This window comes from Pongo pygmaeus, chromosome 21, assembly GCF_028885625.2.
Source record: "Pongo pygmaeus isolate AG05252 chromosome 21, NHGRI_mPonPyg2-v2.0_pri, whole genome shotgun sequence".
Taxonomy (NCBI): Eukaryota; Metazoa; Chordata; class Mammalia; order Primates; family Hominidae; genus Pongo; species Pongo pygmaeus.
In genome coordinates this window covers 40,647,586-40,790,499 of record NC_072394.2, presented here as the reverse complement: position 1 = coordinate 40,790,499, position 142,914 = coordinate 40,647,586, and the positions used below count along the sequence as shown (strand labels likewise).

General features: G+C 48.4%; 2 protein-coding genes and 1 long non-coding RNA gene across 6 annotated transcripts in view; 1 reads left to right on the top strand and 2 right to left on the bottom strand.

The window, feature by feature from the left end:
- The window catches only part of BPI (bactericidal permeability increasing protein), a 75,120-nt gene extending 29,319 nt beyond the window's left edge, over nt 1-45,801 (bottom strand). The window contains exons 1-15 of one of the 2 annotated variants that reach the window (XM_054467819.2): nt 45,604-45,755; nt 42,284-42,398; nt 40,903-41,031; nt 39,303-39,464; nt 38,018-38,081; nt 31,438-31,501; nt 29,645-29,736; nt 25,362-25,538; nt 24,575-24,634; nt 22,973-23,140; nt 21,733-21,800; nt 18,321-18,363; nt 14,922-14,985; nt 13,746-13,834; nt 2,774-3,044 (exon numbers count right to left, since the gene is read on the bottom strand). In XM_054467819.2, the coding sequence (XP_054323794.1) occupies nt 2,774-3,044; nt 13,746-13,834; nt 14,922-14,985; nt 18,321-18,363; nt 21,733-21,800; nt 22,973-23,140; nt 24,575-24,634; nt 25,362-25,538; nt 29,645-29,736; nt 31,438-31,501; nt 38,018-38,081; nt 39,303-39,464; nt 40,903-41,031; nt 42,284-42,398; nt 45,604-45,745 (1,708 nt within the window). In that variant the 5' untranslated portion in view covers nt 45,746-45,755. Of the gene's footprint in view, nt 1-2,773; nt 3,045-11,913; nt 12,273-13,745; nt 13,835-14,921; nt 14,986-18,320; nt 18,364-21,732; nt 21,801-22,972; nt 23,141-24,574; nt 24,635-25,361; nt 25,539-29,644; nt 29,737-31,437; nt 31,502-38,017; nt 38,082-39,302; nt 39,465-40,902; nt 41,032-42,283; nt 42,399-45,603 lie in introns of those variants that run through there. The other variant, XM_054467820.1, reaches the window with a different exon arrangement.
- Nucleotides 45,802-60,928: 15,127 nt separating this feature from the next.
- Nucleotides 60,929-89,228, bottom strand: LOC129021863 (uncharacterized). The gene is made up of 2 exons (XR_008496158.1): nt 89,167-89,228; nt 60,929-61,159 (listed from the first exon to the last, which is right to left on the bottom strand). It is a non-coding gene; the product is annotated as an uncharacterized LOC129021863 (long non-coding RNA).
- On the top strand, nt 88,788-134,991 carry KIAA1755 (KIAA1755 ortholog). 3 transcript variants are annotated; one of them, XM_054467818.1, is made up of 14 exons: nt 88,788-89,025; nt 103,333-103,530; nt 107,496-108,843; nt 109,717-109,914; nt 116,099-116,222; nt 119,186-119,279; nt 120,177-120,263; nt 121,640-121,756; nt 123,789-123,887; nt 124,826-124,974; nt 127,659-127,797; nt 129,072-129,194; nt 129,964-130,185; nt 133,702-134,991. In XM_054467818.1, the coding sequence occupies exons 1-14, from the start codon at nt 89,023-89,025 to the stop codon at nt 134,401-134,403; spliced, it is 3,603 nt and encodes a 1,200-aa protein (XP_054323793.1). In that variant the 5' UTR covers nt 88,788-89,022; the 3' UTR covers nt 134,404-134,991. The 3 variants fall into 3 exon arrangements, with proteins under 3 accessions (XP_054323793.1, XP_054323792.1, XP_054323791.1); XM_054467817.1 differs by lacking the exon at nt 88,788-89,025 and having other exon boundaries at nt 103,135-103,530; nt 109,717-109,875; XM_054467816.1 differs by lacking the exon at nt 88,788-89,025 and having other exon boundaries at nt 103,135-103,530.
- The last annotated feature ends 7,923 nt before the right edge of the window (nt 134,992-142,914 follow it).

The window sequence follows — 142,914 nt, the reverse complement described above, 5'->3', positions numbered from 1 at the left end:
CAATGACAGGATATGAGCCCCTCTGCGTGCCAGGTAGCATGAGGGACATTCAGAGGCGTCCCTGCATTTCTGTGGCATTGCTAGGTTCATGCCCATTTTACTGATGGGGAAATGGAATGCCTTTGCCAACAACTCCCCAAGGGCAAAATGCTGTGCAATTGGACGGATGGTCCTCCTTCTTGTCCTCCATGACATCTGGCCTGTGTAGAATAAACTGGAAGGATTTGGGGGCTAGAGAAAGGGGGCATCTTTCTAGCTGGATGACTTTGACAAAGTCCCCATACAACCTTCACTTTGTTCATCTGTCAAATAGCAATGACAACAATACATTTGCTGGGCGTGGTGGCTCACGCCTGTAATCCCAGCACTTTGGGAGGCCGAGGCGGGCAGATCACCTGAGGTCAGGAGTTCGAGACCAGCCTGGCCATAAGGTGAAACTCCATCTTTACTAAAAAATACAAAAATTAGCCGGGCATGGTGGCAGGCGCCTGTAGTCTCAGCTACTCAGGAAGCTGAGGCAGGAGAATTGCTTGAACCTGGGAGGCAGAGATTGCAGTGAGCCGAGATCGTACTACTGCACTCTAGCCTGGGCGACAGAGTGAGACTCCGTCTCAAACAAAACAAAACAAAACTAAACTAAACTAAACTAAACTAAACTTTCCTCATTGGCATGGCATCGAAACTGCAAAGCAAGAAGGGGGCTGTGAGGATAACAAGCACTCCTAGGTTGGTGCCTGACACACAGCAGGCACTCAGTAAATGCCCAGAACAGCAAACAGGGTTTATATCATTAAAAATATGGAAAGGGGTCGGGCGCAGTGGCTCATGCCTGTAATCCCAGCACTTTGGGAGGCTGAGGCGGGTGGATCATCGAGACCATCCTGGCCAACATGGTAAAACCCTGTCTCTATTAAAAATACAAAAATTAGCTGGCCGTGGTGGCATGTGCCTGTAATCCCAGCTACTCGGGAGGCTGAGGCAGGAGAATCACTTGAACCAGGGAGTCGGAGGTTGCAGTGAGCCAAGATTGTGCCATTGCACTCCAGCCTGGCAACAGAGTGAGACTCCGTTTCAAAAAAAAAAAAAAAAATGGAAAGGACCAAAATGCCCAACCTCAGAGGACTGGTTACATAAACATGGTGTGTGTACACAGTGCAAAGGAACAAAAGAGAAACTTTCCTGATTTACGGTTTCAATGCAAGTAGCAGTTACCAGGTCCCACTGTTCTGAGATCTGAGGGGCCCAGGTTTCTGTCCCCAAGGCAGGCATGGGTACACAGATGACCAGCAGCCTCCTCTTTCACCTCTTTCCAATTTGCTCTTCTCCCTCTAGCAAATGCACATGTTGGGGTCCTTCCGCCTGGAACACTACCCCTTGTCCCTGGGTAATTCCCACTGTCTTTTCCATTTTACTACATCCTGGAATCCTTCCCTGATTTCCCTCTTCCTGTCTCGAGCCAGTCTGGGCTCCCAACAACCCTACCTAAGGGAATGTTGTTATCTCATTTAATAGGTAAGGCAATTCAGGCCCTAGGGATGTGAGAAGACATGTGGTCAGTGCCTGTCCATACCCTTGAGTCTTTCCAGTGAGTGACAGTTGACTCCCAGCTGCCAATGTCTGCCTCCCTGAGCCTGTATGTCCCGAGGCTCTTTGTCCTGGAACTGCAGAAAGCAGGCACGTGCAACAGGACAGAAGTGCTGGGGAGGTGACAAACCCCCGGCCCAGAAGCCCTCAATCAATCACTGTGGTGTATAAATATCCTAGTTCCCTTGCCACCTGGATAGTCGGGAGGCTTTGTTTCAACATTTAAAAAAAAATTCCTGCTTTTGCTCATTCTTTGTTTTATTTTTATTTATTTTTTTGGGACAGTCTCCCTCTGTTGCCCAGGCTGCAATGCAGCAGCATGATCTCGGCTCACTGCAACCCCTGCCTCCCGGGTTCAAGCGATTCTCCTGCCTCAGCCTCCCAAGTAGCTGGGATTACAGGTGCCTGCCACCAAGACTGGCTAATTTTTGTATTTTTAGTAGAGGCGAGGTTTCACCATGTTGGCCAGGCTTGCCTCGAACTCCTGGCCTCAAGCTGTCCACCCACCTCGGCCTCCCAAAGTGCTGGGATTACAGGCACGAGCCACTGCGCCTGGCCTGCCCATTCTTTAAAATTGAGGAATAATATACATAAAGTACCTAACGGGCACAAATTTTAAAGGTATTGCTAAATAATTTTTAATATTTATACAGCCATGTGATCACCACCTGGATCAAGATATGGCACCTTCCAGCACCCTGGCAGACCTCCCTCATGCCCTTCAGGGCCTCTGCCTGCCTCTAGAGGTGACCACAATTCTGACTTCCAGTTCAGAGGCATGTGTTTCCAAACTTTATGCAGAATTTTCCCAGCTGAGTGGTTCCCATCATCAGAGGTGGTGGCTGGTTTAATCGCACACTCTCTCCTGGCTGCCCTCCCTTCCTCATCTCCATACCGATTCCCTACAGTGTTCCCTGGAATCATTTCCCAAATCAACTACTTGCACTCAAAGCTGTGTTCTGTTGGCTGGTAGAGGACCTCACTACCACAAATAACATGCCCAGGGCACTCAGCTGGTGGGCGGTAAGGCCAGAATTCTGGGCGGTAAGTGCCCAGAAGGTGGCACTGCCCCAGGGAGAGGGTCCGGTCTGTGTCCCCACTCCCTGTCCCCACTCCCTGTCCCCACTGTACCCAGAAGCAGCCTGGGGCGTGGGTTTGCCAAGTCCAGCCAGCAGATGTGGCTTCTTACCATACTCCAGTCCCTTGTCGGTGATCCTGGCGACCAGGCCGGGGTTGGCACCCAGAGCCTCTGGGGTGGACGTGAGCAGCAATGCCAGCAGTATGGACGGCAGGGCTCTGGCCAAGGCCCCCATCCTAGATTCCCAGTGCAGTGGGCCAGGAGTGTCCCAGCTGTGGATTGGGCCCAGGTCCCTTAAGTAGCCAAGGCCCGATGGCTGGGGGCAGTTCCTGAGGCTGGATGGGCTCCTGGGAGCGGGAAGGGGAGGCACAGGGACTGGAACCTGCTTGCAACATCATTGAAGTTATAAGGTCACACTTAGAAGCCAGTTTTCACTGCCCAGATCAATGGATGAGGAAGCCTGACTCCTATGATCATCCCTGTCCACCCTCCCCACAGAAAGACCCCACATTCATCACCGTTCATCTTGCCTCATCTCAGCCAGTCTCTTAAGAGCTCGGCTAGGAAGGCCTGGTTTTGCAGATGAGGAAACTGAGATTTCAACAAGCCACAGAGCTCCCTCGAGATCTCACACCCAACAGATGGCAAGGTTGAGAGTGAAGCCACATCTGGCACCAACCAAACTCTTTTTTTAAATATACCGGCTCTGTTTATTTAAAAAATAAATGTTTCCCCCAATGGGTAAACAGTGTCTCTCAAACCTTGCTGGTGGTGAAATTTTCTGGAAGGCAATTGGCAAATGTTTAAACAGTTGCATGCCCTGTGACCCAGGAATTCAATTTCAGGGACTTGCCCCTAAGTACATAATTGAGTCGGTGTGCCAGTAAATCACTGCTCTAAGATACCATTGCTATGCTGTGTGAAACAGGACAGGAGAAGTGATACCCAACCTCATGTATCCACCAGAAGGGCATTGGTTAAATGAATTATGACGTGCCCTTTAAAGTGCGGCTGCAGAAATAAAGGTATTTCTTGGCAAGGAAAGGGGTGTCATGAGGCATCCGTTTCCAATGGCACCATAGAGTAAGGTTCTATTTTGGGGGGTTCAAAATAGGCTTCTATGTTCAACAATCTGGAAAATATTTAGCAAGGAGTCACGAGGCGTTGTCTCTGGTTGTGGAGGATAGAATTATAAGTGTTAAAAAAAGTTTTTGCTTGTTGATATGTACAATATTTTTTTCTTTTTTCATTTTTTGAGACAAAGTCTACTCTGTTACTCAAGCAGGAGTCCAGTGGCATGATCATCACTCACTGCAACCTCAACTTCCTGGGCTCAAGTGATCCTCCCACCACAGCCCCCTAAGTAGCTGGGACTACAGGTGTGAGCCTCCATGTCCAGCTAATTTTTTGTATTTTAGTAGGGACGAGGTCTTGCTATGTTGCCCAGGCTGGTGTCGAACTCCTGAGCTCAAGTGAGCCTCCCGCTCGGCCTTCCAAAATACTGGGATTATAGACTTGGGTCACCATGCCCAGCCTCTAAAATTTTTATTTTCTTGGGGGTATTGTCCCGGGCATATATTCGCAGTAAGTAAAGATAGTAAAATTTCACTCTGGAAAACAAAATTTATAGTACAGACTGTGTTTAATTTTTAGAGTTTTGCCCCAGCCCTGCTTACATTTGTGAGTTCTGCTTTGCCCTCACCCCCCAGGAAGCCTTCCCTGACCACTCCCATGCTTCTCTGGATTCTAGAAAGGGTCCCCTCTGAGGTCCCAGAATGCTTTGCGCTTTCCCCACCACAGCATTAACCATTCTGCTTTTTGGTAATTGTGGTCCTTTAAAAATATGCCCACGAATTCTTTGATACTCCTTCCATCAAAAGGTAATGTTTCTGCCCCCTTCCCTTGAAATTGGGCAGGTCTTCATGATAGCCTCAACCAGTCGAATGTGGTGGGATTAACAGGGTGACTCCCAATAGGTCACAAACAGCACTGGCAGGCACTGAGGTTAAGATCAGAATGTCCCACGTTAAGCACAGGGAACCCCACAGTCCAGGCCTCTCTGCTCCTCTGTACTGCGTTGCTCCTGTCACTGGGGCTGAGGTTTGTTGGGGTCCTCTTCCGTCCCTCCCCTCAGTCCCCACACCGCCAGTCTGGTGGCTCCTTGCAGGCAGGGCTGCGTCTTCCATTTCCTGAGATCCTTGCAGCTCCTGGCAGGAATCGGAAAGAAACTGATATTTATTGGGCACCTACTATGTGCAGGCGCTGTGTTGGTTAAGCTGCACGTCTCCTCTCATCCCTGCATCAGCAACCCCAGGTGGATATTTTAGTCTTGTCTTGAGATGAAGAAACTGAGGTTTGGCGGGGTGAAGTGATGTAGGCTGCAGTCATCCAGCAGGAATTTAAGTCCAGGTCTGCAGGATGCCATTCCAAAACGCTGGTCAGGGCAGGCTTCTCTTGGGAGGTAACAAGCTGAGCAGAGGCCTCAGGGTAAGGAGCCAGCCTTTGGGAGGCTTTGGAGCAGGAAAGGGCTCACAGGCGCGTCCCCAGTGTGCCTAGGGGCCTCTGCTTCCTGGACCTCAGCCTGCCCAGGAGGGGAGGAGAGTGGGGGAGGACATTCTGGAGCATAAGGACCTTATGGGGACATAGATGTCACTCTTCCTCTGGCAGCAGTTTAAGGATGTCCCTGGCTGGGAGTCATTTGCAGGGGTGGGAATTTCCCACAGCAGCAACCTTTGGACCTTAGAGCTGCCACATGGCCCAGGCCTGGCCTCCACCCCTGCAGGTGCCCACTCCTGGCTAAGGTCCCTGCTGATGGCCCAGGACCCAGCAGAGGCCTCAGGGAGCAGCATGACCCCACTGCTGGTCAGAACCCCTGGGCCTTTCTCCTACCAGGCTGTCCATCCAATTCCACAAAAGCAACAGCTGCTACCACTCTGGCCACCACTCAGTCTTATTGCAGTGAAATAGGGACTCTTTTAACAAGGATGTTTATTGTGTTCTCGTGCAGGAGAGGGCCCCCAGAAATGGCAGTGCATCAAATGATGGACAGGCGATCATAAAACTGTCCCTCTGACATGATAAGTGGCCACGAATGGCGCCAAGAGGGAAAGGAGTTCCCTAACAGATAGTTGACATCATCTGGAGCCAGCAAACCACAATTCCCTGATAAGGTCTTAAGCATGAGCAGAAGGGCAAATGGTGGAGTCTGACTTGTATATGACTTTCTTCTTGCGGCTACGGACCAGTAAGGGAAAATCGCCCCAAATGAGCATGCGCGCAACCTTAGTAAACACACTGCGCATGCGGCCCCTCCCAAGTGCTGGCAGGCCATTGCGCATTCAGGGATGGTGCGGCAGCCCACCGAAGGGAGGAATCAAGGAGGAGAAGAAACCCCGGAACAAAGCCAGTGTATAAAAGCCTCGAGCCAAAGGTTGAGCCGGGCACTTGATCTCTCAATTGTACTTTGCTTCTTTCAATAAATCTTTGCCTCTGCTTTAAAACTTGCCTCCGTCTCTCAATTGAATTCTTTCCTCTGAGAAGACAAGGGCTGGGAGTGTTGAGGACTCGCCACCGATAACATTCTGACTACAAAAGTGTTACTGAAAAAATTTTGAAAAACCCAGAATTTGGAATCCATAGTGTCTAGAATACTGAGCAGCAAATAGTAGATAATTGCCAAAGGAATAAACAAACCTTACGTTTATCTTTATGGACTCTGGGGCCAGATGGCCTGGATTTGAATCTTGACTCCCCCATGGGGTGACTTTGGGCACTTTGTGACTCAGTTTCCTCATCTCTACTTGGGTTCAGCTAGAGGGTGTCATGGCAGGAGGTCAGATGTCAGGGCACTTTTCCCTGCTGTCCTCTTGATCACAAGTGTGGCAGTTGGCTGTGTCCCTCCTGATAAGCCCTTGTCCATGGCTCCCATTATCTCCCTGGGCTGGGATACCCAGATGCTTTTCTTTGCTGCTTGAGCCTTAGGAAAAACAGTCCCTGGTTGGTTTCCTCAAGCTTGTCCCCCAACTCTAGAAGTAGCCACTTTATTCAAATCCCAAGAACCAATGCAGTTGGATTCTCTTTTCTTGCCTGAACCCTGTTGGACACAATTAGCAACACTGAGCATTTCTTCTGCACTTACTCATCTTTTGTGCAAACGCCTGCCTCTTGCAGAGAGCTTTGAATCCTTTTCCAAAGTCTGTACAGCTTTTTTGTCAAGGCTCTGCTCCTAATGGGCTGGGGGACCTGCAACAAACTCCACCTTTCTCTGTTCCTCACGTTTTCCCCAAATGCAGATGAGGGCTGGGGACTAGCACAACTTTTCAGAAACAAAGACGTGCAGGCAAGTCCCCCAGGGATCTTGTTTAAATGCAAATCTTGATCCATCATGTTCCTCTTGGGGCTGAGCCTCTGCATTTTAACAAGCTCCCTGGTGAGGGTGATGCTGCTGACCACGGATTGTGCTTGGAGCTTCGGGAACAAGGGACTAAATGAGCTCCGAGTTCCCTCCAAGCTCAGCAGTCTGTAACGCCTCACTCTCCTTTTCGATAGTTTTCTATGATGGTGCCCACACTCCTGAGAACACTGACTCTTGAAAGAGAATGATGTTATGAATTCCTGCAGTTCTGAATCTCTGCAGGGTACTTTGGAGTTGGGAGTTTAATATTTATGGCAGCCTCTCCCCAAGCCACATCACCTGCAGATCTGAACGTGTGCCTGTGTGCGCACACGCACAGACACACACACATGAGCCCTGAGACATGCGGGCTTACAAAATAAAAGTAGTAATGTCAGTGACGATACTTTGTGGCTTGAAGGTTGCATGTCTTGAGATACCAGGAGCCCCCATGGAGCAGGGCTGGTCATGTGGATAAACAGCTCCTCACCCCCAGAGAGCCCTTGCTTTTACAGATGGGGAAACTGAGACCTAGAGAGGGAGAACTGGCCCAGGTCACACTGAGCCTATTGCTGAACTGGAGAGGATAAATCCAGAGTTCTGGCCAGCCAGGGGCTCTGATTCTTGGGATCAGGCCCATTCAGGCAGACAGCCCTGGATCATACTTTGAGAATCACTGGCATAAATATTTTGAGTTATGCAGATGTGGGTTGAAATCCCAGATCATTTTTAAAATAAATACTTATTGATCACCAACTATGTGGCAGGCATTGGGAATACTACTGTAGCCAGATATAGTATTTTTTTTTTTTTTTTTGAGACAGAATCTCACTCCATCATCCAGGCTGGATGGAGTGCAGTGGCGTGATCTCAGCTCACTGCAACCTCCGTCTTCTGGGTTCAAATGATACTCGTGCCTCAGCCTCCTGAGTAGCTGGGACTACAGATGTGTGCCACCACTCCTGGCTAATTTTTGTGTTTTTAGTGGAGATAGGGTTTCGCCATGTTGCCCAGGCTGGTCTTGAACTCCTGGGCTCAAGTTATCCGCCTGCCTCAGACTTCCAAACTGCTGGGATTACAGGGCATGAGCCACTGCACCTGGTCAGATACAGTCTTTACAGTATAGTAAGAAGAACTGCATTTATTCAAATTAGAGCAAACTTGGATTACTCATGTCAACCCCTGTACTGCAGATTTGACATGTATTTGATTCTCATAACAACTTAATGAGGCAGGTACTATTATGATGTTCCCTTTATAGATGAGAAACAGAAAACCTGAGAAGTAAGTATACTGCCCAAAGTCACACAGCTGGTAAATAGCAGAGCTGAGATTTAAACCCAAGGTATCTGGGATCACGGTTCATACTCTTCACCACTGTGCCATGACCCTATCAATCATACCTCTGATTCTTCCCAATAACCTCATGCCAAAGAAGAGGGCAAGGTTTTAACTCTCCTTTTCAAAGGAGGAAATAGAAGGCCAGAGAGGTTAAGGAACATTTGCAAAGTCACACAGCTCTTGAGGGGGCCAGATTTATGTTTGAAACCACCGCCAGGTGACTCCAGAGCCCAGGCTCTGAACAGTTAGCTTAGCAGGCCACATGACTTTTCTAGAGACTCATCTGAAAAAGGAGGGCAACTTTGTCTACCTTTAGCGGTTGTTATGAGGATTAAATAGGATAATAAGCCTGAAGAGATAGACCCAGGGCCAGGGCTGCTCATGGCCACTAGCGGGATATGGCAAAGTGATGAAGACAGTGCCTAGTCTTCCTGTGCCCCTCCCCACCTTCTCTCCTTGCACAGGGTACTCCTCCCTCATATTTATTCAATAAGTCAGCATTTCCAAAAGGAACCCCAAGAAGGTTATGCTTATCCCAGAAGGGAAGCTGCTCTGATGGTGAGCTATTAGGCAGTTTGGAGTGAACAATTCTTTTTTTTTTTCTTCAATTGTCTTTTGCCATTTTATTGACATATATTTCATATACATAAAATTCACCCATTTAAAGTGTACAATCCAGAATTTAATTTTAGAACATTTTCAACATCACCCAAAGAAACCCTCAACACACATTTGCAGTAATCTGCAGCAGACAATGCTTAGCCTGAAGGGAGAAGCTGCTCAAATAGTGGTTCTGTAGCCAACTTGGCAGAACCTTTGGAGTGTGTTGGGGAATGCTGCTCAAACTCTAACCCCCAAGCAACTGCCTTTTCTCAGCCATTAGAGAGAAGTTCGCAGGCGCGATGTGTTTCATGCACCAATCTTCAGTCCAAGAAAGATTTAGGTTGATGAAAAGCAATTATGTTTTTTTGCCACTAAAAGTAACGGTCAAGAGTGGATTCAGTGGCTCACACTTGTAATCCCAGCACTTTGGGAGGCCAAGGTGGGTGGATCACTTGAGGTCAGGAGATTGAGACCACTCTGGCCAACATGGAGAAAACCTGTCTACATTAAAAAATATATGCACACAAAAAATTAGCCGAGCGTAGTGGTGTGCGACTGCAATCCCAGATACTTGGGAGGCTGAGGCAGGAGAATGGCTTGAATCTGGGAGGCGGAGGTTGCAGTGAGCCAAGATCACACCACTACATTCCAGCCTGGGTGACAGAGCGAGACTCTGTCTCCAAAAAAAAAAAAAAAAAAAAAAGTAATTGCGGTTTTTGCATTAAAAGTAACGGCAAAAACCACAATTACTTTTGCACCAACCTAATAATTGCATTTTTTTCTATACAGCGTGGAGCAGGGGCTGCCTATATGTTACAGAAAGTAGAGGGCAGGTGTAGAAGGGGGCTAACTCCAAAGAGAATGAGGGTGGGGGATGGCAGGTGTGTGTCCATATTTACCAGCTAGTCTCCCCAGCAGCCAGAGGGCTCTTTTACAAATGTGAATTGGGTTGTAACATTCTTCTGCTCGAAACTCTCCAATGGCTTGCCTTATCTTTTGGAACAAAACCGAGAGCCCTTAACAGTCCTCATGGCCTCTCAGTCTATCCCACACTGTGCTTTCCTTCTCTCTCTTCCTTCCGCCCTTGCTAGCTGCTCTTCTGTTCCTATTCAGGGCCTCCATAGCCCCTGGCTAGTGGAGAAAAAGATGCATCCTCCTGGTGGACAAATTAGAGAAAGACTTTTGTTTCCTCAACCTGGTACAACCTATGTTTTACAGTGTACAACCTATGCCACAGAACAAAGAAGTTCTGCTTTAAACGTGCCACGTCCCCCAGAATAGACAATATTTTGACATCTGGGAGGAGCAAAAAAAGCATGGGCTCTGACGTATGGGAATAGATAAGGTGGGAATTCCAGCTCTGCCACCTGCTGGCTGTGTGATCGGGGAGGGTAACTCAATTTAAAATGTTTGAACAGCTGGGCTCGGTGGCTCACCCCTGTAATCCCAGCACTTTGGGAGACCCAGGCAGGTAGATCACTTGAGGTCAGGAGTTCGAGAGCTGCCCGGCCAACATGATGAAACCCCATCTCTACTAAAAATACAAAAATTAGCCAGGCATGATGGCACGTGCCTGTAGTCCCAGCTACTCAGGAGGCTGAGGCAGGAGAATCACTTGAACCTGGGAGACAGAGGTTGCAGTGAGCTGAGATTGCACCACTACACTCCAGCCTGGGTGACAGAGCAAGACTCTGTCTCAAAAAAAAACAACCAAAAAAGTTTGAGCAATTGCCATCTTGGGGGATGAAGAATGCTATCAGGATTAAATTAGATCATTCATGCCCTTTGCTTGACTCCTGAGAGTGTTTGATCAATGGCCCTCCCTTCTTGTGTGGCCCTAGAGCCTTTACCTCCATTTAACAGAGAATCAATGATGTCAGCAGAAGTGTGTACATTTTTCTTTATAAATAAAATAAATACCCTTTATCTGCTTTTGCTCGCTATAAATGCTTCTCTTCAATTTTACCATCACCAACCTGGTTGAAGCTTGAATAACAACACATTCCTAATTTGTGTTCATCCCTTGCCCTCTTGTCCTTCTGATGCTTTCAGAAGTCACAATAAAACATTTTAAAAACTAAATCTGGTCATATGGTCCCCCACTCCACCGTCTGCATCAAACTCCTCCAGTGTGTTGTTGCTCATCCTTATGGTCTCAGAGCAAATGTCAGCAGCGTAGAAAGGCCTTCCAGGACTCCTCAATCAATTTGAAGTACAATCCATAAAACCCCATCTCATGGGCTGAGATAGCCCCCTCTGATGTCCCATGGCAGGAAATGGCCCAAAGCCCCCAAGGAAACTCTCCAGAATTTCAAAGACAGTCTGGATTGGTGATCTGGCTTCCACACCAGGGCTGGGAGAGTCATGGGGAAGTGCTAATTGCACCCAAAGATGTGACTGAAGCAGAAAACCCCAATGGACTCTGTCACCTGGCCCATTCTTCTGCTTTTGGGGACAATGGCTGGGCAGGAGAACATGGATGAAAGGGGGAGCCCAAGTGTGGGGCAGGGAAGGCAGGCTGTGCAGGCTAGCTTTTCAACAGCGACACTCTGTGGTAGTGACGGGAGCAACAGTCCTAGTGGACGGGTGACTACACAGGACAATGGGCTGTGCAGAATGACCGGTCAACAGCCACATCATGTGGTAGTGGAAAGAACAACAGCATAGTGGACTGACCCACTCTCCAGACCCTCTCTGTGTGACAGTAGGAATTTGGACTAAGAAAATCCCAAGGACATTTGGAACAATGAGACTTTCTGTTAATGGAGGCTGTGGGGATTCCAGAGATTAATTATAGAAATAAAAAGAGATGATTGTATCTGTGCTATAAACTGGCACTGCCGGCCACATTGGTTACAGCCAATGAATAATAAATAAATGAACATAAAACAAGAAACAATACCAGCACACAGAATCCACAGGAAAAAAACCAAAGTTTTTTTTCGTGAAGCACAAATGGAAATTTCTTGGTTACAACTGAAACACAATTCCTGGAGGAAATATCTTTGCAGCCTTAGCCCTTGAAAGAAGCTCATAATCCCTAAAATACACACCATGCACTTTTCCAATGAATAAAGTTTCCTCGTGTTTAGATCATTTCTGAATCCGAGTCGAAGAAGTTTGCAAGGGGCTCTCGGTTAAGATCTGGAGAGGATTCCCTGGGGAAAGGCAGCCCGTGCCCCACAGCCCATCAGGAACAGGTGTGGCTGACAGCCCCCGGCACCCCTGGTGCCTTCATTTATAGACAACATCTGCACCGAACAGCAGGAAGTTCTAGGGAGAGATGGGAATGTTGTCACCAGTTGAAGATGCACCCCTTGTTTGTGAGTGTGGAGCTACTGGAGTTTTAAGAAGGACATTTTGGGAGCCTGCCTCTTGGGAAGGAGAAAGGCAGGGCCAGTGGGGGTCACTCAGTGTCTTGCTGCCCAGATCTACACATCAACAGCTGCCAAAGTCTGCGAATCTGTCAGCAGCTTCCCTGGAAGCTGCCTCCTTCTCAGACACGGAGACCCCCCGGGCTGTTTTAGAGGCCTTCATTTGTCATCCCTGCTTCATGGCAGCTCAAGGGAGCGCTTGTTCCAATCAAGGCTGCAAAACCACTTCTCTCTGCTCCTTTGTGTCCTTCACTCAGGATTTTTAGAAATGAAGAAATTAAATTGTGCCATGGGTCATTTTTTTTAAAGCACGAACTTGGTAAAATGTGGGGAACATGCGGTATGTGTTTCCTATGCACTCTTGGTTATTTTTCTACAGTCTCTCAGCCCCATTAATTAGCTCCCTGGTCTAAAGAATTGAGGATTGATGTGCTGGACATTGGGGAAAAGGGAGAGGGAGGGATCTGGGTGATGCGAGGCTCCCCAGGAGGGCCACAAGTTATCAGGAAAGCCTTTGACCAAGGTGAAAAATGCAATGCTGGGTGATGGTTTCGCTGCGGAGGTGACAGCTTTGTGGGGACATGCTGGGTTTAAGAGGCCTCAGGGTGGAGACATTGAGGGAGCCTGCGAATGCACAAGCTGAGAGTTTGGAAAAAAATAAAAAGACTGGAAGCATGTCTGGGACATTGGGTGGCACACAGGTGGCAGCTAAGCCTGAAGAGGTTGACAAGAGTGACGAAGGCTAGCCAATGGCGGGGGAAGAGAAGAGGCCTGGGGAGGGGTTCTGGAGATCTCCAGCTTGCAGAGAAGGGGCAGGAGAACAAGCAGAGGAGGTGGCGGGTAGACAACCAGGAGCTAGGGGAGTGCTGGAAACTAAGAGAAGAAAGCATGCCCAGGAAGGGCATCAGTGTCAAATGCAGATGGAGGTCAGCCTGGGCGAAAGCCACGAGGGAGCCTTCTGTGCTGTGTCTAAATCTGCCAGACATCGACCACATGTTATACCCCACAGTGCCTAGTACGATGCTGGGTGCAAAAGGCGTGCAACATATATTCGTTAAATATTTAAATGCGCCTTATAAAAGAGGCTGTTTGGCCCACAAATGCATTTCATTTTTGCCGAGTGTAGCATGGGAACGATGCAGTGACGGTTCAAAGCCGGGAGCCTGGCATTGAATCTGGACTTCATTTAACACTGTGTGGCTTTTCTGAACCTTGGTCTTTCTTTGTTTTTTAACAGCACCCATATCCCAGGGTTGTTGTAAGGGTAGAAGGCGCTCGACACAGGGCTTGGCATGCAGGAAGCATTGCAGCCATAGGCTGCTATTGGTCACTATCGTTAGGGGAGATTTGTGGAAAAGACTCCGGGACTCACCTGGTGAGGCTGAAGCACTACATTGTAGAGCTGGACTCTGGCCGGCGTCGGGAGAGGGAAGCCTTTCTGTAGTTTCTCTGTGACAGAGACTGATGGTGAGGACCAGGAGAAAAGAAAGAGAAGGGCAGGGGAGGAGGGAGGGCCAGAGAGCCTGGGTAGACAGCTTCCCTGAACCGGCATGCCTGGCCCTAGGTAGGGACTGGCACGGGCATACATGCCTGAAAGGAAGGCTGCCCTGGAGTCCGTACCTCCCACCTGTTGTCCATCAGCCCCAAGTCCACTTCTAGCACCTGCGTGGACTCCATCTCCATGATGGCCCTCCTGAGGGTGCAGCACCGCTGGTACACACTAAACCAAAAATCTGCTGCTTGCAATGGTGTGAATAGAGAGTGGTGTGTAATAGGGGTATTTATGCATGTGGGCATGAAACCCCTCAACATTTAGGATAAAGCCAGAGGTGGACAGTGGCCAGGGCAAGCGCCCATGTCCACATTCTGACATGGAACTTTGGAGAACTCTAAATTAGAACGTGGCCTTCCAGGTCATTACAAAGCTACATTTGTCAAGGCAGGAGGACAGATCCCAGGACTGATGTATCATATTTCATATGATAATTTGTTGGATTAATTGGTAAGTTCTAAATATCCTAGTCACAGGTTATATGGGCCTCTATTTGTACTTTTGACCCTCGCTCTCGAAGGTCAGGGGCCGGCCTGCCTGAAGCTCTTACCAGCGTGGTGATCTAAGCTCTGGGAGGGGTTATCAGGGAACCCCTTCATCCTTCTTCCAGAGTTGGAAAAAGACCATGGGCTTTGTTTTCACCGCTAGGATCAAACCCATGCCCCACCTCTTGCCTGCTCTGTGACCTAAGTCACTAAACCATTCTGTTCTTCCGCTTCCTGCCATAAAAGTTGAAGATGTTAATAATCCTTCATCTCATGAGGGTTTTGTAAGGACAAACTCATGCAATAATGAATCAACCCATGTGTAGCAAGTCAACCCATGTGAGTTCCCTTTTTGTTCCATCCATTTCTGGGTCAGATGCCATTTGAAGTTCACTTGACATCACCACTGCCCAGCCCTCATACCTGGGCCAGGTATCAGGTGGCTGTAGGTAATCAACCCCACCCTCTTCCCCCGTGACTGAAAACGAATGGTTTCTTCAAAGTTCCTTACCATTAACCCTGGGCAGCACAAGAATGGGTACAATGTAGTTCATGATATCCTGCAGCAATTCAACCTGGAAATCGGAGGGAGGATGGGAGGATGGCCCTGCATCACCAGTACCCTGTGGGACCGGCAGTCCTCATCACCCCACCTCTGTCACCCTCGTTTCCCCCAGCGCTGCTCAGCAACCGCACAGTTGGGAAAACTGCTGAGAGGTGGACGCAAGTGATATGTGAACACTTGGCAGCCCAATCAAGGTCACGGAAGTGGCTTCTTTTGCTCTGATGGTTCCAGATGTAAAGCATGTTCTCAGTTGTAAGGTGCAAGGCCTTACAACTCACGACAATGATGAGGAAGGTCATCAGAGAGTATTTAAATGGGAAAAGCTTGGCTTAAAAAATGCGTCCTCTCAGACACTGCAGTAAGAGGGCAAATCGAATCAACCTCTTTGAGGGCTATTTGGCACAATGCTCATCAAAAGTCTGTGTGTGCCTGGTTGGGCTTGGTGGTTCATGACTATAACACCAGTGCTTTGGGAGGCTGAGGTGAGAAGATCACTTGAGACCAGAAGGAGTTCAAGACCAGCCTGGGCAGCATAGCAAGACCCCTGTGTGCCTTTTGGGCTAGCAAACATGCCTCTAAGGAATTTATCCTAAGGAAATAATGTAGGGTGTAGGAAAAAATGTGGATGCAAGAATGTTGACCAAAGCAACAAATTTATCCAAAACAATAAATTAAAAGCAACCTCCATGTCCAACAATAGGGGAATCACTTGGTGGGAAATGGTAATACTTTAATAGAAGGAAATATTATGCAACTGTTAAGAATGATATTGTAGAAATGTAAGTAACAACACATACATAACCATGATATGTTTTTGAGTGAGGAGAACCAGGCTATAGAAATCACATTATTCCATTTTTTAATTAAATGGGCATAGCAAAAGGTCAGGGAGGATATACTCCAAATTATTAACTAAGTGATGAAAATATGCATGGTTTTTATTTTCTTTCTTTTGTAAATCTGTAGGTTCTGATTGCCCTATAGTGCATATATTTTTCTTTGGCAAAAATAAAAAAAAATTAAAAATAGTGTAAAACCCTCAAGATGCTTGCCTGTAGTTGTGACATTTACAATTAGTAAATATATACATTTTTGTTTCTGGAACAATTGAGTCTCTTTTCCTGGCCTGTTATTCCCTGGGCTCACCAAATGCAGTGCCTCCTTCCTGTGAATCCTGGGAACTTAACATTTCTGGTTTCTACAGAAGTAGAAATTAGTTATGGACTTATTCAAGCCACCAAGAAAGGCTTGGAACCAGTAAGTCCATGAAAATACAATGAGTTTGCATTTGGTCCTTTCATTAGGAATCTCATTCGGTAGAAATGACTGGCTGGATTTTTATCAGATTTGAAGGGGACACTGGGACGGTATGACTTTGGGCTTGGGGGGCTTACAAGGCACTCACTTGGTGGGGAACTTGGGGGCATCTTGGGAATCTAAGGAAATGTTCTCCAGAGCAGCAGAAACTGGGATTCAACCAGAGCCTACCAGGAGATTCAGGTCAATGTAGCAAGACCCTGGACAGGATCAGCAGACCGCAGCTTCTGATGTTAGACACAGGGCAGGCACTCTGTGTGGCTGGTGTTGAACAGCATGGATGACTACTTACTACTAACAGGGGCAACTCGTCATCAATGCCCCTCGTGAGGGCAGCAGGGGCAAATCTACTTAATGATGAGCAGTGATTCCTGGGCAGGGGAACCACCTACTTGAGCTGGGCTTCTCCCTGCTCCTCCCTCTCCTACCAGCCCTTTCTCCATGTCAGTACGTAGCTCTGCCATTCATCCAACTGCTCCACCCAGAACCCTAGAAGTCACCTGGACAATCCTTTTCCTCACCACACAGCCACGAGGGAGGCTTCTGTGCTGTGTCTAAATCTGCCAGACATTGACCACATGTTATACCCCACTGTGCCTAGTATGGTGCTGGGTGCAAAAGAAGGTGTGCAACATATATTCGTTAAATATTTAAATGCACCTTATAAAAGAGGCTCACATCTCTCACTAAGTTCTGTCTAAATCTACTTCCAAAATATGTCTCCAATCCACCATCTTTCTCCTCTGCCTGGCTGAGTCCCAACCCCCCAGCATCTCACGTGGACAAACACATCAGCCTCCCCACTGACCCCTTGTCTGTAATCCATCCCCCCACCCCAGCCAGAGGAAGCTTTTACAAAGGTCTAAATCCACTCACAGCACTCCCTGCAGGGAAACAGCACACCGGCTTCTCACTGCCTGTGCAACACAACATTCTCCCCTCCTCTAGCTCAGCTCGGAAGGCCCTGGATGAGCCAGCCCATGCCTGTCCCTCTGGCCACATCTCTTCCGATGCCCCCTACTCACTCTGCTCCAGACACACAGGCTCCCTTCATTCCCCAAACGCACCAAGCTTGTCCCCACGACAGGGCCTTGGCCCCTGCTGTTTCCTCTGCTGGCTCCTTCTCCTCCTTCAGTCCAAACATCACCTCCTCGGAGAGGCCCTCCCTGATCACATCTTCCGACTCTTCATTCTCCCTCATCACTTTCTGCCCATCCCCGCTTTGGTTTTTATAGCTTTGATTGTGACTGAAATGATCTTCTCTTTTTTTTTTTTTTCTTTTTTTGAGACAAGATCTCACTCTGTCACTCAGGCTGGAGCACAGTGTAGCATGATCTTAGCTTGTGCAACCTAGAACTCCCGGGCTGAAGCCATCCTCCTGCCTCAGACTCCCAGGTATCTGGGACTACAGGTGCATGCCACCACACCCACCTAATTTTTATTTTTTATAAGAGATGAGGTCTTGCTATGTTGCCCAGGCTGGTCTGGAAGTCCTAGCCTCAAGCAACCCTCCTGCTTCGGCCTCCCAAAGTGCTGGGATTACAGACATGAGCCACCATGCCTGGCCTTTCATTTCTTATTGTGCTGTCTTCTCACTGCCATGTAAGGCTCTGGGAAGGCATCACTTCCCGGTCTTGTGCATCAGCCTACCCCACACTTGGAAGAGTACTTGGCACATAATAGGTGCTCAATAAAGTAATTCATTTGTTCATCCAACAAACATTTGTTGAGCAGATTTTCTCTACCAGATTGCATGTTTAATCCCATTTGAACCATACTACACTCACTTAGGTGGGGAAGGTCTGGAGTTCAGAAAAGGGAAGTGACTTGCCCAAGGCCTCACAGTAGGCATGGAGCAGGGATTCTGGCTCAGATCCCTCTGCCCACCAAGCTCCTCGAACCATCAATTCACAACCAAATTAGATGCAAATGAGCCAGCAGCCTCTTAAATAATGCCTCAAGCCTATGACATGTCCCCCTCCCCCCGCCAGGTCAGGAGGAGGAAGCCACCAAGGGCCTCAGACTCACCGGGAAGGGGCCAATATTTGAGTGCTTCAGTTCCAGGAGCAGCCTGTGAGAGAGGGAAGAGGGGACTGAGACCACCAATTGCCTGACTAGCGTGAGAACCTAGTCTCTAGAGAGGAGAGACCCACTCTGGTGGATACTGCCCGGTTTTCCCACCCAGTATCCACTCCCCTTCCACGGGTCACAGCCCCCTGATGTTGTCTTTGGAGAATTCACACATTCCCTGCATTGCTAGTGCCGTTGACCCCACACTGAGCTCTGGGCCATGCTGGCCAAAGGGCATAGTCCACCTCTCCTGCCACAGTCATTGCTGCAAGGACGTACCTCTGACCTATGCTGGCCCAGTGAAAGTCAGTCCCAGGACTTCTGCTGGGAATATTGGGAATGAGGTATTCTCTTTTCTCTGGGAAAATAAGGAAGCTCCTGGTGACTATTTTGCCACCACTTGGTGACAGCCTGCTGGGCAATGAAGCCAGCACAGAGGATAGCAAAGCCAAGAGATGGAGACAGATTCCTAAGGACATCATTTGAGCACCTGGGTCTTTCCTTGCCTGAAAACCTTGGATTTTTCAGTTACCTGAGCCAATATACTATTTTCCCTTTAAGGCCTTTATGACATTTTTAACAGTGATCTCAGAGGAAGGGGGGAACATATGGCTGTTTATTGAACCCCAACCATTCATTAGCTGTGTTGGGCGCTTTATCCCACTGAATCCCAGTAACGTTACAAGAGGCAAGGGCCATTACACTCATTTTTACAGGTGAGGAAACTGACACTCAGAGGTCAAGCAATGGTCCAAGGTCACACAGCTAACAATTAGCAAAGCACGGTTTGTTTGTTTTTTTCTTCTTTGAGATGGGGTCTCACTAGCTCAGGCTAGAGTGTAGTCACGGCTGCACTACACAGCAAAATCACAGCTCACTGCAACCTCAACCTCCCTGGGATCAGGTGATCCTCCCACCTCAGCCTCCCAAGTAGCTGGGATTACAGGTATGTGCCACCATGCCCAGCTAATTTTTAAAAATTTTTTTGTAGAGACAGGGTCTCACTATGTTGCCCAGGCTGTAATAAAGCAGAGTTTTGGCCAGGCACAGTGAATCATGCCTGTAATCCCAGCACTTTTGGGAGGCTGAGGCAGGCAGATCACTTGAAGTCAGGAGTTCGAGACCAGCCTAGCCAACATGGGAAACCATGTCTCTACTAAAAATACAAAAATTAGCCAGGTGTGTTGGTGCACGCCTGTAGTCCCAGCTACTCAGGAGGCTGAGGCAGGAGAATTGCTTGAACCCAGGAGGCGGGGGTTGCAGTGAGCTGAGATCATGCCACTGCACACCAGCCTGGGCGGCAGAGCAAAACTCTGTCTAAAATAAATAAAATAAAGCAGGGTTTCAAACAGGGCTTCTTGAAGGCAAAGCCTAGGTTGTCTCCAACACTGTACAAAGCTTAAAAACTTGCCCTTGCTCCTCAAGAGTCAGTAGCCCCAGGATTTCTGCTCTGTGGATTCTCACACCCTATCCCCATCCCCTGCATATTCCAGAAAGCCTGTGCTCAGCCCACACCCAGCTGTATCCTCTCCAGCTCCTTTACTTTAGAGGCCCATGGGTGTTTAAAAGAAATTAAATCTATACGTTTCTGAAGCAGTAATGCTTGTCAACATGAGGCCAGGAGAAATGAGCAGCAAATAAACCTCTGGGGCTCGTCTCAAGGTGAAGAAGGACGGCTTGGTGCCAGGGAGAGGGCGGGACTGGGCAGGGATGTGGGTCAAGGCTGCGTGAAAACAGCGCAAACGTGCTGAAGAGGTGGGTGCCAGGTCTAACTGCGGGGGGCCATCACATCTGCTTGCATACGGTGTCTCTTTCTCTCTGCCCCCCGGCTCTCTCCCTCTGTCTCTCTGAGTGTCTCCCTCTGTCTCTACCTTTCCTTTTCTACATCTCTCCCCTCCCCTCCTTCCTTTGTGTCTGTCTCCTTCTCTGAGTGTCACTCTCTGTGTCTCTGTCTCTTTCTCTAAGTCTCAAACTCCCTTTCTGTATTTCTTTTACTTTTAAAAATCTATTTATTTATTTATTTTGAGACAGGGTCTTGCTCTGTTGCCCAGGCTGGAGTACAGTGGCTGGAACATAGCTTACTGCAGCCTCGACCTGCCAGGCTCAAGTGATCCTCCCACCTCAGCCTCTCGAGTAGCTGGGACCCCAGGCATGCACCACCATGCCTGGCTAATTAAAACAATTTTTTTTTGGTAGAGATGATGTCTCACTATGTTGCCCCGGCTAGTCTTGAACTATTGGGCTCAGACGATCCTCCCGCCATGGCCCCCCAAAGTGCTGGGAGAGAGGCGTGAGCCCTCATGCCTGGCCCTGTATTTCTCTCTTTCTGCATTTGTGTTTCTCTTTCCCTCTTGCATATTGAGTGTTTATTCTATCCCTGGAAGTGTTCTAAACACTTCAACACATATTAATACCTCATTTCAGCTAACAATGATGCTGTTGGCAAAGTAATTACTGGGCTTATTTTTTATTTTTTGAGATGGAGTCTCACTCTGTCTCCCAGGCTGGAGTGCAATGGGGCGATCTCAGCTCACTGCAACCTCCACCTCTCAGGTTCAAGCCATTCCCCTGCCTCAGCATCTCCAGTAGCTGGGATTACAGGCACCTGACCACGCCCGGCTAATTTTTTATTTGTAGTAGAGACAGGGTTTCACCATGTTGGCCAGACTGGTCTCAAACTCCTGACCTCAGGTGATCCACCTGCCTCAGCCTCCCACAGTGCTGGGATTACAGCCGTGAGCCACCGCGCCTGGCCTTACTGGGCTTATTTGACAGTTGGAGAACTGAAGTTGGCAGCGTTTTGGTGCTTGCCAAGGTGAGCCACACTTCTAACACAGGCAGCCTCATGTCGGGGCCACACTCCTAACCACAAACTCCCCTGCCAGGACTGAAATCAGAGCCTTGTGGATTCTAGAGTCTCCCAGCAGAGGACAGTGGTTAAAGTCCCAAGGATGGGGTGAGAAGAAGTTGAAGCAGGATTTCCTAGTGTCAAGGAAAGCCAGGGACATGCAGTGACTGGACGCTGTTGTGGTTCAGTGGGGATCATCAGCTGACACCTCCCAGCCATGAGGACTGGCCATATCCCAGAACACAGGACTGTCACTGCTAGAACCGGGACATTTATGGGTAAGCTGAGATGGTTGGTCACCTACGATGTGTGACCTCGAGCAAGTCACTTTTTCTCTGAGGATCAGCTTCATGGTCTGCAAAATGGGGATACTGTGGCCATCGCACACTCTTTGAGGTTTTAATGTGATGAGCCAACAGGAAAGCAACAATGCAGTGCTTCTGTACATCACAGGGCCACTGTCATCCCACGGACACCAAGGACAGAGGGCCAGCCCCCTCCTCTCCTCACAGGCCCACTTACCTATCCAGCTTGAGCTCTCCAACAAGCCTGTCGGACTCGGCGCTGACCTCCATGGAACCAGTTGTGTGCTGCCAAGACAACAACCCAGGGTGAAGGGCCCTGACCCAGGCACCTGGCTGCAAGGCCTCCAAACCAAGAAGGGTCAGCTTCACAACGGCTCAGCAGGGCAGCATACACCATGGGGTCAGGCCCACAGAGCCGGAGGAATGGGGAGACTTCCCTTGGCTTTGTGGCTGGTGAGTCCTAAACTGTCAATTTCCATTTTCTCTCTCTACTTCCAGGACCATTTCAGAGTTCTTGGGCCACTCTCGGAGAGGCTGCATAAGACAGGCCAGCCCCATTCTCACGATCCCTCACTCATTAATTCATTCAAAAAATATGAGGAGGAAGTCCTGGGTTCCCACCTCAGCTGTTCTGTGCAGTCTGTGTGGTCTTGGATGACCCCTTAGGACCTATTCTGTCCTGAGACAGAATAACAGGGGAATAACAGTGGGAATAACAGGTCTCAGCTTGGGAGACCCAGTAGACCTGCCTAAGGCCTCTAAGTGCTTCCTGGTGCAGAGAGTGTCTGAACCATGCCCTCAGTGGCCATATGGGTGCCACCAAATCTTTGCGGAGTGATGGAGTGATCAAAGGGATGAATGCATAAATCAACAATGGAGTGAAAACTGAGGCAAATGAAGGATTAAAAAATATGTGGATGAAAGAATAACAAAGATATGCATGAATGAATAAATGATGGGCGAATAAATGAACAAATATACAAATGAATGATCAATTGAACAAAGGTATATGTAAACGAATAATTGAATAAATGAATGCATGTGGGAATCAGAAAATGTATAACATATTTCAAGTCAACAATCTAATAAATAACTGAATGAATTAATAATTGAATGAATGAACAAATATACAAATGCATAATTGAATGACTAAAGATATAAGTGGATGAATTGGAACAGTACACATATTTCAAGCCAACATGGAATGAATAATTGAATGAATGATAAATTGACTGAATGAATAATGAATAAGTAAACAAATGCACTAGTGAATAGCTGGGTGAATGAATATCTCCAGGAGCCGGCACCATTGAGTACAGTGACTCAAGCCTCAGGCTCCGGAGTGACACAGTCCAGGTTTGAATCCGGACAGGATTCACATGGTCTCCTGACTCCAAAGACAGTGCTCTTGGGATTGTCTGGGGCTCCTCATCTGTCCACACCCAGGAACTGCTTACCATGCCAATCAGGAAGAGGGAAGCCAGGGAGGAGTTGGGGAGGATGGCAAAGGCCTGGATATCCACGGCAGGGTGGAAGGTAAGGCCAGTGGGCTGCACAGACAGGTGTGGCGGGGTGGAGGCTGAGACATGGATCTGTATCTTCATGTTGGGAAACTTCTTGGCCACCTGCAGCCCCCAGTGGAGACAACCAACGAAAGGAAGAGTTTCTGTTAAAATGTTTCTGAATCCTACCTTGGCCTGCCCCTACTTAAATACCTTCAATGTCTTCCCATTACTCTTAGAATAAATCCTAAGATTGCACAGTCTGCCAGCTGGCAGCCTGCCAACATCATCACATGTGCCTCTGCCTCTTGTCTTCCATCTCCAGCCACATGGAACTCTTTCTGTGCCTCAAACTCAACAAGCTCTCTTGCCATCTAAAATCCTTTGCACTCTCTGTTCCCCCTTGTTAGATACTTTTCCTCGCATTCTTCTCTCTCGGCTCTTTCCCTTCCTTCAGGTCTCTGCAGATGTTACTTTCTCAGAGAGCAGTAGTGGCTTCAAGGGGGAACTAAGGAGGGCCTTGGTGACCATCTTCCCCTCTCTCAGTCTCTGATCTTCCCCCAGGTAAACCCACAGTCTGAGTAAAAATAATGTGATTGTTATGCAAATGAAGCTTCAAGACAACACTCCTGGATACCCCTAGCAGCCACACCTCTCCCCCCAACCAGAGCTTCTCTGTATAGAAATTTCTGGGGTTTCACCACCAGAGACGCTGCTATGAACAGAATGTGTCTTCCCAAATTCATATGTTGAAACCCTAATTCCCAGTGTGGCTGCATTTGGAGAAGGGCCTCTAACGAAGTAACTGAGGTTAAGTGAGTTCATAACAGTCGGGCCCTGATCTGATAGAGTTAGTGTCCTTATAAGAAAAGACACCAGAGAGCTCTCTCCTGCCCGCCACCATGCACACATTGAGAAATGGCCCTGTGAGGACACAACAAGAAGGAGGCAGTCTGCAAGCCAGGAAGAGAGCCCTCACTAGAAACCAAATCTGCTGACACTTTAACCTTGAACTTCCAGTCTCGAGAGCTATGAGAAATAAATTCTGTTGTTTATGCCACCTGGTCTGTGGCATTTTATTATGGTAGCCTGAGCAGATAAAGACAGAGGCCCTCCTTGACCACCTTGTCTAAAGTAACCTCATCCACCTGTTGGTTTCACTGGTAAGAGTCCACATTATTTTTGTTATTGTTTTGGGTATCTGGATGATATTTTTCTCTCTCCACTCGTCTGGGGAGCTCCAGGAGGGTAGGGAGGTGGCCTATTTTGTTGGGTTCCCAGCACAGGGCCCCAGGCACATGGTGGGCATTCAATAAAAACTTATTGCATGAAAGACCCTCCCTCCACCTCCTGCCAGCATCTACTCCCACACCTGGTCAACTGGGCGCTTGGAGCTTTTCTCTGTTCTGGGGATGAAGCTATTTCCACCCTTTCGTGCTGGGTTGTTTCTGGATCTTGTGTGTGTATGTTGGGTGGAGGGCTCTCATCATCCACTCAGCAAAGCCCTGTCCTCCCAGAACCCCCGGGCTCACTAAAGGAAAGCAAGGTCTTCCATACCTCAGGTAGGAAGGTTCCAAAGAACTTGGTTGTCAGTCGAAATTTGGACTCCTTTGGAATCTGTAGCAAGAGATGAGAAAAGGATCTCAGAGGATGCTGTTATAGACGGAGCGGAAGGGGTGAGTTCTGTATCGGGGTGAGAGGCTGACTGCACACACAGACAGTGGCCAGCCCCTATGTGACAACAGAGCACTGACCCACAAATTCTGCAGCAACCAGCCTGGAAGCCAAACCACACCTTCTGCAGCAGTTGGCCCAGAATGGTCAGGAGCTGGTCAGTGACCGCCTGCTTGTTTTTTGCTCCTGAGAAAGCCCCATCTGCCCGCAAACCAATCTCATAGGATGCCCCATTTCCAGGAAGTCTGCCTCTGCCTTAGCATGATGCTAGGACTGGATGACAGAATCTGACAAGTACTCATCAATGTAGCCCTTATGTTTCTTATTCATCACTTCCTACATTCAAAGCTCTGTGTTCGGTCCTCTCATAGACTAATATCTAATTTAATCAGGCATTACTATCTCATTGAATCCTCACGACACCCTTTGGAGAAAACCAGTTATTGGTGTTTTACAGATGACAAAACAAGTTCTGAGAGGTACAGTAATTGACCTGGGTCACCCAGCTGGAGAGGGGTGGGGCCGATATTGGAACTCAGCTCTAGCTGACTCTAGAGTCAACACTTTAACCTCCTCCAATGTGAGAAAAGCTTTTTCCAGATTTGTCTGGAAGGTCTACAGGATTCTGGGTCCAGTGCTCCTCCCACACCCACCCACAGCCCGGCCTTACCATGTCATCTCTAAGGGTCATCTTCAAGACCCCAGCCTCTTGGTATACAAGCCCGGCTGTGTTGAAGAAGTAGTCTGAGAGGCCCAGGTATACCATGCGGTCATGGGCAGCGGGAAACTCCATCACTGGTGGAGCAAAGGGAGGTGGATTGTGGTGGTTCTCACTGTAAAACTCCCCCTGGGGGTAGAAGCAACAGAGTGAGCCCAGATATTCTTCAGGAATTATAAGTCAACATCTCCATCCAGGAAAAAATGGGCTGAAGACACCAATTGTACACTTGCAAAGGAAAAAGCAATGACCGGAAACTAACAGTAGCATCAAATGCCTCCTGGGCATTACTTTCTAAGTGCCTTTCATGCCAGTCCTGGGAAGGCAGGTATAATTATGCTCATCGTATAGGAGAGGACACTGAGGCACAGGGAGGTGAAGTGACTTGCCCAAGGTCACACAGCTGGTAAGTGGCAGAGCCAGAAATTGAACCCAGGCCTCCAATGTCCAGTGAACGTTCTCCTAACCACTCTATTGTCTCAACCTCAACCTTGCTAGTAAGCACAGAAACGCTATGAAAAGAACAGTGAAATCCTGTTTGTTTCATCTATAAAGTTAGCAAAATGGGAAAAGAGGTAAATTGTTTTGAGAGTTGTGTGTGCTTTAAACTGATGCTACCCAGTGTTTGGTGAGAGCACTCATAAGCTGTTAAAGTTGTTCTTTATGTTTCTGAAAAGCAATTTGGCAATATGTTGCAAAAGCAGATCATTTATTTAACAAATAAATGTTGAGCTTAAAAAACCAAATTATAGATGGATACATATGGTAGGATACCACTTATGTAAAATTTAAAGGCCCATAAAAAGTATAAAAACACAGGCAAGAAGGACACACACCAACATCATCAACATGGCTCTGGGGTGGGGGGAGAGGCACCCAAGGGGGACTTGTTGGTTATTTCTACAATGTTTTTTATTTTTTAAAAAATCAGAAGCAAATATGACAAAATGGTAAGATTTCTTAAATCTGTGTGTTGGGTACTTGGAAGTGTATAGCATTCTCTGTACTTTAGAATTATTTTATTACTTAAAATTAACAAACATAACCTCCACATTATGGAATACATGCAACTCTTAATAATAATAAGATGGGCTGGGCGCAGTGCTCACGCCTGTAATCCCAGCATTTCGGGAGGCCAAGGCAGGTGGATCACCTAAGGTCAGGAATTTGAGACTAGCCTGGCCAACACGGTGATACCCCATCTCTACTAAAAATACAAAAAATTAGCCAGGCGTGGTGGCGGGAGCCTGTAATCCCAGTGACCGGAGGCTGAAGCAGGAGAATCACCTGAACCTGGGAGGCAGAGTTTGCAGTGAGTGGAGGTCGCGCCATTGCACTCCAGCGTGGGCAACAAGACAAAACTCCATCTCAAATAATAATAACAAAGATGGACCTATGTACTGACTAGGAATTATCTTTAATACATATTGTTAAGTGAGAAAAGCAAGTGGAAGAACAGTGTGTATCCATTCATGTAGATCATCAGCAAAATCTAGATGGATTTTCTTATGCATTTATGTGAGTTCTTAGAACCAGGGACCTGGGAGGTTAACAAACTCCATGGTTGTCAGTGATCAACTCTGGGCAGGAGCCCAGGAGATAAACAAGACCTTTCTTATTCACTGAGGATAATTACTTATTGTTTTAATCTTTTACTCTGTTGTATCACTTAGATATATGTGGGTATTCATTTTTTTTTCTTAGTATGCCATTTGGTCTAGCAATTCCACTTCTAGGAACTACTCAAGGATGGACAGAGACACTATTGCAAGGATGATCACTGTAGCTTTGGTTACGTTTGTGGAAAAAAAAAAAGGAAAGCCCAAGTGTCCCAGGAGGGGGCACTGTCCTCGTACCTTATCACAAGCGGTCCGCTGAAAATCCAAGCAGCTAGTAAAGGGCTGCAAGAGGACATTTCATGGATGGCAAAGATGTTCCTATGATACGTGTCGAGTTTTTAAAGTTGTAAAGCAGAATATATAATATGACACATGCAAAATATATGTCTGTGTGTATTTTGTTGTCTGTATGTGAGTACATATGTGTGCCTTTTTTCCTGTTTCTATATTGTGGGTTTTGTATTTGTTTTTGTATCTATATATGTGTACATTTGTTTCTGTCTCTCTCTCTCTCTTTCTCTCTCTCTCTCTCTCTCTCTCTCTGTGTGTGTGTGTGTGTGTGTCTTCCTCTGTTTCTGCAAAGACAAGGGTTGGAGGAATCTACACTTATTTATTGATGATGCTTATCTCTAGGTTGTAGACTCGGGTAATTCTTCTCTCTCTTTTTTTTTCTTTTCCTTCTTTCCTATATTTATTTCTGCATTCCTCTGCAGTTTCTAAAGTTTCTTTTTCACATTGAATGTGTTTTGAAACAAACAAATAACTGTAAACAAACAAGCAAATCACCAATGTGGAAGGACTGAAGGAGGCACAATCCGGGATGAATTTCAGAGTGGGACCCACTCTTGCTGGGGTGGTAGGGAAGGCTGCTATGGGAGTGACAGCTGAGCGGAGACCCACGTGGTACTATAAGAAGCCAGCGGGATAGAGGTGGGCATTGGGAGGGAAGGGAGTACCAGGCAGAGGGAACAGCTAGGACAAAGGCCTTGAGGTGAGAGGAAGCTTAACCTATTGAAGAAGTGTAAGGCCAATGTGTCTGGTTGGAGGGTGGTGAGTAAGGGAGGGAGCAGCATGAAATAAAACTCCATCCATCCATCCATCCATCCATTCATCCATCCATCCATCCAACCACCAGTACACCCACCCACCCATCCACCTACCCCCACCCATCTACCCACCCACCCATCCATTCATTCACCCACTCATCCGCCTACCCATCTATCCATGTATCCATCCATCCATCCATCCATCCATCCATCCATCCATCCACCAGTACACCCACCCACCTATCCACCTACCTGCCCACCCATCTACCCACCCACCCATCCATTCCTCCACCCACCCATTCACCTACCCTTCCATCCACCAATACACCCACCCACTCACCCATCCACCTACCTACCCACCCATCTACCCACCCACCCACCCTTCCATCCACCAATACACCCACCCACTCACCCATCCACCTACCTACCCACCCATCTACCCACCCACCCACCCTTCCATCCACCAATACACCCACCCACTCACCCATCCACCTACCTACCCACCCATCTACCCACCCACCCACCCTTCCATCCACCAATACACCCACCCACTCACCCATCTACCTACCTACCCACCCATCTACCCACCCACCCACCCTTCCATCCACCAATACACCCACCCACTCACCCATCCACCTACCTACCCACCCATCTACCCACCCACCCACCCTTCCATCCACCAATACACCCACCCACTCACCCATCCACCTACCTAGACACCCATCTACCCACCCACCCACCCTTCCATCCACCAATACACCCACCCACTCACCCATCCACCTACCCACCCACCCATCTAACCACCCACCCATTCATTCATCCACCCACCCATCCACCCACTTATCCATCCATCTATCCATCCATCCATCCATCCATCCATCCACCCACCAACGCACCCACCTCCCATCCACTTACCCATCCACCTGTCTACCCACCCACCCATCAACCCACCCACCCACCCACCCATCCACCTACCCATCCATCCATATATCCATCCACCCATCCATCCATCCATCCATCCACCCATCCAACAAATAATTTACTGAGCACCTAGTATGTGCCAAGCATTGGTCTAGGTGCTGCACATACGGTAATGAACAAAACAGTCGCAGCCCCTTCTCCCTCATCATAGTGAGGGAGACAGACTAGAGACTGTGTGTGTGTGTGTGTGTGTGTGTGTGTGTGTGTGTATTGGTAATAAAGCGGGATGTGGGGGAAGAGGAGAGAGCTATTTCAGCGAGAGTGGTCTGGGAAGGCCTCTCTAGGGAGGGAATATTTGAGCAAAGACTTGAAGGAAGCAAGGGAGAGCTGCGTGGAAACCTGGGGGAGAGTACCCAGGCGGAGGAAAAAGCAAGGGCAAAGGCCTTGGGGAGGGGCAGGCATGGTGTGTTTCAGGAATGGTGGGGAGGCCAGTGTGACTGGAGCAGGGAGAGGTGGTGAGAGTAGAGAGGGTGGTGGTGAGTCAGATAGGAAGTGGGGGACATTGTAAAGTTTGTTTCCAAGGACTGGGGAGCCCTGGAGTGTCTGAGACAGAGGTGTGAGGGTGTATGATTCTCAGTGTCAGCCTCACCTTCATCTGTACATCCAGGGTCTCAGCCGTGGTTGCTGGAGGTGCCACCAGACCATAGTTGATTCCAGCCACAGCATCTATTTTGGTCATTACTAGAGAGAAAGAAGATGGACCATGAGCTGGCTCCCATGGCAGCGTCACTGGAAGCTGAAATGCAGGATCAGAATCCCCTAAAATTGAATCAAGAACTGCAGTGCAAGTTTCATTCCCACCTCCTCCAGGGAGCTCTCCTTAAGGGAGCTCGCCTTAAGGGAAAATGAACCCACACCCCACATTCACAGACACCCCCTTACTCTCTTCTTCCAACAGCCCTGAGATGAGTCGCTAAGACACAGGGTCAAGGGCACAGAGAGACCTAGGCTTGAACCAAACTCTGGATGACCTTGGACAAGTCCTTGCACTTCTCTGAGCCACTTTTTGTCATTTGTAGAACAGAGAGAACCCTAGTGACCTCACAGATGCTGGGAGGGTTTTGAGAGAAAGTGGGTGCCCAATGCCCTGTCCATGCAGAGGCTCAGAAGCCAGAGAGGATCATTGTTAGGATCATTGATAATAGCCCAGGCTGAGCCCTGGCTGGCTCAAGTCTGAAGAGTTTCTCTGTTTCCCAGTAGTAATCAATGAGAATTAAATAAATATCCCTTTTCTCAGTTAGCAGGGAAGAAACCAAGTCTCAGAAATCCAAGTTATCCAATGGTTGGTGAGTGATGAAGCTGGGATTCAGACCAAAATCTTTTTCCTGCCTCTTGAGGCCAAACCTTGGGCACTGCAGCTGCATTGAACCTACCCAGGATGGGCTCCTGTTCTGGAGGAAGAAAATGCCTCTTACATGGGCATATACTATGTGCCAGCCATGCCAGGCTTCACAGCGAGGTAGTCCTGAGAGCAGCTGAAAGCCCAGGCTCTGGAGTGAAGGAAACCTTAGCTCCAGATTTGTATCTTGCGTCTGCTTCTTGATGGCTTCATGACTCTGGACAAGTCTCACCTACTCTCTCAGCCTCAGGTTCCTCACGTTTTTTTTTTTTTTTTTTTTTTTTTGAGACAGAGTCTTGCTCTGTCACCCAGGCTGGAGTGCAGTGGCATGATCTCGGCTTACTGCAACCTCCGCCTCCTGGGTTCAAGCGATCCTCCTGCCTCAGCCTCCTAAGTAGCTGGGATTACAGGCACCTGCCATGACGCCTGGCTAATTTTTGTATTTTTAGTAGGGACAGGGTTTCTCCATGTTGGCCAAGCTGGTCTTGAACTCCTGACCTCAGGTGGTCCGCCTGCCTTGGCCTCCCAAAGTGCTGGGATTACAGGTGTGACCCCAGCCAGGTTACTCCTGTGTAAAACGGGGAGAATAATGCCTCTCTCAGGGGAGTGTTGGGAGGCTGAGAGGGGACAATTTCCTGAATGCCTGCCACAGTTCTTTGCAGCTTGCCAAGTACTTGGGGGTGAAGATTATTGTCCCCATTTTAAGGACATGGAAACTGAGATCCAAAAAGAAGTGACCAATATCAGATCTCAGGCCAGTCATGTGTCTCTGGCCTCAGAGAGCTGGGGGTATTTGGTTGTTTGGCCCTTGCAGAGCTGAGGGAATGAGGCAGTATGGGCTGTTTGTCCTCCTCACTTCTGGACCTAGCACAAGGACTTGATCCAATGCTAGCTGCCGCTTGAAAATAATCTACTACTCTGCTCATTCCCACCCAGGCCCAGGGCTGTCTGGGAAACTTGCTGGCCCCATCACATCCATCCTGACGTCCTCACTCCCTCCCCTTTCTGTTCCTTTCTATCCTTGATCCTCATCCAGCCCTCACCTGGCAGAGTCTGGAAATAAGGTTGCAGCTCGGAGGATACAGAATTAGTCACTTTCTCGCAAACCTGGGGAGAACCAAACAAGTAATCAGTTAGGTCTTCCCATAGTGAAAAATGTCCCTTGGCAATAACGGGCCAGATACGCCTTGCTTTCCTTGAATGTTTTCTTGAAAATTATGTAGCCAATCAAGTTTCCCTTTTCTTTTTGGCCACCAGGAAGCTCAGAGTTGAACATGTAGCTTAGAAATAATAACTGTATATGACTGTATGGCCTACATAACTGCATTCTATTTCCTGCCCTGGTGTGTGGAACTTTCCTGATGGGTGTTTATGTTTTCTATTTTATAAGGTGTTTTTTTTTTTTGTTGTTGTTGTTGTTTTGTTTTTTCTTTTGTTTCTGTTTGATTTTGCTGTCGCAGATCCTTTGTGGAATGAGGTAATAAACAAATACGAGGTAGTCAATGGCCAGGCTTCCCTTATCTGGGCTTCTGGGAGCATGGGCAGGCTTTCTGCTTAAGTCTAGGTGGGCATCCTCACGTTTGGTATGTATGGCCAGAGAAGCCATTCCCTACCTGCCTTTGCCACCCCACCCCAATCCCCCTGTCCCCTAGCCCATGACTCACAGTGGAACAAACACTAGCCTGAGAAGATCTGTGTTGGGTCACACACTGACTTTGACACTGAGGAAGTTGTTCCATTTATCTAGACCTCTATTTCTTCATCTGTAAAACGGAACATGGCAAATTACATTTTCCATTCCATTTGCTCTTCTGTAATGTGGCCTTGCCACACCCCCAACCAAGAGATGCAGTCTGTGAACTTGCCACTAGAATCTGGGCTTGGCGACTTGCTTCTAAGCAACAGAACACAACAATACACCTGACCTTTGTGTAACTTCAGAGGTGAGGTCATAAAAGGCTGTGCAGAACCCACTCAATGCCATGAGAAGCCCAAGCCCTGTGGAGGGACCATGGAAGTGGCTTGGGTCAATAGTCCCAGCAGAGCTGAGCCTTCAAGTCTTCCTAGCCCAGGCACCAGAGATGGGAGAGAGGAACTCTCCAGGTAATTCTAATATGGAACTTTTGAGTCTTCTGAAGTGAGGGCCCAGACCTCATGGAGCAGAGAGCTCAGCCATCCCTGTCATGCCCGTTTCCTGATGCACAGAATCCATGAACGTTAACAATGGCGGTTGTTTTATGATACCAAATTTTGAGTTGTTTGTTTTCAAGCAATAGATAGCTGGAATATAGGATTTAAACCACAGCCTTCCCCTCATGAAGAGATTGGGGCTGGGGCTGGTGGTCAGACAAGCTCCTTCCCTCCCTCTCCTGATGTTGCTCTCGAATGGCCTTCCCCTCAGTAACCCAGCAGTCTCTTCAGTCCTTGCCTTTCTTGACTACTGGGTAGCTCCTGGTGTGGTTGCCTATTTCCTTCTAGAAACACTCCTTCTAGAGTCCTGTGACCAAGGCCTTCTGCTTTCTTCCTATCCCCTACAGGCTTTTCCCCAGACTTCTTTGCAAGCTCTTCCTCTTTCACTGAGGATGTGGGAGCTTCTCTGGGCTTTCTTCCTGGCTCCCTGTCCCTTCCACTTAGGCCCTCTTCTTGAGCCATTTCAGGCATCCCCACGGCCCCTGTGGCAGATGCTGCAGCGCCACACCCACACTCTCTGGACTGTGCTCAGAAGTGCCAAGCAGTTAGGACCCTAAGAACAGCCTTCAGTGAAAGAAGGGTAGGAGGTGGTAGAAAAATACCCCAGCCTTCTTCCTGCTTCTGGGACAATTCTGAGGTGTGCTCCCCACCATTCCTCTGAGAATTGCCAGCAGGACTGAGTCCCAGTTGCCCATAGCAGCAACCCACTCAGTAAAGGCCCTTCCCTGCCTCCCGACCTCCTCACTGCGCTGCCTGGGAACCCCTCCCAATAAATGACGTGCACCCAAACCCTGACTCAGCATCTGTCTTTGGGATCCCAGGCGGAGTCACCTCCACTGCTCCCAATGTGTGGCCAGTACCCAGGCCTTACTTTGCAGCCCAGGCTTCTCCTCTGAGCTTCAGCTGGGGACCCAGCTGCCTCATGGACAACTAACTGTCCCTGGGTGTCCTACTGGTCCCCAAGGCTGGCACATCCCAAACCAGACTCCTCAGGTTCTTACTCCTCCTTAGGTTTGGCTGCACCATCTGCCTAGAGATCGCGTCTATCGTCTTCTGTCCCTCCTTCTATACTGTCAATCGAGTTATTTTTCCTGGGGTATGGAGGGAAGAAAAGGGGAAAGAGGGAAGAGGGGAAGAGAAAGAAGGAAGAAAGGGAGAAAAGGAGAAAGGGAGGGAAGGAAGAAAGAAAGGAAAGAAAGAAAAGAAAGGAAGAGCTGGGTGCGGTGGCTCACGCCTGTAATCCCAGTGCTTTGAGAGGCCGAGGTGGGTGGATCACTTGAGGTCAGGAGTTCAAGACCAGCCTGGCCAACATGGTGAAATCCTGTCTCTATCAAAATATACAAAAATTAGCCAGGCATGGTGGCAGATGCCTGTAATCCCAGCTATTTGGGAGGCTGAAGCAGGAGAACCTCTTGAACCCGGGAGGCAGAGGTTGCGGTGAGCTGGGACTGTGCTACTGTACTCCAGCCTGGGCAATAGAGCGAGATTTCATCACCAAAAAAAAAAAAAAAGAAAAGAAAAGAAAAGAAAGGAAGAAGAGTGGGAAGAAGGAAAGGAAGGAAGGAAGGAGGGAAGAAGGAAAGGAAGGAAGGAAGGAGGGAAGACAGCAGTGAGAAGGAGGGAAGGAGAAAATTTGGTTTCCCTGAAGAGTGTTTCTACCACGTAAGGCTCTTGAAGTCCTAAGAGGACCTGGACTGGCATTCTCTGAGGAACCTGCGCCTCTTTTCCAAATGACCCAGGAACAGAGGACAGCACAGCTGGCAGCTGGGGCCCTGCTGGACTCCTGAGCTGCCCCTCAGGCATTGTCACCAGTGTTGCTCACCCATCAGGGCCAACAGACGGCTCCAGATCACAGCAAATCCTGGTGGGAGCCCAGCTCCCTGCCTGCTCTTCCCTTCATGCACACTTTGTACTGACGCAGGCTCTTCTTTCCCTCAGACACAGCCCCTACATGCTGTATTCCCTGGGGGCAGACTCTCTGGCTCACTCCTCACCATTTCCAGTCCCTCCTGGCATCATGACATCTCATTCCTTCATTCATTCATTCAGGTCAGTACTTGCTACTAAATTGGATCTTATGATTAAGAGCGAGGCTCATCTCTGAGGCAGGGTAGCCTGGATTTGAATTCAAGCACTATTACTTCCGCTTTCTGTATCTCAGTTTACTCACCTGTAAAATAGGGATAATCATGGAATCTCTCTCACAGGGGATTAAATGCCAGAATGTGTGGATTAAATGCTGGAATCCATGGAAAGATTTCTTAGCATAGTGTCAGATCACTGTAAACACTCAGTATATTATATGGGCCAACATCATCACCATCCCCACTATCACCATAACCATCAACCTCACTATCACCATTGAAACTGCCCAGGATGAGCTCCTGCCTTGGAGGAAGAAAATGCCTATTAAATGGGCATATACTTACCACCATCACCGTCACCATCAACAGTCTCACCATCACCATCACCATCATGATCATCATCTCCACCATTATCATCATCCCCACCATCACCATCATCAATCTTACCATCACCACCATCATCATCATCATCCCCACCATTACCATCCCCACCATCATCATCCCCACCATCACCATCACCATCATTATCATCATCCCCACCATCACCATCACCATCACCACCATCATCATCCCCACCATCACCATCACCATCATTATCATCATCCCCACCATCACCATCACCATCACCATTATCATCATCCCCACCATCACCATCACCACCATCATCATCCCCACCATCACCATCACCATCATTATCATCATCCCCACCATCACCATCACCACCATCATCATCCCCACCATCACCATCACCATCATTATCATCATCCCCACCATCACCATCACCATCATTATCATCATCCCCACCATCACCATCATCATCATCATCCCCACCATCTCCATCACCATCATTATCATCATCCCCACCACCACCACCATCATCGTCCCCACCATCACCATCACCATCATTATCATCATCCCCACCATCACCATCACCATCACCATTATCATCATCCCCACCATCACCATCATCATTATCATCATCCCCACCATCACCACCATCAATCTCACCATCACCACCATCATCATCATCCCCACCATTACCATCACCACCATCATCATCCCCACCATCACCATCACCATCACTATCACCATCACCATCATCAGTATCATCATCCCCACCATCACCATCATCAATCTCACCATCACCACCATCATCATCATCTTCCCCACCATTACCATCACCACCATCATCATCCCCACCATCACCATCACCATCACTATCACCATCACCATCATCATTATCATCATCCCCACCATCACCATCATCAATCTCGCCACTACCATCATCATCATCCCCACCATCACCATCACCACCATCATCATCCCATCACCATCATCATCATCAACCTCACCATAATCATCATCACCATCACCATCACCATCCTCATCATCTCCACCATTACTATCACCATCATCAACCTCATAATCACCATCAACCTCACCATCACCATCATCACCATCATCGCCATCATCATTATCATCCTCAGCATCACCATCATCATCATCATCCCACCATTACCATTACCATCACCAACCTCACCATCACCATTATCATCCTCACCATCACCATCATCATCATCATCCCTACCATTACCATTACCATTATCAACCTCACCAACATCATCATCATCATCAACAGCAGCAGCAGCATTACTACTTATTAGCTTGGCTGCTATAGAGAGGCCACTTTTAGATGGTACTAAGAAATAATCGTTGTAATTGTTCCAAATGTTAAATATATCTCAACACTCCTCTCAGACTGTTACTTGATTATACAGACAGCTGAACTGTGGGTGAGCTAGCCTAGTGAGTGAGCACATTTTCTGGATTATCTCATGAATCCTTACAGAGCCTTGGTGAAGAAGGTATTAATGTCCCCCCAACCCTTTTTTTTTTTTTTTTTTGAGACAGAGTTTCACTCTCGTTGCCCAGGCTGGAGTGCAATGGCATGATCTTGGCTCACCACAACCTCCAGCTCCCGAGTGCAAGCGATTCTCCCGCCTCAGCCTCCCGAGTAGCTGGGATTACAGGCATGCACCACCACGCCCAGCTAATTTTGTATTTTTAGTAGAGACAGGATTTCTCCATTTGGTCAGGCTGGTCTTGAACTCCTAACCTCAGGTGATCCACCTGCCTCAGCCTCCCAAAGTGCTGGGATTACAGGCATGAGCCACCACGCCTGGCCTAATGTCCCCATTTTACAGATGGTAAAATTGAGTTTCAAGAAGGTCAAGTAATTTCCTCAAGGTTACACAGCTAGTTAAGCCCTGGAGCCAGAGCCAAAACCTACCCTGAGACCCTACCCTGAGACTTTGGCTGGGGATTGTCCTGCTCACTGGAACTGTCCCATCTAATCCCAACCGAGCCACTGGCTCCACTCTTGCCATGTGACTCTAAAACCCATTCTATAGTCCACTGTGTTATGCATTTTGACAAACATGTATTGATTTCTTGCTTTTTAAGCTTTTGACACAGTATCTTCACATAGATGATCTCACTTGATTGATGCCCCCCATCTGTATTTTCAGTGTCTTTAACAAGGAAACCAACATCTTCCACCTAGAATACTGCACGAGCCTCCTCAGTGGTCTCCTTGCCCCTACTCCTGGACCCTCCAGTCATTCCCACGGCGGACAGGGAAATTGTTGTAAAGCACAGATCTGGCCAGGTCACCCACTTGCCTAAAACCTTCAGTGGCTTCCATTGCCCTCTGGAGAGAGCCAAAACTCATTGCTTTTTGAGACAGGCTCAGATGATTCTTAAAAACTGATAATTTGTTAATGGAAAACCAGCCTAACGAATGGCCTGGTCCCTTAGCCGAAGTATCTGGGTTGCAGGTTTAGGCTATGGGCACGGTTCGGGGAGTGCTGGCTGATACCTGTCTGTTGTACTAGTTCCAGCCTCAGGGAATGGGCTACGGCTGGGGTTTGGCCAAAGCCCAGAACTGCAGCTTCATCAATGGCATTTGTTCTGAATGGGGAGCATCAAGGAAGGAACTTGGGGTGGGTGGGGTGGAGGGAGGCTAGCAGGGCTATGGGAAGAGAAGGAGGCAGAAAAAGAATGGCATTTTCTCAGCAGGGAGGAAGGCTGGGGAAAAGTAGAGGTGGCCCAAGCAGGCATGAGGGAAAGTTTGCTGGGAGTGTGGGAAGTGATTGTCTCTTGGTCTCTTGGTGGATTCTTCAGCAAAACATACATGACTGGCTTTTAGAGCTAGGGTTGTGGTTTCAAAGGACTGTAAGGACTACCAAGGGGTCTGGAGTGACAGCAGAGTGTCCGTAGAAGGGGGAGGTGTGTGGTTACTAAGGGCCCTTCCCCTCTGTTCGCTGGTGGGGATCCGAGCCCCTCCTACCTGGCTGTTCATCTTGTTTCGAAGCGCAGACTCAATTTTTTTGCGGAAGAGTCGGATCAGCCACCTAGAGATGGGCAAGTAGGGACATAGATGAGGCTTTTTGGTTGTCCCTGGGCTGGATTCGTGAGGCTACCTCATCTCAAAAGCTTTCTTCCCTCCTAGAAACAGGCCTTGGCACCCTCTCCCCTGAGCTCTAACTGCACACACCCCATCAGACTCTTCTCCCCGATTTAGTGACCTGTTCATGAGGCTATTTCCTGAATCCCTGCATGGCTGGGCCCTGTCCCAGTCTCATTCCTCACCAGTCCCCTCCCTTGCTGCACACTAGCCACACTGGCCTGCCATGTCCTCTCTCCTATGTGTCCTCTCACCACCGTGCCTTTGCACATGCTGTTCCCTCTGCTTAAAACACCCCCGTCCCCAACACCTCCCTAACTAATGCCTACTTATCCTTTCATCTCAGTTCAAATGTCATTTCACCAAGGAAGAATTGGCCTGCTCCCAGATGGGGTCAGAGCCTCCGGTTCTCTGCCTTCTTAGAAGTTTGTACCTCTTTTTCTTAATTCTTATCTCCTTTTGTAATTCGGTGTGGGCCATTCATTCATACAATGCTTTGGTTAATGATTGTCTTCCCCACTGGGCTGAAAACTTTAAGAGTACAGGACTGTGTGGCTGAGTCTGGGGTGAAATAGACCTGGACTTGAACACTCATTAGCTGTAGCAACTTAAGTTATTGCCTATCTCTCCATGCCTTGGTTTTCTCCCCAGAAAATGGGGGTAATAATAGACCGACCTCACAGAGTCATGGTGTGGCTTGAATGAGATAATGAGTGTGATCAAATCAGTGCTGGGCACAGTCAGCCTCTGACCAATATTAGCTCTTGCTAAGTTTTCACTGGTCACTCCTGTTTCCTGACCACGTTGCACAAGCCTGGTGCAGAGCTGATTCTCACTAGATATTTGTTGAATGGATGGATAGATGAATGCCTACAGATTTATGATGAGGATATGATTTAGTGCATATGTAAAGTGCTTAGTATGAGCCTGGGACATAGTAAGTGCTCAGTAAAGTCTGCTGGATGAATATGGAATGAACAAATGATGCCTTGAGAAAGAGACAGTGTCTGCTTCATCTGTGGGTCCCTGGCTCCCATACCATGCCTGAGGCCTCTGAGCAAGGCCTGGCATGCAGGTGGCACTCTGGATGTGTTTTCAGAATACAGGGATGATTGGGAGAGTTCTTCTTTAGGTCCCTCCTCCCAGCCACAGTCCTGGGAGTCCATACCCCACTTTGCTCTTTGAGATGCGCACGTGGACACTGTTGATGTGGCTGCTGCAGCTGGAGCAGGTGATGGTGGGCTTGCCTGATGTTGGGTTACTGCCCAGCTTCAGATCAGCCGAAATGGACATGCCTTCTATGCTCAGGTCAAAATTGCCGCTCGTTTTTCTGAAGAAGAACAAAGAGGAATGTGGGACAAATCCTTTCTTCCCACTGCCATTCAAACTTTACCCCAGTGCTGGAAGGCGGGTTTTGTTATTATCCCCACTCCAGGTGAGGAGGTACAGTTCAGAGAGAAGAGGCAGCTTGCCCAAGATCACACAGCAGCCGGGTGGGAGAGTCAGGAATCCAACCTGAACTCGGAACTCATGTTTGCCTGGCAGAAACCTGCTCTTAACCACTGCTTCAGCCGCTGCCCTAGCTGTGTGGCCTTGGGCATGTTTCTTACCTCTCTGAGCTTCCATTTCCTCCCTCAGACCCTGGATCAGCAGTCGGACACCAGAGTGTGTGTCTCAGCTTTGCTACTAAAAAGCTGGGTGTTTGGGGCCGATGACTTTCATTCATTAATGCCCCCATTAATTCAGTAATGAGGTTAATAACTCCTCCTCCAGGGATGAAATGGGTTTTGGATAAGACAGTGGACATTCTTTTGTTTTTGTGTGTGATCAATAAGGGAAAAGACAGATGCAAAACAGCCCAGGGGGAGAGTTAAGTGATTCTTATTGTGGGGAGGAGACACATCCAGCAGTTCTTGTAAGGGCGGGCAGACTCACGCCCCTTTCATCAGCCAGGGCAGTTTCTCCTCCATTTTCCTCCCTAGATTCCCCAGAAAGGAGACCTTCCTAAAGCGACGGTCAGTCTGAACCACTATTGCTAATGGGCAGGGTAGCTGTGGGGAGAGCCCAGGACTTAGATTTGGAGTTGTAGTTTGGGTTATTTACCCCTATTTTTCACCCTCCCCTGCATTCATACCCTCACCATTGCCTATCATGGCAGGGTTGAGGAGGGTGTCTTTGCTTGCCCTTGACTTTGGGCTTGGCCACATGAAATGATTTGGCCAGTGGTATATAAGTTCTGAGCCTGGGCCTTAAGAGGACCTGTGTGTTCCTGCTTTCCCTTTTTGCACCTCTGCTATCACCAAGAATATGCTCTGCATAACCCACTGGTCCGAGGAGGAGGAGACACAGGTGGAGCCAAGCCTCCTCTGCTAAGCCCAATCCAGATCAGCTGAGCCCCAGCCGACACACAGATACATAAACAATGACAGCTGATTGTTGTTTTAAGCTACAGAGTTTGGGATGGTTTGTTACACAGCAATAGCTAACTGATAAACAGAATAAATTAAAGGTTCCACTTAGCTTTCCACCCTAAGCCACATGCACCAACTCAGCCTTGCCAGTATCCTGCACTGAGATGTGGATAAATGCTCAGCTATTAATCAAGGGTTATGTTGAATCTTCTCATGTGAAGAATTTCCTGAGGAACACTGTGGCGATAGGTGGTGATAGGCAAGGCAAAAATTGGGCATTCCAGAGATGCTGACTCTCTAATTCCGTCCAAATATCACCAAGAGCGCACCCAACAAACCGCAAGCACGGAAACGCACAAGAATCTTTTTCGTGCCTTCCATTTCCCACTGATCTTGATATTGGCGTTGCTGATGGAGAACTTAAGGCCCACATTGGGCACCATGCTTATCTGGGAACTGGGAAGCTGGAATTCACGGATGTCCATGCTGCAAAGGAGAAATGTGAATTTCATATAATTGCATATACTCCTAGGTGCCCACATGAGGACTTCATTAATGGTTAATGCAGACTCATCCCCCACCACCCGGTCCTTCACTCCATCCATTCCAGGAGGAGCCCAAAGCTAAGAAAGCAGGCTTGGCAAATATGTAGGCAACTGGAGTGGCTTAGGTTTTGAAGTCAGAAAAAACTTGCATTTAAATCCTGCTCTTTAATATACTCTTGGGTTACCCTGGGCATAATTACCCCAAGCCTCAGTTTCCTGATCTATAAAATGGGCACAGTGATCTCTATTTTGCAGGGTGTGTGACATTCAATGAAGATAAAATAGAAGGCCCTTTAACTGGAAGCTCTGTACAGGATAGCGCTGTATAGCTCTGTCTTGTTTCACTATTGCAGCCCCAGATACTGCTGTGTCAGACATACAGTGGGTGCTCAAAATATCTGTGAATGAATGGGTGTGTAAAACTCTGCAGAGGACTTTTATGGGTTTTCTGCCCAGTGCACAGCCCCCTTCTTGTGATAACAGAACTACTAGATTATTTAGGGGGAGCCCCTCCCCACATCTGTTCCATGCCACTCCAAAGAAAGTTGACCTCACGTCCATCTTCAGGGGGTGGAGCTTGCAACTTAGGCTCAGCCAAGTAGTGTATTTCATTCCCTGGCCACAGTGATTGGCTCAGGGCTGTGTACATAATCTAAGGTGGGCCAGTCAGAGTGAGTCTTAGGGCTCTCTGTTCAGAGTGCTGAGCAGGAGATCTAGCGAGACTTACTGGTGGCTGTCTTGCCTCTGGAGGGGACACACTGCCTGTGAATTAGGCCTGTCCAAGGAAGTGATGCTGAGAGGTGGCAAGAGAGAAACAGGGCCCAGTGACATGTAAGCCTGCCTCAAGGTGAACCTGAAGCCAGACTCTTCCAGAGACTTTTCGGTCATGTGAGCCAATGCATTCTGCCTTAAGCCATTTTGGAAAAGATTTTCTGACCTTGAAACCTTGCACATTCTAATTGACATATGGCACAGGGTTTGGGGGCTCATGACATATTTCCTGGGAGTCGTGGTTTTTGTGGCTTCCTCCACACTCAGCTGGGAGGTTGCCTCCCCTTGGGATGATGTAAACACAGGCTTTGGGATATGAAACTCTGTGAGTTGAGGAGTTTGTGGCTCTGCATTCTAGCTCTTGGTGGCCCCAGAACACTACAAGTCCTGCAAATCGAGGATTGAGCTCTGACAGGCCTCACCTGTAGAAGCTATAATGCCCCTTCCCAAGATGCTTGATCTTAAAGCTTCCTGAGTAGTCAGGAATCTTGATCCTTTTCAGCTCCTTCTGCAGCGTGGCCGTCCCCTGCTGGCTGGCTGAAGGGAGAAGGCAGGGGTGACAGTCAGAGGCACAGCCTGGAGCAGAGGACAGAGGGGCAGGGCAGGCTCTGGGACCTGGGCCCCTGTTCGTAGCATGGACAGTGGCATTGGAAGGGTCAAAAACAGGGATCAGTTAAGGTTTCCTAGAAAAGGCCAAATAGTAAACTGACCCTTTATAGGAAACCATATTGCCTCTGTCACAAATACTTAGCTCCGCCATTACTGCACAAAACAGCCATAGACAATATCATGTTCTTATATGTGCCTGTATTCCAATAACACTTTTTTTGTTGCCATTGAAATGAGAATTTCACATAACTTTCACAGGTTGTGAGATAGTATTTTCTTCTTTTGTTGTTGTTTTGAGACAGGGTCTCGCTGTGTCGCCCAGGCTGGAGTGCAGAGGCATGATCACGGCTCACGGCAACCTCGACCCACCGGACTCAGGTGATTCTCCCACCTCAGCCTCCCTAGCAGCTGGGATCACAGGTGTTCGCCACCACACCAGGCTAACTTTTTAAAATTTTTTTTAACATTTTTGCAGAGATCTGGGGTTTCACCATGTTGCCCAGCTGGTTTTGAACTCCTGGGCTCAAGTGATCCTCTTGCCTCAGCCTCCCAAAGTGCTGGAGTTACAGGCATGAGCCACCATGACCAGCCCTTTTGATTTTTTCCCATCATTTAAAGATATTAAGACCATTTTTGTCTTATAAGCCATACAAAAACTGAGGGCTATAGTTTGCTGACCCCTGGTCTAAAATATCACCCCTGAAACACCCAGTTATGCCTCCTACTAGTATTTGTTGGATACTTAATTTGTTATTTGCTCTATGCTACACCCCCACAGATCTCCCACCTCTCTGGGTTTTGGACTGTCTCCCCAGGGCCTTTGCACATGCTATTCTTGCTCCCTAAGAAATTCTTCCCTCCCATATTCACCCGATCAGCTTCTAGTCAGCTCATTCATCACTTCCTCTGGGAACCCTCCCTGGCCCAGTAGATCAGAGCAACACCCTGTGTTATTCTCATGATGCTGTGGACGGGTCCTTCGGAGCCCCTGTTACCATCTGTAATTATGCATTTATTCACGTGACTCTGACTAATGTCTCTTCCCTATTACATGTAAGCCTCCTGAGATCAGCAGCAATCTGTTTTATTTACTAATGTGTCCCCTACATTCCCATTGTGCCTGATACTTTGAAGGCACTTAAGATTTGTTAGATGAGGCTGGGTGCAGTGACTCACACCTGTAATCCCAGCACTTTGGAAAGCCAAGGCAGGTGGATCACTTTAGGTCAAGAGTTCAAGAGTTCAGCCTGGCCAACATGGTGAAACCCCGTCTCTACTAAAAATACAAAAAATTAGCTGGGTGTGATGGTGCACGCCTGTAATCCCAGCTACTTGGGAGGTTGAGGCAGGAGAATCGCTTGAACCCCGGAGGCGGAGGTTGCAATGAGCTGAGATGGCACCGTTGCACTCCGGCCTGGGCCACAGAGCGAGACTCGGTCTCAAAACAAAACAAAAAAAGATTTATTAGATGAATAAATAATGTCCTAATGGCAGGAATTCTACCACCAGTTATGATGTGGCTAACAGCATCAAAGAACCAATTAAAAGGCAGACACATTACCTGAAAAGGAGTAAGTAATAAGATGAGGGGGCCCAGACTTTGGGTTTTCTCGGAGCCAGTTAGGAAATAATGATATCAATGAAATGTATCGAGCTTTACTCTGTGCCAAGCACTGTTCTAGGCTCTGTATATGTATGAATTTGTACAATCCTAGGAAGTAGGTCCTGTCACTACCCCCATTTCACAGATAAGGAAGCTGAGGCTCAGAAAGCTGAGGTGACTTGCTAGGGGCCCGCAGCTGACAAGGGGCAGAATTTGAATCCAGGCCTTCTGGTCCCAGAGCCCATGCCCTAGAGAAGGCTTTCTGGGGGTTCAAAAGTAAATGACACGTAACTGGTTACTGTGTGGAGGGAAAAAAAATGTGCGGTGGCCAGGATCCGTAAGTTGACAGGGGCCAGGCCTCGAAGGGTCTCAAATGCCATGCCAAAGGGTCAGGATAGCTTCTGAAGGCAGTAGGGAGCCACGGAGAATGTGAGCCAGGGGAAGACGTGAAGGGATTTGCTGCATTCCAGAAAACTCACTCTGATTGGCACAAGGGGCCTGGGTAGAAGGGGAAACTGAGGCTGCTATGACGGAGCATGAAGACCACTGAACTTAAAGACCCTGACTGAGCCTCTGCTCCGACAGGCTTCAGGGCCGTACTCCTTCCTCCTAGCTCTTCTGTCTTCTGTGGCCTTCTGTCTGCAGCTCTAGGATTCAGTGATGTCCTGCTGGGCTGGAGTGGGAATTCAGGGGTGGGATACCAGGTCCCCTGAGTCTTGTCTGTTTCCCCAGCGCACCCCAACTGGTGAGGCTCTGCCTTCCGTTTGGTCTGATTTCCCTGGGGCTGGGTGTCACCCACTGCTCTGCAGGTCATCTCTCTGCCACTGGGAGGCAGCATCAAGCAACCCCGCTCTGGGGCATCAGGCAAGACCAGAGCTCAAATCCAGGCTGCCCACTTCTCGTGTGTAAATGTGGATAGCAGCAGTTTGTCTTACACAAGGCTGAAGTGAGGGTAAATGAGATTGTGTGTGTAAAGTTACTAGCTCAATGCCTGGCACAGGTTAGAGCAGGTCTTTCTCTCCTCTGCCTGGGCCTGGGTGAGTGGTCTGGGGGGACCCTCTTCGTGTCACCCAGCAGAGCACTGTGCACAGTATGGCCGCCAGCCCCTGTGCTGGGGAGAGCACGGGGTGGGGAGGTCCTCCCACACTCTCCCTCTGACCCTGCTCAGCCTCCTCAGCATCGAGAGGCAAACGGCAAGGCTGAGAACTGGCTTTGGAAAGAAGAGAAGGGCTTAGAAGTCCAAGGTGGAGTTACATAGAGGGAAGGAGGGGACCATGAGGACCCTCAGGAGTCTGAGCACTGGATTTGGAGTCTCTAGACCAGTGCTCCAATCCCAGCTCTGCCATCCCAGCCCTGCAATCTTAGGCAACTCGCTTTGCCTCAGTTTCTTCATATATAAAATGGGGGCAAGGGGACGTGCCCTGAGGAGCGATGAGCGTGGCAGGTGCTGGATCTAAAGCGCTGCACACAGTAGATGCTCAGTAAGTGCTCCTCAGGGGTGGAGAGGAGGGAAGGGAGGCATCCAATTACCGTAGTCCAGGCCCTTCTGGGAGATCCTGACCAGGACGCCAGGGTTGACGGCCGCTGTCACGGCGGTGCCTATGGCTACCAGCACCAGCAGGGACACCCATCTCGGCGTGTTGCGAGGGCCCCTGGCCATGTCCTCTCTCATCCTCCAGAGCTGCCAAAACCTCAAGGCCTTGAGGTGGAACCAGGGAGCTTTAAAAGAGTTGGCTGGGGAAATGCAAGTCAGTAGAATGTGGAAAGGAGGAAGGAACTGGCTAGAGTGGGAAAGAGGGAGGGCAGCTGTGGTTTTCTACTCTGGGTAGGGCCCCACAGGCAGGGAGATGTGCAGCCTGGGATGCTCGCATGTGCATGTATGCATGCGTGTGTGTGCGCGGGTGTACATGTGTGTATGTGTGTGTGTAGATTGGTTCCCCTCCCTAAGCACCCCATCCCCCGCTCTGTGCCCCCACCCAAATGCCCCCACCTACGGACTCCCTTGAAGGTGAGTGGCACAGACATAAGGATTCATATTTTTCTTTCTACTTTTGATTTCTTTTGTATTTTTGATAGTAAAACATTTAAGAAAACAGATGCTTTAGTGTTTTCTTGTCCTGAGAGGCAGTAGTGATAATGATTAAATGCTCACATTTTAGAGTCTAGTATCTTGGCTGTGGTTTTAAATCTTAGCCCTGTCATTATCTAGTAGTCTGACCTCAGGCAAGCCCTTTAACCTCTCTGAACTTCAGTTTTCTCTTCTGCAGAAGAGAAATATATAGTATTGCTCCCTCTCTGGATTGTAGAGAAGTTAAAATGAGCTTAAAACCATGTAAAGCATTTAGCATAGTGCCCGTGCAAAATAAATATCCAAATGCTAGCTATTAATGTTATCCTGATTTCAAAAGTAACCCATGTTTATTGGCCAAAATTTGAGAAAGAAACAAGAGAATACAAATTACACGTAACTCCCTCTTCCAGAGACAAGCCAAAGTGTATTTTAGAGTATTTCTTTTCTCCCTTTTTGTTGGTAAGCATAGGTAGAGAGTCCATGTTTGTTTGTTAACCAATATGGGATCACCTGGTCAGTTTGGTAAAGTTCCCTTTTTTCGAGAAACAATATGTAGCAAATGTTCTTCTCCAGCATTAAGTATTTCATTGCTTTATCATCCCACAGCTTTCTTATCCAAGCTTCTGTTTTTGTACATTTTTACTCCTTCCTTTGGCAGATGTAGAACCTGGGGCTTCACCAGAGGAAGCGTTCTTCCCACAGTCACTCAGCAAGCTGCTAGCAGAGCGAGGATCAAAACACAGCCCTCCAGATGCATCCCACACCAGCCCGAATCCCTCAGCGCCTTGGGATTTGGGGGGATGTAGACACTCCCCACTGCCAACCCAGCTTTCCAGACAGGTCCCTGTCTGCTCAGCCCCTGCCCCTCCCTCTGCAGCAGCCTCAGGCCTTGGGTGGGCTGGAACCCCACTGGGCAGCCTGCTCTGTCTCCATGGTGATGAGAGGAGGGGCGGGGCTGCAGAGGGGGCAGCCAGCTTCTTTCCCGCTGGGTTCTCATCAGCCCCCTAGTGCCCTGTCTCCCTTTTAGATTTTATGAAAGTCTAATGAAGTCCGCTGAGCCCGGAGGACGTGAGACCTTCTGAAGTTTTCTTCTTTTTTTCTTAAAAGTTTCTTTCTTCCTCTCTTCGTTTGGTTCTAAAAGAGTCTCCCCTCCTGCTTTCATCTGCAGCAACTAGAATTCTTCTGGCTTGCTTCAGAATGAAAGCAGTGGCCATGTGTGAAGCATCCACTGTGTGCCAGATGCTTCACATGCATCATCTCCAAGCCAAAAAACAACCCTGAGAGAGGGATGATTCTTCCCCATTTTGTTTATTATTATTATTATTATAGAGATGAGGTCTTACTATGTTGTCCAGGCTGGTCTTGAACTCCTGGGCTCAAGCAATCCTCCTGCCTCAGCCTCCCAAAGTGTTAGGATTAAGGCTGAGCCACACCATGCCTGACCTCTTCCCCATTTTGGAGACAAGGAAACTGAGATGCAGCGATCACATTACTGTCATGGTCATTCCTCCTTTCATGCAGAGAAGATTTTCCCTTACCTGAGGCAGGTGCCAGGAGGACTCATGACGGTAGGCCCTCACCCCAGCTCTCCCTTTTTCCGAGTGATTTGAGCCCCCAGACTCAGATGTCTGCATCTGTATCAGGAAGATTGCTCTAAGTAGCAGCCAGAACACATCGATTGATGACTTGTCACAAAAATTAGATTTTTGAAAAATTATCTTGCACATTTTTGAACACTTCCAGCTCTTAGTCGCTCGAAGTTCCTGAGTTCCCCGAGGCCCAGGTAGATGTGGTATCCGTGAGGGTGTCAGCTAGGAAAGGAACATTAAGATGAAATCACATGACAATGACCTACATTGTTATAAAATTAGAATCTTAAAACCAGCTGACGGCCGCGGGTGGTGGCCCACACCTGTAATCCCAGCACTTTGGGAGGCCAAGGCAGGTGGATCACTTGAGGCCAGGAGTTCGAGACCAGCCAGGCCAACATGGTGAAACCCTGTCTCTACTAAAAATACAAAAATTAGCCAGGCATGGTGGTGTTCACCTGTAATCCCAGCTACTCAGGAGGCCAAGGCATGAGAATCTCTTGAACCCGGGAGGCAGAAGTTGCAGTGAGTCAAGATCACGCCATTGCACTCTAGCCTGGGCAATAGAACAAGACGCTGTCCCCCTACCACCCCCCACCAAAAAAAAAAAAAAAAAAAACCCAGCTGGCAAGTTTCTGAACAAGCAACCCCACTGGCTTCCCCGATGTCTCATGCCCAGCCACATCTAGATGAGCCCATCAGTGACTTTTCACAGCCTCCTTGTCAGCACTGCTGCCGGCCATGGAGCTGCCCCACTGCTTCAGATCTGACCCCGTATCCTGTATCAGTAACAGTGTCTTCAACGCAAGTATCAGAAACCATCAACTCACATTGCTTCAACAATAAACAAATTTATTATCGCAGAGAGGAAGTCCAGAGGGAGGAGGACAGGTTTGAGATTCTGACTGATTCAGCAACTGACCGACATCTGCAGGATCATCTTTCCATCTCTCTGCTCTCCCATCCCCGTGTCTCAGATTTGCTCTTACATTGGCTTCTTTCATGGTTGCAAGATGGCTGCAGCAGCTCCAGGCATCCCATCTAAATAGACTTTTCCCCAAAAATCCTTTTCCTCTTCTTCCTCCTCCTGCTTTTTGTTTTTTTCTTTTCCCTAAAATTATTATAAAATATTTCAAACCTATAGACAAGAATAGACCACATGGGTTTATAAAACCTTAACATTCTGCCATATTTGCTTCCTAGAGTTCCTTTTAGTTCTAGGAATTTTGATACATGTATAGCTGTGTGTTGTAACCAGGACCACAATCAGGCTATAGAAGAATCCAGTCATCCCCCAAAACTCTCCTCCTGCTATTTCAATTTGATGCAGCTTAAATCATAGGGAAAATCTATTCTTCTCTGTAGAAATTCACAGATGGGGTGGATCAAGAGTTGGTCAGTTCAAGGGCTGGATCTATTTTCCTGCTCTTCCATCCTTAGGCTGTTGACTTTTTCCAGAAGAAAGTGAATTGGGTTTAGAGCCAGGCAGACCTGGGTTCATAGTCCCAGCCATGCTACTCTACTCTGTGAGCCTGGCCAAGTTCCTCCACCTTTCTGAAATTGGGGTTCCTCATTTAAAGATGAGGAAACAGTGCTCATCATGGCAGTTGTTCCTGAGGATGAAATGAGATAATAAGTGTGAATCGATTTGCACAGAGAAGGTGCTCAGTAAATAATTATAAGTCAACCTTCATCACTAGCTGGCTGGAGAGCCTCAGAGCCCCCAGGAAAACACGCCAGGGGTACTGGAAACTGAGCTCTTGGCCCTCTGGCCTCTGGGTTTGGACTGGATAGGGGCAAAGATAGAGGAATCTGTGGCTTACATTGCCTCTGTGAGCCTTCCACTCTGCAAGGGGCTTCGAGGAGAAGCAGCCACTCCCTGCCTTATGTGAGCCCCTGCAGCACAGCAAGGCTGTTAAGGGTGTGGTTTGGAACCTGACAAACCCGGGCCCAGATCCCAGCTCTGCCACTTCCTGGCTCTGTGACTGTGAGCTTGCTGCTTAAACTTGCTGAACCTGTTTCCTCGTTTGTCCCTACACTCCATCCTCAGGCACAGGTCTTGCCTGGGTTTAACATGAGGTCACCTCCGTGGTCACCTGAGGCCCTGTACTTTCCCTCCCCTCAGCTCTGATTTTCTAGCCCTTTCCCTCCCTCACCCAGCAGTGTCCCACTTCCTCTGTGTGTCCAGCTTCCAGGCTATGCTGCCAGGCATTCTTTGATCCTGAGTGGGGGTTGCAGGTGAAGGAGGAGCTTGTGGTAGATGCTGGAGGGTGAAGGGGAAGAGAGGAGCAGGCCCACCTGGAGATCCAGCCGCGAGGTGCAGTATGGAAAAGACAATCAGGCCAGCATGGTGGGAGGCCGAGGTGGGCAGATCGCTTGAGTCCAGGAGTTTGAGACCAGCCTGGGCAACATGGAGAAACCCTGTCTCTACAAAAAATACAAAAATTAGCCAGCATGGTAGCCCACCCCTGTAGTCCCAGCTGCTTGGGAGGTTGAGGTAGGAGGATCACTTGAGCCTGGGAGGCGGAGGTTGCAGTGAGCTGCGATCTGCACTCCAGCCTGGGTGACAGAGCAAGACTCCGTCTCAAAAAAAAAAAAAAAAAAAAAAAAAGTACAATCAGACATTTTGTACAATTTGTATTAATTTTGTATTATGGCATAAACTCTTAAGAGGGTGTCTCTCCTGCTTTGTTATGCTAAAAAACACTGTCTGTCTCCTTCCCAGCTTCACATCTCATAAAAGGGCTCCTTTGAGTAATCTGGTCGGAAGGATATGAGCCTCCAAGGGGCACAGGGTGGGGGCTGATCTTCCTCATTATTATTAATACTAATATTAATTATTATTATCACAGCAATCCCATAGTGGGACACAAGATATACTCAATAGAGAATAAATTGAAAGAAGAGTCAGAGCATAGTTCTAGACCCTAAGTGCTTGGAGACTAAGGACAAGCTCAATCTGGCCTGGCAAACCCCCAAGGCTTCCAGGGGGAGGCGTCTGCCTCGGTGCCTGGGGGCTGATGGAAGGAGGGTGGTTTCTCAGACTGAAGGCCTGAGCCCTGCGCAAAGGGCAGTTTCTGGGACAAGCTGAAGGCTGAGGGAAAGGAAAACAAGATGGAGCAGCTCTCCGGGGGTGGGTGGAAGGGAGGGTGCCTCTCTGGCTTCTTTTGCTCAAGAAACTAGAGATCTTTGCCTGTGTCACAATGTTGGCTCACGGCAGGCCTGGCCTCCTCCAGCCCAAGGGAGGATCACGGGAAGAAAAGCAATACAGGCAGTTGGCTGTTGCCAAATGTGCAACGGCCTCTGACACTTGGGGCTGTTTCCCCTCAGCCACATTAGGAAATACGTGTGTGCCCAGCCAAGCCCCAACAGGCTGAGCCCCGAGAGAACTTGGGCTGGTAGAGAGCTGCTTGTGGCCTGGCTCTGCCCTATGCCGGGGAGAGCATGAGCTGGGAACATCGGCAGGCTGGGGTTAGGGGGAGGTTAGTGGGGACCAGGGCCTGGGGTGGAGCCTTGGTTTTGCCTCTGCTTGGCTGTGTGAACCTGGACCAGTCTTTGCCCCTCTCTGGGATCTAGGGTCCTCATTCATAAGAACAGCCACCATCTTTGATGGGCTTAATCCGTATCAGAAACCAAGCCAAACCCTTGGCTGACATTCTCTTTTAATCCTTATCTAGCCCTGAAAGTAGGTATCATTGGCTCCATTTCACAAATGAGAAAATTGAGGCTCAGAGAAGTTATGCAACTTGCCTAAGGCCACACAAGCAGAAAAGTGGCAAAGGGATGCTGAAGGCTTCAAAATGAGGAGAGGGGGCACCTCCTGTTGCATTATGTGATGGAGGTGAGTGTGGATTGTGGACTCATGGAGAAGCATGAGGGGCTCTTTGTAGGCAATGACAAAAAGCCAGTGACACTTAATGTAACCATATTTTTACCCACAGGTTGGTGAGGCCCAGAAAAACAACCTCCAGGGACCTATCCTTTCAAGCTTCTGTGCCCTTGACTATGCCATTTCTTCTACCTGGAGACTTTCTTTCCATAAGTGGAAAACTCCTATACATGCTTCAAGGCCCAGTTCAAATATCGCATCCTACATGGAGCCTTCCAGGTTATCTGGGCTCCCTTCAGAGTCTGTCTCCATGATTGCCACCCTGTGTAATTGTCGTCTATTTACTTGCCCATTTCTCCATCTCTCAGAGGTTGACAGCACGGGTTCTTAAGCCAGTTTAGCCTGGGTTCAATTCTGGCCTCTGTTGCTTTCAAGCTGTGTGACCTCGGGAAAGTCACTAACCACTCTGAGACTCTTGTTTTTTGTAAAACAGGATTAATAATATCTACCTTGTGTTGTTAATGTTAGATTAAATGAGCCAATGCATTGGAGTCTATACTAGATGCTCAATTATGGTAGCTATGTCTATTATAATTTGTGGTTGTTAAGACTCTAAAATTGCTTTCAATTTTTTATTTTGAAATAATACCAAACTTACAGAACAGTTTCAAAAATAGTACAAAAATTCCTATATTTATCTCACACAGATTGTCCAAGTTAGTAATGTTTTACTACACTTATCTTTACAGATGTATCTATATATGAATATATATGTGAATAGATGTATATATGTAAATATTTTTCTAGAATTATTTGGGTGTAAGTGCACGCATAATATCTTAGTTTGTATTTCCTAAAAACAAGGATGCTTTCCTGCATAATCACAGCACAAACAGCACTTTTTTTTTTGGGACAGAATCTAGCTCTGTCACCAGGCTGGAGTGTAGTGGCGCAATCTTGGCTCACTGCAACCTCCTCCACGTCCCGAGTTTAAGCGATTCTCCTGCCTCAGCCTCCCAAGTAGTTGGGATTACAGGCACGCGCCACCACGCCCAGCTAATTTTTGTATTTTTAGTGAAAATGGTGTTTCACCATGTTGGCCAGGATGGTCTCGATGTCCTGACCTTGTGATCCGCCCACCTCGGCCTCCAAAGTGCTGGAATTACAGGTGTGAGCCACTGTGCCTGGCCTATCACAGCACAAACATTAATACAGTATTACCAACTAATCCACAGATCCCATTCCCATTTCACCAATGGTACCAATAATGATGTGAATGGGTCTAGGGTCCAATTCAAGACCTCCTGTTGCAGTTTCTTCTCATGTCTCTTGGTCTCTTTTTTTTTTTGAGATGGAGTTTCACTCTTACTGCCCAGGCTGGAGTGCAGTGGTTTGATCTCGGCTCACTGAAACCTCTACCTCCTGGGTTCAAGCAATTCTTCTGCCTTAGCCTCCCAAGTAGCTGGCATTACAGGCATGCGCCACTACGCCTGGCTAATTTTTGTATTTTTAGTAGAGACAGGGTTTCATCACGTTGATCATCTGGTCTCGAACTCCTGACCTCATGATCCGCCTGCCTCAGCCTCCCAGTGTTGGGATTACAGGTGTAAGCCACCGCACCCAGGCTCCTGGTCTCTTTTAAGCTGAAACAGTTTCTCAGTGTTTTCATGACTTGACATTTTTGGAGAGGACAACCCAGCTGCTTTGCAGAATGTCTGTCAGTTTGGATTTGGCTGTTGTTTCCTTGGGACTGGATTCAGGTCGTGCCCTCTGAGCAGGGAAACCACAGAAGCGACGTTGCGTTCTTCTCAGTGCAGCAGATCATGCGACATCAAATGGCCCTATTGCTGGGGATATTGCTGTTGGCCGTGTGATTAAGGTGGAGGTGTAATACATGAGGAGAGGCCAGCAGGTGGGAGTCACTGGCCAGTGGGTGCCAGGGTGGCCTCCCCAAGGACCTCACCTGAGTCACCCCATCTGGGGTGGCCAGGGTAGCAGGAAGTCACCCAGGGATTTCAGGGCAGTGTCTAGGTACCAACCAGCAGCAAGTGTGGCTGCACCCACAGCTGTCCTTAGGTAGAGCCCTGGGCAGGCAAATATTTGGAGTCACCTCAAATCAGCATGTGAGGACCATTCTGGCAGCCCGATTTCACATGACCCCACCAAAGTAACATTGCACTGGCCAGCAGGGATGATCAGCTCTCCAGGCACCCTCCTGAAACTGGGACCTGGCCTCAGGGCCCCAGGACAGTTCATAGGATGAGTCCCAGAGCTCTCAGGGCACCTGGCAGACCCCATCCTCAGGGTCCAGGGCTGTAAAGTGCCCCATAGAGAATAAGTGAGAAATGAGACGGCACATCGGGGCCTGACCCTGGGCCTGGGGTGCCCACACCGATGACAATGCCATCCCTAGCTGGTTCTAGGTGCCAGGTGGGACCTAGAAAGTTCTGAGGAAGGCACTCTAAGGTGTGGGGCACCCTGAGGCATAGGGCCTGTGCGATCCTGACCTGCCCAGGTGTAAGGGCTGCACTGATGGCTCGGCTCCACTAGTTCTCCAAACCCAGCCCCCTGTCGCCTCCTCTATAAAGCCGGAACCTGGAAGCCCTCCTCAAGCCTGCCGTCTCTCTTTCTCTAGTCTTTCTATCCTGTTGACCACTCTGAAGCCCAGACCTTGATTCCTGCTGTCTGGCCTCCTGACGGCTGCTCTGGCCTTGTCTCAGGTGCCCAGGCTCCAAGCTGGTCACCTACACCTGCCAAAGAGATCTCTCTGAAGCCGACACCAGCACCATCCCCCCTCTGCTTCACATCACCAAGGGGCAAGGCCCACTTCCTTAACAGGCTCACAGGGCCCTCCACATCCCACCCCATGGGTTCTCGCACTGCCACTTTGAAGTACAACCACCCAGGAACTTGTGACCACGCAGATTTCCAAAAGCAAGCCCAATGCCCTGATCCTGAGTACAGGGTAGGCGACAAGGCTTGGGAAGCTCCCAGTTGATGCCACCCCTCGAGAAACACTAACTTAGAGAAATAACCTTGAACATGTGAAACTTTGTCACACCTCCACGCCTTTGAAGATGCATTTCCTGTTGCCTGGCATGCAGCACCGCGTCCTCCAGGAAGCCTTCCCCGAACTCCCCCCGTCCCACGGCATCTTAGGTTTATTCCACACAAAATGTACAGCCTTTGGCAAGCCAGGCCTGGGCCACGGGGACAATTATTACTCTTTGTTGGGGGGATAAATGCTGACTGTGTGGCTCAGTTCAATCCCACTCCCACCCATTAGAAAGGGTTGCTACCTCAGCCACCCTCAGTTTCTTCATCTGTAAAGTGGGATAGTAACGCTAGCCTTACAGGGCTCACCGGAGGAGTCAGTGTGATCAAATGTGTGCGTGGCACTTAGCAGCCGGTCTGAGTGTTTGCAAAGGTTTGGGTTCCGTTTTCCTTTTCTCCTGAGACTTCCAGTTCCTGCCACTGACTGGAGCCACGGGGGAGCCTCTCAGTGGCTCAGGTGACTGAATATATTTAGGCTGGGAAACTTAAGGGGAATTTTTTTTTTTTTTCGGCTGGGTCTCCCTATCGCCCAGGCTGGAGTGCAGTGGTGCAGTCTCGGCTCACTGCAAATTCCACCTCCCAGGTTCAAGCGATTCTCCCACCTCAGCCTCCTGAGTAGGATTACAGGCACACACCACTACATCCGGCTAATTTTTTTTTTTTTTTGGTAGAGATGAGATTTTACCATATTGGTTAGGCTGGTCTCAAACTTCTGACCTCAGGTGATCTGCCTGCCTTGGCCTCCCAAAGTGTTGGGATTACAGGCGTGAGCCACCACGCCTGACCTTGAGGGGCATCTTACAGGCCAGGAAGCGGCAGGACTCACGCCTCCTCTGTCAGCCGGGGCAGGACCCTCCTGTGGAAGGGGAAGGAAGTGAGGGTCAACCTGCTTTCCCTGTTGCTTCATCTTCCTGATTCTCAGAAACCTGGGCCTAGGTCTGTCACCATCAAACGGCCACTGTCCCGGAGGAAGATGACTAAGCTAAATGGATGCCTGGTGGAAAACCCAGGTAACTGACTGCAGGGCAGGGCTCAGTGCAATCAAGGTGACCAGGTGTGCGTTTCTGGACCCGTCTCTCTGCCTGCTAGATGTAAGGGTGGGGTCAGGTAGGGAGCACCAAAGGCTAGAGGCTGTGAAGAGGCTGGTGGCACAGTCCAGGTGGGACACCATGAAGCCAGCAGGAACTGCCCCTCTGAGCTGGCATCTGTGATGGCCTAGGTGGGGAATGGGGGAAGGGCAGGCCAGGTGGAGAGAACTGTTTAAGTGAAGGCACTGACAGCCATGCTTTGGTCTTGTTCTGGGTGGTGGGTGACCCTCCAAGTTTTTCAAGTATAAAGGTCCTCCTATGATAGTAGATTTGCAAAACACTGATTGAGAAAAAGCCGCTGCAAATTTAGCAACTCTTTTAAACACATTTGCATTTTGTAGTCCCCAGTTTACAGACATCTGAAATGGAGAGCCAGGGGCATGTTGGATGACATTTGATAATGTTTGGCTAGAGGGACCTTGGAGCAGAATGCCCCAAATTTGCCCTGCCAGTTCTCTGCCCCCTGCCCCCACTCTACCTGGGGAAACAAAGTACTGATTCATTGGCAGCTGGGCCAGTGGCCTTTAAGCCACAGAGTCTCCTGCCCACTAGAAAACAAGGCTCAATCAATGTCCCAAAATCCAGCCAATCAGAGTGGCAATGCTGAATTCCCGGAGGAGGGAGAAGGAACTAGGAGAGCGGAGAAGCAGGCAGAGGGGTGGAGGATGAGTGCTGGCCTACAGACAATGCTTCATGGCTCTGCGGGTTTGCAGACTCTTGGAAAGAATTCGGAGCCCGCACCACCTCCTCCATCACAAGTATCCACAGCCCAGAGGCCAGGGTTTCCATGGTAGACAATTGGATCTATGAAAGGATTTTAAGCAGATGTGTCACACCATAAGACATGCTTTCATTATTATTGGATAACCTTTCCTGAGCGGTTACTCTGTGCAAGCCACAATACTAAGTGCGCATCTCAACTAATTTTAATAAGGTTCATTCTGCCTTCCAGGTAGAGACCTGTATAATTTCCTGTGATTCCATAAATCAAATAATATCCTTTTGAGAAATTCCTTTTCTGCTTAAGTCAGTCATAGTTGCTTTCTGTTGCTTGCAGCTAGGAACCCTGATTGATATAATGCCCATGAGTTTCTGTGTATATGTGGGGGATGCACGAACATGCATGTGTGGCTTGAGTAACTGAGATGACCATGGGTGGCAAGAGCCACAAAAGGCAGCGTCCTGGGGTCTGTCCCCAGGTGCCTGATAGTCTGAAGGTGGAGGCTTTCTTCCTGAGGGAAAAGGGAGAATGAGCACTTAGAAAAGTCTCACATGCCTCCATATGCAACATCTCATTTAATCCTTTACACCAAGGAAGAGACTAATATATGCATTTTACAGATGAAGACACAGAGGGTCAGGGTGGTTGCTGACGTCTCACAGGTACTAAGAGGTAGATCTGAGGACAAGTCCACACCCTCATCTCCTCCCATTGCACCCACTACCTGACCCATGGGACTCACAGATGTACCTTGAGGACTAATGGATGGGAGATGAGCCAGGGGAGGGCATATAAAGGGGTGAGGCACTGTACTGGCTTTGAGCACTGTAGCTTTTAAGAGGAACCCTGGCTGGGCCTCCAGGTCACCCCAGCTCGCCTCCCCAGCACATTACTGGATTCTGACATGGGCCTTCCGTGGGCTCAGCAAGAGATTCACCCACAGGGTGCCCCAGAGGGCCCTGCCGGCCACCAAGTGCCTACTGTGCACCTTGCCCTGTGCTGCAAGCTCCCCAAGGAGCGAAGAGTCACTCCTCGTGCCCTGAAGCTGATGCCAATCCAACTGGGTACAAAGCAACCACTGTACAACGAAGCCACCCTTGATGAACTCCTACTGTTTGCCAGGCCAGAGCTGGCACTTTCCACAGGTAATGGGACACAGTTGCTGATGGCCGAAGGTGCCCAGCCTCTGCTGGAGCCCCGCCTGCTGGAGAGCCTGGCTTGGCCAACTCAGATCTTTCCTCTCCCCCGCCCTCCCAGGAAGGGCTGCAGAATGGGTTCTGGGTGCAGAATGAGGAAGAAACGGGCAGGGCAGAGGAAGACCAAGGGCCTGGGCTTTGCTCTGGGGAGAGCTCTAGAATCTACATGTGAACAATGGGCATTTTTCATCTATTTTGTTTTCTGATTTATTCTAAGAGCCTAGAACAGCAGCTGGCTGGCACATAGCAGGTGCTCAATAAACGCTGTTGGCTGAATGAAGGAAGTCTGGAGAAGGGGGACCTCCAAAGACATGACAGGGACTGTGCTGAGGAAGTGGACAGTTGAACTAAGGGGAGCATTAGGAGGTAGTTCTGTAGACTGTGCCTATTTCCTTCAGGATGCTCAGAAGCACAAGTGAAGTCCTTGAATCATTTTAACATTATTTTTGGGCTGTTAGGACTACGATCCTGTGACCCCCACATGCCCTGAGATGGGACCATAGGCTTACACATCAGTCTGCTAGGTTATCACAACAATCCTCCTAAACATTTACTGAGCATGTAAATGGTACCAGGCGTGGCTCTAAGCTCTTTGCACATATGTGTATATGCATGTATACACACACAACATCACCACGAGGCAAGCACTGTCTTTATCCCCATGTTCAGAGGAGGACCCGAGGCACAGAGAGGTTGAGTAGTTGGCCCAGGGTCACACAGTTAAGTGATTAATTGGGAGTCGATCTGGTGGGCACCAGAGGGCGCTCTCTTGGCCTTCCACTCATCCACAGGAGTCCAGGCAGAGACAGGGGGCCAGTGAGTGGCAGCCACTGGTTCAGAGAGGGCCAGGCTGCCTTGTGGCCTCTGGAGGGGGCTTCTGAGTCTGAATTTCTGGCCCCTTCTTCTAGTCTCCCGTCTTGTCTGCCCAGGGAGGAAAAGTAAACATAGACAGGTCGTCAGCCAGGGTTCATCGGGAGGCTGCGGTTTTCCCAGCTGTGGAGTGGCCACCTCCTCCCAGCCTCCCTGAGCCAGCCATGGACTCCAGCAGGAGCACATTGTGGGAAACGTCGTGGGAAAACAGCGAACCCAGGGAGCAAAAGAAAATAAAGACCAGCAGTGACCCCTCCACTCAGAGAGACCTGTGGACACCATTTGAGGCGTTTATCCAGCAGTTTTTTCTTTCTACCGGTGTGTGCATGTATGCATGCCTTTGTGTACATAGACTTGTGTATTATAGCGTTGTGCAACATGGATATTCATTTGACGATATTGTGAATATTTTTCCATATCATTAAATGTTCTTACAACACATATTTTTCTTTAGCTTTCACATTGTTGGTGTATTTTAATTTACAAGGGTATAACCTGCAACACCTTTTGTAGCTTGCGATTCTTTATTGAGGTATAATTTACATACTGTAAAATTTACCCTTTCTAGTGAGTAGTTTCTAGTTAGTAGGTTTATGAGTTTTGACAAACCCATAGTCATCTAATCATCACCATAATCAAGATACAGAACAGTTCCTTCACCCCCAAAATGTCCCCGTGTCCCTTTATAGTAAATCTCTCCCACCATCCCCATCCCTGACAACCACTGATGTTTTGTCTTCCTATAAGTGTGCCTTTTCCAGAATGTCCATATAAATGGAATCACAGTGTATGTAGCCTTTTGGGTCTGGCTCCTTTCACTTAGCACAGTGTTCTGAAGTTTATCCATGGTGTTGCATCCATCAATAATGTTTCTTTTTGTTGCTGAGTAATATTCCATCGTGTAGATGAACCACAGCTTGTTTATCCATGCACTGGTTGAGGGACATCTGGGTTGCCTCCAGTTTTGAGTGAATGGCTTTCGTGCGAATATAAGTATTCTTAGATTCTTAAGAAAATGCCTAGAATGGGTTGCTGGGTCCTATGGTATTATCCTAAGCATATGCAACATCATTTTTTTTAACATGGAGAAAGTGAACTATGTTTTATTTATGATTGCCTGATATCACTATAAAAATTCAGATAATATACTGGGATGCTAAGAGGACAAATTTTTTTTAAAGTCAGATAATACAGATAAACTGCTTGCAGTTTGGTATATATCCTCCCTCTTTTGTGATTTGTCTAAGAATATACCTCTAGATTACATAGTGAAGATTATACTGTATCTGTATGTGGTTCCATAGTCTGCGCTTTTCAATTTTTCTTTCCATGTCACCACCTTAAAATCTACCATATCTTTTTAGATTATTGCCTAATATTCCATTGTATAGATGTACAAAAATTTATTTAAACAATTTCTTTTGTTGCATAGGCAATAAGATTGTTTGCTAATTTTTGGCTCTTATAAACCACATCTTTGCGATAAATCTTTCTTTCTTTTTTTTTTTTGCACTGACAGTTATTTCTTTAGGATAAACGCTTAGACATGGACTTGCTGGGCCAAAGTGTTGCCTACCATTTTATTTCACTTGGCTTTTTCCTTAACATTTTTTTTTCTTATGCATATATGAAAAAGTGATAAACAACACAGCCTGCATCACGAATCCAGGAGAAAAGGATGATCTTCCCAGGAAATGGTGCCAGAATAACTCGCTATTCATATGGAAGAAAATGAAAATGATTCCGTATGTCATCCCACACATTAAAAATCCATTCCAGATGGATTAAGGATTTCAATATAAATGGTAAAACTTTACAACTTTATAATAAAATATAGGAGAGCATCTTTATGAAAAGATTATTTAATGAAACTTAAAAAAAAGAGATTAAAAAGTTTAACCCATAAAAAAATAGTTGACAAATTTGACTGCATTAAAATTTAGAGGGCCCTTTCATGAAAAGACCCTATTCAGAGAATGAAAAGACGAGTCACAATTAGCAAGATTTGCAACACACATGACTAACCGAAGAGTAGCATCCATAATATAGAAAAACGCCTATGAACAATAAGAAGGAGATTAATAAATAACACAATAGAAATTGGGCAACAAAAGACAAGAATTTCATAAAAGAAGCATAAATGATTTAAAAACATGAGAAAAATGCTCAATCTCATCATCAATCAAAGAAGTGTGGATTAAGATCCACTGAGATATCATTACACACCCACTGGATTGGCAAAAATCTTAAAGTCAGTCTAGGCGTTGTGGCTCACACTTGTAATCCCAGCACTTTGGAAGGATGGCTTTGGGTCTAGGAGTTTGAGACCAGCCTGGGCAACATAGGGAGCCCCCATCTCTATAGATAAATAAACAAACAAAGTCAGACAGCACCAAAGGCAGATGAGTGTCTGGAGGGAACTGGCGAACATGTAAACTTTCATTTTTAAATTTTTATTCTTAATTTTATTTTTATTTTTGCATGATAGTTACATCATGTTAGGCAAGTAAACTTTGGACAACAGTTTTCCATCTTCAGAAAGGTGTAGAGGCTGTGCTGTAATTTGACCAGCGTGTCTATGCACTCCCATTCCCAGGGATGCCCAGAAGAAGCCTTACATCTGGATATCAGCCACAGACACGGAGATACTCAAAGCAGTATTGTGCACCTGTAGAGAAATGAGATAGCCATTAACAATCGAACATAGAAACATTGGCTGGGCGCGGTGGCTCATGCCTGTAATTCCAGCACTTTGGGAAGCCGAGGCCAGGCGGATCACTTGAAGTCAGGAGTTCAAGACCAGCCTGGCCAACGTGGTGAAACCCTGTCTCTACTAAAAATACAAAAATTAGCTGGGTTTGGTGGCTCACATCTGTAATCCCAGCTAGTCAGGAGGCTGAGGCAGGAGAATCGCATGAACCCAGGAGGCAGAGGTTGCAGTAAGCTGAGATTGCGCCACTGCACTCCAGCCTGGGCGACAGAGCAAGACTGTGTCTCAAAAAAGAAAATAGAAACGTTGTAACATGAAGACGATCATATACTATACAGCAGTCCCCACTTATCTGCGGTTCCACTTTCTGTGGTTTCAGTTACCTGAGGTCAACCTCGGTCCGAAAATAATTGAAAAGTTCCAGAAATAAACAATTAATGAGTTTTAAATTGTGCGCCGTTCTGAGAGCACGATGTTTAGTCTGTCTTGCCTTGCCTTTCCGCTGGAAACTCCAATAAAGCCTCTGGCCTGGTGCTGTCTTTGCCCCTGCTTCTACCTCCTCACCTAAGGGTGTACACTCCACAGGGTGTGCAGGAAGCATGACGCAGACATCTGCATAGCTTCCTGGTGCTGCCCCCGTGGCCCTCTGTGGCACTGTGTGATGCCTTGTCTCGGAATTGTAAGTAATGAATTCTTTCTTTCTATGTCATCAGTCACCTCCATAAATTAACATCCCTGCTTCAATCATTGAGGCTGGGGGTTTGATCAGGAAGGAGCACGCAGAGTGTCAGTGGTAACAGTTGTATTCTATTTCTTAAATGGATTGGTGAGTTCAAGGGTGTTTATTGTTATTCTTCAGACTGTACATATATGTGTTTGTCTCTATGGCATGTTCCACAATAAAAATGAAAAAAATCCATAATTACTTTCATTTCCTACAAAAGTAACACATCATTGTACCAATGTTAATGTCTTAGTTTTGATAAATGTCCTATGGTGATGTAAGGTGTTAACATGAGGGGAACCGGAGAAAAGGAATACTGGAATTTTTCATACTGTCTTTGCAACTCTTCTGTAAATCTAAAATTATTTCAAGATAAAACGCTGCTACAAAGCAATGCAGAAGCTGAAGCATGCAGAGCCTTGGAGGTCACTTTAGAGTGTTTGGGTTTTGTTCTCTGAGCAGTCGGAGGTCCCTGGAGGGTATTCAAAAGGTGGGCAGGACCCAATGGGTGTGATAACATAAAATGCAACTTCTGAAGAATTTCAAATATTGTCATAGATGTGGAGGCGGAACTTCCCTGTGGCCAGATGGAGATTGCTTTGACCACAGGCCTGTGCACCCCCGGGGTGAGGCCATGGCCCCTGTGAGGCGGGGACACGGGGAGGGGAGCCAGAGAGAACACAGCATCCATTGATCAGCAGGACAGCTGTGGGGAGGGACAGACCCACGGGCCGTAGGAGGGACTCTGGGAGAGATGGGAAGGAAACGGAAGGACAGAAGCTGCCAGGGTGGGTCGGGGATTGGGAGGGAGGTCTGGGGGCTGAGAGAGGGCTTGGGAGCTCCCACTCCCTGCAAGCTTCCTGTGTCCCTCAGCCAAACCCTGAGCCTTCTCCCTCCTCAGGGCCCTTGCAGCCTGGTACCTCCTCACTCAGCAGGTCTCCTACCCCATACCATGCACACACACCTGCCTCTCCTCCCTCCCTCTCTTCCTCTCCGCACCCAGAAGAGGCCCGACCCTCAACCTGCGGCCTTGCCCTCCTTTTCTGCATTTTTTTTTTTTTGTCTTTTCAGCTTACAAGATTTTTCATCATTAAATCAGATAAGACTCCCTCTAGATCCCAGGTTTCCCTCCAGCCACCACCCTGGACTCCCTGCTCAGCCAATGCTCCTCAAAGCTGCACGTGTCTCCTGGTGACTCTCCACCCTCTGTCCACTTCTGCTCCCACCTACTTTCTACCCACAGGCCAACCCTGCCTTTGCCCATTGTGGACCTCCCCCTGGGCTACTTTCTCCCTCTCCAGCTCCCTGGGCTCCTGAGGTACTATAGACCCCTTTGCTTATCATCTCCCTCACTCGACGTAAGGCCAATGTTACGAGTTAAATTATGTACCCCCTCTGAAAATTCCTATGTTGAATTCCCAACCCCCTCAATATCACAGAATGTGACCTTATTTGAATAAATGGTCTTTACAAAGGAACCCACATTAAAATGAGGTCATTAGGGTAGGCTCTAATCCAATAGCCTGGTGTCCTTATAAAAAGGGGAAATGTGGGCACTTGTACATATGGCAAAGATGCCACGTGAACATGAAGACGGCCGTCCGCAAGTTAAGAAGCCAGCCTGCAACAGAGCCTCCCCTCACAGCCCCCAACATAATCGACCCAGTTGACACCTTGATTTCAAACTTCTAGCCCCCAGAATGGTGAGACAATACATTTCTCTTGCTTATGTGACTCCATCTGTGGCATTTTGTTATGGCAGCCCTATGAAAAGAACCCAACCCATGAGGGTGGCGAAGCTCTGTTCCCTTCACCATTTCCAGTGCCAAGAACAAAGCTTGATGCATAGTAGGAGCTTCACAAATATTTGTGGTTTGGATATATGAAAAAACTTATTTCCAAACTCACTGGACACTCCTTTTGATTATCTGATAATTATTTTTAAAATATATACTTATTAGAGGAGTAGAAAAATGTAAGATTCAAAAAGTTAGTGAAAAGTACATCCTTCTAGAGATGTTCTATGAAAGTATAAGCACATAGATTTTGTATTAGTCCATTCTTGCACTGCTATAAAGGAATACTTGAGACTGCATAATTTATAAAGAAGAGACATTTGGCTCACGATTCCACAGGGTGGACAGGAAGCAGGATGCTGGCATCTGCTTGGTTTCTGGGGAGGCCTCAGGAAACTTACAATCATGGTGGAAGGCGAAGGGAAAGCCAGCACTTCACATGGCTGGAGCAGGAGGAAGAGAGAGAGCAGGGAGGTGCCACACACTTAACCAGATCTTGTGAGAATTCACTCATTATATAGTACCAAGGGGGGATGGTGCTAAATCATTCATGGAAACTCTGCCTCCATGATCCAGTCACCTCCCACCAGGCCCCACCTCCAACCCTGGGGGTTACAATTCGACATGAGATTTGGTGGGGACAGAGATCCAAGCCATATCAGCTATCGTGTGTTGGGGGCCTTTAAAAAGCTTCCACAAATCTTTGTGAATGAAACATACTGCTGAGAACTTCATGTTTATACTTTCTTTGTCTTGGGGATGCCAGCCTCAGATGGTCCCCAGGAATCCCTGCCTTCATGAATATCTCCTCCCACACTGGATAGGGCTGACCACGCTAGGACATTGTGGAAATAGTAACAGTGTGTGACTTCAGAGGTTAGGTCATGAGACATGGTGGCCCATGGTGCTCCTTCTGGGATCACTCGCTCTGGGGGAGGCCAGTCACCATGCTGTGAGGACACTCAGGCAGCCCTGTGGAGAGGTCTACAGGATGAGGAACTGAGGCCTCCTGCCAACACCAGCACCAGCTCATCAGCCATGTGAGTGAGCCATCTTGGAAGTGGATCCATCAGCCCCTGTTGAGCCTTCAGATGACTGCAGCCCTGGCCAGCAGCTTTGTGACTGCAACCTCATGAGAGGCTCTGAGTCACAGCCACCCAGCTAAGCCATTCCTGAATCCCTGGACCACAGAAACTGTTCATTGCCACTTTAAGCCCCTAGGCTGTGGAGTCATTTGGTACCTAGCAGTAGGGAACAAATACAACCTTTCTTCTAATTTAATTTTATTTTTTGGGACAGGGTCTTGTTCTGTCACCCAGGCTGGAGTGCAGTGGTGTGATCATAGCTTACTGTAACCTCAAACCCCTGGCCTCAAGTGATCCTCCCACCTCAGCCTCCCGAGTAGCTGGGACTACAGACACATGCCAACCTTGCAGATAGATTCACATAAGTCTGTTTAGAGCAGTGTCATTCTGTTTACTGCCTGTCAACATTCCAGGGACATATTTTCATCCTTGATTTAGTAGGTCTGGGGACAACCTTGACATTGCCTGTCTCTTTCCCATTGAAGCATCCTTTGGCACTCCTCATTCTCCTTGGGGCCTAGACAACTCCTTAGTTCCCTTCCTTGTGAGCTTCAATTCCACCCTTTAAACCCTGGGGGTTTCCTGGGTTCTGGGGTTCTGTCCTGGGCCCCCTTATCTCCCAGTTCAATAGTCATGAGCCAAGGCAAAAGACGAGTGGGTCAGGCACTACTCCCAACGCCCCCATCATGATGGCAACTCCTCAACCTCCTCTCCAGCTCACATCTCTCTCTGGAGCCCCAGATCGTCATCCCCGAGACAGGGATGTCCCATAGAAGTCTCAGGCTCAGGCGTTCAAAACTAAAGGTGTCTTTTCCCCAGCGCTGCTCATCCCTGCTTGCCTCTGTCTAAGAAGTGGGCCTGCCTTCCTCCCATGACCTGCCATCTTTCTGACCAACCCAGCAATAGCAACCAACCTAGCCCTATGGGCTTGCCTCCTTGATAGTTAGTTCAGCACCCTTTTCTCCTACTCAGCCCCCCATGCCCTCTGTCCACCATCCAGGTCACCATCACTTCCAGCCTGGACCACATAACAGATGCCTCACTGGCCCTTCTGCTGCCACCTGGTCCATTCTCCACATGGAAGTCAGAGGAACTTGAAAATCTAACCTGGGGCATGCCCCCACCTCTCTGCTTAAACCTTTTGCTGGCATAGGGGCCAAGGGAGAGCCCCCTAAAGATTCTCTGAAAAATCACCTTGCAAAAGGCACATTAACTGGAGAAAAGGTACACAAATGTATTTAATGTGTGTTCACGGGAGTCTTTAGAAGAAGACCCAAAGATACAGAGAAAATTGTTAATTTTTATGTTTAGGTTCCATGAAGTATAAACAGCCATGTAGAAATACGACTGGACAAAAAGATCTGATCGAATGCTGATAGACTGAGTGGGAATCCAGCATGGCCTGCCTGTCTAGATTCTTCTTGGCAGTGCTCCTTCCTTCTGGGGATGGAGCAGGACCTTTTCTGGAATGGGGGTCTTATGACCTGCAGTCAAAGGAAAGATCATTTCTTTATGGCCAGTTTTTATACAGAAAGTTGGAGGGAAAATTAGAGTAGTATTTTTAGGTTTTATGACTAGCTTTGGGGAGAAGAGGTTCTGGTTTCTACAGCCCATGTTGTGGAAGAAGGATTCTAGTTTCTATGGCTAGCCTTCAGGAATAGGATTGAGAGCTAGGAGGGCAGGAGGGGGTCAGAGAAGAAACTTGCTTCTGAGGCCCTCATTTTGGGGTATTGTTTTCTAAGTCTGATATGGTTTGGCTGTGTCCCCACCCAAAATCTCATCTTGAATTATAATCCTTATAATCTCCAAGTGTCAAAGGGGGGACCAGGTATAGGTTTCCCCCATGCTGTTCTCATGGCAGTGAGTGAGTCTCACGAGATCTGATGGCTTTTTTTTTTTTTTTTTTTTTAGACGGAGTCTTGCTCTGTCACCCAGGCTGGAGTGCAGTGGCACAGTCTTGGCTCACTGCAACCTCCACCTCCCGGGTTCACGCCATTCTCCTGCCTCAGCCTCCTGAGTAGCTGGGACTAAAGGCGCCCGCCACCACTCCCAGCTAAATTTTTTGTATTTTTAGTAGAGACAGGGTTTCACCATGTTAGCCAGGATGGTCTCCATCTCCTGACCTTGTGATCTGCCCGCCTCGGCCTCCCAAAGTGCTGGGATTACAGGCTTGAGCCACCACACCTGGCCAATCTGATGGTTTTATAAGGGGTTGTTCCCCCTTTGCTTGGCACTCACTCCATCCTGCCACCCTGTGAAGAACATGTTTCCTTCTCTTTTGCCCTCCACCATCATTGTAAGTTTCCTGAGGCCTCTCCAGCAATGTGGAACTGTGAACCAATTAAATCTCATTCCTTTATAAATTACCTAGTCTTGGATATTTCTTCACAGCAGTGTGAGAACAGACTAATATAGTAAATTGGTACCAGGAGTGGGGCACTGCTATAAAGATACTAAAAAATGTGGAATTGACTTTGGAACTGGGTAATGGGCAGAGGTTGGAACAGTTTGGAGGGCTCAGAGGAAGACAGGAAGATATGGGAAAGTTTGGAACTACCTAGAGACTTGTTGAGTGGCTTTGACCAAAATGCTGATAGTGATATGGACAATGAAGTCCAGGCTGAGGTGGTCTCAGATGGAGATGAGGAACTTTTTGGGAACTGGGGTAAAGGTCACTCTTGCTATGCTTTAGCAAAGAGACTGGTGGCATTTTGCCCCTGCCCTAGAGATCTGTGGAACTTTGAACTTCAAAGAGATGATTTAGGGTATCTGACAGAAGAAATTTCTAAGTGGCAAAGCATTCAAAAAAGCAAAGCATGAAAGCTTGGAAAATTTGCAGACTGAGGATTTTCTGGGGAGAAATTTAAGCCCATTTTCTGGGGAGAAATTTAAGCCTACTGCAGAAATTTGCATAAGTAACCTGGAGCCAAATGTTAATCACCAAGACAATGGGGAAAATGTCTCCAGGGCATGTCAGAGATCTTCATGGCAGCCACTCCCCTCACAGGTCCCAAGGCCTAGGGGGAAAACAGTTTTGTGGGCTGGGCCCAGGCCTCCCCTGCTCTGTGAAGCCTTAAGACATGGTGCCCTGTGTCCCAGCTGCTTCAGTTCCAGTTGTGGCTAAAAGGGACCAAGGTACCACTCACGCCATTGCTTCAGAGGGTGAAAGCCCCAAGCTTTGGTGGCTTTCACGTAGTGTTGAGCCTGTGGGTGCACAGAAGTCAAGAACTGAGGTTTGGGAGCCTCTGCCTAGATTTCAGAGGATGTATGGAAATGCCTGGATGTCCAGCCAGAAGTCTGCTGCAGGGGTGGAACCCTCATGGAGAGCCTCTGCTAGGGCAGTGTGGAAGGGAAATGTGGGGTTGGAGCCGCTACATAGAGTTCCCACTGGGGCACTGCCTAGTGGAGCTGTGAGAAGAGGGTCACTGTCCTCCAGATCCTAGAATGGTAGATCCACTGACAGCTTGCACCATGCACATGGAAAAGCCACAGGCACTCAAAGCCAGCCAACTAAAGCAGCTGAGAGGGGGGCTGTACCTTCCGAAGCCACAGGGGCAGAGCTGCCCAAGGCTTTGGAAGCCCACCCCTTGCATCAGTATGACCTAGTTGTGAGACATGGAGTCAAAGGAGATCATTTTGGTTTACTTAAAGTTTACATAGTAAACTTTAAGGTTTAATGACTACCCTATTGGATTTCAGACTTGTATGGGGCCTGTAGCCCCTTTTTTTTGGCCAATTTCTCCCATTTGGAATGGGTGTATTTGCCCAATGCCTGGACCCCCATTGTATCTAGGAAGTAACTAACTTGGTTTTGATTTTACAGGCTCATAGGCAGAAGGGACTTGCCTTGTCTCAGATGAGACTTTGGACTTGGACTTTTGGGTTAATGCTGGAATGAATTAAGACTTTGGGGGACTGTTGGGAAGGCATGATTGTGTTTTGAAATGTGGGGATATAAAATTTGGAAGGCGCCAGGGGCAGAATGATATGGTTCGGCTGTGTCCCCACCCAAAATCTCATCTTGAGTTATAATCCCAATGATACCCACATTTCAAGAGCAGGACCAGGTGGAGGTAATTGGATCATGTGGGCAGTTTCCCCCATGCTGTTCTCGTGATAGTGAGTGTGTGTCTGATGGTTTTATAAGGGGGCTCTTCCCGCTTCGCTTGGCACTCACTTCATCCTGTCACCCTGCAAAGAAGGTGCCTGCTTCTCCTTTGCCTTCCACCATGATTGTAAGTTTCCTGAGTCCTCACCAGCAATGTAAAACTGTGAGTTAATTAAACCTCTTTCTTGTATAAATTACCAGTCTCAGGTATTTCTTCTTCTTCTTTTTTTTTTGAGACAGAGTCTTGCTCTATCACCAGGCTGGAGTGCAGTGGCACGATCTCGACTCACTGTAACCTCCTCCCAGGTTCAAGCGATTCTTCTGCCTCAGCATCTAGTAGCTGGGATTACAGGCCTGTGACATGATGCCTGGCTAATTTTTGTATTTTTAGTAGAGATGGGGTTTTGCCACTTTGGCCAGGCTTGTCTTGAACTGCTGACCTCAAGTGATCTGCCTGCCTTGGCCTCCCGAAGTGCTGGGATTACAGGCATGAGTCACTGCACCCAGCTGGGGATTTTTTTATAGCAGTGTGAGAATGGACTGACACAAGCCCCAACACTGGCTTCTTATACTTTACAAGAAGAAGAGGAAAGTGACTTCTTAGCATGTCACGTAAGGTCTTTTTTTGAATTTGCCCCTGCCAATCCTCTCCAGCCTCACCTTGCTCAGGCCTCAGGACCTTTGTGCTCACTGCTCCCTCTTCCTTGAACGTGCTTTACCCAAATGCTTCGCCACTCACTACCTTGCCTCCTTCAGGTCTCCGCTGAGGATGTGTTCATCAAGAGGCCTTTTCTGGCTACCTGTCATGAAATAGGAGCCCCTTACTCTGCATTATTTCCCCCCTCAGCATTTACCTTCTCATGAATATTATGCCTTGGTTTGCTTATTGGTTTGGTTTTTTTCTCGTCTTTCCCCTAGAATGGAAGAGCCATGAGGGCAGGGGCTTTGTGTACATTTGCTCATGGTGCCTAAACCCAGTGCCTGAATAGGGCCCTGCATACAGTAAGCACTCAGCAGGTGCAATAAACTTCTTGCCTCTTCCTGCCACACAAATCTAGGCTCCTGCAACACTGAAGTGCTTTTTGCTGCCCACCCACACCACTCTTACCTCCAGGCCTCTGCTCACGCTGATCCTCCTGCCTGGAGGGTCCTTCCTCCTTTGTTTTTCAAATTTTCATTTAATTAAAAAAATTATTTGTGTATATATTTTCCAGAGATGGGGTCTCACTCTGTTGCCCAGGCTGAAGTGCAGTGGCACAATCATAGCTCACTGGAGCCTCAACCACCTAGACTCAAGTCATCCTCCCACCTCAGCCTTCCAAGTAGCTAGGTGCACACCACCATGCCCAGCTAATTTTGCATTTTCTGTAGAGATGAGGTCTTGCTCCTCTGGTCCCAAACAAACAAGTTCAACCAACTCCTTGCTCAGGCTGGTTTCAAACTTCTGGCCTCCCAAACAACCTTCAGCCTCAGCCTCCCAAAGTACTGAGATTATAGGCATGAGCCACAGTGTCTGGCCGTTTGCATAGATGTATTCTATGGCTCCTTTAGGATTCTGCTTATGTTATCACCTCCCCTAGGCATCCCTCCCTGACCACTTGCCCTCTGCCTGGTCAAGTACCCTTCCTGGGCTCCTGCGGTATCTCAGACATCTCAATTGCAGTACTTGTCATTGCACTTTTGAAGGATGTTTGTTGTTTACATGCTTGCTTATTGTGAGCATCTTGTGAGCCAACTCCCGCCCTGCTAAACCCTTGGCAAAGGGCCGGAAGTAGTCAATGCTGAGTGAATGTTTTTATGAATGAATGAATGAATGGAGTTAGCTTGGGTTTAGCCATAGGTCTTATTCAGTGACCCTGAGCAATCTCTGTCCCTCTCTGGGCCCCAGTTTTTCTAAATCTGTATAGTCAAGCTGGGTCTAACTAACCATCTGTGTTTATTAACACTGCAATTCTGGTCCTAGCCCCTGGGGTTCTAATCCTATTGGGTGAGGCAGATGTCTGCCTGGATTGCACCCCCATAGGTCATTCTGATGTTTCAACAGCTGGATCCATGAAGACCCATTCCCACTCCGCAGACCTGAGACTCTGCTTTATAAGAAACCAGGTGAAAGTAGCACATGTGGGCTCCTGGAGGACAGTCTTGGAGGACTCCCTGGGATGGGGGAACACAGGCAGGAAAAAAAATGACCGCCTCCAGCTTACTCCCTCCCCTATCAGGGCTGCGGACTGAAACGGGGAAGAAAAACAAGCACAGCTGCACAGGACAATTTAGCCCTTTCACCATGAGTTAAGTTCTCAGCCGCCTGTTGGGTGAGGCTGCAACATGACCCCGGCCCCCTCCGTGGAGCCACTGCCATAGCGCCATAGCATCTGCCCAGTTTTTTTCATACTGTAAGGAAGAGACCTGGGGTGTCCTTGGGTAGCCCCAGAGCTCTGAAGTGGGGCCATAGAGGGAAAGGGGCCGTCCCCGTGGGAAAGGAGGGAGAGGAAGCTAGAATGTCGGGGAGGGAGACATCTCAGTGCTGAGAATCCAGGGATGGGAGGAAGCTGAGCTAAGCTGTGGCTATTTGGGGTGTGTGTGGTTTAGGGAGCTCGTCTACTATTTTTTTTTTTTTTTCTTTGCAGCTGGACCACTGTAAGGGGATGTGGGCAAATTGTACAAGCCCTCAGGGTCCCCCTTACCTTCTCTGTGAAATAGGTGTGGCAACTCTGTTGATGCTGTGAAGAGGCCAGTCAGGTGTTTGCCACTCCCAGCATGCTGTGTGGCCCTGAAGAAGACAGTTACTCTCTCTCTGAGGACATCTTTGCAAGGCCGGTGGGGGCAGAATAGAGATGTCTAAGGAAGCCTGTATCTGAAGCGCCCCATCCTTACACAGCATATCAAGAGTATGTAGCATTAACACAATTTATTACTGTTGATGTTGGCCTTGATCACCTGGCCGAGGTCATATTTGTCAGATTTCTCCACGGTAAAGTTACTCTTTCTCCTCTTTCCCATACTGTAACTTTTGGAAGGAAGTCACCATGTGCAGTCCACACTTTAGGAGTGGAAGTTATTTATTTATGCTGTATCTTCTTGGGGGTGAAGGATCTACATAAACTATTTGGAATTCTTCTGCACGGGAAATTTGCCTAATCTCTCACACTTACAGCCATGTGCCGCATAATAACACTTTGGTCAACAACGATGGTGGTCCCATAAGATTATAATGGAGCTGAGAAATTCCCATTGCCTAGACCTTCCAGTAGGACAAGATGTGGAGGTGATAGGCAGTGATATTGATAATCATGATCCAGTGTAGGCCTAGGCTAATATGTGTGTTTGCATTTTTTTTTTTTGAGATGGAGTTTTGCTCTTGTCGCCCAGGCTGGAGTGCAGTGGTACAATCTCAGCTCACTGCAACCTTCACCTCCCGGGTTCAAGCGACTCTCCTGCCTCAGCCTCCCAAGCAGCTGGGATTACAGGCCTGTGCCACCACACCTGGCTAATTTTTGTATTTTTAGTAGAGATGGAGTTTCCTCATGTTGGCCAGGCTGGTCTTGAACTCCTGACCTCAGGTAATCCACCAGCCTTGGCCTCCCAAAGTCCTGGGATTACAAGTGTTAGCCACCGCACCCGGCCTGTGTTTGCAGTTTAGTTATTTTTATTTTTTGTTTTAATTTTTAGCAACAAGGTCTCACTCTGTGGCCCAGGCTGGAAGGCAGTGGAGGGATCCTAGCTCACTGCAGTCTTGACTTCCTGGGTTGAAGCCATCCTCCTGTATCAGCCTCCAGAGTAGCTGAGACTACAGGCATGCATCACCATGCCCAGCTAATTTTTCTTTTAATAGATAGTCTTGCTATGTTGCCCAGGCTGGTCTTGAACTCCTGGCCTCAAACTATCCTCCTTCCCTCAAACTATCCTCCTGCCTCTGCCTCCCAAAGTGCTGGGATTATAGGCACGAGCCACTGTGTCTGGCCTTCCATTTTAGTTTTTAACAAAAATGTTTAAAAATTAAAACAAATTTAAAAATAGAAAAAGGCTTATGGAATAAAGATATAAAGAAAGAAAATATTTTTGTACACTGATTTAATGTGTTGGTGTTTTAAGTTGTTATTACAAAAGAGTCAAAAGTTTTAAAAATTAAAAAGTTTAGAAAGTAAAAAAATTACAGCTAAGTTTAATTTATTATTAAAGAAAGAAAAATATTTTTAGGGCCTGGCACGTGGCTCACGCCTGTAATCCCAACACTCTGGGAGGCTGAGGTGGGTGGATCATCTGAGGTCATGAGTTCAAGACAAGCCTGGCCAACATAGTGACACCTCGCCTCTATTAAAAATGCAAAAATTAGCCAGGCGTGGTGGCGGGCATTTGTAATTCCAGCTACTCGGGAGTCTGAGGCAGGAGAATCTCTTGAACCCAGGAGACGGAAGTTGCAGTGAGCCGAGATTGTGCCACTGCACTCCAACCTGGGTGACAAGAGTGAAACTCTGTCTCAAAAAAAAAAGAAAGAAAAAGAAAAATATTTGTATAAATTCCATGTAGTCTAAGCGTACAATGTTTATAAAGTCTACAGTAGGGTACAGTAATGTCCTAGGCCTTCATATTCACTCACGACTCACTGACTCACCCAGAGCAACTTCCTGTTTTGCAAGCTTCATTCATGGTTAAGTGTATTTTTACAGTTCCTTTTGTATATTTAGATACACAAATACTTACCATTATGTTACAATTGCCTACAGTATTCAGTACAATAACACAGTGTACAGGTTTGTAGCCTACGAGCAGTAGGCTATACCATATAGCCTAGATGTGTAGCTGGCTATACCACCTAGGTTTGTGTAAGTACACTGACATTCACACAATGACGAAACCACCTAACAGTGCATTTATCAGAACATATCCCTGTAACAATGCATTTATCAGAATGTATCCCTGTCAATAAGGGATAAGTGACTGTTTATTTATGCACTCATTTATTTTTATCAGTGTATGCTTTATTTTCTTGTTCAAGTTGTTCCATCCAGCTTTGGTCATTAGAAGCTCTTTCAGTTGTTTTCTGTGTCCCTTTCACATCCTTCCATCATTGTGGATTTCTTTGTTTTTTTTAGGCATTTTCTTACCTTCTGTCATTGTACGATGCTCCAGGCTCATCTTGTACATTGTACATTTTCTACCCCAGTCCTTGCTTGAATCAGCCATTTCTCTTTCTTTCTCTCTCTGTCTCTCTTTCTCTCTCTAAGACAGAATCTTGCTCTGTTGCCCAGGCTGGAGTGCAGTGGTGTGATCTCAGCTCACTGCAACCTCTGCCTCCCAGGCTCAAGCCATCCTCCCACATCATCTTCCTGAGTAGCTGGGACTACAGGCACATGCCACCATGCCCAACTGATTTTTGTATTTTTTGTAGAGGCAAGGTTTTGCCATGTTGTTCAGGCTGGCCTGAACTCCTGGGCTCAAGCAATCCACCTGCCTCAGACTCCCAATGTGTTGGGATTACAGGCATAAGCCACTATGTCCAGCCTGAATCAGCCATTTCTCCAGGGATCCCTGTTTTCTTTTACTGGAGAACGGAATTAGACACCAAAATCTGAATGTTATGTGTGCTTGTTGCTACCACGATGTCAGTGCTTCTAAGTGCTCTCAGCTGATAGAACAAGAAAATATATGTATATATGAACTTCTGTATATACACATACCTATAAACATTTCTGTATGCAACTATCTATCAACTTACCTATCTGCATTGGGAAGCTACTGTCTCCAACTCAAATCCATTGCCACATGGATCATTCTAGTCTCTTGCTTGTTGGTAATCTCTCCCTCCAACAGTGAGAAACCTCATTGTTCTTCTCTGGAGAATCAAATTGTCTGGACTTTGGCTAGTGGGAGCCCCTTTAAGTTGGCTCCTTTAGACTTGGCCTCATCATTCATTGAGTGTTTCCTTGTAGTTTGACATGAGATGCTTCAGGTTCACCATGCACTTTCCCTGCCCAATCCTGGAATCAGCCATTTCTCTAATGACACTAGTTCTGTTTAGTAGGGAATGGCATTTAGGAGACAAGATCTGGGCCCTGGGTGTGCTAATTGCTATAGGTATGTTGCTTTTCCCTGGTCTGCTCATATCAATGTCTCCAATTAACACTTAAAGCCATAGCCACATATCCTTCCTCCACTCCATATTTTTGACTTGCTTTTCCTATAGTGAGAAACCTGAGTCCCAAAACATCAGCACATTTACTCATTTCTTCCATCATACAACACAGAGATAGTAGTTTTAGAATTATAACACTAAATACCTAGACTCCTGTGGTTACACTTACTTAAATTATTTTCTTTGTGTGGCTATATTATTATTTGACATTCAGTTAAGCTCATCTCTTTTCTCTTTGTTTACAAGTTTACAGTTTACATTTTTATCTTTTTATTTAATTTTATTTTTGAGAATGTAAAATATTTGCACAATTAAAAAGTCAAAAATCCTGTACAAATATATTCAGAGGAATCTCACTCCCATCTCTTTCTTTTCCATTGGTATTCCCACTAATTCCTTATGAGTAACCATTTGCAATAAGTTTCTGATTTACCCTTCCTGGGTTTCTTTTGCATAATTATTTAAATATGTATGTAAATAAACACGTTTTCTTTTTTATTTTCTTAAAAGTTTGCATAGTATAGGTAGTCCTTTATTTTGCTTTTACCTTATTTTGTTGTTTAACAGTTATGCTGGAAATCACTCCCTGTAGGTTTATAGAGATCTTCCTTCTTGCCTTCATGTCTGCATAACATTCTCTCATGTGGTTCCATAGTTTATTCATCCAGTTTTCTACAGATGGGCGTTTGGGTATTTTCAACATTTTGTATTATAAATAATTCCTCAATAAATAACCTTGCACGCACATTTTTCATATCTGTGGAATTATATCTTTAGGATAAATTCTAGAAGTAAATATCCTGGGTCAAAGAGTAAATGCACATGCTGTTTTGTTCTATATTACAAATTCCTTCCTAGAAGGTTTATTGCCAACAGGCATTACTGACAATTTATAAGAGTAGCTATTTGCTCAAAGCCTCACCAGCAGGTATTGTCAAGCTTTTGAAATTTTGCCAACGTGATAGATGAAAAATGGCATTTCAGTGCAGTTTTGATTTACTTAAAAAATTCTCATATGTGCCAGGCCCATTGTACATATGTTTCCCGAGGACACGTGTTGGGTCATTTCAAACAATACCAATATACTGGATATTAGGGCTGACCTAATCCTATGGATGTTTGGTGGCTGTGGCTCTCCACCATGCCTTTGGGGCCAGCAGGGTCTCCACAGAGGGTCCCAGCTTCTCAATACCCTCCTCTGGTTCCTGAAGGCTACTGACCCTGCCCTGAGTCCCCCACCAGGCGAGAAACTGCTTCCTCCACACAAAGAAGACTCTGAGTGAGGAGGATGACTTGGCTTCTGAAAAATGCTGAAGTCTTGACCTCCTCCACAATTCCGAGGGCCAGCTGGGGCCGAGGAATGATGGAGCCAGGACCTCAGGATAGGAAGGACTAGTATGGACTGCTGTTTGAGGAAGCTGGATTTGGAGACACAGGGCAGGCTGTCTCCCCAGGATGAGTGGTCTAGCCTCTGATGACCTCTTGGCTTCAAAACTCACTAACTCTCTCCTCCTCTGGCTGCCTGAATAACCTCCCTAAAGCTTAGAGATGACCAGGGATTACAAACGTCTTCTGGCTCTCCAGGCTCTGACCCTCACTTTCCCATTGGGACTTCCTCCATTACCTAATGCACTCTATATAAATCTATCCAGCCATCCAGATACCCAGCCATCCATCCATATTAGTTATCTATTGATGCGTAACATAACAAATTATTTCACAACTCAGCATCTGAGACAACAATCAACGTTTATTGTTTCACACAGTTTCTGTAGATCAGGTGTTTGGAAGCAGCCTCACTGGGTGGTTGTAACTCAGGGTCTCTCATGAGGTTACAGTCAAGCTGTCAGCTGGGGCTGCAATCATCTAAGGCTAGACTGGGCTGGAGAAGCTGCTTCCAAGGTGGCTCACTCGCATGGCTGGCAAGTTGGTGCCAGCCATTGGCAAGAAGAATCCTCAGTTCCTCGACACCTGGGTGTTTCCACAGGGCTGTTTGAGTATCCTAACAACATGGCGGCTGGCTTTCCCCATAGCAAGCAATCCAAGAAACAGCCAGGCAGAAGCCACAGTGTCTTTTGTGACCTAGTCTCTGAAATCATAAGCTGTTTCTTCTTCTACATTTGGCTGTTTACAGGGGAGTCTCTAAGTTCAGCCCACACTGAAGGGGGCTCCGGAGTGTTAATAAATTTGGGGACTTATTTTAAAATCGTCACACCATCTATCTGCTTAGCCAACAAAGATTTATTGGGCACCTGCTGTGTGCCTGGCCCTGTGAATAGCTCACAGTCCAGAACCTTGAGGAGTATAACATCTAGGTAGGGGTGCAAATTCAAATGTCCACAGGGCCCAAGAAGTAGCATGAATGAGTAAACTGAGCCAGGTGGGGACTCTGGTGAGCTGGATAGCATGCACCTAAAGGCAGAGGTTGCTGCCCATCTCCAGAGTGTCTGTGAAGCCTCCCAGTTTTTAGATATTGACAATTAATTCCATTTTCCCTTTTTTTTTTTTTTTTTTTTTAACCTTCTCTTTGCCTGATTTGGCCTATCCACTGGTAGTTTGCAAGCTCTGATGCAGCCACACCAAATTTCTCAATGTTCCCCCAAAACATTGATTCATTCAACAAACATTTACATGCACTGGGCCCCTTTCACACATTACAGAAATAACTTGCAATCACCTCCTGCACACACTGTTTCTTTGGCTTGGAATGCCTTCTTATCTTTCTCCCCATGATGAACTTCTATTCCTCCTTCAAAACCCAGGTGTAAATGTCCCTTCCTCTGGGAAACCTCATCTGACCCAATCTCTAGGGGGTGTTAATTGGTTCCCTCCTCTAGGTTCCTACCATATTTGTGTCTGCAGTTCCATCAGTGCACCCCGTCTCACTCACCGGAAGGTGGGCTCCTGGGGGTTGAATAAAAAGACAGGTGCCACTGAGCAGGGTGGAGAAGATGGTCTGGGGCCACCTGGCAGGGCTTCCCAGGGGAGGTGGTCCTGGAAGGAGGAGCAGGACTTGCAGAACAGGAGTCTCCTGGCGGGGGAAAGAGGAGAGCAAAACCAGAGGCAGGAAATCATGGGTGGGGCCTGAAGCTGGGAGGGTCCCGGCTCCTTCCTCCGTAGAGCTCACCCAGCCATCAAGGTTCTTGGCTGCCTCCCCAGATGATGAGGGGCGAGGCCTGCAGGCCCAGAGGAGCCGAAAGTAATCAGGAGAAGGGAGACTGCTGGAACAAGAAACCCAAGTCCTGAATGAGTCATCGATGGAGTCTGTCCTACAATAACAAGAAAGGGCTGGACTGGAAGGGAAAGAGAAATTCCAGAGATGAAGGACTTCTCCAGAGGCTCAGGGATGTGCTGGGGGGAGCTACACAGCCCTCTGTGCCCCCTGCTCTGGAGTCTCCAGCCCCAAGTACCCCCAGAGCCTTGGCTTTTGGCTTCCATCGCCCTTGGAGCCCAACTCTTCTCCAGCCCCCCATGTCAGCCCCCTTGCTGGTGGGTCTCCCTGCAGCCCCTGCCCGCTCCCATGGTCTCCTCCACCCAGGCACTGGAGGAACCTTTTGAAGGGAGTGGGGGGTGTGTCAAGAAAAACCCAATCTGATCATATTACTCCCTCCTGAATTCCTTCCCATGGGTTTTCATGGCTCTAAGGAGAAAATTCAAACTCTCTGGTCTACGGAGCCTTGCCCATGCCTCCCACCTCCTCTTGTGTCCCTGTCCCCATCACTCTCTGGCTTTTTTCTGCCTCCAACCCTCCAATATGCTCTCCTGCCACAGGCCTTTTGCATGTGGTGTTCCCTCTGACTTTAATGCTTTTCTCTGACTTCTTCTTCTTCTTCTTTTTTTTTTTTTTTTTTTGAGACAGAGTCTCGCTCTGTCACCAGGCTGGAGTGCAGCGGCACGATCTCGGCTCACTGCAACCTCCAACTCCCTGGTTCAAGTGATTCTGCCTCAGCTTCCTGAGTAGCTGGGATTACAGGCATACGCCACCACACCCAGCTAATTTTTGTATTTTTAGTAGAGACTGGGTTTCATCATGTTGGCCAGGATTGTCTCGATCTCCTGACCTCATGATTTGCCTGCCTCGGCCTCCCAAAGAGCTGGGATTACAGGTGTGACCCACCGAGCCCAGCCTTCCCTGACTTCTTATGTTTTCTCTTTGAATCCCAGCTTAAGCCCTCAGGGCCACCCTCCTGGACCTCCAGTGGGTTCCATTGATTTGTGCTCTTTTTTCCCCTTTAAGACCTTACCACCATTTGTATGAGGCACTCATTATTAAGATCTGACTCTCTTCTAGACTGTGAGCTACATGAAGGCAGGGGCTGTCTGTCATGTTCACCGTGATATGGCCAGCATCCAGCATGCTGTCTCTGGCACAGAGTGGACACTCAATAAATGCATTGCATGACCCTCATCCTTAGTGAGATGTGACAAATGCGTGTGTTGTTGCCTCACAGCAGACAGGGGAAACAGGCAAAGCAGAGGTTATGGGTTCCATTTTACAGGTTAGAAAACTGAGGTTCTGAGAATTCAGGCAAACTCCCAAGATGCCTCACAGAGTTAGTGGGCAGAGAGGGACCTGAACTCAAGGTCTCTGCTTATATAGCACAGGCTCCTCCATCAGGAGGCTGATTTAAGGGCAGATGAAGTATAACAGATTGTTGTCCTGGCTGGACAGTGTGATAATGTGAGTCACTCCTTCCTAGGTGAAGCTCCCTGGCATAAATCAGGACAGTTAAACAAGGTAAGTTTTCAGTCTTTTTTAGGAGCTCTAAGAGGTTTTATTCCCATAGGTTATTTCCATCTCATCCTTCCCACCAAGATTGTGGGCATCCTAGGAAAGGGTAAGACAGTGTCTGAGGTCCCTAACCTACTCACAGGTCACTCCCCAAAGCCCATCCTAGGACCTGATCAGGAAACATTTAAACATCAGATTTTCCCCTGTGAAAAGAGGAGGTCATTGACAGAAGAAGCTGTCTTTTTTGTCTTTTTCCTTCTCCGTGTTTCTGAAGTGGGTAATGATCACCAAAGGTTTTGTTGTTTACCTTGTGTTCCCACCCCCTGTTTGTTTTGGAGAGCTTTTCCTCTCTCTGTGCAGCCCTGGTAGAGCCATCATCATATGCTCCCACCCAGGGGTGGGCATAGAATCTATTCCAGCCAATCAGAATATCTTCATTACCTTGGTCACAGTGATTGGTTCAAGAATTGACGTGTGACCCAAGCAAAGCCAATCAGGGTCTTCCCTGAGATTACTATTTTGATGATGTCTTTATACTATTATTGCCAGCTTGAGACCTTATAGGCCTGGAGGCCAACTTCTCTAGTCATAGGGAAGAAGCTATTAGAATGATGACAGAGCTCCAGCACCACTTCTCCATTATAAGGCACTTAAAGTCCCTTTTTACTTTGAGATTGAGTCGAGTTTCTGTCATTTGCAATCAAGAGTCCTTGGCCAGGCATGGTGGCTCATGCCTGTCATTGCAGCACTTCGAGATACCAAGGTGAGTGGATCACCTGAGGTCAGGAGTTCGAGACCAGCCTGGCCAACATGGTGAAACCCCGTCTCTACTAAAAATACAAAAATTATCTGGGCGTGATGGTGGGCGCCTGTAATCACAGCTACTTGGGAGGCTGAGGCAGGAGAATCACTTGAACCTGGGAGGTGGAGGTTGCAGCGAGCCAAGACCGCACCATTGCACTCTAGCCTGGGCAACAAGAGCAAAAACTCTGTCTCAAAAATAAAAACAGAGTCCTTGATGGGGAAGGCCAATTTCATGCTGAGGGAGGTGCCCTTCAGCCTCCCTGTCCTGGGTCACTCTTTGCCCCTAGCACTCACAATAACCTCTGTGCCACCCCTATTCTCCCCATCAGAGAAGATGAGGACCACTCCTTTCCAGCCCAGTCTTCTGCAGCTCAATGCTGTTGTCACCTGTGTCCTCTGAGAAACAGAGGCCAAAGACAGAGTTAAGAATGCCAAGAGATGCATGTGGGCAATGCCTGCAAAGGATAATGTGGAGAGGGAGCAGGAGAAAAAAGGGGAGCCTTTGGATGTTGATGTAGGTCTGACTATGAAAGGAGAGGGGGAAGGAAGAAGGATTGGGTAGAAAGAGCTTCAGACTGTGGCGCAGCTCTTAGAAGGTCTTGGCCAGCCCAACAGGGGACTCTGGCACAAAGATTATTCATAGAGAAATCCTATATTAGGCAGAAATAACAAGCCCTCATTCACAGTGTGCTTAGCTGCAGGCTGCCCAGGAAGCAGGTGGCCTCAGCTCAAAAGCTGAAGCAGATCCTGAAGACATCTGCAGCTCACAGACTCTATTTTGAAGGGAGATCTGAGTGGTCCACTCCATGGTTGATATGCTTCTTTAGTGCCTACACATTATCATAAGAGCCTACGGCAAAATGCAAACCCAAGCCTTCTGTCTCTGGAGGCTTCTGCGTCTGGAGCCCGTTTCCTTATACATTGTGAACTTCAGATGGTGAATAAGCATCGTCTTCATGTCAACATGTATTGATTGGTAGCAGCTGCCTGCACTTTCTATTGAGGAGAACTCTGGGGCAGTTTCTAGGTTCAGCAGAAAGTTCCATGATGGATTAGTGACATCTGTCATGGGTATGGGAGGGGTGAGTATATGCACGCATGCCAAGTATTTAGCATCCTCATAGTAGGAGCAAATAAATATTTATTAAATGATTGAATGAATGCATTCTGAATCCCTTGACATCCTGCTTAAATAGGCAACTCCCTTCCCCCAAGTATGCCTGTCCCCTGGTGAGGTGTCCTGGCACTTAGGCCTGGGAATCTCAAAATCACAGGCAGAGCTTCCATTTGCTGAGAACCTGTTATATGCCAAGCACTGTGTTAAACCCTTTCAATGTATTATTTCACTGGATTCTTACAAGAGCCTCATGAGGAGAGATTATATAATCACCATTTTATGCTGAGGAAACTGTGGCCCCATGCGGAGAGCTGCACAGCAAACCAGTAACAGAGCCCATTTCCACAGCCCTTCCCCATTTTCTCACTCCACCATATATGTAAGACTAGTGATGGATTTGGTTATTTCTCAAAATTTAGTGTAGCAATTGGCATGATTCCGTTATTCATTTGCCAGAGAGAGAGAGGAAGGAAGTGAATGCTTGAAGTCCTTGGAAGATCCACTGGAAAGTCCCAGAGAGATGAACCAAGTCCAGTCCAACAGTTAAGCCTGTGTATTTGGAGGGTGAATTCACAACCCTCAGCCCCTAACATAACACTATTTTATTCTATTTCTATTTTTTTATTTTAATTTTTGTGGGTACATAGTAGGTGTATATATTTATGGGGCACATCAGATGTTTTGACACAGGCATGCAATGTATAATAATCACATAATGGAGAATGGAGTATCCATCCCCTCAAGCATTTGTCTTTTGTGTTACAAACAATCCTATTATACTGTTAGTTATTTTTAAGTGCACAGTTAAATTATTATTTGCTATAGTTATCCTGTTGTGCTACCAAATACTAGGTCTTATTCATTCTTACTATGTTTTTGTACCTATTAACCAACCCCCCCCACCCCCCACCACTACCCTTCCCAGCCTCTGATAAACATGCTTCCACTCTCTGTCTCCATTTGTTCAATTGTTTTGATTTTTAGATCCCACAAATAAGTGTAGCATGTGATGTTTGTCTTTCTGTGTCTCGCTTATTTCCCTTTGCATACTGACCTCCAGTTCCATCTATGTTGTTGCAAATAACAACATCTCATTCTTTTTCATGGCTGAGCAGTATTCCATTGTGGGTAAGTACCACATTTTCTTTATCCACTCATCTGTTGATGGACACTAAGGCTGCTTCCAAACTTTGGCTATTGTGAAGAGTGTTGCAACAAACATGGGAGTACAGATGATCTCTTCCATATACTGACTTCCTTTCTTTTGGGTATAGACCTAGTAGTGGGATTGCTGTGTCGTATGGTAGATCTATATTTAGTTTTTTGAGGAACCTCCCAGCTGTTCTCCATAGTGGTTGTACTAATTTACATTCCCACCAACAGTGTAAGAGGGTTCCTTTTTCTCCACATCCTCGCTGGCATTTGTTATTGCCTCTTTTGGATAAAAGCCATGCTCACTGGGGTGGGATGATACCTCATTGTAGTTTTGATTTGCATTTCTCTGATGATCAATGATGTTGAGCAACTTTTCGTATACCTGTTTGCCATTTGTATGCCATCTTCTTTTGAGAAACGTCTATTCAAATCTTTTTGCATGTTTTAAAATCAAATTATTAGATTTTGTCCTATATAGTTGTCTTAGCTTCTTATATATCCTGGTTGTTAATCAGATGGATAGTTTACAAAGATTTTCTCCCATTCTGTGGGTTGTCTTTCCACTTTGTTGATTGTTTCCTTTGCTGTGCAAGAGCTTTTTAACTTGATGTGATCTCATTTGTCCATCTTTGCTTTGGTTGCCTGTGCTTGTTGGGTATTACTCAAAATATTTTGCCCAGACCAAAGTCCTGGAGAGTTTCCCCAATGTTTTATTGCTGTGGTTTCATAGTTTAAAGTCTTAGATTCAAGTCTTTAATTCATTTTAATTTGATTGTTGTATATGGCAAAAGATAGGGGCCTAGTTTCATTCTTCTGCATATGGATATCCAGTTTTCCCATCACCATTTATTGGACTATCTTTTCCCCTGTGTATGTTCTTGGCACCTTTCTCAAAAATGAGTTCACTGTAGGTGTGCAGATTTGTTTCTGGGTTCTCTATTCTGTTCCATTGTTCTATGTATTTGTTTTTATGTCAGTAACATGCTGTTTTGGTTACTATAGCTCTGTAGTATAATTTGAAGTCAGGTAATGTGATTACTCCAGTTTGGTTCTTTTTGTTTAGGATAGTTTTGACTATTCTGGGTCTTTTGTGGTTCCACATAAATTTTAGGATTGTTTTTTCTATTTCCGTGAAGAATATCAATGGTATTTTGATAGGGATTGCATTGAATCTGTATATTGCTTTGGGAGTATCTTTCCATTGTTTGGTGTCCTCTTCAATTTCTTTCATTTTATATTTTATAGTTTTCATTATAGAGATCTTGTATGTCTTTGGTTAAATTAGTTCCTAGGTATTTAATTTTATTTTTAGCTATTTTAAATGGGATTACTTTTTAAATTTCTTTTTCAGATTGTTCACTGTTGGCATATAGAAATGCTACTGATTTTCATATGTTGATTTTGTATCCTGCAATCTTATTGAATTTGTTTATCAGTTCTAATAGTTTTGTGGTGGAGTCGTTAGGTTTTCCCAAATATAAGATTATATCATCTGCAAACAAGGATAATTTGACTTCTTCCTTTCCAATTTGGATGCCCTTTATTTCTTTCTGTTGCCTGATTGCTCTAGTTAGGACTTCCAGTACTATGCTGAATGACAGTGGTGAAAGTGGGCATCCTTGTTGTGTTCCAGATCTTAGAGGAAAGGCTTTCAGTTTTTCCCCATTCCGTATGATACTAGCTGTGGGTCTGTCATATATGGCTTTTATTATGTTGAGGTATGTTCCTTCTATACCTGGTTTTTTGAGGGTTTTTAATCATGAGCGGAAGTTGACTTTTATCAAATGCATTTTCAATATCAATTGAAATGACCATATGTTTTTTGTCCTTCATTCTGTTGATGTGATGTATGTGATATGATGTATCACAACAGAATGGATTGATTTGCATATGTTGAACTATCCTTGCATCCTAGAGATAAATCCCACTTAGTCATGATGAATGATCTTTTTAAGGTATTGTTGAATTCAGTTTGCTAGTATTTTGTTAAGAAGTTTTGCATCCATATTCATCAGAGATATTGGCCTATAGTTTTCTTTTTTAGATGTGTCTTTGTCTGGTTTTGGTATTGGAGTAATACTGGCCTCATAGAATGAGTTTGGAAGTATTCCCTCCTCCCTATTTTTTGGAATAACAGCACTATTTTATATGATGCGTGTCAATTCTATGTACCAGACATAGTGCAAAGCACTTTATTTACATTCATTAACTTATTTATTCTTCCTCATGACGAATCTTCCCCGTCTTTTACAAAAGACGAATCTGAAGCTCAGAAAAGTGAACCTCCCTGAGGTCGTACACAGTATGACTACAAATTACAGAAGTGTGCGTGTGTATGTGTGTGTGCACATTATTGGTTGCATATGGAACTGCTATATTACATCAGTAGAGAGGAGTTTTGGAAGAACATGCCTGTGAACAAGGATATAAAGTATGTTGAGAGGCCCAACGGGTAGACTGTAATTGCACCTTTTTGTTGTTGTGGTTGTTGTTGTGGTGGTTGTTGTTGTTTTGAGACAGAGTCTCACACTATTACCCAGGCTGGAGTGTAGTGGTGTGATCTTGGCTCACTGCAGCCTCCACCTCCCAGGTTCAAATGATTCTCCTGCCTCAACCTCCCAGTAGCTGGGATTACAGGTGTGCACCACCATGCCTGGTTATTTTTTTGCGTTTTTAGTAGAGACAAGGTTTTGCCATGTTGCCCCGGCTGGGCTCAAACTCCTGAACTCAGGCAATCTGCCCACCTCAGCCCCCCAAAGTGCTGGGATTACAGGCATGAGCCACTGTGCCCAGGCTGTAATTGCACTTGTTTATGGACAATTTCATATTCATTTCTTCTCCTTCTTATGCAATTTAATTTCCTTTTGGGTGACCAACTATTCCTGATATGTGTAGGTGCAGTCTTAGTGAGGCCCTGGGCACATGACACAATTAGAATTTCTCTATAAAAGCTTTATTTTGTTTGTTTGTTTTCTAGAGACGGGGTCTCACTCTGTCTCCCAGGTTGGAGTGCAATGGTGCAATCACAGCTCACTGCAGCCTTGAACTCCTGGGCTCAAGTGATCTTCCCACCTTGGCCTCCTAAGTAGCTAGGACTACAGGAGCATGCCACCATGCCTGGCTCTTTTAAGGTTCTGAGTCCATCATTGAGGAACACAAGGGCAGAGAGAATGGTTAGGATTTATTCAGGTAGCGTAGCAAAGTGTTTAATAACATGACTTACGGAATTGGATAACTGTGTCCAATTCTGAAATCCACAGTCTACTAGCTATCTGATACTGGGCAGGCTACATACCCTCTCTGTGCCTTAGTTTTTCATTTGTAAAGTGAGGACAATAATAGAATCTACTTCATAACTGTTATATACTTAGAAAACTACCTGACACGTATAAAGTTCTACTTTGGTGTGTTTGTTTGTCTTAATGTGTTCAAACGTTTCCAACTCTTTCCTGATAACGAGACCCCCAGAGCATCCTACTTACTCCAGTGCTTTCCAGAGGATAGGCCCCAGCCTCCTCATTGATTCTCTGACTGCCAATCCATTCTTTTCTGCTTAATTAATTCAGAACCTGTTTCTGTTGCCTGCAACCCCAGAACGCTGGCTGTCATGTCAGTTCTGTCTCATGGTAACCTGGGACTCTAAAACCTTCAAGCTGTGACCCCACAACTCTCAGTGGAATTCTGTACTGGACATCAAGTCTGTTCTGTCCTAAATTCACATCTGGAGTCATGATACTAAAACCATCCAGACCGTCTCCTGTAGAGAGAGTTTACTTGATTGCTGGGCTGTGGAACTATCGCGGGAGATTATTAGTCCCAAATTAGTGATGAGCAAGTGAAGGTCGGGGATGTGAAGGAACTTATCAAAAGTTGGGATAGGATGGCTCCTAGTTCAGGTTTTCTCTGCTAAAAGACGGATTAACCTATGTGGGGCGGGAGATGGGCTGTAGATAAGGCTTGGGTCTGAACTCTAACCCTTACAGCTACACTCGTCTTTTTCAGTTCTTCACTTACTCCCCAGTTCCTTTAAGCTTAATATTGCCTCAGAGCCTTTGCACATGCTGTTCTCTCTGCTTAGAACTTGGTTTCTCTGCATCTCCCTGTCTCTACTCTTCTAATTCCTCCCCTTCCAAATCTAGGCTTTTTCCCCTTTCACATCTAGGCTTTCAGATCTAGGCTTCCTACACCACCAGCTACAAGTTGATCCCTCTACAGTTCCCAGTGTCAACATTTGTTGGTTTCCTTCTTAGCAGTTACCACAGTTATTTTTTTTTTATTTTTCCCGTTTATCTGCTCCTTGCCTGTCTCCCCCACTAGATTGTACATTACTTGAGGGCAGGGACTCTCAAGTAATGTATAGTCTAGTGGGGGAGACAGGCTGACTCAGTGCACAGTGTTTGATAAATAAATGGACAAATCCCTGAGTCATCTAACCAGGAATAACTTTGGTCACTGTTTTAGTCTGGGCTGCTATAACAACATACCTTAGACTGAGGGGCTTGTACACAACAGAAATTCTCTTCTCACAGTTCTGGAGGCTGGGAAGGCCTAGATCAAGGCACAGGCAAGTTGGATGTTTGGTAAGAGCCTTCTTTCTGGACCTTATGTTTCTGGGCCTATCTGGCTCATAGACAGCCCCTTCTCACTGTGTCCTCCCATAGTGGAAGGGGCAAGGCAGCTAGCTCTCTGGGGCCTCTGGGGCACTAGGCTGGGCATGGTGGCTCACGCCTGTAATCCCAGCACTTTGGGAGGGTGAGGCGGGCAGATCACCTGAGGTCAGGAGTTCAAGACCAGCCTGCCCCAAATGTCGAAACACTGTCTCTACTAAAAATACAAAAATTGGCCAGGTGTGGTGGCGGGTGCCTAAAATCCCAGCTGCTCGGGAGGCTGAGGCAGGAAAATTGCTTGAACCTGGGAGGTAGAGGTTGCAATGAGCTGAGATCATGCCATTGCACTCCAGCCTGGGTGGGCAACAGAGTGAGACTAGGTCTCAAATATATATGTGTGTGCGTGTGTGTGTATATACATGTATATGTGTGTATATATATGTGTGTGTATATATGCCTATATATATTAGTGCCTATATATAGAGAGAGAGAGGCACTAATCCCATTCGTGAGGGCTCTGTCCTGTCATGACCCAATCACTTTCCAAAGGCCCCACCTCCTAATACCATCATACTGAGGATTAGGTTTGGACATATGCATTTGGGAGGGGACACACACATATAGACCCTAGCAGTCATCTAGTTTCTTAGTCTCACTCCAAAGCTGAGGCTCAGTAGGAAATACCGACTTGGCCAAGGTCATTATCTGAGAGCCAAGAACAGAACTCGCCCACAGCCATCATCACCTCAAAGCCTTGAATTAGGCCGTCATGATGGGGCATAATGTGGGAGAATTCAAGGGCGCTGGGACAGATGCTTACTCCTCATCACCAAATCTAAGCAGCAGGCACTATCATCATCATCTTCATCATCATCATCACCATCATCATCATCATCATCCCACCCCATTTTACAGATGAAGAAATCGAAGCTTAAGAGAGTCTGTGACTTGCTGGGAAGTGTGGGAGGAGGAGACTCGAACTCGGGCCTGCCAGCGAGGTCCGCGGGCGCTTAACCCGGCCGCTGCGGCTCGAGGCCTCGCTCTTGCCCGTCTGTACAATGGGGCCGTCCGGGCCTGGCGCGCCGTGGGAAGAGCGAGGAGCGGGGAGGAAAACTCGGCGGGGCGGGCTCGGGTTCCTCGGGTTCCAGCTGGCTGCTGAGGGGGTGGGCGGAGGGAAGGGGGGCGGTGGGGGCGGGACGCGCGGGCTGGGGGCGGGGGCGCAGGCACAAAGGGGCCGCTGTCCCGCGGCGCCCCGCCCCGCCCCGCCCCGCCTCTGCTGCCGCCCCCCGTCTGGTGGCCCGACCCGCGCCGCCCGCGGCTCCCTTATGTCTCTCGCCGTCTCCAGCCTCAGTCCCTCTCTGTCTCTCTCTCAGTCTCTCTCCCTGTCCCCCACGGTCGCTCCTCCGAGATGACGCCGGGGTCGGTGCCCCAGGCCTGCCCTCTCCCCTGGCTCCAGGGCTAGGCGGGACCGAGGGCTGCCCCAGACAGACGGACCCGCGGACCCACAGACCCCGCGCCCAGGAGAGGAGCCGCGCCGCCCGCCGCTGACAGCCCGTCACCATGGTAACGCGCCAAGGCCTGGACCACCTCTCTCTGCCCCCTTTCAGTGGGCACAGCCCTCCCCATTCCCTACAGAACAGCCCCGGGTGGCCCCGGCCTTTTACACTGAGACGACCCTCAGTGCCTTGGCAGAGCTGTGCTTACCTGCTTCCACCCCAGCAGGGGTTCAGGGGCAGGAGCCCATCTCTGGCCGCGTCCTCTCCCGGCTTCTCCATGTGTGTGTATGGATGGAGTAAGATTGGACTTGTAAACTTTAATATTCCCCAACCCCTAGACCTGAGCCTGAATCTCAGCCCTCCGGCTGAGGGCTGAAACGGGGTGGTTTTGCATGTTAGTTTTGGAACTGACTGTGATAGGCACATTGTCCCGGCAGGGGGTTTGGATGGGGGAGAGTGGTGGTGGGGATTAAAGTCCCCTCCCAGGCCAGCCAGGCAGTGCAGGGCGAGGAGGGTTAAGGGTCCAGGGTGAAAAAGAGAGAACTGCTTACCAAAACTTGGGATGCTTCTGCTGTCTTAGACTCAGCTATGGAAAGTCAGATATACACATTGAGCACAGGGTGCTTCCATGGGAATTGGCTGGGGAGAGGGAAGAGGAAGGGACTTTTGGAGCTGGAACCTTGAAAAAAGTTGGGACATTCTGGGAGAATGTGTGTGTGTGTGTATGTGTGTGTGTGTGGTGGTGGTGGCGGGGATGCGTTTGTGCCAGTATCTGGCAACAGGGAATGAAAGAAAAGTCTGTTTTCAGAGGATTTCAGCCCAGCTCCAGACAGATACAAGAGCCCCAGGCAGATTCACAGGGGCTGTAAGGATTTGGAAAAAAGCTGTGAAGACAGGCCAAGGCTTTAACCCCGTGACTCTTACCAACCATGTTGAATTTGTGTGGGTTTTCACTCACAGAAACGCATCTCCACGAGCAGAAGAGTTCCATATAGAGCTGTTCATACTCTTTCTCTCTCTCACACACACACACGCATGCACGCACACACATGTACACATGCACACACATGTACACATGCACACACACGTACACATGCAAGCACAGAGCACACTTGAATGCTCCCACTGACTCACACGGCTGAACACATGTTCACACCCTCTTATACACCCATGCCTTCTCCACCTGCTCCCCCATACTGCTAAACTATGGGCATACATTGGCATACACACCACAGACATATTGCAAAACCAGGCACCTACATCCATGCACTGGGGGGACAGGTGTACACACACATGGCTCTTGGAGCTGTTTGAAAATACTCTCATAAGCCAATGGTTATTCACCTCTCCCTACAGGCAAGGCCCCGTGCTAGGTGATTTACATCCAGGAGTCCGTAACTCATACCAACTCTAAGATTAGACCTGCGGCTATCTCCAACAGATGGGGACCTCAGGCTCTGGGAACTTAAGCTGCCCAAGGTCACCCCAACCAGAAAGTGCAAGTTAGGACAGTTTGAATTCTGAGCCTGCACTCGGCAGTCATGGTCACTCCAGGGCCACAGCCTGTACCTGGTGTTTGCCAAGCCTCTCCTGCTTTCACACCTAACCTAGTAATTAGAAACCCCTCACCGAACCCCAGATCCTCAGATCAAGTGTCAGGCACTGGTCTGCCCCCTGTCAAAGGGTGAGCAACTCTTTCCAGATTGGGAACAATGTGCAGATTTCCTTCCCTTGCCTGTCTTTAAAGAATAAAGGTTGTTGCCAGCCTACCTCCCTATCCTCACTTCTGTGCTCCAGCCGCTCCAGCCTTGCTTCCGAGCCTCTTATGGTTCATGCTCCCTGCTGCCCCAGGGCCTTTGCACATGCTGTTCCTGCTTGGAGGAATACCTTCACCTAATGAATTCTTATTTACCCGGTAAATCTTCACCCAAATGTCACCTCTTCAGGAAAGCCTTCCCTGAATTCCCTGACTCTTACTCTAGCATGTCATGTACCTTTCGTTTATGATAACCCATCATAGCTGTAATTTTTGTGGGGCATTTGATTAACAGCTGTCTAGTGTTTGAGGGCACCCCCATGTCAGAGAATCTTATAGCAAAGGGGCTTAGGGTTGATCATGTCCCATGGTTCCCAAATTTTAGTATCACTGAAACAACTTTTACACATCCACTTACTGGATAAAATATATAAGAAAATAATAAAATCTACTGCTTATTATTTGCTCAATATTTTTGTTTAAATCAACTTACTTTATACACTGAAAAATATATTTAAATAGAAAGTTTTATATGACAACCATGAAAAAATCAGTATCCATTGTCATAAATAGAAAGTAACTAAGCCGGGCGCAGTGGCTCACGCCTGTAATCTCAGCACTGTGGGAGGCCAAGGCGGGCAGATCACCAGAGGTCAGGAGTTCAAGACCAGCCTGGCCAACATGGTGAAACCCCGTCTCTACTGAAAACACAAAAACTAGCTGGGCGTGGTGGTAGGTGCCTGTAATCCCAGCTACTCGGGAGGCTGAGGCAGGAGAATCACTTGAACCCGGGAGGCGGAGGTTGCAGTGAGCCGAGATCGCACCATTGCACTCCAGCCTGGAGGACAAGAGTGAGACTTTGTCTCAAAAAAAAAAAAAAAAGAAAGTAACTATAAAATATGTACTCAATGAAGGCAAATCTGTGTTAGTAAATTCTGGCATTCAAAATGAGGTTGGTGGTGAACAATTTCAAGCCCGAGGACTGTTTTCTTTTGTTAAACAGAGTGATGAGTAAGTGCCTGAGAGGTGTTCGAGATAGACTGGCTCCAGACTGAGGTGTTGTCCTTGGTGTCATCGGGAGGAATGGAAGAGAACTGGAGTAACTTTCTCGCTGTGATTTCACATCGATCTATGTTCTCCCAGAATTGTTTTGTGGGACACCTGTGAGAAAAACTGGTCAAGTTCAGGGGTTTTTTTTTTTTTTTTTAGATGGAGTCTCGCTCTGTCGCCTAGGCTGTAGTGCAGTGGGACTGTCTTGGCTCACTGCAACCTCTAGCTCCCAGGTTTAAGCGATTCTCATGCCTCAGCCTCCTGAGTAGCTGGGACTATAGGTGTGTGACAATACGCCCAGCTAATTTTTGCATTTTTAGTAGAGATGGGGTTTCACCATGTTGGCCAGTTTGGCCTCGAACTCCTGACCTCAAGTGATCCTCCCACCTCAACCTCCCAAAGTGCTGGGATTACAGGCATGAGCCACCACGCCCAGCCAAGTTCAGTTTAATCCATTCAGCATTGCCCACATACCTGCTGCATGGCAGTACCCCACCCCAGTTCCCTACTGTGTGCCAGGCCCTGTATAAGGACGTGGTTCCTGCTTTGGGGGCTGGCAGTCCATGGAGAAGGCAGGTTCATCCACAGATAATTCTGGGCTGTGTCTGATGGGTGGTGGGGGTCCATCCCTCTGCCTGGAAGCACATGTGTCCTGAAAAGCAAAGAGAAGAGAGGCAAGTCTGGAAGGGCTCTGAAGGGTGGGCAGGAGGTTGCTCAGTCCAGGGAGCGGTGCAGTGGAAGCAGAGACACAGAGATGTGTGTCCAGGCAGCACTTTCCAAGGTGGGGCATCCACCAAGGGTTCCAGGAGGGGAGATTTTAGATGGCGCTTAGATGAATATTTTTTAGTTTACAGCTTTTCATCTTAATGAGTATTAGGCAGTAATTTAAACAGCACAAACACATAATAATAAATATAAATAATTTTTTTTTTTTGAGACAGGGTCTCGCTCCATCACCTGGGCTGGATGGAGTACAGTGGTATGATCATAGCTCACTGCAGCCTCTATCTCCCAGGGTCAAGCAATCCTCCCCCCTCAGCCTCCCAAGCAGCTAGGACTACAAGTGCATGCCACCATGCTCAGCTAACTTTTTATTTTTTGTAGAGATAGGGCCTCCCTGTGTTGCCTAGGCTGGTCTTGAACTCCTGGGCTCAAGTGATTCTCCTGCCTCGGCCTCCCAAAAGTGCTGTGATTATAGGCATGAGTCACCACACCCAGCCAAAAAATAGATTTAAGTTGAAAAAGAATTGACAAAAAGTCAAACGTTAAGTAAATAATAATTAATCAAAAAGAGTAAGCCAATAACAAATTAGAATATGTGAACATGGCAGAAAGAACCTCATGAATGGGGCCCATGATGATTGGAAAGCCCTGGGCTACAGCATAAAGTATGTTTAGAAGAAGTAGGGAAGGTAAGCTGGGAGCTGACTGACGGGCCACAGCACCAGGCCAGTGAGTTGCTAAGGCAATAGGGAGCCACTCGAGGTTGTTGAGCAGTGGAGGGTCACGGTTGGATCTCTGTGTTAGGAAGCCCACTGTGATGGCTAAGAGGAGCCTGGCGTGGTAGCAGGGAGCCCAGGGAAAGAGACAGGACAGCTGGTGGTTATGTGCCCAGGGTCATACCCCAATGCTACCATTCAGTAGCAGTAGAGCCTTGAGCTCAGTTTCTTAACTTGTAAAATGGGAATAAAAATACCCAGCCCATAGAATTATTGAGATAAAATAGTTAATGAAAAATGCTTAGCAGGGGCCTAACACACAAGATAGTAGGAAGCAGCTCTGGTTACAATTGTGATCATGATGTGGTTTGGGTGGGAGATGGTGAGCCCAGGGCAGAGGAAAAGGGGAGAGGGAGAGAAAGGAATAAATACAAAGCTAAGGCTCAGTGAGGGGCAGGGGGTCGAGGGCATGCAGATGATACAGATAGAGCCGGACTATAACGTGGGTCTTCTAACACCCACTCGCTTCTCGGCTCACTGCATCAGGGCTGTTTTTCCAGTTTCTGAAAGTTTTTTTATACGAGCCAATATTCACTCATACCTCCACCCACACAAAAATAAAAAGGACTTAAAGCAGAAGTTTTCGTTGGAAGTGAGCAAGAACGTCCTGGCAGCCAGAGCCACAGAATGCTGGTTCTAGAATCTCCAGCCTGGAGAAGTTCAGGAGGAGGGTCCCAGGCCATTGAGACTGGAAATCACAACCTGACACCCGCTGGGCCGTATCTGGCTCACAGATGTGTTTGGCTTGGCCAACTTTTTCAAAATTGGGAGGTTTTACTGAAAAATCAGTAGATCAGGTGGTGCCGGGCCAAAGCAACACTCAGCTGATGCTGATGAGAAGGGGTATGTGCCCCAAGCCCCTCTATTCCCCATTGCTTCCCTGATGCTGAGGCTGACTATCTCCAAAGGGTGGAAGCGAGTGCTTTCTCACATTCAGCCAGTGTCTGTCTTCATGTTACCTGTCAGACCCCTGGAAGCACTTATTTATACCTGTGGCTGTCGGTTTAGACTTACTCTCCCTAGGCCTGAGGCAGGAAGATGGATGAGACAGATTTTTTTGTTTTTTTGAGACAGATCTCACTCTGTCACCCAGGCTGGGGTGCAGTAGCCCAATCTCTGCTCACTGCAGCTTCTGCCTCTCAGTTTCAAGCAATTCTCCTGCCTCGGCCTTCTGAGTAGCTGTGATTATTGGCACCCGCCACCACACCCGGCTAGTTTTTATATTTTTAGTAGAGACGGGGTTGCACTATGTTGGCCAGGCTGGTCTCGAACTCCTGACCTCAGGTGATCTGCCTGCCTCAGCCTCCCAAAGTGCTGGGATTACAGGCATGAGCCACCGTGCCCAGCCAAGACAGATCTTTTTAAACCTTCTCACCAACTGAGGATTAACTGATCCCATTTAGAAACCACATCCCAGCTCCAAACCTTCCTGAACTAGATTATACTTTTTTTTTTTTTTTTTTTTTTTTTTGGAGTTGGGGACTCGCTGTACCCAGCCTGGAGTACAGTGGTGTGATCATAGTTTACTGCAGTCTCCACCTCCTGGGCTCAAGCGATCCTCCTGTCTCAGTGCCTAAAGTAACTGGGACTACCATGAGCTACCATGCCTGGCTAAGTTTTTCTATTTTTTATAGAGACAGGCTGTCACTATGTTGGCCAGGCTGGTCTCGAACTTCTGGCCCCAAGAGATCCTCCTGTCTCAGCCTCCCAAAGTGCTGGGATTATAGGCATGAGCCACTGCACCCGGCCCCTGATTATACTTTGAATTCTAGAATGCCCCTACTGGAAGGGCCCTTGGAGATAGATATGCTTAGTGCCTCCTTTTTATAGATGGGGAAACTGAGGCCAGGGTCACCCAGAGAGTCAGGGGCATAATCTCACCTTCCCTAGGCATTTTTTTTTTTCCCAAGGAACAGGGCAGAGGTTGAAGGTAGCCCTAGGACTCTGTCCATTTTGGCTTTTCTCAGTCCTCTCTTCCCAAGTAAGGAGGCGGCAGATGCTAAGTGATACTAAAATCTTTGCCCTTTGCAGTAAATGGATAAATCTAGACCTTTAAGAAAAGCTCAGTCCAGCTGGGCACGGTGGCTCATGACTGTAATCCCAGCACTTTGGGAGGCCAAGGTGGGTGGATCACCTGAGGTCAGGAGTTTGAGACCAGCCTGGCCAACATGATGAAACCCCGTCTCTACTAAAAATACAAAAAATTAGCTGGGAGTGTTGGCAGGTGCCCGTAATCCCAGCTACCCGGGAGGCTGAGGCAGGAGAATCGCTTGAACCCAGGAGGCAGAGGTTGTAGTGAGTAGAGATGGCACCATTGCACTCCAGCCTGGGCAATAAGAGCAAAACTCTTTCTTGAAAAGAAAAGAAAAGCTTAATCCACATCTCAGAAGGTCCAGCTAACAACATCTGGTGAGACCATTTACAAAGGGAACCAGCCTTAAAAACACATACACTCACACTTTTATTTTTTCCCCTCCTGATTATAAAAGCTATACAAGCTGGTTACGGAATGTTTGGAAAATCCAGCAAACTATGAAGAAAATTAAAAGGCTGCCTTACGAGGCCCCTGCCCTGCACAGCCCTCAGGGGTAACTGCAGTTAACACTTTACTTAATGTCCACTTGGAGTTTTTTCTAGGCTTACGTGGTTTTACTCATACTATAGATCATACTGTATGACACTGTTTTCTTTAAAAAAAAAAATCCAATAGTCAGGGGTGGGAGAGTTGGCTGGCAAGGGGCCTCTTTCTGGAGTGGTGGAGGTCTTTTGTCTCTTGATCTGGGTAAGTGGTTACAGGGTTCATACATAGGTAAAAAAAATACATAGGTAAAAAGGCATCATCCTGTGCCTTTTATATTTGTTTATTTTACTTGATAAAAATGGTATTTAAGATGATAATAATAGTAGCTCATTACAAAGACATTGAAATGGAAGTATACGCACGCCCCTACTCCCCTGCCCAGGTGTAACTGCTGCGAGCAAGCAGTCCCTCCGAATCTACAAGCTTCCCTGGGTCAGTCCGGAAGGTTGTGAGCATGGTATAGGAGCCAGCAGTGTGGGCCTGGTTCTGCCTGTCCCCTTGGTGAGCTCCTACTCTGACCTTGGGCTGCAGGCGAGGGGGCTGTGGCTCGTCTCAACTTCTTCCTTTTCAGCCTCACACCCGCTGGCTCCTGCCTGGGAACAGCCTGGCTCCTGCCTGGCCCAGGCGGGCTGCGGGCTGTGCTCACTGGGAAGGAATGGAAACACGTCTATTAAGTTTCATGGAAATCATGTTGAGGGGCCCACGTCTGGTGTTTGGGTTCCTGTGGTCCCAGGCTGGGCTGCCGGGTGGATTGGGAATGAGAGTGGCTAGCGTTCCTTCCTGCAGCCTCCTGGGCACCCCCACACCCACCACAGTGTGCTTCCTCCAATACTTGGATGGCTTATGAGCCCCTGGGGTTCAGGCCTGTAGTGGGTAATGTGCTGGCCAAGAGCTCGGAGCTCTGTTATCTCGGAACATACTTCCTTTTTACTGGCTGCCCCTTAAATGGTAACAGTGTGTGGCAAACCGAGCCAATTTGTGAAAGCTAAGGGCGTCCCAGTCTCTGAGCCTTGCTCTGTGAGAGGTAAACAGTTTCTTCAGGCTCCACTAGAAACTGGGAAGGACAGGCAGCTGGGATCGTCAGTCCCCACAGCTGGTGGTCCCCAGGCAGAGGGGGCGGCAGGAGACAGGCGAAGATCTGGGCAGACTTGGCAGGCCCCAATCTGGATTGGATCCTGGCTCTGTCTTTCTCTTCTCTGTGGTCTTGGGCAAGACCAGCCTCGGTTTCTTGACTTGCAAAACGGGTCATTCCTACTTGGCTCCTGGCATTGTTGTGTGGGCTAAGCAAGAGAATGCAAGTAGGGGACCTGGGCACAGTAGCCACCTGGAGACTGTTGTTATCATTGGGGTGACAGGAGTGGACACAGGGAGCAACCAGGAGAGGGGGGATGCTTCACACAGAGGCTGGGACTTAAGCTTGGGCTGACAGGATGAGTAAAAGTAAATAAGAATGAATAACAATAACAGCAGCGGCCATGCCTTTGACTTTCCCCAAGACCCTCTACATCCATTAGCTCCTTGTGTCTCTAGAACGATCATCTGAGTGAGGTAGGATGGGAATCAGAATCCCATCTATGTGCAAAGGGGAAACTGAGGCACACCAGGGAAAGATAGTTTAACTCACTGTTTCCCTGAGGTTACGATGCAGACCAAAGTGATGACATAGACAACTGGCAAGGGGCCTGTCTCTGGAGTATGGAGATCTTTTGTCTCTTGATCTGGGTAAGTGGTTACAGGGGCTCATACATAGGTTAAAAGGCATCAACCTGTGCCCTTTAGATTTGTTTATTTTACTTGACGAAAATGATACTTAAGATTATAATGGGGCTGGGCACAGTGTCTCATGCCTGTAATCCCAGCACTTCAGGAGGCCGAGGCGGGCGGATCACCTGAGGTCAGGAGTTCAAGACCAGCTTGGCCAACATGGTGAAACCGCATCTCTGCTAAAACTGCAAAAATTAGCCGGGTGCGGTGGTGGATGCCTATAATCCCAGCTACACGGGAGGCTGAGGCAGAAGAATCGCTTGAGCCCGGAAGGTGGAGGTTGCAGTGAGCCAAGATTGCACCACTGTACTCCAGCCTGGATGACAAAGTGAGACTCTGTCTCAAAAAAAAAAAAAAAAAAAAAAAGATTATAATAGCAATGGCTCATTGCAAAGACATTGAAATAGAAGTATACACACCCCTCCCCCCGACTCCACTGCCCAGGTATAACCACTGTGAGCAGGTAGTTTTCCATGTCCCTCTGCACCTACAAGTTTCCCTGGGTCAGTCTGGAAGGTCATGAGCATAGTAGAGGGGCCAGGAATGCGGGCCTGGTTAAACACAAGGTATGTCACAGACTGGAACTAAATGACATGGAACCATGTGATGAGACAGTCAGTCGCTTTCAAATTCTCTGAGCCTCTTCAGACCTAAGGAGAAAGGCTTCCTCTGGGGATAAGATGTCTTTAACATCTCTCTGATGTGTTTGGGAGGAAGAGAGGGAGAAGACCCCCTTAGGCTCCAAGAGGTGACCAGATGTCCCTAGAATTTAATGGCACTATTCGTTTTCATTGTTTATTTTTACTTTTTAAAGTAGTTTATTTTCACAAAAATACAAACAGTAAACAAAAAGTATACTTTATATAATAAGTAATATATTTAAATATATTTTTATAAATGAAATAATATAAAAACCGTTCAATGCATCATCAGTTTGTTTTTGGAGTTACATTCTATTTATGCCAGTTTACAGTTATTTTTCCATTTATAGTGATGATGTAATAACAATTATAATATTGCCACAGATCCACCCAAACATGGTGATTCCTACCTTCTTCTTCTTGCCCTTGCCCCCACATGTGCCTGGTAACATGGCCGCCCCTACATATCCCCACCTGTGTAGAACATCATGGCGCCCTGCATTTGCATATTAAAAGGCTAGGGTAGTAGGGCCAGTTTTTTCGTGGGCTACGTGAGTGACATGCCTGGTTAAACCAATCCCCTGAGCCCTATGCAAATCAGACACCATCTCCTCCAGCTTCCTCGTAGAAGCAGCCACTTTTCTGCAGCACACGGGGTTTTCTCTTTGTTAGAATCCTCCTCCCTCTGTCTCCATAAGGGGGAGCTGTTTTCTTCTTCCTTCTTTCTTTCTTGCCTATTAAACTCTCTGCTCCTTAAAACCACACACACACACACACACACACACACAATAATAATAATAATAATAATATGACCACAGAAATTGTAGTGATGGCTTTTAATGAGCACCTACTAAATTCTAGTCCTGCGCAGAGAATTTGCATATATTAGCTTACCCAATCTTGATCAACTCTTTAAGGTGGGTGTAATTATAGTCTCCATTTTACAGATGAGGAAACTGAGGCACAACGAGTTAAATCTGACTTGCCAGGTACAGACAACCAGTAAGTGACAGAACCAGAGTTTGAACCCGGGCAGTCTGGCTGCACTTGCATAATCACTGTGATGATATAGAGTCTCATTGAAAAACACAATTATGTAAGTTTTGAAAAAGTGAGTGGATTTGAAGAAAAATAGTAAGTGCTAATAGTACGCATGGTATGAGGAGATGCTAAAAATCATAAAAGTCATCATGAATGATTCAATTTCCAAAACCAAAACAAAGCAAGCTTAGCCCAGCTCAATATGCTTTCTTTACACAAGGAAAGAGGCCCAGAGAGGGAAAGGACCTACTCAAGGTTGCACAGAGAGGCCAGAACCGATGTCTCAACAGAGAGGCCAGAGCCCAAGTCTCAGGAGAGAGGAGGGAGGGAGTGGGGAGGGCACGTGGCAGGGGAAGGGACTGCTCCCAGGATTGCATGGGGTGGGAAATGTCAGAGTTTGACCATGATTGGTGGGGGTTGGGGGGGATTAGAAGAGGACACCAGGCCAGATGAGACCTTCCTTATTCTGCCAAGTTGAAGGCCCCTCCCTCCACCTCAGTGTAAAGCCTCCTGGGTACATGTGATTTCAGCACCAGGTGCCTGTCGGTCCATCATCCTCTCTGAGCTCACTGCCACGGCAGTGCCCGGACCCTGTTTCCATCACAATGGGCTGTGGACACTCATTCATTCACTCATTCATTCTACAAATAGTGATGGCGGCCCCCTGCACCCAGCACTGTGTGGGCTACGGGTGGGAGGGAGCCTCGGTCCTCTGTAAAAGCCTCCCGGCATTGGAATCTTGCTGGCATTCAGAAATGCCACCCTCCTCCTCCTCAGAGTTCCTATTGTATTTCTCTTTCTTCAGGGGCCTCATTTACTAAAATGATTTTTCCCTCCTAAGTAAGCTCCCTTTGAGTGGGGTCCTTATTTATTCTCATCTCCCTTTGCCCCCCTGGGCAACAGGTGGACCTGGAGCTCGCAACCAGGCTGGGGCAACCAGAAGGGCCCCCGTGAGGCTCATGACCCATGGGTCCTAGGACCATACCTGGGTGGAAACATCTGGCCTAGTCCAACTTGTCTATTTGACAGAAAAATGGTGGTTCTGACCAGGCGTGGTGGCTCATGCCTCTAATCCCAGCAGTTTGGGAAGGCGAGGCGGGTGTTCGAGACCAGCCTGGGCAACATGGCGAAACCCCATCTCTACCAAAAATACAAAAATTAGCCAGGCGTGGTGGTGGGTGCCTGTGGTCCACAGCTACTCAGGAGGCTGAGGTGGAAGGATTGCTGGAGCCCAGGAAGTCAAGGCTGCAGTGAGCCGAGACAGCACCACTGCACTCCAGTCTGGGCGACAGAGCAAGATCCTGTCTTTAAAAACAAACAAACAAACAAAAAGGCCGAGCGCGGTGGCTCATGCCTGTAATTCCAGCTACTCGGGCTGAGGCAGGAGAATCACTTGAACCCAGGAGGTGGAGGCTGCAGCGAGCAGAGATCGGGACACTGCACTCCAGCCTGGGCAACAGACCAAGACTCTCTCAATAATAATAAAAAAAAAAGAGAAGAAAAGAAAAATTGTGGTTCAGAGAGGGACATTGTGTTCCTTCTGCCATAAAATTTATGAAGCACCTGTTTGTGCCGGGTCCTGTGCAGACACTGACGCCCCAGAGAGGAAAAGAAGCCAGTGCTTACTGTACCTGCCTCCTGTTGCCACTGTAGCAAATGGTCATGCACTTTAGTTTCAAGCTACACAAGTATAGTATCTTGCAGGTGATAAAAGATCAGAGGCCTGACATGCATCTCATTGGGCCAAAAACAAAGTCTTGGCAGGGCTGTTTCTCTTCTGGAGGCTCTAGGGGAGAATCCATTTGCTTGCCTTCTCCAGCTTCTAGGAGATGCCCACATTCCTTGGCTCCTGCTGTATGTTCCAAGCCAGCAACATCACATCTCCCTGATCCTGCTTCCGTTGTCATATTTCCGCTATTTATTTATTATTTTATTTTATTTATTATTGCTCTGTCGCCTAGGCTGGAGTGCGGTGGTGCCATCTCAGCTCACTGAAACCTCCGTCTCCCAGGTTCAAGCAATTCTCATGCCTTGGCTTCCCGAGTAGCTGGGATTACAGGCATGCATCACCACACCTGGCTACTTTTTTGTATTTTTAGTAAAGATGGGGTTTTGCCATGTTGGCCAGGCTGACCTTGAACTCCTGACCTCAAGGGATCCACCCACCTCGGCCTCCCAAAGTGCTGGGATACAGGCATGAGCCACCACACCCAGCCTATTTATGATTTTTAATGTAATAAGAGATGGGATCTCACTATGTTGCCCAGGCTGGTCTCAAATTCCTAGCCTCAGGTGATCCTCCCACCTCAGCTTCCCAAAGTGCTGGGATTAGAGGTGTGAGCCACTGCCCCTGGCCCATAGTCACATTTCCTCTTACCCTTCCCTCTTCTGCATCCTCTTCCATCTGGTGATTACACTGGGCCCATTTGTCTAATCCAGGATGGTCTCCTTGTTTTAAAGTCAGCTGATTAGCAAACTTAATTCCATCGGTAGCCTTAACTCCGCTTTGTCTTGGAAGGTAGCACACTCACAGGTTCCAGAGATTAGGATGAGGGCGTCATTGGAGGTCATTCTACCCATTACACCTGCCTTTAGATGGGAACTGCTGTAATAGGGGTACCATAGGATCCCAGAAAAGGGGACACCTGATCTCACTGGGGTAGTGGGGGGCACCCAAGAAAATCTCCTGGAGGAGGTGACGGCTGACCTGAGTCTTGAATGAGGAGTTGGCCAGGCGAGGAGGGGTGGAAGTGAAGGGCATTCCAGCAGGAAGCCACTGCATGTGCGGAGGCCTGGAGGTGAGCGAAGGAAGGCATGTGCCACTGTGGCCGAAGCATGGAGAGGGGTGGCGAGGCTGGAGAGGAGGTGGGGGCTGAGGGCAGCTGCCAGATCTCAGGGGAGCTGGATGCCTGGAGGCTGATGCTTCCTGAAGACAGTGAGAGCCTTTGAGGGGTTTCGAGCAGAGACTGATGAGGTCCGGTTTGCCTTTGAGAAAGGTCACTCTGGGGTCCTAGTGGAAAATGGCTGGGGTGAGGAAGACGAGAATTTGGCAGCCAAGGAGAGGAGTCAGGTGATCCTGGGTCCTGGGCCCAGTGTTCCCTCTCCTGGACTCTGACTGCCAGGGGGACCGGCTGACTGCCTTCTGGATCCCTTCCTGGAAAAGGCGGTGAAGCCTGGATCAGGGCGGGGGCAGGGGACAGAGCGGAGCACCTGGCTGGAGAGCTGTTGGTGGAGGGGAAGTGGTGTGGGACACACTGAGGGCTGTTTGTGGGTTGGGAGGCAGGAGGAGAAGCAGTGTTGTGAGCAGATTTCTGGCCTAGGAGCCCGACTGGGCGGTGTGGTCATCACCAAGGTAGGACTGGGGGAGGAGCAGGTTTGGGAAGTTTCCAGGTTGGGTCTGATGTGTTGGCGGTTGGTGGCTGAGAGGCATCTAGGAGGTCCATGGGACGCAGCTGGCTGTACAGTCTGCAGCTGTGGACTTGTATCAGTTATTGCTGTGTGAAAAATGACCCCAAAGCTCAGTGGCAAAACAGCAATCACTTATTCTCACTCTCCCATCTGCATGTGGAGTGGGGCTGTCTGATCTGGGCTGGGCTTCCCTCGTGGCTCAGCTGCAGGCTGCAGGCCTGCAGGCCAGCCAGGCGGTCAGACTGGGGCAATGCCAAAATCCCCTTTCTCTTTGACCCTGAACTGAATGCCCACCCCCCCCCCCACCCCTATTCCTCCACGTCTCCATGGACCAGCAGATGACATTTGAGCAAAGACCTGCAAGAGGTGTGGGAATGAGGCTGTCTTGAGGAAGAGCATTCTAGGCAGAGGGAACAGCCAGTGCAAAGGCCCCGAGGTGAGATTGTGCCTAGTGTGTTTGAGGGACAGAAAGAAGGCCAGTGTGGCTGGCAGTGATGAGTGAGGGGGGTGGGGTAGGAGAGGAGGTCAGAGAAATAGCAGGGGCCTTAGGCATATGGGGCCTGGAAGGTCACGGGAAGTGGTCTCTGCCCTTATTATCATTGCTATTATCACCCCCTCCTCCTGTCCCCCACAGGACCCTCCATCCCTCGACACAGCCATCCAGCATGCCCTGGCGGGCCTCTATCCTCCTTTCGAGGCCACAGCACCCACCGTCCTGGGTCAGGTGTTCCGTCTCCTGGACTCTGGCTTCCAGGGGGATGGGCTGAGCTTCCTTCTGGATTTCCTGATCCCTGCCAAGCGCCTGTGTGAGCAAGTGCGAGAAGCAGCCTGTGTAAGTCGAGAGGGAAACAGGGACAGGGAACAAGCTGTTCCAGAAAGTCATGGGGCTGGAGGCGGACAGAGAAGGAGGTGGGCTGGCATGTGTCTTGTTTCACAGGGAACTGAGTGTGTGGGGGGACTTTCCAAGTATCATTACTTGCCCAAGGGGAGACATCAGCCCCCCAGATCGAAGGGGCTTTACCTTGTGACATCTATGAGTTCATTACGTTGTACTGTCACCAGCAGAGAAGAAGACCTGAATAAAGGCATCCTTGGGGGCTCCCTGGTCTTGGGGAGCCTGCCCTGCGCCTGACATTGTGGACACTGCCAAGTGCCTTGGGTGAAGTGGGGCAGCTTGAGTGGAAATAGCAGAGAAGGTCCTAGAGCTTCCCCAGAGCCCCTGAGGCATCAGGACTCTTGCTTTCTTCCCCTGTGACCTCTTCAAACTCAGATCTCAGGGAGGCCTCTGCCAAGGCAAAGTGGAGAGAAAAGTGTTTTAGCCAGACTCATTGGCTGCAAATGACAGAATCCTCACTCAGACCAGGGAAGGGTGGATCAGGCCTCAGGCCCAAGTTGATCCACTGATCAAATCCCTTGAAGATCCTTTCTGTCCCTAGTCTCTGCTTCGTGCTGCTTGTTGGCATTATTCTTCTAGGTGTTCCCACAAGGCTGGAACCCAGGGAAGCTCAAGGATTTATATTCTATCCTAGAGAGGAAAATAAACTCTTTCCCATCCACTGCACATAGAAAAATCTCAAGGAAGGATCCTGATTGGCCAGGCTTGGGTCATATGCCCATTCCTGGACCAATCACTGTGGCCAGAGGAGTGGGGTACCAGGATTGGCCAAGCTTGAGTCACGTGTATACCTCTATGGTCAGAGGGTGGAGCTGTTTTAAGAAAAGGATGAGAAGGCGGCCAGTGTGGCTCATGCCTGTAATCCCAGTACTTTGGGAGGCCAAGGCAGGCGGATCACGACGTCAGGGGTTTGAGACCAGCCTGGCCAACATGGTGAAACCCCATCTCTACCAAAAATACAAAAATTAGCCAGGCGTGGTGGCACGTGCCTGTAGTCCCAGCTACTTGGGAGGCTGAGGCAGGAGAATTGCTTGAACCCAGGAGTCAGAGGTTGCAGTGAGCCAAGATCACGCCATTGCACTCCAGCCTGGGTGGCACAGTGAGACCCCGTCTCAAAAAAAAAAAAAAAAAAAAAAAAAACCAGAAAAGGATGAGAGAAGCCTGAGGAGACCAAGCCGTCAAATGCCCACCGCAGGAACTTGCCATTCCCTTCATGGGTTTCCCGACTGTTCCCTGCTCTGTTGTTATTAACACCCACCCTCCTGCTACCCCAGCCTCAAGAATCACAAAGAGGTTCTAAGGTCCCATCAGCCTGTCCTCAGTTGCCCACTGCCTGTCAGCGACACAGCTCATCAGAAGCAACAAGGAAGGGTGGGGACTGTGTGTGTCATTTCAGTGGTAGAAATAAATTGAATGTGGCAGCTAAAAGTCCAGGGTTAGGAACTAGAAGGAAAATGAGATAATCTATTTTACATGCTTAGCACAGAGCCTGGCTCATAGAAATAGCTCAATACATGGGAACTGGTATTGGAGAAGAAGGGAGCTTCTCATGGAAGCATTTGCTGCCACTTCCACATGACACTATTTCATGCAGATGCTCCCCCATCCTTATTTCTTCTCCCTGACAAGCTACACAATTGCCCACTTCCCTTGTTTGGCCATTTAAACTTCATTTGCACTGGCCGCTTCCTCAAGGTAACAACCTTTCCACGTCTTTATTTTTCCTTGTAGGTGAGTTTATTAATCTAATTGTAACAATAGGCAAATATCTGTCAATCTCAGAGCAGTGGGAAGTCATGTGGGATTAACAGGATGGCTTCTGGGGTCAGATGCCCCAGGTTCAAATCCAAGCTCATCACTGTGATCTTTGGAGATCCATGCCACCTCTCTGAGTTTTAGTTTCCTTATGTGTCAAGCAGAAACGTTAATAACACAGCACCTAACACATGGAGATGACACACATGGCTTAGCAAAGACTCTGGCATGCAGCAAGTGCCCAGTAGCTATTGGCTATCGCTATCCCACTTCCTTGTTTCTCCATCTGAAATAAGATCATGGCAGCCTCAAAGTCTGCCTCTCCAGCCACCATCACCCAGAGGCAGCCACCTTCACTTAAAGTCTGGTGGGGCTTGGGGACAGATACAGCTGACTTGAAATGTGAAGGCCTAGGTCCAAGTCCCTGATGCTTATCAGCTGTGTGGCTATGAGCCAAATGTTTCACCACACCGAGCCTCAGTTGCATCATCTGTAAAATGAAAATAATGATGCCTGAACTGCCTACACCAAACTGAGTTACTGTGAAAGTCAAGTGAGATGATCAAAGCCATCATCACTCTGGTGCTTTGCTGTTTGCAAAAAATGACTGGGCTGTTTTTTCTCATTCAATGAGAAGGTGAGAGAGAAAGCATGTTGCAAACCCAAGAGGGCTAAGTGAAAAGGGTCGAGAAACCTACAGACTCATGAAGGTTTATGGATATTAAGCTTCTCTGAGGCAGCCCAATCTACAATATGACTGATATAAATGGTTTTATCAACATAAGGTATAACTATGGTCAGAGCTCACTATTTCCGCAATCAATAATTCCAGGAAACACCTGCTTAATTAGCAGGAAATTCAGTCTCACTCTCTGTACATCTCCCCTACACACATCCAAATTATATAAGATTGTCTGGGACTTACTCAATCCACAGAACTCAGACTCTTTTTCCAAAAGCCAGTTAAAGACCTGTTGTCAGCCCAGTAGAACTGTTGTTTCCATTGTTGCCACATGTTGTCACTGTTGAACACTGGTCCCGCACAGCCCAGTGGAGAGGCTCAACTGAGAGGGATCACTTGGGTCACAGCTTGTCCCAGAATGACCCGCTGTACCCACCTATACAGGGAATTTCTGGCAACTCCTGTTAAAAAAAAATTTTTTTTTAAGTTTTGCTTCACCTTCGTGTTATTATCCATTAATGGGAAATAAATAAAAAATAAACAAATAAACCTTCATTTATTTAATGAGAAATAAATAAACAAACAGTAAACAAACAAATAAATAATAAACATTCAGGCCCAGAATAACCTTTGGGTCAGGAAAAACTGGACAGTCATCTAATAAGTGGCAGGGTCAGATTTCCTGACTTCTCATTCAATACTGTTTCTACTTCACCCTCATACACTATCCAAATTCAATAAGATATTCAACACTTTATTATAAAATAGGCATTGTGTTAGATGATTTTGGCCAACTGTAGGCTGATGTAAGTGCTCTGTGCACATTTAAGATAGGCTAGTCTAAATAAGCTATGATGTTCTGTAGATTAGGTACATTAAATGCATTTTTGACTTATGATATTTTGAATTTATGATGGATTTACCAAGATATAACCCCACCATAAATTGAGGCCATCTGTATAATCTCACTTAATCCTCATACCAACCCAGTAATACTGACATGTATTATTATCCTATTTGCAGATAGGGAAATTGGGGCTCAAAGAAGTTAAGCAATTTGCACAAATTAGCAACATAGACCTTTGTCTAAACCATGTCTCCCTGGCTTTAAAATGGAGGGCTAAGGCTTGAACTGGGTTGGGAAATGTTCCGGATAGATGCAGAGAGGAAGGGAGCGTGAGCCAAGCAAGGGGACCACTTGGGAAAGCCGATTGCTAACTAGTGCATGGTGCTCTGAGCTTTCTTGCTTGGGTCAGTAGGCTAGTATTTCCAAGGTCAGGGCCAGGACAAGGGTGGGGCAGGAGGGTCAACCTTTGCACAAGCTTGACAGTGAGTGCCTCCTAAATGCTGCCTCATCCTAGTCCCTGACCTGTTCCAGATTTCACGTGAGAGAGGGAAAGGAGCAGATCCAAGGGTGGAGCCTTTCAGGGCCAGGTTCTCTGATGCCATCCTCTTCTCTCCACAGGCTCCCTACTCACACTGCCTCTTCTTACACGAGGGCTGGCCACTCTGTCTGAGGGATGAAGTTGTGGTCCACTTGGCACCCCTCAACCCTCTCTTATTGCGCCAGGGTGACTTCTACCTCCAAGTGGAGCCCCAGGAGGAGCAGTCTGTCTGCATCATGATCAAATGCCTCTCCCTGGACCTCTGCACAGTGAACAAGAAGCCTGTTCCTGAGCCAGCCTACCCTATACTTTTTACCCAAGAATGGCTGGAGACCATCAACAGTGACTTTGAGGGAAGTCCCCTACACAACTGCTTGGTAGCATCAGAAAATGGGATTGCCCCTGTGCCTTGGGCCAAGATAACCAGCCCGGAGTTTGTGAATGACAGACCCCAAGTAGTGAATGCCCTCTGCCAAGCCTGGGGGCCCCTTCCTTTAGAGGCACTGGATTTGAGCAGCCCTCAAGAGTTGCACCAGGCCAGCTCCCCGGACAACCAGGTGCTTCTTGCCCAGAGTTTGGCCAAGGGTAAGGGCAGGACATATGGGAGCAAGTATCCAGGACTCATCAAGGTGGAGCAAGCCCGGTCTGGGGAGGTGGCCTTCAGGATGGACGAGGTGGTCAGCCAGGAATTCGAGGGAGACTATGTGGCTCTCCTAGGCTTTCCCCAAGAGAGCAGAGGAGAGTCTCCCAATAGGGAGGCAGGCACATCCAGTGGGTGTACTTCTGGGGCACTAGAGGAGATAGCTGGAACTAAGGAAACTCCCTTATTTCAAAAGATACTGCCTCTCTCAGAGGCCAATGAAGGACCTTCCTTGGGAAATCCAGCTTGCACAAAGCCAGAAAGCTCTGAGGAGAGGCCCTATAATTTGGGCTTCAGGAGAAAGGTCAATCATAAAGCACCCACCCACAGCTCAGAAAGGCCGCCCGAAGGCTCCTACATGAATGTCCTTGAGGACCCACTGGACTGTGCCTCTTGCCTCAGGGCAGGTGTCTCACAAGAGCCAACTGCCTGCAAGATGCAGGGACCTCTAGGAAACCCAGAGAATATGGTGCAGCTCAGGCCTGGACCAAGACAAGCCTCCTCTCCCCGCCTGTCCCCAGCTTCTCCTGCAGCTCCAGCCTCTGAAACAAAGATGGAGGTGAAGACCAAACAGAGAAATGGGAGACTTCCCAAGCCCATGCCCTGCCCTAGCAGAAACACCTCCTCCCCTGAGCCCCCCACTCCTGGGCTCAAATTCTCATTCTTGAAAGGGCAGAGGCAACCCTCTGTGACCCCAGAGAAAGCCTCACTCCAGCACGATGGGCCCTGGAAAGTCCTGTGTTCCTTCTACTCTCCTAAACCCAACCAAGCCAAATCTTCCGGGAAAGGTAAGATGCCCACATGCTCAGCTGTACAAGGAGGTTATTGTCTGGCTGAGATCACATTTCAGGTGGTTTTGGTTGTAAGTGATAGAGACCACCTGGGCTGGCTCAGCTTCAGGGGTTTAGTATACAGTGTGGCATGTTAAGGGGCTTGAAGTCTCATGTGGCTGGAATTGAGCAAGGCACTGTGACTGTGTTACAACTGCCTGACTTCACACTCCACCTTTGCCATACACTTGCTGTGTGACGTTGGCCAAGTACTGAGTTTCTCTGAGTCCAGGTTCTCCCTATCTGTGCAGTGGGAATGTCACCTATTTCACAGTGTTATTTTGAGGGTTCAGAGGGATACCAGAAGCCAGGTGTGGAGGCTTATCCTGTAATCCCAGTGCTTTGGTGGCTGAAGCAGGAGAACTTGGGTGGCTTGAGGCCAGGAATTTACAAGAAAGAAAGAAAAGAAGGAAAAAAGGAAGGAAGGAAGGAAGGAAGGAAGGATGGATGGAAGGAAGGAAGGAAGGAAAGAAGGAAGGAAGGAATAAATTAAAAAGCTGGGCTTAGTGGTGCATGCCTGTAGCCCCAGCTACTCAAGAGGCTGAGGTGGGAGGATCTTTCAAGCCCAGGAGTTCAAAGCTGCAGTGAGCTATGTTCATGCCACTGCATTCCAGCCTGGGCAACAGAGTGAGACTCTGTCGCTAACGAAAAAAAAGTGAGGTGTGGGGAGGAGTAACACTAGAAGTAAGGGGCTTAGCGCAATGCCTGGCACATGGGAGAGATCAATAGTTGTAAGCTATTATTAGTCAGAAAGAGAAAGAGGAGACATTTTCCCCTTAGAAAGCCCATCTTCTGCTTAACATCCTTTTCTTTGTTGTTGCTTTTTCCCAGCTGGAACAACTCAGACCAAAACATCTGGCCCAGCCACTGTCCCCAGCCCACTGACTGAGGAAAAGGCTGCCTTGCCAGAAGCTTCTGCAGGCTCCCCAGAAAGAGGCCCCACCCTGGAGGAGGAGCCCCCAGGGCCTGAGCCCAGGATTGGGGCTCTAGGTGTCAAGGTTTTCCGCTCCAGGATAGCATGCCTGCCAGGTTCCAGGGGATTCAAGCAGGAGGTGGTGGGGAGGGAGCTGGGGGCCCCAGAGCATCCTCAGGTGCTGTTGGGTGGAGGGGAGGCTGGGAAGGCCCTGGAGGCCTAGGTTCTAGACCAAGCCTCCTTGGGCCTCAGTTTCCTCATCTTTCCCATGGGAGAATTGGAATAGATAAAAGCAATTTGTTGGTATCCATCCACCCATCTATCTGTCTGTCCATCTGTCTACTTGTCTATCCATCAGTGAAGCAGCCAAGGTGGATACTGGGTTCCCCAGAAGCAGAGCCTGAGACATAGATTTTTGGGAAAGTGACCTATTGGAGGAGGGCTCTGAGGAGAAGGACAGAGGGTCAAGGCAGGGGGAGGAGCCAAGCAAGGCTGTGGGCTGACCCCAAGGAGAGCACTGGGGCATGACCCGCCCCACAGAGCTGGCTCCAGCTTAAGGTGTAGGGGACTGGCCTTTTATAAGCCTTGTCTGTCAGTCATTAACTATGGGCTGATCCCCAGTCTGTCCATCCTTAATGAACTGCAGGAACTTCGGGCTGATCCTGGAATGGGGTGGGGCAGGGGGAGCCAGTGATCCAGTTCAGCCCAGGGCGCCTCTTCAGAGAGGGGGCATCTGTGAGCCACTGACAACTGATACTTCCAGATTCTGGGGATGGGTTCTCTGCCTGCTGAGGGGATCTGGGTTTGGGGTACTAGCAGCATCCAATACAGAAGGTCTTATCACTCCTATTTGATATTTCCCCATTGTTGTAACAGACATTTACTGGTCCCTGGGCTTAGCACTGGCGATTCATAAAAGAACAAGTCTGATGTGTTCTCCACTCTCAGGAAACCTATATTCTAGTGGTGGGGAAAAGCCAACAGGTTATCGCAACAGATTATTGAAACCCAGTGTAAACAAAGTGTGACAGTTGGGAAGGACGGGGCTGTGGGAGTACAGATGAGTCCCCTGGTTCAGGCTTAGGGTAGTAGAGGTCAAGGATGACTTCCCGGAGGAAGTAACGTAAAGCCCAGTCCTATAGTATGAGGAGGAATTATCCAGGTGAAGAGTTGGGAGCAGCATTCCAGACAAAGGGAACAGCATGTGCAAAGGTCCAGAGGCAAGAGAACCACAGTGCTTTCTGGAGACTGATTGTCCTGAAATACTGTTTTACTTCACAGACTTCTACATCTCTCCAGGACCTTGGGCACTGCCCTGTCTTTTTGCAGCTCCCAGGAGACCTTATCTGTCCTTTTCCTGGTCATCTTTGCTGAAGCTCCTGCTGTTTGTTCTATATTAATTGTACACAAAGGATCTCACGATCCTCTTAGGGCCATCATGGGCCAAGGGCTCAGATTTTGTCCATGGAAGGCTCTGCTGTGGGAGGAAGATCTTTGTTTTAGTTCTAACTCTATCATTAGCTCCCTGTGTGCCCTTGGAGAAGTCACTGCCCTCTCTGGGCCTCCTCAAGAGGAGAACAGGCAGATAGGACCTGGTTCATTGTCACTCTTCCCTCAGTTACTGTTGTTGTAATTCTTGGGGGTTGCAACATGCACTGTTAGCTCGCACATGCCTGATGCGTAGTATGTGTGCAAAAAGCATTTGCTGCGTGAATGAGCAATGTCCACATGCGTGCTCCTTCTGTCCGTTTTTTGTCCTGCTCTTCTCTAGTGATCTTGTCCTCATTCCCCACATGACTCCCCCCATCGCATCCACCATAACCATGACTCCCCCCATCGCCTCCACCATAACCATGACTCTCCCCATCGCATCCACCATAACCATGACTCCCCCCATCGCATCCACCATAACCATGACTCCCCCCATCGCATCCACCATAACCATGACTCCCCCCATCGCATCCCCTGTAACCAACTTCTCCCCGCTGGGTTTTCATGTTAAGGCTCTCGCTCCTTTATTACCACTGCTTCTCTTTCCAGGTCACCCACTGCCCCAAGTTTCATCATCTTCAGGCCTCCCAAAACCTTGAACCTATTGGCTCAACTACCTTTTCACTCCCCTTTTCCAGCATGTCCTCCCACCCTCCACCACATCCCTTCCCCATCATCATATCTCCCCCACCCTCCACCACATCCCTTCCCCATCATTATGTGTCCCCCACCTTCTGTCACATCCTCACATCCCTTCTTCCTAGCTTAGATTCCAGGCTCACATTGTAATCACTTCCTTTCAAACACTCACTCACTTGCTTTCCTCTTCCACCTTCACACTTACTTGGATAAATCCCAACCTCCGTGAGATCCAGCTCTCCACCTGCACCCTCAAGCTGAATGAAGCTGGAAAAATCCACACAATTGTGCAGGCTAATTGTGTTAGATTCCTGACCACTGACCTCCGGGGGTCCCAATGGTGCCAGTGGATCCTACTTCACCTCCAGAGTCCTGAATGATTTCCCCACAGTCCTGTGTGATGACTTCACACCTTCTCTCTCCTTTAACCTTCAACACCACCTTCCCCAACTTAAATCTCAGCTGATGACCTTCCTTCTGGTCTTACTGAGTAAGCAGAAGCAATTGGAAGGAAGTCTATGAATTGCTTCTGCTTACTCAGTAAGACCAGAAGGAAGGTCATTCACCTACCTGCTGGCATCTGTACCCACAGGCTCAGCATTCTAGTATGGATGAATTGTCCATGTGCCTGAGGCTGACCCTGAACTAGTGCTCTGTTCCTCTCTACCTCCTCAAAGACATCCCTCCAGCAAGATTCTCTTCTCCTTCCTATAGGATCATCTTCCCTCTTTGGCTCTGGGCCATTCCCATCAGGATGAGAACATGCTGCAGTATTGCCCAGCTTGAAATGAGCTATTCTAGGCCCCTGTGTTCCCACCCTCACACTTTTACATTAAAACTCCACAAAGCAGTTGTCTGTGTTCCCTGTTTCCACACCTTCTCTCTTCCACTCACTCTAATCAGAATCCCTTCCCCACTGTGCCGCTGAGACACGTCTTGTCGAGGTGGTCATTGCGTTCCATGTTTCTAGATCCAGGGGTCAATTCTCAGTCCTCATCACCCTTGGCCCTTCCGCAGCATTTGGCGTGGATGGCCACTTCCTCCTGTTGAAAGGCTTTCTTCACTTGCCATTAGATCTTCAGTCACCCAGTCCTCCTCTCACCTCACTGGCCACAATTTTGCAGCCTCCTTTCCTGTCTCCTCCTCATCTCCACAACCTGTAAATCCTGGAGGGCCCCCAAAGCCCAGTCCTTGGTCCATTTCTCCTCTCCATCCACACTCACTTCCTAGGCGATCTCATCCTGGAGGTGTAATATTTTCTGTAAATGCTCTCTCCAGGCTGACAACCCCGACACTGATTTTTCCAGCCTGGGCCCTGGCCATGAACTCCAGACTTATCCATCCAGCTGTTTACTACTTGATGTCTCTGCGTGGAGGTCTCACAGACATCTCTAACTTAGCATGTCCAAATATGGACTCCTGACTTCACATCCCCTCACCCCACACTTCCCAACCTTCCAGTCTTTCCTCATGGCAGTAAAAGATGACCACATCATCCTTGATTGCTCTTTCTCTTACACCCCACATTCAATTTGTTAACTGTCAACTCTCCCATTAAATTGTATTCAGAATCTGTTGACTTCACCCCACCCAAGTCCAAACCAGCGTGGTCTCTTGCCTGCTGCAGTGGTCTCCTCGCTGGTGTCTCTGCGTCCACACCGGCCTCTGTTGGAGTTTCCTTATAGGGCAAACAGTCCCCAGAGCCTGTGCTTCAAGATCTAGATCTGCTCCAAGCTAGCCCTGTGAAGCAGGTCTCCCTGTAAAATTTTCATAAAGATCTGTTCTCAGGAAAGAAACTGATCAACACACAGGTGTGAATGTCTGCTCCCATGCTGGGGATGGGGTTTTGTTTAATAGGCACTATGTTTCCCATTGTGGCCATAACAAGTTATTACAAATTAGTGACGTAAAACAACACAGATCTATTATCTGATCGCTCTGTATGTTAGAAGCCCAACATGGATCATGCTAGGCTAAATCCAGATGTCTGCAGAGCTGCATTCTTTCCTGGAGGCTCTAAGGGAGACTCCATTTCCTTGCCTTTTCCAGCTTCTAGAGACCACTACTTTCCTTGGCTTGTGGCCCCTTCCTCCATCCTCAAAGCCAGCAATGTTGCATCTCCCTCACCCTCCATCCATCTTGGCACCTTGCTGCTACCAAAGCCAGGAAAAGTTCTCTGCTTTTAAGGATTCCTATGATTAGATCGGATGATCCAGGATAATCTCCCCACCTCAAGGTCCTGCCCTTCATCACATCTGCAATGTCCCTTTTGCCATGTAAGGTAACATATTCAAGATTCTGGGGATTAGGGCATGGACATCTTTTGGGCCACAGGCACGAAGCCTTAGGAGAGGGCTTCCCTGTCTTTTCGCTGGAAAATCCCTAATGCAGAAGAGAATGAACATAGCCCCTGAGATTAAGACCTCACCCTGAGCTCTCAGTTGCTCCATATAGATCTTTGAAATCCTTTTTGCCTTTAAAGTTTCTATACATTTTAAATATCCATAAATAGAATACATTCACACTCGTTTTGATATGAAAAAAATGCTTTTAATTGCTTGCAAATTCAATTACTTACCATTCCTCCCTCCCCAAACTTGGAGTGACTCGTCATGCTGCTGGCAGATACAACACATTTTTCAGCAACTTTGGGCAACCCCGACTTACCCACCACCCTCATTTTGCCATCCTCATTTTCACCTGAGGCTCATAATATCTGTGAACAGCACAGCTTCAAGCCATGGTTCTGAGATGCTAATGATGGTATTTCTGGTGCCAGCTGGTAGGTGAGGATAACATTTGGGGCAAAAGGGTCTCCTTGGCCCAGCTGAAGACAAATCAGGTGGACAACTGCCCCTTGCTGTAATCAACTCAGCTGGCACTGGGTGTGTGCAGGGCCCTGTTCCAGGCAGTGTAGGGAACCAGACATGTGAACTAATGGTATGACCACTGTGTCCCGGTGTGGAATGTCCTGAGTGTGTGAACCCTTTGCTGCTCAAAGTGTGGTCTGGGGACTACCTACATCAGCGTGACCTTGGAGCTAGGGGGAGAGGCAGAATCTCAGGCCTGCTGAACTGGCATCTGCATTCTAGCAAGATCCCCAGGCCCATCAAAGTGCTGGGATTACAGGCGTGAGCCACCATGCCCAGCCACAAATTTTTTTTTATTTTAAAAATTATATCAGATTTTAAGACATATGTGAAAGAATGTTCCAGGTGGTTGGACCCCTGTGAGGCGGCACTTGTGAAGGTGGTTATGTTTGTCCAAGGCTTCATGAGCTCTGAAGGGTTTTGCACGCTGCAGACGGTGGTGCCCACGTGGAGTGGCTGGTGGTCATTGCAGGGCATCCTGGAGTGAGGTGACTGAAGTGCAAGGCTCTGAGTCCGGGCTGCGAGACTGGTGTGGTTTCCCGAGGCCTGAGCCTCTTTCCCTGCTGCTGTACTTGCCCTCCCCTTTCCTCCCCATGAGGATGGGCTGTACTGGCTCCCGGAGCCTCAGCCTCATGACCCCTGTGGGGAGAGTGAGGCACACGGCCCAGATTCCTGGAACAGGAAATACCCTGTCGGAAACCCAGGGTTGAAAGTCTGCAAGAAGAAATAGTGCTGGTGGTCACAGGGCTGCACGCTCACCACCCCTTGGACTGGAGATGAGAACAGAGACAGTGATCATTGTAACGACCAATGATTGAGCAACTCAATCATTCACTGAGCTCTTGCTGTGTATTAAGCGCTTCTCAGGAGCTGTCTGATTTCATCCTCGAAATAACCTAATAAGCTCAGCATATTATTCTCCCTGTTTAACAGACGAGGAAACTGAAGCTCAGAGGTGCACTGACTTGCTCACAGACACACAGTGAGTCAGTAGAGAGCAGAGACTTGACCCCTTTCTGTGTGACCCCAGAGCTCATGCCATGAGCTCTGCCTGCCCACATACCCTATACAGAGGGAGTGCTCTGCACAGAGGAGATTCAGGAAGACTTTTCTCATGAAGTGGCATTTGAGCTGGGTCTTGAAGGATGAGTAGAAGTCAGAGTTCACAGAAGGAGAAGGAGAGAAAGGGTGTTTTTCGGGCAAAGGAACCGTTATGGCCAAAGGTCTGAAAGCCACAGGAGAGGTCCCTAGAGGGCCCTACCAAAGTTCTCACTGCTCACGTGTGCCCTCTGTCCTCCAGGTGGCCGGGACAGGGCCGGGCGGCCCCTGCTTCTGGTGTCAACTACAGAGGGGGCCTGGGAGGCGCCATGGTGCACAGTTTCAGAGGTCACCAAGCTACTCTCCTACCTGTGCACCATCCCCAGGTAAGGATCTGGGCCACCCTGACTGCTCCATCCCCACCTCAACCCTCTGGGCCCAGAGCCCTGGACCAGACACTGAGAGGAGAAGCACCATATCCTTCCGTCCACTCATCTGTTCACAGAGCCAGTCCCCAGACAGATGCTGGGAGAAAGCAAAACAGCCTCAGTCCCTGCCATCGAGGGGTTGTCAGGCTGGTGGGAGAGACAGACAGAGTGCAAGAAACAAACCATGGCCAAGAAACTTTCAGGAGTGGCAATGTGATGAAGAAAAGAGTGATGTTTGTAGATCAGTGGTTTTCAATTTTTTTTTTTTTTTTTTTTGAAACAGAGTTTCACTCTTGTTACCCAGGCTGGAGTGCAATGATGCAATCTCAGCTCACCACAATCTCCGCCTCCCGGGTTCAAGCGATTCTCCTGCCTCAGCCTCCAGAGTAGCTGGGATTACAGGCATGCACCACCACACCTAGCTAATTTTGTATTTTTAATAGAGACAGCATTTTTCCATGTTGGTCAGACTGGTCTTGAACTCCCGACCTCAGGTGATCCACCCACCTCGGCCTCCCAAATTGCTGAGATTACAGGCGTGAGCCACCGTGCCTGGCTGGTTTTCAAATTTGAAAGTGCATTAGAATCACCGGGTGGGCTGTTAAAACAGATTGCAGGGGCCCATCCCCCAGATTTTCTGATTCAGTTGATGAAGGTGGGTGGGACCTGAAAATCTGCATTTGTAACAGATTTCCTGGTGATAACAGATGCTGGGCCTGGGACTACACTTTGAGAACCACTGTTGTAGAGTGAGAAGAATAGGGGATGTTAATTTCAATTGGGAAATCAGGGAAGGCTTCCCTGAGGAGGTGATAATTGAGCTGTCATCTGAATTATAAATATTTGAATAAACAAAGGAAAGGGGTGAATGAGTAAATGAATGAATGAGAGAGTGAAAGAATGAGTGGGTGAGTGAGTGAGTGAGTGAGTGAATGATGAGTGGACTCTGGCTGATTTCTAACGCTCCTCCTAACACTCCTACCCCTGCCACCATTCAGACTTAATGGACTGGCTGGGGAAGAGGCGCCCTCTTTTCCTCTGGGACCCAGCCCCTAGCCAGGGCAGTCTTAGAGGGGATGCTGCTCAGGACTGGCTAATAAGCCCCAACTCAACCTAGAGGTCTGCTCCTGGGGGATAAGGGGTGGAAGGTGATGGAACCCTCTGGAACTTTCTTCATGCATCCCACCCCACTGGAGCCATCACTGCCACCTGCTGGTCACTAACATTTTTTTTCTTCTTGTCCAAGGTGGAGTGGCTTTTCTGGACTGAGGGGGAGATGGGACCCCCTTTTTCTGTGGTGGAAAGTGACTAGCATGGTAGACAGAGCTCTGGGATCCCACCGACTGGCTATGCGACCATAGGGAAATAATCTCCCCTCCCCAAGGCTCGCCTGAATAAAGGGCATGACCAAGAGGGCTCTAAGGACCAAGCTGGGCACAAGTGGCAGGGATGAGGGGGTGTAGAGGATGTAAACTATGGAGTGCAGTGTACACCAGGTGCTTGTGTGCTGGGCTGGTTTTCTCCACTTGTGCTCTGAATGAACATTGGTTGGGCCCCTGCTCTGGGCTTGGCTTCGTGCTACATGGTGCTAGGGACAGAGGCTCCTCACACCAGGCCCTGACTTTTAAGGGCCTCCAGGTTGGTAGCAGAGACAGGTCTGGAAAAAAATCACTGTCCAGCATGGGCATTGCCAGAGGGAGGCAAGGATATAAAGTCAGGGACTTGAAATCACCTCCCAGAGCCTCCTGTCACTATCTGCCACTGGGCCTTTCTGTGCCTCAGTTTCCCCTTCTAGGATAATCATAGCAAATATTTACATCCCATTTACTCTGTGCAGTCACTGAGTGCTTTACACGAATGAATTCATCAGTCCTCACTACAGCCCATAAGGCCGGTACTATCATTATTAAATTGACTCAGGGAGATGAAATAACTTGCCCAGACCACAAGGTACTAATGGCAGCGCCACAGCTCTACCCTCCCACTGGGCCACCAGAGGTTTTGTCTGTGCACTGAGTGGTTGTAAGGCTTGAAGGCAGTTGGGGGCTATTTTTCCATCCTGCCTGATCATTAGACTGGCCGAGGGTGCTTGGAACCACACAGATTCCCTGGCCACCCTGTACCCACTGGCCAGATGGCTAGAGGGGTGGGAATGGGGGAGGAGTAGGGTGAGGAATCTGTATTTTAACAAGTCTTGAAAATTGGGCCAGTTTGGAAAATCCTAAGATAGTCACTGAAAAGTAGCCCACTGTAAGCTCAATGCAATGTGGCTGAACCAGGGAGGGTGTTTTGGCTGCAATCAACAGAAATTCCCATTTAAAATGTTTTATCTGTTAAGGAAATGTATCATTCTATGTCTCTGCCTCATATCTCTTTGTAAGAACTTTTTAAAGGAGAGAATGTCTTTCCCAGAAGCCTCTTTCCCCGGAAAACTTTCCCTCATATCTCATTGGCCAGAAATGTCACATGACCCTCCCCCATCTAAACCAATCACTGGCCAGAGGAATTACGTCACTACTGTTGGCCTCAACCAATCAGAAGCCAGGCTCTGGGGGAACATGGCTTTTTGGAGGGAGTTGGATTCTTGAATAAAATAAGGATTCTGCCTACACAAAAAAGTGGGTGAGTCCCAAGTGACTCGCCTACTGTACCTGGGTTAGTTGCTAGAGTTAGGAATAGTAAGGCTATAAACGAGAGCTGTATGAGGTATTGCAGGAGCACCAAAGAGGAAGCAAAGGGCTCTGCCTGGAGAAGAACCATGGAGGGCTTCCTGGAAGGGGCATTAGAACTTGGTCTTACAGGATGAAGAGTTCACCAGTAAATCAAGGTTTCTAGCAGCCGGGTTCCCTCACCTTCCGCTAGGTCCTGCCCCCTGTCCGAGGCCATCCAGCAAGACTGTCAATTCTGTTTACTACCCACAGGCCTGAAGATAAAGCCAAGGGGCTGGCGGTCCTGATTGACGCCAGGAAACAGCCCCCACAGCCTGGTCTGGTCAGCGCCCTGCAGGCCACCCAGGTGAGTGGGAGGTGGAGAGCCTTAGCCTAGTAAGTCCTGGGAGCCACCAGGGCCCTCCTGACATTCATAGAGTCCAGGGGTGCTTAGGGCTGGGACCAGGACTCTCAGGCAGGGACTTTTACCGCAGCCAACAGAAAACTTAGCCCTAACAAGCTTGAAGCTCATTGGTTCATGTCACTGGACAATGCAGGAGCCAAGTCCAGCTTCAAGTATGGCTTGATCCAAGGGCTCAGATATTGTCATTAGAACCTGGTTCCTCTCTCTCCATTTCTGGCCCTGTTCTCTTTGGAGGATGCCAAGCCACCCCGCTTGGCACCCCGCGCCCCTTGGTGGCCGGATGGCTCCCAGCAGCTCTGACTTCACATGGTCTCTAACTTAAATCCATTAGGAAAGAGTAAGAGATTATTTTCCCAGCAAATATTTCTTTGTGTCTCAGTTACAGTGGGTTCAGGAGTCCCTCCACACCCAACCCTGTGGCCTGGGGGTGAATGCAACACACTGATTGGCTCAGACTTAGATCACATAAAGCTCATGAGCTGAGAAGGGAGGAGAGAAGAGATTCCTATCCAGCAATTATGGGCAGCAGAGTCAAGGGAGGTTCTGCATCTGCTTACCTTATGGTCTGACCTCCTTCGCTTTGCAGATGGGCAAACGGGCCCAGAGGGGCGGGTCATCTAGAAAGGTTTGCAACACAACTTGAACCTGCTGCTCTCATGACTTCTAACCAATGATTCACGGTCCAAACATATCACACAAAGATTCCAGCCATGGAGGGACCCCACCCTGTCCTTGTGACCCATTTGCCTGCATCTTACAGGGGATGAAGGAGGAAATCAAAGTGTGTGAGGCTTCATGAAGCCTTGGGCAGAGCAACTCTGCAGTGGTTGTCTTTGACAGGCTAAGGTCCCAGCCTCCATCCGAGCTATTCTCTTCCTGGGGGAGAAGGAGGCAGCTCTCCAGCTGCAGACATTACCTGACGTCCAGGTGAGGGGGACTCAGGGTCGACGGTTGAGGAGGGGAGTTGTTGGGCTCGAGCTGAGCTGGGGTTAAGGAGAGGGAGAACTGCAGAATTCATGAGCTAGAAGAGGCCTTGAAGTAATCTAGTGTAAGGCAATAAATACGAGGCCTGAGCGCTACCACTCCCCAATATAGATCCGTGGCAGGCATTGTCAAATCACTCACAGAATGATTTCTCTCTGGCAATCCTAGCAACTCCTGGTGGGTGCTGCCACATGATCGAGAATTGCACATGGCATGGAACCTATTTGAAAAGCTTCATCTGGTCCATCCCTCCTCCCTTTCTTTTCAGAGGGGGAAACTGAAGCCTAAGGCCACACAGCAAGCTAGACGCAGAGCTGGAGTCACCTGACTCCAGTGCCTTTTTCACACTGCGGTCACATCTGATCTTCCTGTATTTCTCTCCCTAATTAATACAGATGTGGAGTTGAAGCAGGACTTTGCAGGAAAAAGCCCTGCAGCTCCCTTTAATTAGTGCTATACACCACAGTAATGAGTATGGGCAGTCAGTCCTCTGTCCTGCTTCGGGATGTGGTTTTAAAACTCTCCTACCTCCTGGTTAGTGAAGAGGCAGATTGTGGGCTGGAGATGTGCTTTTCCAACTTTAATGTGCTTACTGATCTCTTGGGGAAATACATTAATGTGCAGGTTCTGATTGAGTAGTTCTGGGTGGGTCCTGGGACTCTGAATTTCCAACATGTCCTAGGTAATGCCGGTGCTGCTGGCCCATGGACCACACTTTGAGTAGCAGGAATATCAGGTGGGTCCAAAAAAAACCCACAGAATCCACCAAATCCCAAGCCTAGATATCTGGAGCTATTCCCAGCATAAACCTCAAATTTCTCTGCCTGGCAGAAGCAGTCACCTAGTTCTTCCGTGTCTTAGAGGACACTGTTGGGATTTAGTGACTTTTCTCACCAGCCCCAAGAAGGAAACAGCTCTTGGTGGCTCCTCAGGGAACTGTGCAAAGATTACAAAGAAGTTTCATCACAAGGGCCAGCTTCCATCAGTTTGTATGATTGCCTGGAGAGCCGTACTGGGAAAGAGCCAAGCTCAGAGGGAACGAGTGCTATGATTGATTTATGATGTCTGCCTTGGGCACAAGCTAGGAGAGTGGCAGTATGAGTGCTGTTTATTTGCCATTCCTTAACCAGGGTCTGGTTCTGAATTTTGATTGTCAGAGTTTCCAGAGAAGATTGGTTGCCCACAAAGCAACTTTTAAAGCTGGAGTCAACCTTACTTGTGGGAAATGAACTGGTGCTGGGGCAGGGATCTGGGCAGGACCTTCTAAAATGACTGTCCTCACATTGAGTCCCTGGTTCTCCTGATTCTTTGGTCTGCAGGTGGAGGTGCTGACCTCATTGAAGGCCCTCAGCCACCATGTGGACCCCAGCCAGCTGCCCGCAGCCCTGGAAGGCCCCTTCCCCTACTGCCACACCGAGTGGGTGCAATTCTTCCAGGTGTTTACCATCACAGGCTTTAGCCCCTGACCCCCACTCCTTCTCTTCCTCTCTTCACTCTTCTGTCCCATGGATCCATCAACCCTGCTATGCTAAAAAATAAACAGTCACTCAACAAATGTTTACAGTGAAGGTACAGAGTCGAATGATTAAGAGCTCAGGCTCTGAGGCCAGGCTGCCTACATTGCAATCCCAGCTCTGCTGTGTGATTTTGGATAAGTTACTTACCTTCTCTGAGCCTTGGTTTCCTCATCAGCTAAACAGGGGATAATAATAGTACCTCCTCAGGGGGTTTTTGTGAGGATTAATTTAGTTAATGTGGGTAAAGAGCTAGGTCTATGTTAACTGAAAATAAATTTACAGGGCAGGGCGCTGTGATTCACACCTGTAATCCCAGCACTTTGGGAGGCCGAGGTGGGTGGATCACATGAGGTCAGGAGTTTGAGACCAGCCTAGCCAACATGGTAAAACCTCATATCTACTAAAAATACAAGAAAGAAAAAGTTAGCCAGGCGTGGTGGTATGCACCTGTAGTCCCAGCTACTCGGGAGGCTGAGGCATGAGAATCACTTGAACCCAGGAGGCAGAGATTGCAGTGAGCCAAGATCACACCACTGCACTCCAGCCTAGGTGGCAGAGTGAGACTCTGTCTCAAAAAGAATCATAAAATAAAATAAAATGAAATAAATTTACAGGCACTTGCTCTATGGACCCACACAACTCAGAAAGCTCAGGGTCTGGTTCCCTCCTATAAGAGGGAGGAAATAAGGCAGCCGCCAGTGCTGTGCTCCTTTCCTGTGTAATCACAGTCCCTCCTCCCCACAACCCCAAGAGGGGGCATTTCATACCCAGTTTAGTACATGAGGACACATAGGGCGAGGGTGCCTTTCGGTGGGCTTAAACCACACCAAAACCTATGCCCATCAATGCCCACCCCGGGTTCTGTCTAGACCAGGGTTGCTCGACCTTAATCTATTCACATTTGGGGTTGAGCAATTCTGTTTTGTTGGGAGCTGTCTTGTGCATTGCGACATGCTTGGTACCAGCCCTGGCTCTACCCACTGTTTGCACCCCACAAATTATGACAATTAAAAAATGTCTCCTGACATTGCCGAATGTCCCCAGGGGGCAAAGTCACCCCTCATTGAGTCACCGGTCTATACTAACAGTCTAACATGGTAGCTGATTGACTTTTTGCCCAGGTGATCTTTTTAAAATTGTGTGTTTTTGAATAGGCAGTGAGTATATTCACATTTCAAATGGTACAAAAAGATACCTACTGAGCAATCTCCTTTTCTGCTTGTCCCCCAGGGTCCTAGCTTCCCTTTCCAGAGGCCTCCAATGAATCCACTGGTTTTTGAACTGTATTTTAGCTTTAAACTCTTTCCTTTACATGAAATCTTACCTATAGACCCACTACATGGAATTGAGAATGATGATAAATACAGTATGGGCTGGGCTCTGTTCTAAGTGCCTTGCATATATTAATGGATTTAATCCTCACACAACCCTATAAAGCAGTAACTACTATGATCTCCATTTTAAAGAGGAGGAAGCAGAGACACAGAGAAGTTAAGTAACTTGCCCAAGGTCTCACAGCTTGTAGGTGATGGAGCTGGGCTGAAGTGGGACTCAGCTGAAAATGTTCCCCTAACTCTGCCCTCTTCCTTCCCTTACCAACCATGGTATCCCCACTGGCCTGGGAGTCGTTCAGGCCTGTCTCCTTTCTTCTCCCTCACTCATACTCAACACGAGTGGTTCTCAAAGTGTGGTTCCCCAGGCCAGCAGCATCAGCAACACCTGGGAACTTGTTAGAAATGCACTTTCTACCATGCCTCGCCCCAGAAGAACTGAAGCAGAACCTCAGGAGCAGAGCCCAGAGCCTATGTTTTAACCAGCTCTCCAGATGCTTCTGATGCACCTGGAGTTGGAGAGCCACTGACTACCACCTCCCTGTGTGCTCCTGGGATGGAAGAGGCATCCTCCTGGTTGGCCTGAGCTGACACCTGCCCTCTGGTCCTCTGTCCTGCAGAAGCTGGACCCTTTCCTTGCTGACCTCCACCAGGCCTCTTCCCTGCTACAAGCTTCCATCGAGGAATTTGAGAAGGCCGACCCCCCTGGGGGGATGCAGGTGAGCCTGAAGCATGGTGGGTAGGGAAGCCACACCACACCCCAGACCCCTGGACCAAGGGCTTCGAGAAGGAGACGGCCTGGGGAAAAGGGGGAAGACATTATCCCTGTTTTTCATCATTCACTTGACTCATATTTGAGGGGCACCCACTTTGTACCCTGCACTGGAGACCAGCCTGGGGCAAACTGACTTATCCCTGCCCTCCTAGGGCTCGTGGTGCTGTGGCAGAGGTGGTAGTTTAAAAAGCAGACAAATAAATGGGTATATCATTCCAAATTGTGTCGAGTCCTGTGGAAGTAAGATTGGGAATAATGAGGGAGGGAGGAGGGCCTCTCTGAAGAGCTGGAGTTTAAGTTGAGGCTTGAAGTTTGAGAAGGAGCCTGCCTTTGTGGGGGGCTGTGCTCCAGGCAGGGGGCAAACACATGCAAAGGCCCTGAGGTGGGGTTATACCTGGGGTGTTCAGGAGTAGCAAGGAGGCCAATGTGGAGCAGAATGAGTGGGAAAGAAGCACGAGTGGAGCTTCTAGATGCAGCAGGAGCTGGACCAAGGAAGAGTTGGGCTGGGATTCAATTCGAAGCCTGCAGGGAAGCCACTGGAGAGTTTTAAACCAGGGGTTTATCAGATTTGCACTTTGAGATCCGTTCAACTGCCATGTGGAGAACAGACTGTAGGGGGAGCCAGAGGGCAGCAGGGAGACCAGCCAAGAGGCTGGAATGGGTGTCCCAGCAAGAGATGCTGGAGGGTGGACCAATGAGGTTGCCGTGGTGATGAGAGGGGGCATGGCTGGAGGGGGATGTTTTAGAGACAGAAATGACAGACTTTCTGGAGGACCTTGAATGCCAAACTGGGAGTTGTACTTGATCTGGGTGTGGGGAGCCTTGGAAGGTTGCAGAAGGAGAGTGGGGATGGGGCCTCAGGGCACCTCCCTACGCTGGCAGGAGGCTACCAGGTGCCTGAGCAAGTCCAAGGAGCTGATGGAGGCTGTGCTGAGGGACCCGGGCCTACTGGGCCTCCAGCGGGAAGGTGGAGCCACCCTGGCCAGGCTGCAGCGTGATGCCAGCAGGCTGGACTTCAGCCCTGATGTCAGGTACAGACGTCCAGGCCTTTCCTCTTCCACCCCATCCTGTTTCTGACCCAGGAGCTTGGAGCTGGGACCACACCACCTAGGGCACACATAGCTGAGCCCTGAGGGTGCCCAGCTTTGCAGTAGTTGCAGGGCCTGTATCCCAGGCTGAGGCCTGGTCACAGAAACCTATCCTGAGCCCTGGCAATTTCCTCGCCCCTTCTCTGCTTTCCCTCCTTCAGCCCCAGCCATCTTGAGCCTGGGATGGGCATCGGAGGATGTCGCCTACCCATTTCTGGTCACCCTTTTGGACAAAGCACTTTCTCTGACCCACACACCAGGATGAGCCCCTGCAAGAGCCTGCCTCATTTATTTCTGGCAAGAACCCTGTGAGGTCCACATTGTCCATTTGGCTGATGGGTAACTGAGGCTCAGTGAAGGGAAATAGCAGCTAGACAGCGGCTGGTAAGGGATTTGAAGCCAGGCCTTCTGGGCATTTAACCCCTACCCGGCCCTGCCTTTCCCGGTAGGCAGCTCAAACACACTTGTGAGAACCTCATGGTGTCTCAGGGGTCTCAGAGCCAGAATAAATTATAGACATTCCTGGAAGGTCCCAGCTTTTTTAAATTTAGGGGGTGGGGAAAAGTCAGCCATTAAATTGGTCAGTAATTGCAAGTATTTTCACCCTCTTAGAACACAGCTACTTATATTCAAAGTCGAGGGCTGGTATGCCTGAGCTTTTAAGAACATTTTGTTTACAGAACCAAGACCTAAATAGCACTTTGTGTGTGTCCAGCATTTTTCTCAGGGCTTTACAAATACCAGCTCACTTAATTCACTCCGAGGTAGCTGCAAATATTATGCCTATTTTTCAGTGGAGGAACCTGAGGCTCAGAGAGGGTAAGTGACTAGTCCAGGGTCACATAGCTGGGATGTGGTGGGGCCCGGACTTGAATCCAGGCAATCTGGTCCCAGAATCTTGAACACACCACCCAGAGCTGCACTAGACTTGAGAGCAGGCTCACACAGATGGACGCACGGGCAGCACTGGGTGTGGGGTCATCTCCCTGCCCCTCAGTGCCTGATGGGGACTGGCACTGCCTTTCTCAGCCTCTTCCACCCTTACCTGCCCCACTGGCCCAGGCCCCTCCTGTCCACCCGAGGCCCCGCAGACCCACGGCTACCAGCAGCTCCAGCAGGGGGCACTGTGGTCCCACATGAGCTGCTGCGGGCATTTGTTCTGCAGCGGGTCCCTGCAGCCCCTAGGCTGTCCCTGTCCCTCCATCCCTCGCTCTCCAGGCAGGCAGAGATTTTCTATCCTATTCACGCACCCTGGGCCCACACCTCTTCCCTGCAAGGGTGGCAACCCGTGGGGAGCTGCAGTCAGATGGGGAGGCCGAGGTAGAGCAAGGCGCCCTCCAGGAAGTCAAAAGCTTTTCTGCCATCTTCTCTCTTCCATTTTCCCTCTGAAGGCAGAGGAGGGCAGAGCAGGGTTGGAGATTCCTCCCTTCGCGCAAATATCACCACGCCTGAAATCCCATCCACACTTCTTCCTTAGTGATTTGTGGCTTCGAGCATTTTTTAAAATTATGTGCAGAAACAGCCCTGGGTGGGGTTCCAACTCAGGTTGCCATCTGCAAGTCGATTCCCCTCCCTTGACCTCAGTTTTCCCATCTGTGAAATGGAGGCAGGGCCGGCAGGCGTGTTGCAGCTACTTCCCACCATTGCAATAGAAACAGCACGGACCTGACAAACATCGTGCGCTGGGCACTGTGTTAAGTGTTTTGCATGCATGAGTGCTGGTTCTCTGCCCTGGCTGCCCCTGGAACTGCCTGAGGTGCTTTAGAAAGCATCAGTGTCTCAGCCGGGCATGGTGGCTTATGCCTATAATCCCAGCACTTTTGGAGGCCGAGGCAGACAGATCACCTGAAGTCAGGAGTTCAAGACCAGCCTGGCCAATATGTGAAACCCTGTCTCTACTAAAAATACAAAAATTAGCCGGGCATGGTGGTGCGTGCCTGTAGTCCTAGCTACCTGGGAGGCTGAGGCAGGAGAATCGCTGGAACCCAGGAGGCAGAGGCTGCAGTGAGTGGAGATCGCGCCACTGCACTCTAGCCTGGGTGACCAGCCTGGGCGACAGAGTGAGACTCTGTCTCAAAAAAAAAAAAAAAAAGAGGGAAACATCAGTGTGTTGGTTGCACTCAGAGTCTGACTTTGTTGGCCTGGGGCAGGGCACTAAGATTTGTTAAAGCTCCCAGGGCAGGTTATAATGTATAGCTGGAGTTGAGGGCCAGGGCGTTAGATCATTTAATCCTTACAACCATGCTATGAAGTGGGTTCTGTGTTTATCTCCACCTCACAGAATAAAAAGCAGAGACATAGAAAGGTTGAGAAATTTGCACAGAGCCTCCTACTAGAACGCAGCAGAGCTGGGCTTTGAACCCAGATCTGTCCGGCCAGCTTCGTTCCCTTCTAGGGAAGGGGGAGGGTCAGTTCACTTCCTACTACATTCTCTTGTCCTCCCAGTCCCATGGAAGACCAAGGCTGAGGCCCAGAAAGGTGAAGGGACCTGCCCACAGTCACACAGCAAGTTAGCTGGAAAGCCATGCTGGGGCCAAAGAGATGGAGGGGCAGGCCTATGCTGGGCACAAGTACAGCAGGGTGAAGAGGGCAACACTGGCCTTTTCTCACCTCCGCCCACCTCCCAGGAGCCATCTGGCTGCAGCCACTGCCTTGTACAGCCTTGTGGACGAGCAGCTTCATGTTCTGGTCACCACATCCAACAGCCTCCTGGGGAAGCTGGAGCTCCGTGTCCGCCTGGGCCACCTGGAAGCCGCCATTCACCAGGTGAAAGGGGAGTCTGGCTTGGGGTATGGGGGTTATACCTGGCCACATTCCACAGGAAAGCCCCGACTCTGGGCCCGGCCCTAGCCAGATGCTTTGTTCTGGAGAAAGGATACCAGGCTGGCGATCCTTCAAAGGCCAGGCAGCCATCCTTGGGGCGTAGCACATGACATGGTGCTCAATAAGTGCTCAATGGGTGAAAACATAGCCCCAAGAGCTGCACTTATTGAGCGCCAACTCTGTTCCAAGCCCTGGGCCAGAGCCGTTGTGAACATCATTGCTTTCCAAACTCATGGGGAAGATGCTAGGATTTCATCCACTGCACAGACAAGGAAACTGAGGCCAGGAGACATAATGTTACCTGTTTGTGGTTGCATATCTCGCGGTCTGATTCTGGAACCTGCACCTGGCGTGGCTTCATCTGACTGCCGGTGCCGAGAACCAACACATTCCTTTCTGCCTGGAGCTGTGGGGCACGGCGCGCTCCTGCATCAGACAGCCCTGGTCCATTCCTGGCTCCAGCACTTACTCGTGGTGTGGTCCTGGACAAGATATTTAACTCTTCGGTGCTTCAGTATCTTCATTTGTTGAATGGGGGGTAATATTAGTACCTGCTACATTGGATCTGTGAAGATAAAGTGAGTGAATAGGCTCTTTAAGATGCCCCAGAATAAGAAAGGAACTTCCACTCAGGAGGTTGAGAGCCATTATATACCCTCTGTCCCTCATTGAATCTTCATGTCTACCCCATTTTACTACTGAGTAAACCGAGGCCCAGAAAGGGGGAGTGGCTTACCATGTTCACACGGTGAGTTCCCAGCAGGCCCATGGACTTTCCTCTGCAGCCTGCAGCTTCTTCTCCAGCACTGTTTGCATGCGCACGTGCGCACAAACACACACACACACACACACACCCGAACAGGGAGCTCATCACCCCTGAGGCCACCCCTTTATGATCCGGCACCTCTGAGTGGTTAGAGTAGCCTGAAGTTCACCACCCTGTGACTTCATTCAGATAACAGCGTGCACTGAGGGCGTTAGCCAGGCCAGATGCCCTCTGGGGTCCCGCTTTGAAGAACATGATCACGCACTCCCCCTCCCCAAGTCATTTCTTCCCATGCCCAGAATTGGGAGAGTTTCAGTCCAAGCCAGTGGTCACAGGCCTAGCCACTGAATGAGTGAGGACAGAAGACCTCAGCCTGCAAGGAAGTGGGGGAGCTGGACAAGGGAGGTCTCCTAGCAGCCCCTCATGTCCAAATCTGCCTCTCCTGTCCCAGGTCAGCGACTGGATGGAGCAGGAAGGAAGCCGGTGCCTGCAAACGCTGACCCCCAAGGATGGAAGTTTGGAGACAGTGGAGAAAGCCCATGCAGAATTTGAGAACTTCTTCCTCCAGGCTGCAGTGCGTTCCAGGCAACAGAGGAGCAGGACTGGAGCAGATGGAGAGGGCATTAGAGGGGTTGGCACTGCCAGGGCAAAGCTGTGGAGGTGGGAAAGAGCAAGAAAAGTTCCAGAGACAGTGAGGGAAACAGCTTGGATTGCAGAGGTCAGCTGAGATGTTATCTCCCCCAGAGATTCTTACCAGATGGCCAAGCCCAGAGAATATTCTGAATCCCCCAGAGGGTTTCTTAAAATGCAGTTTCCAGGGCCTCACCCTAGAACTAATAACTCAGCCTCACAGAGCTGGGGGTTGGGGGGCAGGGAAGCTGCATCAACGTGATGCGATGTGACAAGGCTCTGGACCACAGGGTGATTCAGCCCCATATCAGCACTCAGGAATTCCCAGGCCAGTGGGGAGCGGGGGCGGGGGCGGGGACAAACAGGGAAGCGCACAGTAAGGGAGAATGTGGGGACTCAGAGCAGGAGCCTTTGGAGTCAGAGAAGTTTTCCAGAAGGGACATCTAAGCAGAGCCTGGCTAGGCAAAGTGAACTGCCATGGCGAGGGCCTGGAGACTTCCAGAAGCATGATAACTGCTCTTAATTGTTCAACCCTCACCAGGAGGTAAGGCCTGTGAGGTGGGTGCTATTAGGGTCCCCATTCTACAGATGAGGAAACTGAAGCCCAGGAAGTCTCCTGGCTCGCCAGCAGGGCAGCTGGAGGTTGCTGACCTCTGAGGGAGGCCCCAGCCAAGGCGGGAGCTAAGTGGGCGCCCCCTCCTCTCCCCTCTCAGGCCCAGTACCGCCGAGGCCTGGAGCTGTCCAAGCAGGCCGCTCAGCTGGGAGCTACAGCCGGAGGGGCTGGGGAGGCAGAAGGTGCAGAGTTCCCAGAGCTGGCAGCCTTTGCCTCTACCCAGCGGGCCTTCCAGGCAAAGCTGACCCACTTTTACATGGCGGCCGAGCGGCAACGCACTGACCTTGAGACGCTGCTCCACCTGCACCGCTTCTGCAAGAGGGTGAGCCCCGCGGCCCACCTGCACAGATAACCCCCCGATCCCCTGGCTGGGGCTATGGTGGGGACAGGGATACCTAGACACAGCCCCGTGGCCCAACTGCATAGACACCCCCCCATCCCTTGGATACCTAGACACAGCCCCCCCGCCCACTTGCACAGACACCACCCCCATCCCCTGGCTGGGGGCACAGCGGGGACAGGGATACCCCAGACACAGTCTGAGGCTCTTCGTGATTCACTCCCCAAGTCTCGTAACAGGAAAAAAACAGTGGGAAGGGGAAGAGCTGAGATTTGAGCATAGATGTCCCCGTGGTGCCCCGTGACATGCCTTATGTGCTTCCCCAAAGAGAGAAGAAATGACGACAGATCCCTTCACCAAGCAGGCTTGACCATGATGAGGACGATGGGTTGTTGGGAGGGTAGTGCACATTTGTGAGTGTGTACACCATGCCAGACCCTCCTGTGAGCACTTCACACACCTTACTTGACTTCATTCTTACCCATACCTCTTTGATGACAGGGCACCAATGTTGTTCCCATTTTACAGATGAGAAAACTGCCCAAAGAGGGCAGTGATGAAGGAAGATTTGATTTAGGAGCTGCCACCTGTCCTAAATTCATGTAGCCAAATCTCTCTTTAAAAAAAAATTATGGGAAAACTGAGGTCTGTGGGGACAAAGGAGCAGCCTGGGAGAGTGTGGTCCAGCTGGGACAGGGACCCCCATGGCTGGCCCAGACCCAGTGCCCTCAGCTGCCCCTTGCGCTTGTCACCAAGGACAGAGTGTGAGAAAGACCTGACCCCAGCCTCCCAACTGTCAGGCCAGCCCCGCGCGCAGGCCACAGCAATCACAGGCTGCTTCAGAGGGCAGCAGGAGGGACTCTGGGCAACTCACGCCTGGGGCCCTGGGAGGACAGGGCACTCTCTGTCTCCTTGGGACAGCGGGCAAGGGAGGCAGATGTCGGCAGTGGCAGCAAAGGGCTCCCCCAGTTCCAGCTGTGTACAGTTAAGAGCATGATACAGGCAGAATCTGAGCCTTGGAGTCCGGGGCTTCATGTCCTTGCGTGAGCTCTGTGACCTCAACCACAGTCTTCACTGCTCTAGGCCTCAGCTCTTTGCTAAGACCATAGTTAATGGCCATGTAGTTCTTATGACAAGCCAGGCCCTGTTCTAGTCATTTCACATATAATTTTATTGTCGCCCCGATCCTATGAGACAGGTACTACTATTATGGGCATTTCCACCTAAGGAAACAGAGAGGACAGATAACTCACCCAGGGTCACACAGCTAACCGAATGGGCAGAGATTCAAACCCAGACCATCTGGCTCTACTGCCAGCCTTACCAGGTAGTGACAGATTTCAATGGAAGTAACCCCTGGCACAGGGCTTTGTTCAAATTCAGAATTATCATTAACATCAATATTATTATTATCATTAGGAGGAGGAAGAGGAGGAGTAGTGCCTCCAGGGTTAAAGACATCTGGTAGCTTCTCTGCCTTGCCCACTGATTTCAGCCAATTTCAGCCCCACGGGCCTTCCCGGGTCAATCAAACGTGCTCCAACTCCGAGGTCTTTGCACGTGCTGTTCCCTCAGCCTGGGAAGCTCTTCCCGTTGACCGGCTGGCTTCTTGTCTTTCTTCCGCTCTCAGCTCACACATCCCCTCCTTGCAGACACCCTTTCTGACTGCCCACCCCGGTTCTCTCTCATCACCCTGTTTTGTCACTTCTGGCTGCTCACTTTGATCTGAAGTTGTCCTGGTCGTTGTCACTCGCTTGTCTCTTGCATGGTGCCTGCGAGGTGAGCTCCCTGAGGCAGGGACTGGGTTCAAGTTGGTCCTGCTCTATCCATGGTGCCTGGCACAGGCTCGGCCCACAGGGGCTCAGGGAGGCTGTGCGGGGAGTCAGGATAGGCTGGAAGCCTGGGGATGGCTTGTGTGGAGGTAGTGTCTGTGCCAGGCCTAGAAGTCATACGGGGGAGGTAGCAACCCTGACTTTGAGTCCAACTCTCTCTGTTGGATCTGGGCTGGCCCTGTTTCCTCACTGGCCCTGAATTTCAATCCGTTCCATAAGGGGTTGGGCAAGATGATTTCTGAGGTGCTATCCGTCTCTGTCCAGCTTAGCCTGGAAGGTCAAGTCCTGGACAGACAGACAGATGATGGGACAGCCCAGCACCAGGCTCAGCCCCTGGTGGGGAGCGTGTGTGCAGCAGCTTTGGTCCTAAATAATAATAACACAATGGTGCCACTAACGGAGATTTATGGAGCTCTTTCCCGGCCATGAGCTCCGTGTGCTTGCACGAATATGAAGCCATTTATCTAAAGACAAGTTCCCTTAATCCGTGGAAAGATGGTCTCTTCGGAGAAAATGGTTCTCCAATCCCTACAACCTAACAGCTCGCTGTCGGTTTCTAAATTAATGGAGAGAAAGATTATGTTTTTCACGAGCTGCTGGGAACGTGTTGGCTTCTTTGCAGTCTGCAGACATTTTGTGGGGGAAGCGGGGACAGACAGAATCACAAAATGAGGCAGAGGCTCGGCTGGAGTGAGGGGGCCTGCAGGCCTGGTGTGGCTGACAGTCTCAAGGTATGATGGTGAGGGCACACCCCTGCCTGGCCCGTTTCTCCTTCTGCCCATGAAGGTGCTTGGAGGACAGATCCGAAGTGGAATCCCAGCTCCTCCCTGACTTGCTGTGTGACCTAGGGCAAGTGAGTTCACTTCTCTGAGCCTCAGTTTTCTTCTCTGTGAAATGGGCTGCTGGTGCAGTTCAGTGCGATCCTGCCTGAGACACACAGAACCTGGCAAACAGTCAGCGCTCAATAAATGTTAGCCAGACTCCTCCCTCACCGCACTCTCAAGGGTTAATACAACCATGGATAGGAATTTCACCTCTCAAAAGGCTTTTCATGATCATCTAGTGCAACTTCCATTTTACAGAAGAAGAAAGTGAGCCCCAGAGACAGCTAAGTCCCCGCTGGCCCATAGGTCTATTAGAAGGTGTCTGATGGGCTGGGCGCAGTGGGTCATGCCTATAATCCCAGCACTTTGGGAGGCTGAGGCGGGTGGATCACCTGAGGTCAGGAGTTCGAGACCAGCCTGACCAACAAGGTGAAACCCCGTCCTACTAAAAATACAAAAATTAGCTGGGCATGGCAGCAGGTGCCTATAGCCTCAGCTACTCGGGAGGCTGAGACAGGAGAATTGTTTGAACCCGGGAAGCAGAGCTTGCAGTGAGCCGAGATCATGCCACTGCACTCCAGCCTGGGTGATGGAGCGAGACTCCATCTCAAAAAAAAAAAAAAAAAAAAAAGGTGTCTGATGATTCTAAGGGTGCTTGGGGGCTGTTTCCAGATGGCAGGTGTGTGAACCCAGGGAAGAGAGGGACACCAGGGTCGTCACGGTCAGTGGAGAAGATCATGGCCAAGCTGAGCGGGGCCCTGGCATCGGGCACTTATTAATTCAGTCCTCCATGGTCCCACTTCCAGCCTGAGCCCCCACCTCCCTCTCTTCTTGTCCCCCAGATGACCTGGTTCCACATGGACTGTCAGGACCTGATGGCCCAGCTCAGGCTGGACAAGACCTCAAGGGTCAGTCCTGGGGACCAGCGCCGCCTCCACCGCTACCTGCAGCGACTGGCATCTGAGTTCCCTGCTGAGAAGCTCGCAGCCGTGGGGCTGCAGGTGGCCTCCCTGAGCCAGGCAGGCCTGGGCCAGGAGCTGTGGGAGGAGGCCCGGATCAGGCATGAGGAGATCCGGATGCTCCTGGAGAAGGCACTGACCCACAGCTCTTGCCCAGAGGCTCCAGCTGCTCACTCGGCATGCCCAGAACGAAGAGGGGTGGCGGCCAAGGGCCAAGGTCTGAGTGTAGAGGTCATTTCCAAGGGGAGGTGGGACCAGCTTCCACTAGACTCACTGGGCATGGACCATTTGCCAAAGTCCTATTGGCCTCCTGGGCCCCCCAGAAGGGAACAGAACAGAACTTTCCAGGCAGGCTCTCCACCCCAGGAAGCTGGCCGGGCTGCAGAGGCTGAAGACGGCAAAGGCTCCCACAAGCTCCCTGACCCTGCCTGCGAGCATTTGCTTGCCACTACCTTCTTCCGGCAGCAGCCCCCCAGGCAGAGCCAAGTCCCTCGCCTCACTGGGGGCAGCTTCTCCTCAGAGGGGACAGACTCGCAGACATCCCTTGAGGACTCACCCCAGACAAGTCCCCTTGCCTCCCTCTAGCTGAGAGCCCCCTTCAGTGGCACCAGCCTCCAGGAGCACTGGGATGGAGCCCAGCTGGAGGGGTAGCTGGGAGCTCTGGTCAGTCCCAGTGAGACGTCGCCATGGAGCACTGGTTTTACGTTCTGCCTCTGCTGGGAGGATGGGAACTGTTGACCTGCCCCCTGGCTCCAGAAAACTCCTGGAAGACCCGATCCTCACCCATGCAGAATAGCGAGAGTGGGTGTCAGAACCAGGGCACAATGAAGGGTGTGATTGGCTCCATCCCTCCAGGCTCTCATTGTGGAAAGACCTGTCAGCACAGACCCCTCCAGAGGTCTCCCTCGCAGGCAGGCAGACACCCACCTGCAGCTCAGGAACATACACAGCTCTCCCCTCGGGCACGAGGGCCAGTGTTGCCCTTATACAGAATCCTTGGGGAGATTCGGGAGTGCTTCCTTGTCTTGGATTCCAGGAAAATGGACCCTGAGATGAGGATTTAAGGATCAGTGTGTTTGGTGCTGATCCAGGAACCTCAGCTGGGGGAGTAGGAGGTGAATCTGCAAAGGGAATAAAGAGTATGTTGTCAAGCAAATTTTCTTTTTTTTAATTTTTAAAAATTCATTGTATTTTATTTTTAGAGATGAGGCCTCACTGCATTGCCCAGGCTGGTCTCAAACTCCTGGGCTCAAGTGATCCTCTTGTCTTGGCCTGCCAAAGTGCTGGGATTGCCTTTTCCACCCACCCCCCGACCCCACCAGGGACAGGGTCTCACTCTGGTGTCCAGGCTGGAGTGCAGTGGTGCAATCATAGCCTCAGATTCCTGGGTTCAACCAATCCTCCCACCTCAGCCTCCTAAGTAGCTGGGACTACAGGCACGCACCACCATGCTCAGCTTATTATTTATTTATTTTTTGTAGACATAGGGTCTTGCTATGTTGCCCAGGCAGGCTGATCTCAAGCTCAAGCGATCTTCTGGACTCAGCCTTCCAAAGTGCTGGGATTATAGGTACGAGCCATTGTGCCCCACCCTCATACAAATTTCCATGTTGGCAACTGTAGCTGGATATTTCTGGAGATCTCTGAAAGACAGCATGGAATCCTCGAACACCCCCTGAGGCGTGAGGCATCCAGGGCATTTATCTACCAACCCTCAGGAGTTGGCACTCGTAGACAGCACACACAGCCAGCTCCATTGGTCTTGGCAAAGAGAATTGCCTCCTGGAGCCAGAGGCCAGTTCCTGTGCTCAGAAAGGAAGGACATGTCTTCTGTGCTCCCTGTCTCACGAGGCCCCTTCAACAGGCATGGGCCTTCATTTTCAAGTTCAAGGAACCCTGTGGAATCTTGTCCTTGTCCTCCAGAGAGAATCCTCTCCGCCTTAGAGGTCCCCCATCTCTCTCACCTCCCCACCAAGCCTCCCTGAACTCGATGTCTTCTGTCCCCTTCCCTGCCCCATGTCCACCTCTCTAGGCCCAGCCTCTGTGGCCCAGTGCCATTGGGGTTCTGTGGGTGGCTGGGTCCTGGTGGTTGGGGACCATGGGAAGGGGCCTATCTGTCAGATCTTAGATGGAGCATCCAGAAGCCCCATCCTTCATACTGCCCGGAGTGGCCCCTGCCAGTACCTCTCTGGAGTGTCATTAAGCTGAAAGTGTTTGCCTTACCTCTGCAGTAGTATGCATTACTGAAGTGGCCTTTTGGTCACCTAGCTCTGAATTTTCCTGGCTCTAGAAAGAGGCTGGGGGGCACAGGTCCCCCACAATGAGGCTGTGAAGGGGAGAGAGGCAGGCCTGGGCCAGGCGTAGGAGGACAACTAGGGCTTCTCAGGAGCTGTCTCAGCCAAGAGTCGCACACTCGATACCTAAAATGGCTTCAGGAATCTTCCAAGACTGAAGACTTCGCCAGGTGTGGTCTAGGGCCTGCCTGCCTCAGAGCCATGAGCAGAGCCAGTCAAAAGGCTTCCTAGGGAATCCTACCCCAGACATTAAAATAGACTCTTAGGGCTGGCAGGTGGCTGGAATCTGCGTTTGTAGCCAAGTGCTCTTCCTGTGTGACTCAGCAAAGTGGGGGTGCTTTTGGGGAACACCCGGGGCTGGGGCCTGAGTCCCCCACCCAAAGCCAGGTTTGATTCTTGCATTCCACTCCCTGCCTTCCATCCAGACAGGCCCAAGGATGCATGAGGCGTTGGATTAGCCTGTCTCCATCCATGCCTGTCGCCTCAGAGAGGGCCGAAGTCTCTTAAAATGCTGTTGCCATAGCAACAGCATCCAGCCAGTGGGGACCACAGGCAGGGAGCCACAGAACCTGGGGTGCTGGGGTGGAAACTGACTTGTGAGAGACCACAGCTACTGCTAGAAGGAAGGGGGGCAAAGGGGGCACGGGTAATCTAAGAATCCTTGGGTGGGTGGAGTCCCCAAGATTACCTTGTGCATCCCTCTGTCCGCAGAAAGAACTGTTCCCCAACAATCTCTCCCCTCACTGCATCCCCTGGGGAAGAAGGGAATGCAGAAATGAAATATCATAATGGGTAACAATATATAAAAATATCGAATAATAACAGCTAACATTTCTTCTGCATCTTCTTTGTGCCTAGCTTTGAGCTAAATCCTTTAAAAGCTTTACAGGGCTTGTTGAATTTTTTTACAACATTATGAGGACAGATTCCACCCTATTTTACTGAGGAGGAAGCTGAAACTCGGAGAGATTTGGAGGTACCTTGCCCAGTGCCACAGTGAGGGGCAGAGCTGGACTTGATCTGGGCCTAGTTTATTGGCTTTGCCCAAACGTGCCCACAGTAGGGGCATGGCATGGCCTCCCCCAGGGATTCCTTAGGAGTGATGACATAGCTTTGAATCAGCAAAGCCTCAGCCCCTGAGAGGCTGCTCTGAGGAGGCAGAGGCCACAGTGCCCCTCCATGGGATTTTTAAACAAAGTTTGAAGCCTGCTGTGGTGGAAGAAGATGGGCTTTCAAGGAACCCCAGGTCAGCCAGTGATATGACTGTGAACATCCCACTGTGATGGGAACACTTTTTTCAAGCTCGAGGGGCTGATAGGCAAGAGACAGAAAGAGAAGCACAGCCTGGAAGTCAGGCACTTCAGGTGCCACTCTGCCCTGTTGCTGATGGCCTGGTCACCCGAGGCAGGTTGCTTCCTCTCTCTGGTGCTCAGTTTACCCCATCTTTCCAATGGAGGCATTGGATGGATGAGGATCTTTCTCGTCTTGGAGAGCCCTGCTTTTGAATCCAGGCTTAATAGCCTAGTGCCTCTGAGTAGATAGGTGCTCCTCAGTTTTCCCATCTGTCCATTGGATTTGTCAAGCCTGCTGGGTCGGGAAAGTAAGATCTCCGGATCCTTGTGTTCCACACCAAGACTTCTTCCTTTCCAGAGGAGTAGCCATCTTGTGAAGGAACAAAGCTTTGAAAAGACTTTTCACTGCTGGGCAGTGATGTGGGGCAGACATAGGACTGAGCCCAAATAGAAGTCTAGGCACTTTACAGTTCGCAAAGCACTTTTTTTGTCCATCTATTTCCCACCTGATATTTACTACAACCCTTTGGGTCACAGAAGTCATACTCTGAGATGGCCCCATTTTACAGATGGGAAGACTAAAGCCTGGAGAGGGGCAATGACTTGCCCAAGGTCACACAGCCAGGGAAGGGGCCAAGAAGGGGAAAGCACAGGGTCTGGGCCTGGTTCTGGATCAATGCCAAACCCAGGATTGTGGACGAGCCTGTGTTTTGTCAGCCACTCTGAGGTAGGCCCCTCACACCCTTGTGACACAGACAGGGTGGCTGTCACACCCACTTTAGACCCAGACAGGGTGGCTGGCTGGGGTCAGAATACAGTCTGACCTCATAAAGCAGAGATGTCCTGTTCTCCAGGGGCTGTGAATTGGCCTCCAGCCCAGGACAAATTTGCCTGGTCCCAAACCCCAGCTGAAAATAACTCTCTGAGGCCAGAGCCAGAGAGTCCCCTGTAGGGTAAGTGCTCTGGATAGGTGGCAGGACTCTGGAGGTCCCATTGCCCTCTGCCTGGGGCATGCTGGGGAACTCTGGGTAGCCATGTACTTCCTTAGGACCTCCTTTCCCCATCTGTGAAATGGAGGGATTCGGTCAGACCAGGGAAGGAAAATTGGTGGTGTTTTGTATGTGGAACCTCTGACCTGCCCTCCCAGTCCTGCTTCCCTCTCTGTGCACTGACCATCCGTCCAGGCACCCAGGCTGGAAACTAGCAAGTTGTCCTCAAACCTCCCCTTAACCCCTAAATCCACTCTCCCGATCTCTCTGTTATCTTCTACTTCTCTCTCCCTCCATCGTCCTCAGCCTCATCCCAGCCTCCATCCTCTAGCCCCAGACAACTATAACAGGGTCCGCAGTGGTCTTCCTGCAGTTACTTGGATCCCCTTCATCTGTTCTCCACCCAGAAACTAGAGGGGTCTTTCAAAATGTAAAATAATGTCAGCCCTGCTTAACCCTGACAGTAGCAGGGTAGTAGTAGCTCTCCAGATAGAAAATCCAACCTTTCTGTGATCTACAAAGCCTGTGTCGTCAGCCTCTGCCCTCCACTTCAGCCTCATCTCAATCTCCATGTCTTCTGAGTTCCAGAAGCACTAACTTGTTTTCAGTTCCTCAGCCATTCCAAGCTTTTTCTGGGGTCAAGTTCCCCAGAAGTGGACCTAGGGGTGAGAATTCAGGTACAGGTGATTCATTGAAGAGGTGATCACAAGAGAAAGCAGGAAGGGAAGCAGAACAGGGAAGGGAGGAAAGCCAAGGTGCAATTTCAGACCAAGTCCCTGCCTCTGCCTGACTGCCTGGGGGAACTCTGGAGGATATTTTACACCTCCAAGGCACTTCAGGCTTTCTGCAGAATCATGTGGCACAAAGCAGAGTCTGGTAGCTCCAGGGCAGACCTTAGACGAGAGTTGCAAGTGTGGGCCCATAAAAGATAATATTCTGTATCAATAATATGTAAAAAGCTCTCACAGCTAAATACTACTACTACTACTAATAAATTTTAAACTGGACAAAGGATCTGAATAAGCTTTTCTCCAAAGAAGATGTACAGATGGCCAATAAGCACATGACAAGATATTCAGCATTACTGGCCATCAGGGAAATGCAAATCAAAACCGCAAGGAGATATTGTTTCACATCCACAAAGATGGCTATAATAAAAAGATGTATAACAAGTGTTGGTGAAGATGTGGAGAAATCAGAACTCTCATACACTGCTGGTGGCAATGTAAAATGGTGCAACTACTTTGGCAAGCAGTTTGCCAGTTCCTCAAGCTGTTAAACATCAAGTTATCATATGACCAAACAATTCCATTACTAGGTATATATCCAAGAGAAATGAAAACATATCCACACAAAAATTTATGCATGAATGCTTATTGAGAATTATTCCTGATAGTCAAAAAGTAGAAGCAACCAAAATGTTGATTAGCTATTGAATGGATTTTTGAAAAATGGATTTTAAAAATATACACATAATGAAATATTATTTAGCCATTAAAAAGGAATGAAGTCACTTCCTAACATTTTATGAAGCCACTCTTATCCTGATATCAAAGCCAAATATGGACATCACAAAGAAAATTACTAACCTTATGAATATACCTTATGAATATAAATGCAAAAACCCTCAACAAAATGCTAGCAAACCAAACATGACAGCATCTTAAAAGGATTATACAGCATGACCAAGTGGGATTTCTTCTAGAAGTGCAAAGATAGTGAAACATAAGAAAATCTATCAGTGTAATATGCCAAATTAATGGAATGAAGGAAAATAAACCACATGACCATCTTGATGCAGAAAAGGCATTTAACAAAATCCAATAGCTTTTCATGATAAAAACACTCAGAAAAATAGGAATAAAAGTGAACGTACTCAACATGATAAAAGGCATTTACGAAAATCCCACAACCAACATCAAATTCAATGCTGAAAGCCTAAAAGCTTTCTCTCTGAGTCAAGAGAAAGACAAGAGTGCCCACTTGCAGCACTGCTATTCAGTATTTTACTGTAAGTTCTAGCCAGTGCAATTAGACAAGAAAAAGGGGGAAAAGGCATCCAAATGGAAAAGCAGAAGTAAAACTATTTACATATTTAAAAGATCAGATCTCATTCTTTTATATCTCAAAAATCCCAAAGAATCCACATGAAAGCTACTACAGCTAATAAATTCAGCGAAATTTCAAGTTAGAAGATCAACACACAAAAATCAGTTGTGTTTTTATATACCAGCGACAAACAATTCAAAAAGGAAATTAAGAAAGCAATTTCATTTACAACAGCATTAGAAGAATAAAATACCCAGTAATAAATTTAACCAAGGAGATGAAAGATTTATACATGGAAACCTACAAAACATTACTGAAAGAAATTAGAGAAGACCTAAATAAATGGAAAGACACACTATATTCATGGATAGGATTGTTAAGATGTCAATACCACCCAAAGCAATATATAGGTTCAATGTAATCCTATCAAAATTCCAACTGCTTTTTTGTCCAGAAATAAAAAGCCAATTCTCAAATTTAAGACAGATTGCAGTAGGCCCCAAATGGCCAAAACATCTTGGAAAAGAAGGCCAAAGTTGGAGGACCCAGAGCTTTCAATTTCAAAACTTACTGCAAAGGTATAGTAATCAAAACAGTGTGGTACTGCCATAAAGATAAATGTATGGACAAAGGAATAGAATTTTGAATCCCAAAACAATCCCATGCATCTATGGCCAATGATTTTTGACAAGGGTCCCAAGTCCATTCAATGGAGAAAGAATAGTCTCTTCAACAAATTATGCTGAGACAATTGGATTTCCAAACATAAAAGAATAAAGTTGGACCTCTGCTTCACACCATATAAAAAAATTTACTAAAAATAGATCAACAACCTAAATATAAGAGCTAAAACTATAAAACTCATAGAAAAAGCCAGGAGTGTTGGCTCACGCCTGTAATCCCAGCACTTTGGGAGGCCGAGGAAGGTGGATCACGAGGTCAGGAGATCAAGATCATCCTGGCTAACACGGTGAAACACAATCTCTACTAAAAATACAAAAAAAAAAAAAAAAAAAATTAGGCAGGCGTGGTGGCGGGCGCCTGTAGTCCCAGCTACTCGAGAGGCTGAGGCAGGAGAATGGCATGAACCCGGGAGGCGGAGCTTGCAGTGAGCCGAGATCCCACCACTGCACTCCAGCCTGGGCAACAGAGCGAGACTCCGTCTAAAACAACAACAACAACAACAACAAAAATCATAGAAAAAAACGTAGGGGTAAATCTTAATGAGTTTGGATTTGCCAATAGATACTTCTTAGATATGACACCAAAAATACGATCAGCGTAAATAAAAATGGATAAATTAGACTTCTTCAAAATTAAAATCTTTAGTGCATCAAAGGAAATTATCAAGAAAGTGAAAAGGCAACATATAGAATGGGAGAAAATATTTGCAAATTGTATATTTGATAAGAGTTTAATATACAGAATATGTAAAGAATTTCTACTATAACAACAACAAAATACAACCCAATTACCAAATAGGTAAAGAACTTGAATAGTTATTTCTCCAAAGAAGATGTACAGATGGCCAACAAGCACATGAAAAGATACATCACCAGTCAACAGGGAAATGCAAATCAAAATCACAATGAGATACCGTCTCATAGCTACTAGGATGGCTATAATGTTTTAAATGCAGAAAATAACAAATGTTGGCAAGGACATGAAGAAATTAGAACCCTTATACATGGTTAGTGGGAATGTAAAACGGTGCGGCTGCTGTGTAAAACAGTTTGGAAGTTCCTCAAAAAGTTAAACATAGAATGACCTAGCAGTTCCATTCCTAGTTACATACCCAAAAGATTTGAAAACAGAAACTCAAAGAGACACTTGGATGCCAATGTTTATTGCAGCATTATTCACAACAGCTCAAAGATGGAAATAACCCAAGTGTCCATTAACAGATGAATGAATAAACAAAATATACACATATAATTCCATTTGTTTTATATAATCACATTTTGTTATATATATATATATATACACACACACACACATACAATGGAATATTATCCTGCCACATAAAAAGGAATGAGTTCTGATACACACTACAACATGGATGCACCTTGAAAAGATTATGCTAAGTGAAATATGCCAGACACAAAATGACCAATATGTATGAGTCCATTATATGAAATACCTAGAATAGGCAAATTCATAGAGACATAAAGTAGATAAGAGGTTGCCAGTGGCTGAGAGGAGGTGGGATTGGGGAGTTATTGCCTAATGGGTAGCGAGTTTCTGTTTGGAGTGATGAAAAAGTTTTGGAAAGAGATAGTGGTGATAGGTGTACATTGCAAATGTAATTAATGTCACTGAATTGCACACTTAAAAACAAAATGGTAAATGTTATATATATTTTACCACAATAAAAAGTGTTTAAAGGAAAGAAGTACTGATGCATGTAATAATATAGATGACTTTGTAAACATTATGCTAAATGAAAGAAGTTAGTCATAAGAGACTACGTAT

Bases quoted from the DNA above. Each gene is read 5' to 3' on its own strand.
- KIAA1755 (XM_054467816.1), top strand. From the start codon at position 103,252: ATGGGGCCTGGAAGGTCACGGGAAGTGGTCTCTGCCCTTATTATCATT. The intron at 119,280-120,176 runs GTGAGTGGGAGG...TGTCTTTGACAG, and splicing joins GCGCCCTGCAGGCCACCCAG to GCTAAGGTCCCAGCCTCCAT. The intron at 127,798-129,071 runs GTGAAAGGGGAG...CTCCTGTCCCAG, and splicing joins TGGAAGCCGCCATTCACCAG to GTCAGCGACTGGATGGAGCA.